At 37.7% G+C, this 144,179-nt stretch overlaps 1 protein-coding gene across 2 annotated transcripts; it reads right to left on the reverse strand.

Moving 5' to 3' along the window:
- Positions 1-2,580: 2,580 nt before the first annotated feature.
- LOC134156353 (integrin alpha-1-like) lies at positions 2,581-76,213 on the reverse strand. Of its 2 annotated transcripts, XM_062604317.1 has the most exons (31): positions 69,269-70,142; positions 67,989-68,079; positions 44,708-44,828; positions 41,756-41,868; positions 40,717-40,805; positions 40,510-40,624; positions 39,781-39,908; positions 33,544-33,692; positions 31,678-31,828; positions 29,558-29,723; positions 25,284-25,357; positions 23,950-24,094; positions 22,627-22,769; positions 21,981-22,124; positions 20,246-20,500; positions 19,701-19,831; positions 18,807-18,970; positions 18,479-18,615; positions 17,397-17,507; positions 16,753-16,838; positions 16,415-16,550; positions 15,405-15,485; positions 13,697-13,773; positions 12,919-13,008; positions 11,773-11,875; positions 10,525-10,638; positions 8,779-8,883; positions 7,307-7,411; positions 6,394-6,486; positions 4,853-4,969; positions 2,581-4,214 (listed from the first exon to the last, which is right to left on the reverse strand). In XM_062604317.1, the coding sequence occupies exons 1-31, from the start codon at positions 69,992-69,994 to the stop codon at positions 4,170-4,172; spliced, it is 4,305 nt and encodes a 1,434-aa protein (XP_062460301.1). In that variant the 5' UTR covers positions 69,995-70,142; the 3' UTR covers positions 2,581-4,169. The 2 variants fall into 2 exon arrangements, with proteins under 2 accessions (XP_062460301.1, XP_062460300.1); XM_062604316.1 differs by lacking the exons at positions 67,989-68,079; positions 69,269-70,142 and adding an exon at positions 75,746-76,213.
- Positions 76,214-144,179: the final 67,966 nt, after the last annotated feature.

Genomic DNA, 144,179 nt, shown 5'->3' on the forward strand with positions numbered 1-144,179 from the left:
TTTATATTATTCTTATATCAACAGAAGCAAACAAACTACAAAAGAGCCTTGCTAGACTTTTTAATTATATATTTTTTTAATCAATAAAACACAAGGAATAATTTTACAGGAACTCTTTATTTTTATTTTAATCAGTAAACACATGGAATAATTTTACATGAAAAAGAAACTGCTGTGCAGAAGTTGTGATTTTCTTAAATAAGATGGAAATTCCCTTATATTACCGTTAAGCAGTATAATTAATGATGGTACAATCTGATTCTCTTGCTCTGCTTTAACTTTTGAATGGCTCATGATCTATAAAATAATTACATCAATAATTAAAACAATCAGATTATGTGGAATTCATTACACGAGTATGACCCTAACTCCAGCCTCTGGGTGCCAAGTGAGCTGAAAACCCTTGGCTCCAGTTTAAGGTAGATTCCCCTGACTCAAGCTCTGCAGAAGAGGAACACCATGCTCAAAATGACTCAGAACAGATGTACTAAAGGGCTCAGGTAAGCTATCAGGATAGGTGGGTTGCATCTGCAGCAAGGGCTCATAATACAGACTTAGAGTGACACCAGACAAGTACAGGAACATAAGCAGCTGCCCAGGGAGACTGCTCCAATGTACATGCTGTTTTCTAAGCTTTCCAAAATTACATAAGGGATCAGCAACCTCTAGAACTGTCTCAAATTGAAGCAGGAGTGATAGTTTAAAGCTTTTGCTCCTTTGCAGAAAAGTTCTATGCTATAGAAATGTAGTTTGTCCATTCCCTTTAAGATTAGCTACTTCAGTGCTGAAATTAGGAACTGAGCTGGACCAGAGTCCCTCCATCGCTTAAGCTCTGACTATAAACCCTGTATATGTATATATATATTTACTATAGGCTTTAATTTGAATGAAAAAAATTTTAGCTTGTTAGTTATTAGAATCATATTGCAACCCTAATGTGTCCTTTTATAGGAACAAAATAGATTACACACTGTTCTGATATATTTTCTGCCTGCCAAATTTCCGTGAGATGTTCCCGATGTTTGCAATATTGCTTTCAATAGACTCTTCTGTTGGATATAGTGAAAAGTAGTAAAATACTCCTCCTGCAGTGCTCTGTAGAAAGGCTCTTATGAATAAAAATATCAATTTTACTAATTTAGCTTGTGTAAGAATAACATGCTATAGTGATATCCCCAATTTTACTAATTTAGCGTGTGTAAGAATAATGTGCTATAGTGCTATCCCCTTTAGATACTTACATTTTAAATAGATATTATAAATGAAAATCTGATAATAGGACAAATGTGAAAAGGGTGAAAGCATCATGACAAAGGGAAGCAGTGTGGTTATATGAAGCTTATTACTGTTTTTACAGTGCAAAGCAAGTCTAAAAAGAATGGAACACTGATCTCAAATATACTTTGCATTGATAAAATATGTATTTTCGTGTAGCCTTTATTTAGGGAAAAAGACTGTCTTATTGACATATTTTTTCAGTTAGGCTGATGCTTTAAAATAAGATATGAAGTGTCATCAGAAAAGAAAAAGCTCTGGTTAACAGCTTATCACAACTGAAAACTAAAATACTTAAAATAAAAGTATGCTGCATAAAAATTATGTATGGCTTGCATAACCTGTGAGTAATTTTATGAAGCCAGGAAAAATGACCTCATGGTTAACAAACTGCCTGAATAATAATAAATATAAGTATTTCCTCTGCTGCCACAGGCTTTCTATGTGTGCATAGGTGAGTCACAATTCCTTCATAATTCTGTTCCTTTACAAACCATAATAGGGTAACAGCACTTTTATGCCTTTACAGAGATACTGTAAGGAAAAAACATTTACAATTCTGAGGCATTCAGATACTACAGTGACAAATGCCATTTAAATCTTTCAACCAAATTGGAAAAATCATACATTTACTTAAAATAAACCTGCATCTCACATGGGACTGAAACTCCTTGATGAATATTAATTTATCTTCACTGTTCAACAAATGGGTTTTTGCTTTCCTTTAGGGACAGCTAAACTCAAACAAGGAATGAAATAAGGATTCTATACACAACTCCTCTATGTCATCTTTTTTCTTCCATTCAAGTCTTCCTTCTGTGCTCAGAACCAGGACAACTCACCTCATGCCCCTCCAGATAGGGAGGGAGCACTTCCAGGTGCTCAGATGAGCACAGCCAGCGAGTCTGCCGACTCAGTGGCTCTCGCAGTCTCCGCAAAGCACAGCCACCCACAGTGTTCCCATGGAGGGCTTTGCCCTCTCCTCTGAGTCATGCTGCTACCTTCAGCAGACTATTGCTGGAAATAACCACCTTTCCCACAGACACAAGGAGAAACTGCAAACACTTTCAAACTTAATCTTACTTGCTGCATCCACATAGTCTCAGCCTTTTCCTTAAAAAGAACTACTTCTTAGAAAGAACTACCCTCTAAGAGCTAAACAGAAGGAACTTAAGAGTGACAGCATCTTTCAAACAGTAAAGCACCTCATGGCACACTTCCAGAGTTGTACTTGCCAGCATGTTCAAACCAATCTATGGTCTCTTTTTACAGAAAAAAAACCAAAAACAAACCCAAACCAAAAGAAAACAAAACTCTTTATAAAATATATTACTGCTTTTTAAGCTATAAAGTCAGCGCTGGATTAAAACCTTTTGGAAACCTACAATGATTTTGGTTTCACTTCAATGACATTTGTATCAAGAGAAGGAACATTTTTTCCTGGCTTCCTTGGCAAGGCAAAACTCTTCTACAAACCAGTATGTCTTATAAAACTCAGGATGTCTCCTCAACATTTTCTGACCTATTGGCAATCAATAGCAAGCCATCTCATGCTAAGGCAAAACTGCACTTTGCCAGCATGCTTCTATTTTCTTCTGTAAATTTTGTGTGGCTGTAAGTAATATAGGAAGCTCTTAAGGACAAGGTATAGAGCCCTGGTGAGAGATCTTCATAGAAGGAAGACAAGTATGTGAAAGAAAGTTAAAAACAGAATAGTGTAACTAGAAAGAAAACATTTCTTAAATCTTTTGCTATCTACATTTCAGTGTGGTCTCATATAAACTTTTAATCTTTGACAAAAAATAAACATAATTTGTTAAGTGCTTATTTAGTATGCAAATTCTTCACTACTTCTTAAACTCGTAAGTAACAAAGATGAGGTGCGACTTAATTTACTAGAAGCTTGCCAGTGCTGAATTTCCTATCTGTGTTCTTTTGTTAATTATAATTTTGTACACGTTAAACTCATTGGATTAAATAGATACATGCTAAATTTACAGTGACAGTTTATGAAGCACCCTCCTGGCTACTCCAAGATATACAGCAAGAGTTAAACTTTCAGGGTACCTCTAAACATTTTCTGCATAAATATGGATATTTCAATTTGCAGATACAATTGTGCCCTGCTTATTTGAGTACAGTGTGCAATAAGATAGGTTTTGTGCATACATTTTTAGGCCTGCCAAAAATCTCTTTCAAGTTCAAACAGTTACACAGTTTAATGGATCAATCCTTTATGGTCCACTTGACCACAAAAATCTCTTTTTTGAAGTATCCTGGGTTCAGCTGGACACACTAAAACAAGCAGAAAAAGAAAGCCAAGGTACTTCAGTAATTTTCACCCAAAATTCTGCATGTGCTTCTATCTTCTCAGTTGTTATTACATCAGTTACGATACAGTATTTGGTGCATTCTCGAAGTTGGTATGTTTGGCTTTGTGAACTAGCAGTTTGCTTTCACAGAACTGATAAGGAGGAAATTTGGAAAATGATGCTTTTTCCTTTTGAAAATTATAAGTTGATAAAAAAGATTGGGATTGCTACATAAAAGCTGACTTTTGCATAATTTGGAGTGAAAAATTGTTCTATATACATTTGTATATAAAAATATGATTATGCATTTTTCATATTAAAAAATGTTAGAATCTTTGAACTCAGTTACTCTCCAAAAATGAGTAATACTTATAGCATGTCCTTGAGTATCACAGAATGCCATAAGTGTGTTTATTCTTTCTTTGCATCATTCCTTTGCACGTGTGCTTGATTTGCTTCTTGTTCTGCTTCTTGTTTATAGAGTTTAGAAAATTTTGACCACTGCATCTAAGTTTATAATTTTACAGTAACATTTTAGAGGCAGACCTGAGCAAAAATTTCTGCTTTTTTTTTGCTTTTAATTCATTTCTCCATTTTCTTCTTTAGTGGTCTCTTGAAAAATCCAGCCTGAAGGAAAGAAAAAAAAAGTGACTAAAAAATGCTCAAGCATACAACCCATATTGGTTGCGTTCATGTGCTGGTTCTTAATACTTTTTTTTTAATACTTTCAGTACAGTTAAGAAGTGATTTAATATTTTGTCACTTTAATACAGCATTGCTTTTCCTGGAATGGAAAAGCTAAAGTGACATGTAGCAAAAGCAGACAAAAGGAAACAATATACAGCGAGTGATTGCTGAACCATTGTTATGCTCACATAATGTCAAAAGCTAAAATGCTTAATAATATTTGATATTAATTTGTATAAATAATACTGTATTTTATACTTGTCAAATCTTTCAAGAGGTTAGGTACGTTGAAATTTATAAACTGTAACCTTCCTATGCTAAATGTTTAGCTTGGAGTGCCCACTTGTGGCAATACTTACACCACAGGCCTAGCATCTCTTGCACAAACTAAAAAACTGGTTATCAAAGGCCACAGCCAAAGCTAAAAAACCTGCCCTTAATAAATCCTTAATCATAGTAAAATATCTTTTATTTTTCTTTTCATAACGTATTGGCAATATAAGTTTCAAGTGGTATCTGTGAGCAGAAAATTTAAGTATATTTTTTTATTTTCATGAAGACAAGAACATGCAGCTTACCTTCCACAAAGCAAATATAAGCAGTGCAAGAATCAGGAGTCCAGCGAAGATACTCAGAAGGATAACCCATAAGGGGACTGTACCTGGTGGAAGCTCTTTGGAAATCTTAATCATGGTCTGCAATTTGTTCAGAATATAAGCAGTAAATAACTTTTCCTTCTAAAATATCAACAAAGCAGCGTGACTTTTTAGCAGCATGCAGTGATTTTCATGGGTGCTTCATTTTAAGTACAGGAATTTGTAGGAGGGAATGGGAAAATAATCTGCAACACAAGCCCCGATATTTACATAGTATCTTGCACTTTTTAAGTGCACGCATTTCATGAGGGCCAGCCCTGCTGTAAGTCAGTAATCACTGTTATAATGGATACAGGGCAAAAAAATGAATACATGAAGTGTATGTTGAGAATTTTCTTTAGGATATTCTTGATCCCCCACTGCCAGCCTCCCTAAAAGGTGGCAGTGATCAACAACCTTCTAAACCAGTTAAACAAAATAAGTGCAGAAGGCTGTGTAGATACTAATTTGATTTTAAACAAGGCACATCTGGTGCAAACTAAACTGAAATAAGGAATTTTCACATTTAAATAAATGTGACCATATGGGAGTTTGAATTATTTTAAGAATTTATTAGAGTTCAAAAAAGTTCAAAAAAGTTGAAGAGTTGAACAGTAAACATTCAACTTGAAATTATGTCTTAAAAAAGTTAATTCTGAAATTCCTTGGTGTGTAAACACAAGTCTCCCAGCTCTGTTTCACTCCTGGATTGAATTTTAATCTATCGCTTAAAAGAAATGCTCAAATACAATAGCAGCTATTAGTTGACCTTTCATATTTGTATTTTTGAAAATATTTTGCACAAGATGTAATTTATATTATTACTTTGCTCTAAATTTTGGGGTATTAACATACTAAGTCTTTTGCTTAAAAATGTACATTTTAGTAAATAAGCCGCTGCAGGTATAAGTTATTGCAGAAAAGCAATGCATTAACCACTATAAATGTGTTGGAATAACAAGTCTTAAAGGATAAATAACAACTCCAAATTAAAGATGTTTCTCTTTATACTTGACACCACTACTACGATTTTTTTTTTTCTAAGAAAATGACAGGGAAATTCCAAAAGATAAAAGATCCCGTTTCAAATATATAACCAGGGTGCTGAAGTGGAAAGTAATAACAAACAAAGAAATAATAAAGAAAATAGAATGCACAAAGTAAGAGCACTCTTAAATGACCCAGGACAACTTCTAAAATACTATTGATTCCTTAAAAGAATTTGAATTGCTTTTAATTTACATAGATGCAGGAAGCATTTATACTGCAGCAGGCAGAAATACTTCAGATAGTACTTCTCCCCCATGTATATTGATGGGCAGTGGGATTTTGGTATCATTATCTGACTAATTCTGACATTTCTACGATAATAATGAAAACACTCCTATTCAGACTGAGATAATACTATAAAACAGGTAACAATCAGTTCACTAGGAATGAATGAAAATGAATGAAAGTAAACCCATGAATTATTATGTCCTTACCTCTAGTTTTTGATGGTCATTTCTCAGAATCAGTGACGAGTTCTCACTCCTAAGTAACGCTTTCACAACAAGGGTTAAGCTGTGAATACTGGCCTGGAAAAAGTAAGAAATGGCTATGGCTTATAATTAGGTATTTTGAAGTAGAGAAGAGAAGGGTGAAAGCAAAACTTTATGCTGCATTTTGGGATATGCTGAAAAATGTGAAAGCCAGTGAAGCTGCTTATGTGTGTCACACCTTCAGCATATATACCACTGTTTACAAGATAGCGATGAAGACTTGAAAGAGTCGATCACAGAGATTTCAAATAAATACTAAGTAATTCTGGAATACTACGTTGTAAACAGGGGCAGATTCAGGCTTTATAAAAATTCTGCTGTATCTCCCCTCCTGTCCTTTCCATTAAAAAAGACACAAACCAGGAGCTCAGTATCACTGGGCAAAATGGACCACAGCCTGGTCACTGTTGTAACCATCAAGACAGTAGTGAGCTGGAGTGCACTTTCTCTCCTCTGCTCTGTTTGATGAAAAAATATTTTTAAGACTTGAGAAATCTTTCCAGATTAGAAATCATTTTAAAATTATATTCTTCTATATACCCCTCCTTATATATGCTGAATTAGAATTTGTGGGTGTATAAATAACAACTATTCAAAAAAGTACCATTAATACAGAATAAGGTGCCTTTTTACCTGCTAGGTAAGAAATTCCTGCTAGGTTCTAAGTACTTTCTTTAAGGATAGCAAAATACATGTAACTCAGATTTGAGGAAATCTTAAAATAGCAACAGAAATGGTTTCAAATACTAGGGGACTGTGGAGACTTAAGAAAATGAAATGTATGATTTTAATAGACATCAGAAACTCGAGTTTCTTAAACCCATGAGTATTCTGAATACAAATAGGATTTACTTACTTTTATGATGGTAGGTTTCCAAACCCTTAATGAAATGTTCACTTGATATAAGTCAGATGGGACCAGGGCACAATTAATAGATGCACAGCTGTATGTATCACAGTCCTGTTTAAAAGGCACCAGCAAGAATCAATAGCAAGATACTTCATGTTACTAAAACAAAAACATGTAAACTACTATATAGCATAGAAACAGAGAATGGTTTGGGTTAAAAGTGACCTTAGAGAAAATCTCATTCCAGCTCCATGCCACAGGCAGGGATACCTTCCACCAGGTTGCTCAAAGCCCCATCCAGCCTTGAACACTTCCAGGAATGGAGCATCCACAGCTTCTCTGGGTACCTTGTACCAGTGCCTCAGCACCCTCACAGAAAAGAATATATACAGATCATAGACTTGCTATGACACTAGTACTAACCTGATATGAATTATATGTAAAAATTCTTACGTAAATTTTTTTATGTAAAAATGACACTGCAGTATATAATATATAAACTGAGTTGAGATATTCATGCTGTGGTAGAATACATTCAGCTATCGCAGGTTTGCTTAGCCTTGAGAAAGCTTTGTTACTGTATGTACATAGGAAAAGACAACAGCTACGTTCCTAAAGGCGGCATAGTTTATAACAGCCAGTGTTTTTCTGCTAACACACCTATGGCTTCTCTGCAGTGTTTCTTGATCCTTTCAAATCATGTTACACATGAATCTTTCAAGCAGGGGAGGATATGTGAGAGAAAATGTAAGTATCTTTACTTCCCAGTATCACTTGCTAGCTGGGAGGGCAGCAGAATTATGTTCAACACTTGGGAATATTTGCACAGCCTAGACTTTTATCACCACTGTAAAGGACTATGATAAGCTGGCAAAATATTCTTCTTATGGCATGGTTTCATTCACATAAGAAATTCAACTTGTACCTCTATGTTGAGGAGGTAGTATGAAGGTTTCCCTCTGACATGCCAACACAATTCTGGCAGCAAAATTACTTTGCAACTCTCCCATTTAAATGTGAAAGGCTAATCTTTTCCAGATGAGATCATTAATTATATTTCTACCAGCTGCACAGAAAATCTGTCAGATCAGAGTGCCAGCATTTGAAAATACTTTCAACTGGATATCTAAAAATATTGCAAGGGAGATGAGAAGCTCTTAAAATATTACTATTTAGTAATTACCGTGGGAATATAGAAGGTGGAGATTTACTCAACTGTCAAATGTGCTACCGTTGTTTACACATTTGCTAAATTAAAAAAAACCAAAACTACAAAACAATTCAGTTCCACATACAGTTTTGTAGCCGAGTAAAATCTACAGCTAGTCTGCATAAAGATAGCTTTTGAGGTTATTGAGACAAAATGTTTCCATAGTATACAGTTTGAGAGAAGCTTTTATGTATTTATTGCATAAGTAATCAGCTCCAAGATCTAGGTTAGTATCTGGAATGAATATGTATACTATATGTAGTCTTACCATAATTGTATCCTTTGTAGGTTCTTTTATTTTTGGAACCACAAATGATTTCCCAGTGCTGATCCTTAAGGGATCTACAGGGTAACTAGCTTGGCAGATGGTATTCTGTCAGTAGAAATACAAATATTACTCTTATTGTCTGCATATACAATCTATTACAAAAAATATTCTGCAAACAGGGCAACAATAATAATATTTAATAATATCAATAATATTTACAAACTGCTAAATGTAACAAAACTGCATATTGCAAGATAGTGAAATAGGAAACTCAGATGGTGTAGGTACTAAAGTATCATTATTCAAACAACAAAAGAGCTTGTTATGAGATAATTTAATTTAAACTCTACCCAGCTACCTAGACATATGTAGAAGCAAACCAGAGCTTCCTGCAAGATGACAGCTACACGAACCAGCAAGAATTAGCTATTAGGAAAGCTAAATACCTTTTGCATAGGAATCCACAGAGGTTCTGCCTTAGCAAGCAGACAGGCAGGTTAAGTGTAAGATTCAGGAGCCTCCATGGAGGCACAGCAGGTGCTGGAGCACTGCTAGAACTCCATGGCTCCTTCAAAGGCAGCTGGAAAATCTTCTGGTGTCTTTGGAATAGGGGAATTTGTTTTCTTAGTCAGCTCATTCACTTTCAGATTGCTAGCATGAAGAGGATTGCAAACCCCTGCAGAGCACTTTGGCAAACTACTATCAATACAGCGTAAGTAGTGGTAGATGAATTATACCCACAGGAAAAGTACAGATTTGTTGAGTTTGTGTGCAAACATGGGTCAAATGTGTGATTTTGTAGCAACGAAACTAATGGGAAAGGAATTTAAGAACAGACGCAATTTTTTATATTCTAAACATGAAATATTTTGGGGTTGAGGGATTTTTTTGGTTTTAAAATGAAGCTTGAGCTTTCATTTAGATCATGTGATTTAGGTTTTAGTGGTGCAACATCTCAAAACTAAATTAAATATTTGGAGAGAGGCACATGCGTGTCTGTTTCTGAGGGGAAGATTAAAAAAAAACAAACAGGTTTAGGTCATCACTTATTGTTATTTGGCTTCTTCAGCCATCCAGTTACTCATATAGCTCTAGTTTTAATATATACAGAACTGAATTTATGTGACTTGCTGGAATTGGGATCTCCTTCAGTTGCTCTGGAGGAGTGAAATGGAAAAAACTCAAATGAGGGCTGCAGTGAAGAGCATTTGAAAGACATGACCTACCATCCCCTTCAAGATGTCTCAGTGCCCCAGAGGAGGAAGAAGCCAGAGGACTGCTAGTGCTGGAGAGGAGACGTGCAAGAAGGCTAATTTCAGTAACAGAAAGAAGAGGACTAAACAGGAGATTGAGCTCTAGGTGTACACAGCAGCAATAAGCACTAAGCGCTGCAATAAGCACTGACTGCAATAGAGATAATCTGAGGCTCAGTAGACAAAACTAAGAAAGAAACTCCTGTTGCTCTTATCTCAGTTTGAACCTTTAATCACTTGGCAATATATCAGATTAACCTTGTTATAGTACAGTTATTGTTCAACATCATTTTAAAATCACTTGCTTCTTTTAAATAAATTTCTGTCATACATATCTGTACATATGCTTAAAAGACCACCATCCTGTCTTTTAGACTAAAAGCTGCATCTACCTTGAAGCAAGGTATAACCACAAATGTTTGCATTATGCAATTCCTTACAAGAAAAAAATTCAAATTTAAATTAAGTATAAAAATGTAAATTCCTAGCTTACTTGGGAATGTGACAATGCAGTAAGGTAGAGAAGAGTGTTCTTGGCTGCAGTTACATTGGGAAATAAGATCTGCAGTGTGAGGTTTGGCATTGGAAAATGTTCACCTTTTTCAACCTATAAAAAAAAAAAAGGTTTTGATTAGTACTTTCCTTATTTTGATGGTATTTGATTGTGATTTTTTTCCCTTTCCTGGTTTTCCTTTTCTTTTGTGATTTATTTTTATTTTTATTTTTTATGTTCTCATAGTCGGTTATACAAAATGTGGTGTGATGAACTCTTTTCCCTGAGAACAGCCTGTTGTGAACTAGCAAATGTATTCTTCCGTGGTCTTTGTAATAAAATGCATTATTGAAGAAAATCAAAGGAACAGGATGAAAGAGGCAATTTTAAAATAAATTTCTTCTTGTTATCTTGCTTACTGCATCCTCTTTATCATCTGGGATTTCTACCTATAGCAATTTCATTTTAATTTTTAATAAAGACCCAAAATGCTTTAAGATGGGATAGGAGCCACTGTAACAGCAAAGGCTCCTGCCAGGTACTCCTCAGGTGTGCTTATATAGCAGCCCTCCTGCTCACCTGCTCCTCTCTCCTATTTTTCCTGAGAAGATCATGCGATACATCTGTAGGCTGCTGCTCCTTTTGACCAGGCTGCTGTGGCCAAAGGTGGAGAAAACTCCTAGGTGGAATTGCTGGCAGGGGTAACGGGTGATCCTGACTCTGAAGTGGACAAGCTCAGTAAAGATAAAGAACCTTTTTCTTCAGACATCATTTGTGATAAGCTGCTGGCAGCTCTAAATGTAATTGAATTCAATCCTATTTCAACTTGAGGTTGGGCTTCTAATCCATTAAGTATCTTTCACAAGTGATTTTAGTTTGCAGTATTCATTCCATTGGGAAGACAACATTCTTCAAGCATGGCATTTGCCTTTTTCAAAGCTGACTGGATTTTGAAAATACCTTTTCTAAACTGCAATGTACATAGGTCAAGTTCTCATTTACCACGGCATGTTAGCTCTCTCCTGCTGAGGGTAGCAGCTCTAAACCCCACTAGAACTATTCTACAGGGATGGACCACTCTGAAAACCTCTGACTCACCTTATTCCAAAGCAAGCAAAAAGAAAAAAAAGTTGTTGAACACAAAATACCCACGTAGAAGGTTTAACATACTGCACATCTTCTATTAAAGTAATAGGCTATCACATTAAGTAATGCAAACTAATTTTTATGGTTTTAATGGTTTCTTACCCTATAATGTAGGGTAACTTCATCTCCAATCTGCTCTGTTGTGTTAATGGCAGTAGGGACAGTATCATTTGCTGCAATTATAACATGGTGCTCTTTGAAAACACTGCGGATTTAAAAAAAAAAACAACAACAAATAACACAACCAAAAAAACCCAGTAAGCACACAAACTTCATAAAAACTGCAGCACTTAATAATATAGATATTTTCATTATTTCATGAAACCCCCAGGACTACTCTCAATTAAGAATGCACTACTACTTCCATTGGAGTTTAACCCCCCCATTTTTTTGAATAGTATTAACTTTTCATTATGCACATTTAAATGTTGTGTTCTCATGAAATTATAAAATAAGCAAATATTGTTCCTAAGAATATACAGGGCCCAATTTTGCTGTTGTTATTCTAGCCATGCAGTCCCTTATCCTGACTATTGCCACGTGAAATAGGGAGGGTCCTAAGAAAGAGAGAACCAAATTAAAAGAGAACAAAATCAGTTTCTGTATTCATCCTTATTCCCTACAGGACAAAAGAAGTCTAGATTTGCACCATGAAATGCATCCAAAATTAATCTGACTTAATTATTTACACCTGTTCACCATGCAATGTAGTCTACTGATAATATTAATAATGTTTTTCTGGGATGGAATTTAACTGCATTCTAGATATTTCTGAAAATAAAGTGTATTACAAGATGTGCATTAAAGTTTATGTTTGAGTTGATAAAAACAAGCTCCTGAGAATCTAAAATTAAAGGTAATTTTTGAAGCTGGAAATCAAACACCACACCATGCAATATTATAGTGACATGAACTCATGGCCATCAGGAAGTTGCAAGTATTTGCTTTCTTACATACCTGAAATGCCTTTGAAAGAAGAGAGCAAAGTACAAGAATCAACAAAAGCTGCTGTTGTACTTGCAAACAGCAGATCAAATCTAAATAGATAACATGGAGATGCAGCAAGATAGGGACAGTAACTGCTCCATTAGTTTGTGTAACTGCTCTTTTCCATGTAGCCTGTGCTTCCTGTTCAAGAGACTAGAAGCTGTCATGTGTACATATTCAGCACAGCTCAACAACAACCCTATATTCTCTTTGAACATCTGCTATTTACTGTGCTAGTAAATAAAGCACACAGAAGCATACCTTACAAATATTAATCCTACTTCGTATTTTATAGGAATTGTTATGTGTCCTCTGTTGTCACTCAAGGTCTCAGGTGGTTCTTCACTGTCACTAAAAAAAACAACACATGCCACTGAGATCAGACTATGCATACACAAAATGACTACTGAGTGTGAAGGGATCTTAAGAAACAAATACATATCTAGGTATAAAATCACTACTCCTCTCCAGTTAATTAGTACCTTTTAACAATAAATTCAAAATAATATTTCCAGTAACTGAAAAGTTAAATCCTGCATCAGCCCCAGCTCTTTGTTAAAATTACAGACTGCAGTTGACTGAATGAAAATGGGCCAAGGAAGGGTCACTAATCTCACACCATCCCTGGATTTTTCAGGGAAAACAAACACTGGGGGCAAGTTCATTCCTTTATCACAGACAACTTCTGCAACGCTCTTCCACTTTGAAGGCCAGATCTTTTTGTTTAGCATGAACTGTGATTCCTGCTAAAATAGGTAGTAATTTTTTAAGAGAATAAATCTTTTCTGAAGGTAAACGTATTGGAAATTATGCCTTATTTGTGACTCTCAGTCTCTAGAGACAAACCACTATTTATTTACTCCATTACTCTACTGCTGGACTGAGTACTTCTGTAAAGGTTCTAACTCTACTTCTGAGCTCAGAAAAGTCATCCTTGCTTTATAATGAAATACAAAGCTGTGGAGCTTTCTAAGGAAAAAAAAAAACAACAAAACCAAACCAAAAATCAGAAGGTGAACAAGTAAGGATTGCAACTAACCTTGTTGCGTATACATGAATGGTAGCATTTTCCAGGAGATACGATGCATTGAATTGGAACGATATTTTGAAAGAAATCTGTTTAGGGAAATACATTACACATTTTAAAAGAAGAGAGAAAAAAAAGCATACTGATATGGTTTGATCTGATGAAAAATGGGCACATTTTTGCTACTTTTATATATAGAATCTGTATTCACATTTTAAGTTTTCTATAAGGGAATCCTCAAATTTTTAGAACTAAGAAGCCTCAGTAAAACTTACTCTACAGTATATTAGAAATCCATGGCTAAATAATTCTTAATAGAAACCAACTGGTCTTACAAGCAATATATAAAAAAAAAAAATATTTTTCTTTTTCCCCTTCTCTAATGAGGAAGAAACAAAGCTTCAGCACCTGACCACGACAGTGAAGATGAGCTTTCTATAGAAGGCTACTGGACTCAATTAATATACAGTTAAACACCAAGAATACCAAACAGAAATGTTCACAATGCAAATAAATGACTACTAGGTCTCACAAAAATTCCCTATTCATTATAACTAGGGCAAATCTACCACAGTTTGGCAGTATATAAAATCTGGGAACACTGTGCTAAACATGTCCTTCATATGCTGACACTTAAGGATAATTTTATATGAAGCAAAAGCTTTATTATTTGTTACTGTAATGGATTTTTTTGCTCAGACTTTCATTTTTTTCTTTAATATTAACAAATATTCCTACAAAGTGACCCAGAGAAAGTTGTCTTACGTATTTCTTCACATTTAAAAAACAGCAAAAAGAGCCGGGAGTGTCTTTAAAAAAGAGTTTATTAGGGAAGCTTATCAGTGAATCAGATTGAGTTCTGAATGCAAATAAGAATATAATATTTCTAAATTTGGGGATCTACAGCCACAGATAAACTAACCAAAAAAGCATGAAAGGAAAATGTGAAAAGTCCCGTAAAGCTGTGAATGGAGCACTGTGGGCACTGGCCTTGGGTATTATGCTTATTTGGCTGCAACAAAGTTAACAGCTCACTTAATTCCTATGAGTAAGTCCAAGACACAAGCTCGAAGGTGCATGCAGAAGGCAATGTAAAAGAACAACTCTCCTGCTGTTTTGTATCGGCAACACAGATCTCATATGCCAGAGGAATAGACAAAAAACTGCCAGAAAAGACAGTTGGTCTCATTTGCATGCAATTTGGCCTTTTCCAGTTCAATACCAGAACTATTTCAGTTAGGTTTAGATGCATATTTTCAAAGGCTTAGTTTATCTAAAGCTCGCTCTCTATTCCAGCAGGAGATACAGACTTATTCCTGGAGCTGTTGACGCTGGAGCTTGACTTTAAGCGGACTGCTTGCTGGAAACACTTCTCACTCCCCACTAAACAGAGGTGAACACCTGATACCTGTCTGTGGCAGATCCAGTTTAGCATTTCCAAATACCAGCCTACTCTCTTTTCAACCAAGTAAGTTTTATATACAAAGTATATAAAGTATCTTATCAGCATATCCTAACCAATATTCTGTATACCTGGAGTGAGACCCTTCTGGCCAAATTTAATGTTTTCCTGTCTGTGCAGTTCATGTCAATGGTAGATTAGGAAACATACATGGATAGGTTTTGGAGTGAACACAAGAGAAAAGAAATTCAGCACTGATGGGGACTGCCTTGGCCTTAGAACAACACTGAGCAAGGAGAATACAGGGGGACTTTTTACCTCTTCTGCAGTTTTTAGAAATGGATATCCCACTTTACAGGTGATGTTGTGATTAGATTCACAGCTATCTTTCTGTATATCCTATAGAAAAAAAGAAGGTGAAATCATGGCGTTTTGCAGACTCTTCACTAGGCATCAAGGACCTGTTGAACATATATACCGTTGCTGCTTTTCATCATCATGTCTTAAAAGTCATAGCCTTAATTTAACTTGAATGGGAATAGGAAGTTGCAACTTCTGGAAAATAATTTCCACCTATAGAAATCTACATAAATTAGCAGCCATTATTTCCTTCCAGTGAAATTGTTAGGAACATTAACAGTTATATGCAAACTGGACACCATGCAAATTAGTCATAGGGTGTAGCAGATCAACATATGCATTATTACAGTCTTTACAAGTAATTTTGTAAATGTGTTTCTAACTTCGCAATAATAGTGACATTCTTACTCTGTAAATTACCGCAACACGGTCAACAATGGTGCTGTGGATCCCTGACTTTTCCTAATGTGCAACTGTTGATAGAAAAACTAACTTCTCTTAATGTTTCCTACCCGCAATGAGGTGCATGTGTAACATAGCTGAGGCAGGCAGAAATGCTGTCTGAGATAGGGATGAGGAAGGCACTGCTCTGTGCTGCTTTACCAAGACAAGAGATTTTTCTGTGCACATGCAAGAATTCTAGGGGCTCAGGAGCTGTACTGACAAATAAAAAAGCATTTCTGGCTCTGCAGATGTACAGATGGTTCATGGTGCTGATGTTCATCTAAGATGCAAGCACTTACTGTCTAAGTGGCATTGTGAAACTTGTGTCTGTAGTTAACAGAGATGAGGCAAAAGTCCACTCAGGTCAAAATAAATACACTCTTTTTGAAAGATAAGCAAGGACAGCATTTTTCAAAAAAACTGATGATGCCAGAGGAGTAGAATTTGGGTGTAACAAAAAGGTTTCCTCAGATCTCTCCAGCAATATAGGTTATGATAAATGTGACATAGTGAAAAATTCATACCTCAATGCCAGCAAAAATAATATTTGGAGAATACTGAACCAAAACTCTGGTATTATAGGCACTGTCTTTTTTGTTCTTCACAGAGAGCTGGATGGTGAACTTATCATTGCGTGACTTTACAATGAATGGAGAAGAGCTGTAAAATAAAGTAAGAATGTTGGACACCTTAACTTTTTAATCTGTTTTGACATAAAGAGGAACTTCTTTCATTGTCCAGACTATACTGTTTCTGATTTGGAAATTATGTCACAGCATTATCTTATTAGACCAGAGAATATGTAATTTAGAGAGAAATTTTATACAGATATCAATGGATACAATAAACCCAGTGTAGTTACCTGTCTCCAGCTATGCTTGCTTTTACATTCAGAACAAGATCTGAAATGCATTTATTTTTGGCTCCACAATCTTTTGTGAAGGGAATCTGCAACAACAGTATTTTTATTCTCAATTTTATTATAATTATTATTAAAATTAAATACTTGCATTTTAATTCATTATCTAATCTTATATAAGGTCTTCTGTTTGACAACCAATCTTCCCTGATATTAATCAGTTAATTATGCCAATATCCTGTAAAATGCACAGATAAAATGTAAGCTTTCTACCTATTCCCTTCTAAGTGACTCATCTAGACTAGAAAAAGAGGCAATAGCAGAAGCATGAATGATGCCAAACACCATCAAAGTAAATGACTAGCCTTCCCCTGCTCTATCTACATTAAAAAAAAAAAAAAAAAAAAAAAAAAATTGCTTGTCCTCTATCTTCAGTTAACTCTGGATGCTTTAAAACCCCAGGCTGTTTCCCAAGCACACTGAATCAAGCTCTTCACCCCTGAAGACTCATTTAGAGGAAACATCTTCTGGACAAGCTCAAGGACCCTCCCTCTTTAGCCAATTTGTGGCCAATACTTTCAGATCTTGTGTGCGCTATGAATTTTACCTTAAAAACTTTGGTTATTAACACAGTCTTGCTGACTTACATATTCAGATATTGAGCTTGGCAGGTTGCTATCGAGAACAGGTCCACTCTCTGGATCAGAAAAATTGAACTCCAGCAAAACCTTTACAGAGTCCTGAAAGTCAGGCTTATCCTAGAACATAAAGAAAACAAAATTGCAGTTACAGACATGCATTTTAATATCTAAGCAGGTTAAAAATCCCAAACAATGCTGAGACAGAATATTTTTCACTCACACTGCTGCCGTCCTTGCTAGAGAAGCAACTGAATGCTTGCAATCGATGATAAAGCATTTAATGTGCAAACCAATCCTTATAAATATCCATTAATACTTTTGTGTATCTCATCTCATCATAAAATATCACATAGCCTGAGCATATCCAACACAGTTGCATTTAAAAATGTCTCAGAACAACCTACTCTGAAACTTTCCTCTTTTAGTCATGCTTAAAGGATCAGTATCACCTTGTGTGAAGGTAGCAACAGCAGCAGTATCACCTTGTGTTAAGTCAACTGAGGCCTGTTGTTAGTAGATGTATTGCATATTCAAGCAAATTTTGGGCACCATTTATCATTCATTTTCATTATGGTGCAACTGTGAAGTCACTAAACATCTTAAATGTGGGCACATGTCTATTCACTCTGCACATTACTTACAATCTAGGCAATTTCATACTCACAGTTGTTAATTACATCTCTGTTTTGCAGTGAGTAAGTATTCTCTATCCCAAACGTAATTTGCATGTTTTTCTACTATATTTCAGTAGGAGAAATTGTACCAATATGCAAATTAGACTTCCAGCTCACATACTCCTGCTTGGTTTTGAATGCATCTAAGCTACTAACCAGGATAGATGCTTGTTCCAATAGGTGTGTTATGCTCTTTCTTAAGACAGACACAAAGAAAGAGACAAAGGTAAATAGACTGTACATTTAAGTAAATAGCTTACATCTCTATACATATACAAATATATAAATTCTCAAGTAGTAAACAAATTTTATGTACACTTCTTAATTCTGGCTGCAGATTTTGTTACCCAATTTACAATTAATGGAATATTTTTGGGCTAATATAATGTCAAACACTTTAAATGATTTACTTGCCAACATGTAGAAGTTATGTTTAATACATTCTGACCCTTTGATAGTTATATTTTTTTGCATTTTCCTCTCATGGCTTTCTGTGAACAAGCTTCGAGAAATTTGTCTTTGTGAGTCAAGAGTAATCCAATACTGCAGACCTGCAAAGGAAGTTGAGATCAATATTATGGAGCAGTTTGCCTTTACACATTCTTTTTTTCCTAACATATCTTAAATGCACTTTGAATGGTGAATTTAGAAGAGGTTGCATTCCATTTTTGCAGAAATACACAAAAGCAAGCATAGCAGTTTTATAGCATAAAGATTCCAAGCTTAGCACTTATCTACTTACTGGATTCAAATGTATATTCCTTTGACTTTAGTCTGGTCTTAAAACAAATTGTAGCATTTATGCATATTGTTTTTCTTTTATTTATCTGACAATTTTGTTGTTGAATATTGATGCTTTTGGGTGTAAATTGCATGGAAACATTTACTTCAGCCACATCACGAGACCTAAAAAAAAAACACCACAGAGAAAGTGCTTCGGAAATAACAGCAGCAACTTTTTTTTACTTTGAGAATTAACTTACAAAATATGCAACATTCAATATTAAAATACACATATTTGATGGTCTAGACAAGTAATTAACTATACGCTCTGTATATTCTGCTCTTTGCTTTTGGGTGCCAGGGCTCTAAACCAACAGAAAATTTAGCTGGCAAAATATCTATTTTCCTATCTCCTGCATCAGGAGAGCAGCAGGTCATGCTCTTTTTGATGCAGCCCAGGATATGGTTGGCTTTTTGGGCTGTGAGTGCACATTGCTGGGTCATGTTGAATTTCTTGTCAGCCAGTACTCCCAAGTTTTTGAACCTGTGCTTGATATTGCTAATAAGATAATATGCAATACAGCATGAAAAAGAAAAAAACCTTGGGTTTTACTTCTTTTAGTTCGTGCTACAAGTGGAATCAGTTTCTATTTTGAATATGGCCTAGTAGAACAAGGTCATACTAGGCTAACAAGATTTCTAAAACATTCCTGTATTTATTACTGTTATCCACTAAGTTCTATACTTTTTCCTCCAGAAACACGTGAAAAGACAAAGATTCACAGCCAGTGTCAAAACATGAGATGAAACCAGTACCCTCACAACAGTCCAAACAGTAGCGCATGCAAGTTACACAGATCTCCCAATACAAACGGTTATTTTCTGGCCTGACAACTGCTGTGAGTATCCGTACCAGAAGAGGGCAGCCCCACCAAGGCCTCCAATGGTAACATCAATCAGTCCATCATCATTTAAATCCATTTCTCCATGCACAGACTGGCCGAAAAATTTAACTTTTTCCCCATCTCCACCTGATGCAATACGCTGTGAAAAGCATTAAGAGGTTTATGCAGTGTATATTGAGGAATTTTATAAGAACATTCAAGATGCACTTGTTGGCAGTTTGATGACTTTTAGATTCTTAAAATATGTTACATTTTCATTATGATACCCCTAAAGCAGTTACCATGGTGATGAAAACACTGTAAATTTTAAGAATTGCCAAATATTTACTCTTCTGGCTGTACAGAACATTTCATAAGGTTTCTATTAAAAACAAGCAAATATATTTTCTAACAGAGTGAAATTCAGTTAAATCAGTGACAGTTTGGAAGTACAGAGCTTCTCAAAAACCAAGCTGTTATGACCAATCAAGTCATAGTTTGGCAATATTTTGGGAAGACATAGGGAAACGGATTTATGTTACAGCAGCTGACAATCTAAAGTTTGATTTCATACCTGCGAATATTTTTTACTGATTGTGTTGCCACTGCCATGATAAATATAAACAGCTCCCCGATGATCATCCTCTAACGGAGAGCCTATTACAATGTCATTATATCCATCAAGATTGAGATCCTTCACTGCAGCAATTGCAGTCCCGAAGCGCGCACCACAAGGCTCATTCTTGAGGACTTTGCAGGTGTCCTGTTTTAGTGGCGAACAGCATGTTTGCTTTACAGGTTCAAGACTCATCTGGTATTCAAACTTTGTCTGTGAAAGAGCAGATTTAAAGTTTGTGGTTTTCCATCAACATTTTAGCAATGCAGGTTTTTAAGAGATCCTGTCTGGAAGACAACTTGATGAATTAAATGAAACAATTACATCCTATTTCTAGTGATTGAGTGCACTATGGAAACTGTGAGTCCGTAAATATAATTCAAATATTCTTTTTGAGAAGCAGGTGGGAAAGACATTCTTGCTCTCTTTCTGCATCTAGGTGCTTCAATGTACTTCTTGAAGTTAGTGGTTTGCAGGAAAGCACAGTATCATAACCATATTTGGTTGTCATTGCAAGTAGACCACTTCATTTTAAGACAGTGTAAAGAGCTTTTCTAAAGGCATTCTCTTAATCTGAGAAGTTAGCCAAGTTTCCGATGAAACACAGATGGCAATACTGTTATTCCAGAATAAAACCCAGCATTTATCTTATATAGACTGAATTCTGTCCTCAGTAGACATATACTCCATGGCCTAACTTATGTATCCTTCTGGTCCCATGTGCACACTAGACTAAAACCATATAGACAGTATGCTATGTAACCAATCTTTCAAAGAGATGGGTCCCATGAGTTCCATGTTAAGAGTTCATCAGCAGCAAGCAGTTGCTGCATCTCCTTTATTTGGAGATGGATAAAAGGAAACACAGGAAAAACAAATTTCAAACCTCACATTACTGGAGGACATGGAATTCTTGTTTTCTTGCCAACCCTCTTCACCAGCAATTTGTTGTTAGCAACATGCATGTAGAAACTGGAAGAGTTCCTTGTCAAATAGATCCAGCCTCCTCAGGTCGTTTTCTTACAATAGCATTTTAGGAGGCCACCATTGCTAGGCCATATTTTGATAACTGTTATAACAATATACAATGGCATCAATTTAAAAGAAGAAAAAAAGAAGAAAAAGTATGTATTTGAAGCAAGACTTATCAAATGAAGAAGCTGTGGTGTAGTTGACATATTCCTCAGTCTAGCTGTGACGTGCTTAAAAGCTGTTGGATGTGTTTATCTCTAGGTTGGTAAGCAAGTCACAAGGATACTGGAGCACACTTTTAGGATGGATGAGCCCTACAGTTCCCTAATCTGTGAAAGCAAAAAGAAAATATGATAGAAAACTAATTCTATAGATTTCTGTCTATGCTGTATTGCCGCTTACAGGATGTCTTATCTATGTGTATATATATATATATACACACACACTATATATATGTATATAGTTACGCTGTTATATGTTATATAGTTACATATATATATGCTGTATATAGTTATATGTTACATGCTTGTCTATGTATATAGTCTGTTAGAAAAAAAAAAGTGAGAAAACAAGACTTCGAAAGGAAGTTTTCAAAATCAATCTGTGTACTGCTTTCAATTGACAAAATCATGTGTCGCTAAATTCAGCAGCTCACCTTCCCCAACTTAGATGATCGTATATCTTTAAAATAAGGACATGAGACAATAAGGAGCATCCTTACCTTGTTCAGACTATAAATATATACTTTCCCTTGCTCCTCTTTCTCAGTTCCCATATACATAGGCGCTCCAACAAGAAGAAGGTCTGTAAATGAGTCTCTATTGATGTCAACTGTGGTAAGAACACCCCCAAAGTATGATCCAATCTGTGAGAAAATATATGGTATAAATCAGTCAGTAACGTCATGCACATTGCCTTTTCAGAGACCGGTTCTACAATTGCTTACAACTGTGCCAAATGAAAACCATTCAGCAGGAATCTTCTTTGTCACTTAGAAGACCTTTTTGGTCTGTTTGCTGTTGAAGCTTGTTTTCTGTTTTAGGTTTTGTTGTCAGATTTTTTAATTTGAGAATGGCCCATTCAACTTTCAACTCTCTTTGAGTTTGGAAGGTACAAATGGTGCCTTCTATGTGCTAAGGGGAGTAGCACTTCTCCCCTCAATGGGAAAATTTCCAAGAGCCTTTGACTACTATATAGTCCACTTTCCATTATTTATTATACCAGAGTATCTACCTAACCTTTCCTTCTAATCTTGCTTACAACTCACAGTTTCAAATACTCTCCTGGTGCGGAGTTCTCATTTGAAATCATAGTATCTACTTCTCATGCCATATTCCACTGGTAGTTAATCATGAATACATACTTACCTGTTCTCCATTTAACCTCTGAAGTACTTGTACCTCTCTTCCTTCCATTTTATAAATGATAACTTGGCCAGTGTGATTGTATCGTGGCTGTCCTGCTATGTACAGCACGCCTCCAGGTGTCAGTGCTGAATTCACAGTATATCCTAGGAAGCAGAATTTAAGATGCAGTACACACAAAATGCATATGTGTATTAGAAATAACTTCTGATTAATAATTTAAGGGTTATTGTACAACTAGATGTTTAACCCTAAATATTCTAGAGAGTAATAGCAGAGTTTGTCAAAGGGGCTGGATATGCATTTGCCTACAGTCTCAGTCATGAGCACAACTGTTACTGAACCTGTTTGCAGGCTTGGTGAGTCATGTTCATTTTGCCATCCGCACACAGTGTAAGGAATATAATGGTACTGATAAATAACTCGTGAGTAGCTGATTGACAAGCTACTTTCAAAGAACAGCTGACATCGTTTCACTGTCAAACTAATAGTGTTATCCAGATGTGATTCTGAGGACATTTTGAACCTAGCTCTGTTTAATATTAACAACAATTTAACAACTTGGGTGAAGAAAGACTTAAAAAAATTGTGTATCAATCAAAGTGGTGTCAGGGTTGCAAGTATTATAGAGGACAGGATCTAAATTTAAAATTACTTTACTGAATTTGAGATATGAAAAACCCCTCTAATCACATTCTGCAAAGAAGAAAAATAGAGTGCTTGGGAAAAAAAAAAAAATAAATTATTCTAGTGTTGTCTCTTCATCAGCAAAAATGTGAACTAAAGGAGATAGCAGAGTGAACAGAACCATGAGGTGTAGAAAGCAAGCCCTACAGGAGAGAACAGGGCCACCAGTGCTTTTTTGTAGAAAAGGCTGAGAGGAAAACAAAAGCTTGCCAATTGTTAAAAAAAAACATAGTGGTAAATGGTTGTTCTTATCCATTGAGTGACAGAAATTAGCTTAATTTTAAACAAAGATTTAGACTTAATATTGTACATTTTTTAAAATATCAAGGCATAGAAAAATTTTATAAGAATACTAGACTAATCTGTGAAATCTCTGAACAGATTAGACATGTTTATTAGGGAAAATATAGATATACATAGGTATGTAAGTGTTTGGACTACTTTTTTATTGCAGAAGGAGCAATTTTTTTTTTTTTAAGAACAAGAAAATCATACAGTAGACATGTTTATACATTAGAAATCTTCCCAGACTCCTAGAATCTAAGATATTATTCTGTAAGACACTCTTTCTGAATGAGATTTGGGACAGATCTTGTAGCATTTGTTGAAAAGTGTTATAAGATGGGCTATTTCTCTCACCTAGATAGGCTGCAAGGGGTTCATTTTTTTCTGAATGCCTGTCACGAAAAGTGCCATTAGTTGGCATTGAAATATCACTGTCCTTCACCATGATCACTGTGCCATTCCAGTCATATGCTCCAACTGCTCCAAGCATGATCCAATCCTTATGCAGAGAAAAACAAAAAGCTGTGTGACCTATCTTTAAGACATTCAATGATCATGATGCTTACATTTGGGTAATGCTTCTTGTATACTCGCTTATTTTGCCCTGTTTTTTCTATTATAGTATGGCTACTACAATCATAGTATATCGTACTTTTTGTTAAAAATGCACCCAACTTAAAATGGTCATTCAGGACATTCAGGAAAAGCAGCAGAAAGAAATGCAGCTCCTTTAACTTCATCCCACCATTCCAGGACAAACAGAAAGGCAAAGGGATTTAAAAAGCTAACGAGAGAATACGCTTCCCAAACAAACTTTCAAACTTGAACTCTGTTGAATCTCTGAGTCTTGTATATTATGCAGGAGCCTTTTGCCCATGAGAAATGGTTTGCTGGCCTTTCTTGCCTAAAGGCATGACTGTAACCTTCCAGATAAGACAAACTTCACTGACCTCATGTCTGTCAAGACACCAAGGACTGAAGAGAGGCTCTGAAGTGAGCTTCTGATGACAGCAGGTCATTTGTTTGTGAACTTTAAGAATATGCTCTACCAAACAGATAATTTTATAAATAATCCTCATACTCCCTAACAGGATAATACCTGTTTTTAAGGTATGATACACCATCTGGAACATTATGTGTAATGTAGTGCAGAGAGTAAAAATTAACAGAGAGTACTTCTGCAATAATGTATCTATATTAAATCACACCAAGGTATTTTATTCTTTCTTTTTCCCAGTGATATGTTGAGCTCTATACAAAGCCATATTGAATATATATGTGAATGTATCTCAGATTTCTTAGCATTTATTCAGTTCCATTCAGTTATTCTCCTTCTGTGCTCCTTTCCACTATCAGTGCATTTTTGTGTCTTTAAAGCTTAACTCTTCCCGTTCTTTTCATCTCATGTTAAATTTTAATTTCATGCATGTACACTGAGTAGATCATCAGTATCAATGGATACTTTTTGATTTTCAAGAATAAATGAAATACTTAGGAAGTGATTTTTCTGCTAATACAAATTCCAAAGTTTTTTTGCATCCCAGTTTAATAAATATTTACCCCCTAAGAAATGAGGTAAACAGCAAACAGGACTGTAAAAAGAATTCTGAAACACTCATCCAAATTCATGCCATCACCAACAAAATCTACTTTGTAAAAGAACTTGTATTTTCAAACAGTTTATTTACCTGAGAGTAATGAGCACTGAAACCAGCCTGAGACATCTCCATTTCAAAAGAGGAGGCTTGCTGGTCTGTTGTTGCTATAAAACAGAAAAAAAAAAGTTTCAAAAATAAATTCATTTCAATCTGAAAAAGTATCTGAATAGTGTAATAAATATGCTTATATGGTAGTAAAGGATAGCATAATTAACCAGAATATTTGGTGAACATATTTTGCCATAAATTCTTATAACAAATACAAAAATTAAGATGCGTTAACTGCTACCATTAAGTACAAAGGTTTCCATTTCAAGATCATGTCTCAGAACTAGTCCAACAAATATTTCTAAGCTAAAACCGAACACATTTGACCTCAGGCTGATGGCAAATATATTTGGAATGTTTGATTAATATGGTTAAGCCTTTTTCCACTTGAGCTAAGTGAACAATAAAACAACAGCCATGTAGGCCTGGCCTTGTATTCAAGCAACCAAAAATTTGTAGGCAGCTGGAGAAACTTTAAATGAAAAACACTTGATGTTTGTATGAACTTTCACAAAAATAACATAGGAAAATCTCAGCTGTTCCAGATTCATAAGGCTCAGGAAATGGCTTGGGAACTATAATCCTGAACAGAAAGTTACATGAAAATCTTCCTGATTGTCTTGATGACTTTGAATAAAAAGGTTATCAGCTGATTTAGTACCAGTTTGTGTCTTGTCAGCTAGTCATATGTTAGTTATTAAACTCTGATGGGCTGCTTTCCTCCCAGGTACACTGAAGTACCATCAGGAAAGACAGAGGTCTGCCCCTTCTTCTACTTAAAGCAGTACTCAAGAACACTATATTGCCACTTTAAGTGGCCAAGTAAGGTAACTCTATTCTTCATACTGATTCCTTCTTGAGAGCAAGATGTGGCAACAGGCTGTATGCTACAGGAAGAGTTCATAATTTGCTACCAGCTAAGTGCTGAGACAAACCTCCAATTGTGTGAATGAAAACTGAGGCATAGGGAGCCATGGCTGCATGAATTTCAGGCATCTGAACTATTAAATAACACTGAACTTTTGATAGCAACTAAACCACAGAGGTTGCTCCCTGGGACACAATGTCTTTGCTAATTGCTTCGATTTATAGCCAGTCATAGGAAGGAGACATGATCTCAGACACAAAATGTTTTACACACAAATATGGCCATCATGTTTCACAAGACGTAGCTGCTTTGCAAGGTCTGAAAAAGGCCCTTTTAACCATAAACCTCTTAAGTTTCACATTTGCTAATAAGCAATATTTTCATACAGTAAAGGATGTTCCTCGGTGAGCTGAGAAAGATAGGACTCACAGTCCAAGGCAGAGGACAATGCCAGTACTGTTGGTGTGTGCAGCTTTGAATGCTGCTTAGATAGTGGTCCTCAGTCTAACTTTCCATTGAGTATCAAACTGCCAAGCATCCTACAAAGGATATTTTGTGTAAAAACATTTGTGCCTGCCTATGGGCTGGTTAAAACATAAAATGCTGTTAAATCCAGAAGTCCATGCCATGAAACACAGAGGCATATTGAAAAGCTTATATGTAAAAATTCACTGGCTGTCAAGTATGGGTTTTCGTTGGATTTCATTTTTCAATTCTCTCTAGGTTTTACTTTGCAATTTTTAAAAGGCCAAAACCAAAAAGAAAACATGAAATCCAAGAAAAAAAATCCAAATGTACTACTATACTAGTACGAGGCTATTTAGATTGAGACTTTAAACAGACTTAGACACAGAATTTAAAAAAATCAAGGTTCCTGTGATCACCATGTTATGCACATAAGTTAATTCAGCTACAGTGTATGGGGTTTAACTAATCTTTTCCACATGGCACACATTCAATAAATTGGATTGTCGCCAGAAGCTGGGTGTAACAGAACTAATCTGCTTTTTTCCCCTGCCACAAAAATACATCCATGGACACAGTCTAGAATAGCAGATCTAGAATAGCTCCTGCAATGCTTTGTGAGGGGACAGGAAACCATGCCAGAAACTGACTTAGCATCTCAACCTTGGAAATTGAGATGGAGTAATCAAGGAGCAACTTGAGTAGCTCAAACTTGCTATGGTTTGACAAAAAGCTAAGATTCCATTTTTAATTTCTATTCTGATTCCCTTGCAGCCAGATTACGTGATTTCTAGGACTTTTACAGGTGGAGGAGGCAACATTTCTTGTCTTACATCACAGGTGTCTTTATACAGAAATCTTAGCACATCTCTGAGTTCCTACTGAAAATCTGGAAATCAAGAAGCCTTTTGGGAGTGGTGAAATTCCCTAGCGTGTCTCTTACAGTGTGGATAACAATAATTTTCCAAATTTTTCATTTCAAATATACAATTTTTGTAACACAAACAAGTCTGTATTAAATAAAAATTGAAAATAAGTAAAATATATAAAGATGCAAATATCCAAACAGTTTATAGTAGGCTTATGTTAAAAAATCAGAATATCCAAGAAGTACATATTTATTACTGCATCTTTTGCAGAAAATGAAAGTTGAATTCAAAGAGTATGGCAAAACTGGTTGATACTTGAAGAGGTACAATATGCTTAAAGTACCAAAACACTGAAGGACATGATGATAAAGATTAGTCATCTCAAGAGTGGACTGTCATACAAACAGGTAACATTCATACAATTTAAACATTTATACAATTTAATGTTTGTTTTGCCACCATCAACATAACTGCATTTGTTTGTATATTTTACTAAGCTTCAGAACTTCTTTAATATTAAATGTTTGTAATTTTTTCATATGATTAGAGCAATCAATGACTAAAGTCAATGGAATGATTAGAGGTCATGATATAAAGCATTCCCCTCCACCAGGGATTTCAAGCCAGCACAACTTACTCCACTATTTGGAGGCTAGGTTTTTTTGTGACAGGCAGGCTCTACCTAATGGCTACTGATTGCTAAAAGGGACAAGGTGGATTCTGACAAAGTAAGACCATCTCTTCCACTGGCATCCAGGTGTTGAGAGGGTTGAGCTACGGCATAAAACCTCGACTTTGAGCATATAGATGTCCATAAACTGCCATGCTAGGTTTTACATACTTCCTCAGCTGTCATGACTAGCAGTTGATTAACTTTCTATTCTATATCCTTTATATTTAATAGGTGTAACTAACATTTTATTTTACTAATGAAAGACAATGATTTTTTTTTTTTCACTTTTCTGGAAGTACAAAGCACAAATTGAAGATGAAGTTTTCAATTTCTGTTTGAACATCTGTTTCTCCACTGGAACTAAACAAAGACTTAACAGAAAAGTCCCCTAGTCAATGAACTTTGAAGTACTCAGTGAGTTTACGTAGGCTAAATTTTGGGCTTTAGAGATACTAAATTCTCCTCAAATTAAAATTTATTTCACAACTGAGGAAACAAAACCTTCCAGAGAGAAAAAGATAAAAACATATCAACTGGAAGAAATATCTAGCTGAAAATAGTTGATCAAGCTAAATGATACCCTAAAAAAATAACTAAACATGTCTGATATAGCTCCAATGAAAATGAAAAACAAAACACTTCAAAATACTCTCTCATATTTGTACTACATCTTGAAATTCAAGCCAACATTATTTTTTATTCCAGCTGTAAACTACACTATTCCAGTTACTTGGAGAGTTGAGATGTTGAAAAAAAAAAAGTCCAAATTGATGGGTGTCTTCTTTGCATGCCATGAATCCTTTCAGAGATAGCCAAAAGAGCTCTTGAACCAAACAGAGATTTGGAAAGCATTGCTTAATTTGAATGGAGAATGTAAGCAGACATTATGAGAGAATGACTTTGCTGTGCTAAAATCTGAGTGTCATGAATATTTCCAAAAGAAAAATACATCTTATCAACTATATACACCAAGTCCATATTAGCTTATATGGCAAAGTAATATCCTGTAACTAGCAACTAACAAAAAAGACAACCTGAAAGTATAGGCAGATGAACATATAATCAGGATATCGTCTGGCAATGTTTTTTTATCTAAGGGATGGGAACTGCATGTTTACCCCAGCAAAACCAGCGATGCTTAGTTACCCTTTTAAGCTATTGTCTCCACAGGCTTTAACCCATCTGAATATATTTTACATCATTATCTATGATGTAAATTTTGATGTTAATTGTAAAATATTCTTATGATCAGCATGAAAAAATTACTGCACAACACATTTTATACAGCACAATACATTGCAAAGGCAGATAAAAGCAGATGGTCTTCTATTTGCTTCAGTTATAATGCTGCCATGAAGTAAAATTCTAAATAAGAGCATACCTTCTAGGGCAAATATTCTCTCTCCAAGTGCTTCAACAATAGTTACAAGAGCTAATTCATCTGAAACATTGAAGAAATGCTTTTCTGTAGGCTTACTGGCAATTGACTTTATTTCCTCTACAAATTTCTCAGTACTTAAATTTCCTCTGCTGTAGCTGCCCAGAATCTAAAGAGAATTAAAAATAAAAAAAAGTAGTCAAGGAAACATTTTATAACCTGTTTTAACCTCTTTTAAAAAATAGATACCTTTGAGGCAGGTTGTCAGGGAATACTGGGAAATCATATCTAATCTTAATTTGCTCTGTTAAAACCTCCCTTAAATTGATTTCAAATCATTCTTTCGCAATAAGAACACAACTGTATGAGGGCTCAGCTGTTTTTCTGAAAATACAATCAATACCAAACAAAGCAACTGTGTAACATCTGCAATTTTCAACTGTCCTTTTTTCCCTTCTTCACAAAATTCGAATGATTTATTTTACAATTCTATGATTTGTTGAAGCAGGCTTTAATTTAGGAAAAAAACAACACAACAATCCCCAAAACAAAACACAACTGCACTCACTTCTGTATAAATACCACCAGCTCTCCTCACAACTTGGTATATAAGCAACTAATGACAAGTTAATAAGGTACAGAATAATTCTTTGTTGGTGTGCAGATTTTTCTTATGAATCCTACATAACAGTTGAGTTCAGTATGAATAACACCATCACACTACGAGACTTTACATCTGATTTTCAGTTTTAACACCACTGCTGCAAAAATTCAGGATGCCTCAGAACAAAATGACTCACTTCTTCAATTCCCAGACCTAGAAGTACTGGTAAGAGGAAAAAGTGCTCTATACACTTAAGTTACCTAGAGGAAAGAAAGAAAAATCCCTCCCACGTTTGGAGCTGGACCGCTGCCCAACTGGACACTAGAGTAATTCAAATTCAGTTCTAAACAGGGCTTTTATTGCTAAAGATTACTCCAGTTTCAAGGAAAAATTTATTTAAAGATATCTAGCTTTAGGAAGGAAATAACTGAAAATCTGTATGCTGCTGGATTCAACTTTTTATTTATGTCTTTCCTTAAATTTAAGACAGTATCTTCTTGAAGTTGCATGGCTCCACACCATCTCATTGTATCAAAGCAATGAAAGACAGGAACAGACAAGCAACAATCCCAAACATCTTCAAAACTAATGAGAGAAAACAGATTGAGAATAGAATACTCAAATACAGCATGAAGGGTATGTTGGGTTTACACCAAATCATAGAATCATAGAATAGTTTGGTTTGGAAAGGACCTCAAGGTCATCCAGTTCCAACCCCCCTGTCATGGGCCAGGATGCCTCACACTAAACCACGTCACCCAAGACTCCATCTAACCTGTCCTTGAACACTGCCAGGGATGGAGCATTTATCACTTCTTTGGGCAACCCATTCCAGTGCCTCACCACCCTCACAGTAAAGAACTTCTCCACCTGAGCTTCCCCTGTTTAAGATTCAACCCATTACCCCTTGTCATATCACTTTAATCCCTGATGAAAAGTCATTCTCCAGGACCCTTGTAGGCCCCTTCAGATATCTGAAGGCTGCTATGCGGTCTCCATGCAGCCTTCTCTTCTCCAGGCTAAACAGCTTTGACACGTTCCTCTCATTCAGCTACTAAGTTTGCTCAACATGGAAATGACAACTTCAGAATGCCAGCACACAGGACAGCTGTAATAAACCTAGTTTTTGTTGATGGTTTACATTTGCCTTTTTTCTTTTAAAGTAAGTAAAGCATTCATAGAAATTGCTCAGAAGATTTGAACATTCTGTTCAGTATTGCTCTTAACAAAAAAGATTTGATTTTATAGTGCCCCTCAAACTCTTTCTGCATTTCTTCACACACATACAGACCTGTCATCACCAGGAAGACAGATAGATTGCTTTTTCTTATGTGCTATAAAATCAGAAAGCAAATTTTTAATGTCTTTTTTCTTTTTTTCAGCCTCTTTCTTTTCTTCCTCTCTGAAATGATTGTATTTCCATAAAGATGCTATGAAATGAACTTTTCAAACAGAAATTATATTTGGAAGATGAAACATACTTTTAAGATTCTGCATTTTCCCATTAAATTTCACTTACAGCAATAGCAAATCTCTGAATGTTTTCATCTTCACAATCATCAATCACTTCTTTTAATCTGTAGTTGTCGTGTGATTCCCCATCAGTCACAATAACCATTACTTTTTGTACTCCTCTTCTTGCGCCATGAGCCTCAGTAAAAGCCTCTTTTCTAAAGGGAGCATAAAGCGTTTGGGGAAAGGCAATGTCAGCATTTAGCACATGCATCATATTCGCATAGTCAACCATTAACTAAAGCACTCTATATTGATTAAGGAGCAGGAAAAGGAGATTAATGTTAACCATGAACAAATACAAACAGTTGGAACATAGAGGACAGTTCACAGCCAAAGAGTTTCCCAATCATTCATTCATTATTCATTTATTTGAGAGTGGAAAATACAGTGTGGAACTGAAAAATGCTTCCCTCCTCCAAAAAATTTCTGGCATCTTAAACCAGCTTTTGGTAGCTTAAAAAAAGACTCAACGAAGATCCCCATCCTAAAACCCACATACCCCCTCACCCCAGAACTATTTCCACCCTATAACAGCACTTCAGGTGGTCAAAGTATTTACTCAGCTACCAGCACACCTCTTCAGATTTACAATAAAACTCATTGTTTGTGGAAGTAGGTTGCAGGTGAGCATTGGCAGGTTGGGATGACTGGTTGAATTCTACGGCTGCAGATGAGCAGACACTGAAGTTTTGGGCAGCTGCTGAGTCCCCAGGCTCTGCAAGGGACCCAAAAAGGCAAGGGTGGATTAGGGCTCTGGAAGAGAAGGAAGGAAGCAGGTCTTCATCTCTTTAGTAAACTACCACAGAACTCTCAGACTGGCCACATGAGTGAAAGCTGAGATGTCCCACTGAAGATAGCCAAAAGTGGATGCATAGAGAGATGGCAAGCACAGAGGAAGCTTTTCCTGATAGTTTCTGTATATATAAGTGTGCAGCAGTTTGTGGTGCACAGGAACTTTCTGAACCACATGTGGTTTCTGGGTATTTGGCAATTCTCAAGTGGCTCTGTTTTCAGAAACTTTTTCAGACTCCCTCAAGCTTCTACTTGTTTCTAAGGAAATTGTTAGGGGTGAATATGTAAGAATTTCACTGGATTTCAGACATCATCTCAACAAAACTTTACTGAGATAATCAGATAATCAAATAGTTTATCAAAAAGGTGCTGCATATTTCACTAAATGATTGTTTAGAAAGGGCTAATGCAATCTTTTACAGAAGTAAAGCTGTGGTGCCAGAAAAAGCAGTAGAAAACAAAAAAGACACAACACTGTACAGTTTGAAAGTGTTAGAGATTTTGCATTTACTGTTTTACAAAATTCAGCCTTAATTTTTCTCATAAAGGAAGCATTTCTAAATAATGCTAATGCTACAACAGATCTTCAAACTACCAGTGATCCAGAAGCTTCAAAGACTTCAGATATAAAATTTATTGGCTTTCTGAAAAGTGCTCAAAGCATGTACTAATCTTAACTTCAGAATGAAGACAATTCAACATTAAAAAGTTTTATTTTTTTGCATTTTCTCTGAAAACTTTATTTCCTTCATCCTTCTACACATATAGTTCCTACCTGTTCTGTGTGGACATCAAAGATTGTCAGCTCTTTGCTTAGGACTACAACCTTGCTCCATGTCTCTTTTCTTTCTCTATTTCCCCCATTCAGAAAACAGCTGCCCTTCCAGGGTGCCTTATACAACTGCTTTAGTTGCCAGACAGGGTCTGTTTATCCACCCTCCTCTTAAATTTTGTTTGCTCAGCTAAAATGAAGTCAGATGTCAGCCACATCATATTTTTAATTCATAAAATCAGAATTGTCACCATATCTACTTATGTTTGCTTCTGTCATATGCAGGACAACATTTTGTAAGCATACCTTGCTGTATCTATCCCCAGGGCTGTCATAGTTTGTGTACCACCTCGCTGACGTATTCTTGTGGCTGCAGCCATCACATCTTCTGTTGACGAGTATGTATTCAGGAAAAATTCATGGACTACAGTCTGTCCGTACTGAACAACTCCAACCTGAAACACACAGTTCATATTAAAAATCAACTACTCTTAAAGAAAACATCTATATCTCCTGCACTGGGGTAAATGTTCCTCTGTACCGACAAAAGAATTTAAATCTGTATGTTTTCCTCAGTATGAAACACCTATAAGCATTTGATAAAGTCTGGCTTGAAAACTGAATCTCATGGAACATTTTTAAGTCTCTAAATTGTTTTATTAAACACAGGAGCAAAGCCAAAAGCAGGCCGACCTCCTTGATTTTCCTGACTTAAGTAATCCATGCTGCAGCTCTGCTCAACCCTAAGCCAAGGCAGACCAATACCCTAACCACCAGCCACAACTTCTCAAAATAGTTTTCCTTATATCATACAGGACCATGGTTCACTCACAACTCCCTTCATTCCCTCCAAATATACTATTCCTATAGCTGATAGTTTATTTACCATAAACCTAGCCTAGAAATAGCACTGGAATGACAAATTCAGGCCCTAGGGTGAGAGGAAGATTCAAGTACCCTTCTCTTGATGAAGATATCAGGGCAGTCTAAGACATGGTGTTCTCCCAGCAGGAGGAGAGCCAAAGTAAGACAAGCACCAGAGGGGAAAAATGAATAAAATGGTGTTTTTTGGAATGGGGCAGGATGATGTAAAGACTTTAGATGACCTCAGCAAGACAAATCTTTGTGAAAAATATCAGTGCATGGGATTGAAACCCAACCACAGATGCCTGAGGGGACCTGCTGCAAAAGCATGTGTGAAATAAAAAGACAAGCAATATTCTTAAATATTAATTAGTTTCTCTCATTCATCTCTGTCACTTTTAATGTTTTGGCAGGTTCCTGACAGCTTTTACTGGGAAGAATCCACACAATGTTCCATTAGCATATTTCAATTTTATGTTACACATGGCAATTTATAGGTGTTATTTAGGATAATGCAGTATTATGTGGCATTTATATCTCATTCATCTATTATTAAAAGCACTCTAGCATTTAGCTGCTAGAGATCAATACGACCTCTGGGATGTTTATGCTATTACATTATTTTAGAAGTGACTTTGCAATTGCTTTATTGGTGTTTTTTCAGTTACTTTCGTAGCCCCTCAGATTCTGCACAATGTTTTTTTACTTGTAGTAGAACAGTTAGAGCTGGATAAATATTTGATACTAAACATCAATATCACAATCATTATGAAGAGCTAGTTACATAAGAATGTGGGACTATAATCACAATGGTATGTGGCAGCAAAATCTATCCCACTCAATTTCTGTACCCTTTTGAAAATACAATCAAATCTGCAAGAACAGATTTAAGTTGAAAGACAAGTTGCTCCCTTTAAGGTATTTCAGTTCTCTCTTGAAGGCATGCCCTCTTCCACCTGCAGCTGAGAACATCCAGATACTGCATGCTCTCGTGGGCAGCAGCCTATTAATCCTGCACAGTGTTTACACAACAGGCTGGGGCACATGCTGTTATTACCACTCAGAGCAGTCATGTGGCACTGACTAAACCCCAAGCTGAAGATGACATTTTTAACTCGCTCCCTCCAAGGCAACAATTCTGTGGCATGCATCAAAAGTGAAATACAGCATAACCGGAACAGGATGTTGCTAATCATTTTAAAAGACTGCCATTAACTGGTGTAAACAAGGGATTTTCATTATTTTTGACTTTTTGGTGCAGGAGTAGTGCCTTAGTATTCCAGGACCACGCACAAGTGTGGCCAGAAACTACTGTATGCCAGGGAGTCCAGTGCTGTGGATTCCTGGGCTCCTTATCTACAGCTAAGAGGATTTTATTGGTATCAAGGATTAAATCAACTATTAACTGATATCAGTGTGAAAAGTACCTGCCAGTCTTTCATGATTCTAGAGACCCATGTTTAGTGTGAGGTGTCCCTGCCCATGGCAGGGGGTTGGAACTAGGTGATCTTAAGGTCCTTTCCAACCCTAATTATTCTATGATTCTATGTTGGTGTTGTCTTTATCTTAAAAAAAGATTACAGGCTGACATTGAGTTGTATCATTTCCTATTTGAAAGGAAACATTGTCCATGATCACAGTAAGTAAACATTTTGAGCATTTCCTTCTCAGGAAGTGAATGGGAAGAACATCTGAGTCTGCATGTGTTGCATAGCTCGTAAATCAGGAAGGAAGGGGGGCATGTGGTTATCTTATGGGATACAATTGTTGTTCTGAGGGACCCTTCCTTAGTACTAGTTTTGAAAACACTGCTCATCATGTTCTATATATTTCATGGCATCAAAGATGAGCCATTCCTCAAAAACGGTAATGAAAAACTTCCCAGAACTGAGAAAATACTACTAGGCAGCATGTTCCAGTCTCCTACAGAATCACAGAATCAAGTCCACCTTGTGAAATTAGAACTATGTTCTATCAGATAGCAATGAAATTTTAAGCTTTTGCAACCTTTTAATCTAATGGAAAACTATAAATGACGCATCTACATGATGCAAATGTGCTTTTGTGGGACAATAAACCTCTTCACACTATGTAACTTCAGCAAGCCCCTAAGAATGATGCTTACAGGCTTTATATGTTTTGATTCGCTTGTTTATATTAAACCTCGAAAATGCAATAGTACTATACAGAAGGACATAATTCTGTTCTGCTCCAGAAAACCTACTATTTTTCCCAGCATTACTGACCATAATCTACTGAACATCTTTGTAATGCCTAAACTAATGTTCCCTTCCCTAGCATTCCATGGCTTTTATATTACACAAGGGAATAATTCTTTAATTGTCCCCAGTTCCTGTGAAAAAGTGTTGTACAAGAGAACAGGCAAGTGAAGGGCTGTTCTACTTTGGACAAAACATTTCTGAGGGCAATTATTTATTCTTGTTCTATAAGTGAATACCGCCCCTTATTTGGAAAGTACATTCTGGCTTTCTCAATAAATTACTAAGCTGATCTATTTGGTAAAAAACAACATCACCACACACACACAAAAAAAAAAAAAGGAAAGGAAAACCATTTAGTATATGGAAATGATATGCTAGGATTTTCACCACTGGGATGTGGAGGAAAATAAGAAATATTTTTGGCTGTATTTAAGAAAAAAGAAAAGCATAGATGCCTTGGGAAGTACTGGTGGATAATGCATTTTATCATACAGAGAACGTGCTAAAGATACCTGAGTCTAAGCAAAACTGAATTAATTCTGCTACATTTTGCTCCCTTGCAAGGACTCAGACAGAAATCACTTATAAACTATTGCAAACATCTTTCTTAGCCCCAAATCTTTTTAATACCTTTTTAATACTCTTCTGTTCTTCTGAAGACAAAACTGATCATGAGATATGACATGGCATGACTTATTCATCCACTCATACAGTCCCTTTGGAGATAAACTAAGGTACAGACCAAACACTGCCTATGTCCTATATTAATGGAAAAATAAAACCTGTCTGAAAATTTCTGAAGGCCATTCCAACATAGCTTTAAAGCTGGAACTGAACATACCTGGAATCATTCTCCTCTTTTGATATTCTCCTACCACAGAATGTTGTTCATATGTAGAGAATTAGAAACCATACTCTCGTATTAAAGACAATTACCTCTACAAATGTTAAAAAAAAAGAAGAAAAAACCAATCTTCTATGCAGCTACATTAAAATGTGGAATAAGGCCAGCAGAAATATTTTGCTCCCACTTATACTTCCTCCCCCCCCCCCATTTAACTCCTTCTTCCATTTCTACTTTTCTGTCATCACTTTCCCTTTACTTCTTTTATTCTTAAGCTCAGGGTATGCAGCTTAACTATGAGTATGGTGTTGGAATTTTCTGGAGAACAGAAAGAGGAAGGGAAGGATATACTTCTGAAAAAAATATACCATAAACTTTGGTTGGTTGCATCTGAATCTCCTGGCTTTCACTTTCACATTTGTCAAACATGGGACATGAGAAATTTCAGTCCTGACTTATCACAAATCTAATGACCATTGTTCATGGAAGGGGTAAGTGGGAAAAAAAATATCTTACAAGCCTGTAATCAAAACATGGTTTTAAACAAGTCACACCCAAGCTGCTAAGGAGTTATTCTGTAATAATCTCATTCCTTTCCCGTGCAACAGGAAAACAATGTGAAGTCAGTGAAAATCCACTGATTCCTACATGTTCAACAATCCTCAAAAGAGGAACATGGAAAAATCAATTTAAACAGACAGAAAGAAAACAGCATTTCCTATATTTCTTTTCTGTGCTTCCAGAGGAGAGGGGAGAAATATGCCTGTTCTGTCCTTTCTCCACTTCCCCATTCAACAGTCACTTAAACACAGTGTCTGAGAAAGGAGACAGTGTGGGTGGAGGAGACAGTAGAAACTCATTACTACCTTGGGCTGTGCCAGTGTTCCCAAGCAAAGGGCTTGGAGGAGAGGAGAGCAATGGGATGCGTTCTAAGAAAATGGGGAAGGAAAGAGGAACCAAGAAAATTCCACCTAGTTTTGCCTTCCCTTTCCAGTTTTTCAGCCTCTCTCCACCTTGTCCCATTCTTATCTCCCTCTGAAGTGTTTCTGCTCTGCAGCAATCAGATGCCAAAGCTGACATTCTCAAATGAATAAGTGTACGTGTGAGAAGAGGGGCAGCTATGCCAAGCTGCGGGTAGAATAGATTTTGTAGGTGGAGATGGGGCGCTGCTGGAGTGCAGGCCAGCAAGGGACCTTTTGTGCACAAGCTGAGACCCACACATGAGGCAGGATTCCAAAACCAAACATAACAGAGGTGTGGCAATGTAAAAATTTAGGAATTGCAGGGTGAGAAAGAGGGGTTAGGGTGTAGTACAGCTGATTGCTCTGTGTACTATTCCCAAGAAGCCCTGTGGGTAGAAAGCAGTGATGATTTCCATGCAGCCATTGCTCTGTACTGGGAAGTTCAGGTTTAAGTATTTTCCCAAGATGGCACATGTTTGAGTAATGATCGGCTTGAGGGACCAGGAAGAAATTTTTTTTTCCTTTCTACTAAATTTGACCAAGTGTTTTTGCTTCTGGAAGCAGTATCTGGAAGAACAGCATGTTTAAAATAACAGGACATGATTGTAAAGTGGACACTTTACAAAAAAAAATTTTATCAGCCACTGTTCAGTACAGCCAACAGGGGAGCTGGGTAGTTAACAAATCCCAATTGACTTGGAAAATGACAGGAATACTCTCTGCAGACAAATGCATCCTTTACATCTTCTCACAGTCTCCTTTGTGAATGCAGTAACTGAATGTGAGGAACTTGAAGTAGCAAACCCTCCAAGTATTGGCCTGCAGCATATCAAATACTATACAGGATCCCATAAAATCCTTGATTTTGAGAGGGGAAAAAGGGAAAAGTGAAAGGAAGACCTGGCTCCTTCTGATGCTGTTATTACAGCTTTCTGTGTTAAAATGTATCCCAGCATCCATGTTTCCTCCTTCCCTGAGTTCTGTTGATATTGCTATTTAGGTACTCTGTTTAGCAGACTGTGAAACATATCCAGATCCTTGGCTGGGGTAATTGATTGTAGCTTCGTTAATTCTGGTGGAACTATGCTGATTTATAGCAGCTGGGAATTTGGCCCTCTCCACTTACTACATAAATGCAGCTTCTGCCATTAATAACATGGTTTAACAGCCACTCGTTAATTACGATTTCATATGTTTAAAAGGTATATGCTCAATGTTACACAGTACAAAATATTGAATCCAAAAAGCTTACAATCAAAGGCTGTCTGAACCACGCATGTGTGCCTCAAGAGGAGCAGAAATGACTTTTGCGCTGTGAAGTACAAAAGGAGACAAGAAGTGGTTGTGGAGAGGAAGGAAGTGGGAAAGGACAGCATTCTAATAGCCTCACTTAACGTACTTAACTTCTGTCTTTAGGTTAGACACTCTGCTTCTCCAGATTGCTTGAGCAGTGGGGTAAGGGAGAGCCTCCCTGACATTGCTACTTGGCGGCAGATACTGTCCTTGTTGTGGTTTCAGCTATTTTGGTTTAGGACCCCATCGCTGTAAGTTCTTGGAATTGAAGAGTTCCATAGAGGATGCTCTCATCCCGTTTCCTGCATATCCTTTTTAATTTGCAAATTAAACAATCATAAAATATCTATGGTGGTACCTGTGTTTGCTGAGGACCTATATCCATGTTTTTCAGGAGGCTGTTGAGGAAGGCTGTGACACTTTCCCATGGATAAATGCTATTGGATCCATCAAGGACGATGACAATGTCCAACTGGTTTTTACACTCTGCAATGCAAATTGCCATGTAAGAATTGATACTAACAAAGATGAATTATATCTCAGAGCTCCAGTTACTTTTGTGATCAGTAACAAATGCATGTCCTTCTCAGCTGGGCTGAACTTACATGTTTTGTGTTCCCCTTGCCAGCAAGGCACTTCTTTGTAAGCAGAAATTTAAGAATGGGATTAGAAAATCACATAACTGAAGTGACCCCTACCTTCTTCAACATCAGCCCTCTTAGATTTTTCCAAAGGACCAGGTCTTTAAGATTTTTATCTATACTACTAAACTGGGCTTGTATGAGATCTTAACATGGTGTCAGTATTTAAAAAGACCTTTGGCCATAAGTAAAAAGCATAAGCAACTATTTTTAGCAATTGTGTTTGGATATTACATAGTGCTCTAATGATTGTTTATACTGAGATAAATTCCAAAAGTAGCAAGAATTTAGGTTATATACGGACAATGAAAACATTTACTTAACTTGGTAATGCTGGTAGCTAAGTTAAACAGTTCATATTTTTTTGTATGCCTATGTGTATACATTTGTCTTGCTTGGCACTTCATATTTCTGGATACACAAAAGAATTCCTGTGGCCTGCATACCTTGCACAGATGGAGCAATTGCCTTTATGGTTTCAAAAGTTGAACTGACATTAGAGCAAACTCCAGTTGTGTAATGCAGACGCCCACATTTGTAAGCATAAAGTGGTCCACATGCCTTTAAAAGATGAAAAAGGGTGAAAGGTTTTTGTTGTGGTACCTGAGGAAAAAACAGACTTCTTTTAAAGCTGTCAAAAAGTACTTTCTTACCAGAAAGCCTCCTCTTGGGTTAGTCACTAAGGTTGTTCCAAGTGTCATGTTTTCTTTTACTTCCACAACGTTAGGAACTGAAGTAGCAGCTATAAATAGATTAAAATGTTAAGTATTTGGGAACATGAAAACAAAATATTAAAGTATATATCCCCTACCATGGAGCTTCTAGCTTCTAAAATAAAACCCAGACTGATACTGGTTTCATCAAATATTTTAGCACCCTTCCTCCTCCTTCTTCAATTACAATAATCAAGAAAAAATTCTGATTCTGGCTTTTATCCCAGAAATAAATGAAATGTCTGGGTTGCTGTCTCAAATAGTTTTCTTGAACTGCAAAAAAGAAAGAAGTTAAAATAACAGCACAATGAAAGCAAGAGATTACTGTTACCACAGTTTTGTTAATTAAAAAACAAACATTCATTTTTTACCCTGTCCTGCTATAAATGATTTAACAGTTTTATATTTGTTACTGTTAGGTTACATTATTGACATTTAGGCTTTCAAGGGAAAAGAGGAGACAAAAAATACCACAACAGGTATACTTAGTGAAATTCATATAAATTGGGCATATTCCTGTTTACATCATGTATCTCTTGACATGAGCAAGAAAATGATCAATATTTACCCACATCAAAGTAAGATGCATCAGCCTGGTTACATCTTGCTAAAAGTTTACTGATGGCATTACGAAGGCTCTTTGGAAAGGGTAACCCATGAGTCCATGCTCCATGGCCTTTCTTGCTCCATGGCCAGGACTACCAACCACAGTCAATTAATGCTGGTCATAATAAAGTTTTAAAACCACAGCCAAATGCCTATTCTAAAATTATGAGCATGTTTTCCATAGGACAATGAGAATCTTTAAAATACATTTATTTTTGATGTTGCAAACACAACTTCCTTCACATTTAGCTCTGGAGTCCTAAGTAAATTTTCTCTGTAGAAACAATTCTAATGCATATTTACTAGCTAAAAATCTCCTAAGATTTAACCTCTATTATCCCTCCACACAACACAGCTTTATTTTTTCTCATACCTGGTAAGTTTAGTTTTGTGCAGGGTGATTGGCTGTCCGTTCCTACAGGGCATTTGTATACATCTCCTGTTCTTTTTTCAGGCTGGCCAACTAACGGTGAACCAATAAGTACCCTGGAAATGAAATAAGTTACCTGAAATTTCTTATTTCTTAAGAAAGACATGAAAGTCAGAAAATAAAACTTAGAGAGCACAGCTACAGCAAGCTGCTGTGCTATGAGTACAGGATGGACAGCAAGAAAAGTATCTGTTACTTCAGATACAAGCAAAAGCAGACAATCTTCTCTTTAATAAGGACACAGAAAGAAATTTGTCTATAAAACAAATTACATAATAGACCAACAATTTTAAAAATTCCACTGGAAAATGAATGCAATATTGGTGAGTGGATGACAAGTATTAAAAGTAATAAAAAAAGAAAGAGCTTTTTCATTTAATAGCTCCTTGATCTTTAATATATTTTAGAAGAAATCGTATTTTCAATGCTGAGAGACCAAATGCAAAAGGAGAGGCTCACAAGCATCCAGAAAAATTCAGTCTAAAGTAATGTGAGCCAGGAGCATAAAATACATTGTTTTACCTCCTTAATAAAAAATAATGTTATTAAAAGTCTTATTAAAAGAAATCTCAATTTTTAAAAACGGTAAGGATTTTTATCCTGTGCATTTTTTTTTTCAAAATTTGGTGTGATCAAACATCGCTATTCTCATGTAGTACTTTGTAAGCAACACAAATTAGCATCCACTGTTAAATCCAGTTTTAAGTAGGAAACACTGTTTAGAGGTGCACACTGTTTTTGTTCCCAAGTCTTTATTGGCTACACTAATTAGTCCAGCATTACCCAGCAGATAACAACTGGCTCCATTACATGTGTAAGGAAGAACTTGGATTAAATTAGAAATTACAGGCTACACAGGAAAGAGTGTGTACTTTATGAGTAGTAGTTGGGTTAAGTTTTGCTCCTGGACATAAGTGTCCTAAGGGTGAAGACTTATTGAGAGAACCATTTCAACATTTAATCATAAACTAATGGGTCCAGACAGAAGATACTTGAATAGAATGACATAATATGTAAAATGTAGCCTACAAAAAAAAAAAAAAAAGAGAAAGACAGGAAAAATTTTTTTCACTATTACTAGATTTACTAACTCTAAATTACATACTCTGAATATATACTAGATTTTACTGCTCTTCCAACTATATGCTGTAATGTGTCCATTTTTTACACCAAACATAGAAATGGGCACCACAGCCTTCCATTTAACCGCAGAGAAGCTGAGTGAGCTTGACATCCTATGGGAGTTGGTCAGTGCTGAGCAGGATCATGTCCCTGTGCTGTTCTTTACTCAGAAGAAAAGGGTGCAATGAAAAGACAGAGGAGATCTGAAAGGCCATTTTGATGTTTTTCAGTGGGGATTTTTTTAGGGGACCACAGTTACATAGAGAAACAACCACAGCCAGGTTCACGGAACTTCTGTTGCTGAAAAGCCCTATCTGTGGTATCTAGGTAGCATTATAGCAATTGACAAAGCACCACAAAGCTGCTTTATATATTAAACTGTCAACCTTCAGATTTCCTGCTCTGGATGGTGCTATGCTGAAAGCAACTTGGAAGCCTGACAGTTTAACAGCAGCTCTGGAGTTAATTTCAGAGATGTTCAGATCTAGTACACTAGTTTAGATTCCTGTCTTCCTTCAGCTACTGGAAGAGCTACCATTTCCAGCTCATACTATTTTTTGGTCTTGAACGGTTTCAGGACAGTTTACAACAATATAGCTAACTCTGCAAAATCCGAGCTCCTAGGACAGATATCATTTCCTGAAGGTCTAAATTAGCTCAAAGAAGGTCATTATTATGCTCCCATGACCCTCATCCTACAACAAGGATGCAAACAAGAGCTAGTATTTTCAAAAGCAGGCTCTGCAGTTTCAATTCTATGAACATTGCCTATGACTAATGGTTAACACTGTGTCACAGTAGTGGCCAGACTCTTGGCATCAGGCAGCCCCTGCACTTGTGTGAGGAATTTCTCGGGCGCTGAAGAACAGTCCAACCTGGTTGTCACACAGTCAAATGCCTGTTGTCCCAGGCTGCCCATGGGAGTCCTTGGATTTACCAAGAATATCAAATTACTGGCAAAGCTCTGTGAAAAACAGAGCAATCTTCGAATAAGCATGCAGACCTCAGGATTCTCAAACCTTTTTACCATGAAATTGTTATTTCAGTCCTCCAGCCCAGTGGTTAGCCTGTGAAGTTTATTTTTACAAGAGAAAAGCATAAGCAGGTATTTATCAGAAGGCCAAGAAGAAATGATACCAGTAAGCATGCCAAAATGTAAGTTATAGTTCAGGAGAACAACAAGAAGGAAAAGACAGGTTAAGAAGGCTCCAAGTCCCAAATATGAATGTATTATTAATTGTAAAATATAATTAGCTCTCCAAAAGGAAGGGTAGACTACTGTATTAATAAATATTTTGACAGGGAAATCTTCCCACCAGTTAAAGTCTCAGTTCAGACAACCTCTAACAGAAAACTTCAAGAGAAAAGTACATCATACAGATTAGTTAGGTAAAACAGAAAAAGAATTAGGTAAAACAGAATGGCAATTTCACTGCCAATACATAAGCACAAGGAAAAGATAATGATTTTATTTGGGAAATGGAAGAAAGAGGGCTCAGGCAAAACACAGAACTTTCTCAGCTCCATCAAGGAGGAAATTTACCCACTTTGTGAAATCATTTATGTCTTTGAGGAAATAAAGGTAGATATAAATTTGGATCTTTCAGCTTCCCAATGTTTTTATGTTTCCTTACGACTGTGTATTTAAGAAATATGACTGTCAGAATCTGACCTTTATGTGTCAGGCATACTTATAAATAATAGTATAATGTCTGAGTCAGTGAATACCCTGATAATTTGGAGTTTCCATATAAGAAAAGAAAAACAGCTTACCATTTCCCTTCCTCATTTTCATACTGTTGGACGGTGTACCCAAACATGTCTTCCAGAGGCCCACTGAAGGTCATTGCATTTTTCACATCAACATTGGAAGAGCCAACGAGGTGAAAGAGAGCTTTAAAAAAAAAGTAATATGTAGCAATACACATAAGACCCCAGACTTTTCAGAAATCAGTGTTCAGTTATACTTAAGTGAGGGTACAAGACAGGGGTTGAAAGTGGCATATACATGTGTATGCAGCTAAATTCAGAAATGTTAGCAACTGGACTTCTGTACCCAAAACTTATTTTGAAAAGTCCATCACTCATTGGTAAATCACAATTCAAATAATATTAAGTAAAACATTATTACCTTTAAAAGTAAATATTTTTTTGTTACTTTTACTCCTTTTAGCTCCACACATTTCTAGTATAAGTATTATACACAAAATGTTCCTTCCCTCATTCAAGGTAGTAGGTTCTAAAATATTAATAAATTTGAGAATTAACTAATTTTCAACTGTTTGCAGAAGACATACACAGGAAAAGAATGTGGAAAAGCTTTCAAATGTATTTAATTTTAATCTATATTGGACAAAAAAAATATACAGTTTTCTCTTTATTCTATTGTAGAGTACTTGTAGACCTTTCATATTTGGAAATGATTAAAATAAATTTTTAAAGCAACCAGGTGTTGTTATCTCAAATACACCTATATGTGACTATTTGCAGAAATCCAACATTCACCCTCTTATGAAAAGTTTCTCTGCAACAGTGGTGTTGGACTATGATGAGATCAGCCATGAGAGCAGTTGCTTCTTCAGACTGATTTCCCACACTCTAAAGCTCAGTGACCATCATCAGGGAAAATACTGTAAAAATATGGCTGTATAGCAAGTTTCAGAGAAAATGAGGCATCTGGGGTGAAAACTTCAGTTTGAAGCAATAATCATAACCCACTGTGAGGCTCATTAAGAGGTCAAAATTACTATTTATGCATAAAAATAAGGCTAATCATCTTTATTTTTTTTCTTACAGTGATCTCTTCCATCTTTGTCTTGTTGAAGTCAGTTTCAAAACACACCACTGACTGCTGCTGCAGATCTGTCTATTTAATTCACAAGAGCCAAAAATTATTTAAATTTGTAGAACACCATGACTACTTAAAAACACAATTATACACAACTTCCATTTAATTTCAAAGAAGCATTTTATGGTAATTGGCTGACATTTAAAAGTTACATAAAAATAGCCAAATCCATAGTACTTGCTGCATGTCAAAGATCCTAAATAATGTCCAGTTACTAAAATACATCTGTGTTATTCACCACTGAGATGATATTCTCCCAGAAAGCTTGTTACTATAATTAAGCTCCCAAGTGGTCAATGCTAATCCATTTCTCTTAGCATCTTGCTTCCTGCTTAATGCAGCAAAATTATCACAGAAGACTATTTATCACTCAGGAGGCATTTCCAGTTTCACTGGACAGCCAAAAAGGAAAAGTTTCCTTTGTGTTAAAAATAACTCAAATGGAGGTTTTCCTACTCCAGACAGTCAGGAAATATAAAGAAGTGAACAAACTAAAACAGAGTTTATTTTTATTCTTCAGAAAAGATTCATTGCAAGTGATAAGAAAAAATTCATGGCTGTTAGTCTGATGGGAAATAATTTGCCAGAAGAGTAATCCATGCATCTTTTGTCTTCCTTAAACATTTATGTTTAAAGAAATTCTGCTATCCCTGTTCATTTGCAATAGGCGTTTTCATCCTCTACTCTTGCTCATCAAAGCATAATTAAAATCAATAAAATAAATTTTAGAAAATTCACTTGTAACTGGTTCAAATTTTTCCCCTTTTCTCACCTTACAATGATAATTGTAAATTATTATGGTATGAAATACTAAAGGTCACAGATTTCAGCTCATCTGTTCCAATTTACTTTCCCATAAAGCCACAGAAGGTTGGACGTGCACTTCGTGTTTTGTACACTTCAGCACATATTGACAACTCTTGTGATTTGCATGGTGCACTGACTACGCTAAATGGTCTCGAAGTTTCCTGAATCTGTTATGCAATATACCAGAATCTTGCCATTTAATGACTACACTTCATTAAAATGGAAAAGATAATCCTCATAGTTATAAAATAAAGTTTGAAAATATGAAATGCTAAAGCGAGAAAACTAGAAGAGAAATAAAAAATGCCAGTTCTTTGCTACTAACCACCCAAATCCTTGTGCTTCTGAGGAAGGTTAAATTAGAACCAGCAATTATAACACATCCTAAAAAATAAAGCTAGAGGAATCCAAAGAAGCTAGATGGACCAGACTAGTCAGAAATAAAAAAAGAGGCGACTCCATACAGTAAGGAACATTACCAGTAGACTTTGCTGACAAGGTCTACTTGTCAAGATCCTTTGTCAACAATGTCATTTTGGATGCTAAATGTTACATATTCAGTGGATAACTGAGCAAGCTAGTGGCAGACAAAACCACTGCAGGTTTACAAACTATGCAGAGCACACATCTGGTTCAGGAAATCCCCTCAGATGGAATTATTTGGAAGCTGGGAAAGGAATATTATATATGCTTGCTCAGTTATTTTTTGTCTCTGGGTATCAGCTTACATGTACTCCTGAAGACATGATACTGAACAAAAACCAGCTTTGATTTAATCCAGGACGGCTATCCTTTTGGTGTCTCATCTTCTCATTCTATCTTAGCTGGAAATCAGATGCTTTGAAGTTTGACTTCATACACAAACTCTGGGGCATATTTTAATAAGAAAATGCATTACATGACCTTCTGTAGCTTCCATGTGCTATGAAACATTATGAGCATAAAGCTTTTGAATAAAAGTAAGGGCCATGATAAGCAGTGTAAGATTAACTTCTTATAAGTAGTAGATTTAAAAGTATCATACTACATTTTCCACAGATTCTGTAAAAGGAAATGTTAATAGTCAGATCTGCATATTTAGATCTGCAGGTGGTAAATGGAGTGAGTGGAGTTTACAGTGACCCACGATACACTGGTAACTAACAATAATCTACTGGCTTATGGCAAACCTGGCTTTTACGTTTTGTTTCATTCTTCAGTACCGAAGAACATTGTGCATAAGCTGACGATTCAGAACATTTAAAAAGATCACTGATTGTGACTATGAAAATGATACTTTGTATTAATAACAGTATCTAGCTTACACTCCTCCAAACTTCCACTTCCAAAAATGCATGCATTCTCATGTGTTCCTAGGAAACTTGTGTATATGAATTAAATACTATTGGCAAAAGCAGTGGAAAAAGAAGAGCTACAAGGAAGTTAGAGAAGTTTCTATTCAGACATGGGGATTAAGGAAAAAAAAATTTTTTTTTTTTGTAAGGTACATAGTATTTGACTATATATTTAATCACAATTAATGTAGATAAATTAACACTATTTTTTCAGACATGGATGACTAAACCGATCAGAATGACTAAAATACAGATCAAAAATTCAGAATATGAATGTTTAACAGAGGATAAAACTGAAGTTCCAGCTTTTAACTTCATGTTCTACAAGAAACAAAGCACTGTAGAAAACCTGGGACAATGTCCCTCTCACTACCAATTTAAACTGAGAACACTAGCTGATACGCATGCAGGACTCTTTGTTGAGCACAGTTTGTACCTATACGTCAAAGGTTGACACTCAGTCACCAAGACAACAACCCAAATAGTTCTATTACAGACTCAAGAGCAGTAGCTCATACTTGTCCAGTAGCCACTAATAAATTTTTTTCTGTTTTATTTAATGAGATCTTTTAACCAAACGTTCGTGCTGTCTGCCTTGTTACTCTTCATGCAAAACTAGATTTCCCTGGGACTCAACCATGTGTATTGCCTGGCTACTCTAACATTTGCAAACAGAGAACTGCAGAATAGATTCCCTCACTTTCCTAAAACAGATGGGTATAAACATAACCCAAAATGGAGAACAAAGCTGAACACCTGGCTATTTACTGATGGAAAATAGATCACCACAAATCACGACAATAAATGACATAATGAAGATTGATTTAGCCAAGAGAAGAGAGTAAATTCAGTTAGGATATTTTATCTGTACATCGTCTGTAGCAAAAAACAATTGCATCCTCTACAAATTGTGGTTATCCTGAAAATACAACTGTTTTTTGCAAAAAATGTGAAAGGACAAATTTGCACTTTGTACTGAAGAGGGCTCACACGCTGGCTGCATCCCACTTTTCCCCACCAGCATGTGGTCAAAGTGGTATTTTTTGTTCCATTTCACACCTACTGCTCTAGCATTTCAGGTGTCCTTACCAATTTCCTCTGCATTTTGACAAACAAAGGGGGTCTAAGTGCAATCAAGGAGAACAACAAACCGAGTTGAAATGTCTCACAAAAGTATGCACAACTGGAAAACATTGGACAACTCAAAAAACCCTGCTTCTACCCTGGAAAATAAAAGAGGATAGAGAAACTGAAGCTGACGACTAATATAAGATAAAACTATTAAACGGAGTTCTCATATAGCTGGACCTCTTGCAAAAATAAATTTTAAAAATAAATTTTAAAAAATGTCTTGTACAGTACATATTACAACCAGTGATGCTGTGAGGATATTTTAAAGACCTGCAAATGACAAAGGAGTGCAATATAGCAACAAGGAACAGTGAATCTAATCAAAATGTGGTACTAGGAAGGATGTCCTAGTTTAAAAGGCAATAACTGATTGCCTTTAAAAGTCTTTTATGTTTATATTGTAAAAGACTACCTGTCTCTGTTGTAATCCTAGAAGGAAGCAAACACCATGAATGTAAGCAATTGGGACCCTCATTGAGGGGAGCAGGACTGGGAGCACTGGCTTGGTCTCCCACAAAAATGTATTTTCAAAATGGTGACAAACAATATCATCCTCTTCAGTCAGAAAACTGTCACTTCAGGAAACTAATACCACTGCATGCTGGCCCTTGCAAGCCTGTGCTGCTGCTCTCAGCTATCTGGAATCAAGCCTGCACCAGAGAACAAACTGTATCCTTCAGCAAGTGCAGCACTGAGCCTCAGCAAATAAAACCTCCTGAAAAGTGCATCGTTTAGCTGCACCATGGATTTAGGTTCAGGACTGCATCTGGATGGTAGCAAAGGAAGATTAAATGTGCATGTGGTTGCAAAGATGTGCCTTTAAAAATGCTATTTATGAAATCACGGCTCAAACACGTGAAAGTGGATTTTCTTCACATTTTATTTTTTGCTTCATTTGCTATAATGTCACTGCAGAATCATACCATCTTGTCTTATGAGAAGCAGATTTAGTCACAGACATCCCCAGTGGAAGAAAATACGACAGCATGGTACAATTGCCATCTGTGAGGCTGGGGGGCCACAGTGATCTGGTCTTATAGCGGAAGGCCATGGAGCCTGTGGTAGGAGTTGCTGCTGCATTTAGTCCTGCTTGGCTAAATATCAGCGCATCTGAAGTCAAACTGTATATAAAAAAAAAGTTTCAACTTCTGAAATTACTACTTAAATCAAGCCTTTTATTTTTCAGGGCTACAAAAGAACCTTTGTGTAATTTTCCCTCCAGCATTTTTTCCTTAATCTTTAACCTTTGAAGAGCAAAAGATTGACTTTCTGGCACAAGACCAGATAACTAAGAAAAAAGACTTCTTATTAAAAGTATATAAATATCCCCAAAAGACCAAGAAATATGTTCCAAATTCAGTAGCCACATGCTTTTCAAAACCAATTAAGTGCTTTGTACAACCCATTAAAGAAAGCTGTCTTTGCTGTTTTGTACTAAATAATTTGTACTGGAAAATAGCTTTATAATGCGGTGTCAAGCCTGAAAATATACTGAATAAATGCTTTGTAATGTGGCTCCAAATGAGTAACACAATGCAACATGCAAAACTTTTGGAAGTGCAATAGCAGAGACCTAGAATATATGCCCCTCTCAGTTCACAGCCATCAGAATATAACTATTATGTTCAAAGTTTGGAAAGTAGTCCTCTCATCAGCACAATCCTTAGCACTCTGCAGTTTCTCACAGAAGGGAGAAAAAGCCTTAGAAATATTCAGTCACATACAGAAAACTGTGAGGTCAGCTACTTGACTTGTACAGATATACAGAGGCTTAGCAAATTTAGAAGCTTGATGGAAGTGAAACAACTCCTGGAAAATGTTTCAGCTTGTGTTCAGTGATCTCCAGTCCACATTTTGGATGTAGTTCTTTCATCAACATTTAACTCCAGTCAAGTCCCTACAATCTTTATGTTCCCATGTAGGCCCACCTTCCTTTTCTACCAAAGACCATTTCCTCCTTAACATCCCACTGTAACTGTTGTTTCCTACCATCTAGCTTTATCGATAAGCCCCCAGGACGCTTCACCTCTTGACCTTTCTTTTGAGACAGAAGATATTTATAGTCATCTATAATTAACTCAGATTCCACACAGAAAGCATTGCTAAAATGAACCTGTACATTATTTTCTTACATAAAACCCAGAAGCTTAAGGTGTGAGATTAATTTCACACAAAAAGTGATTAAACAAGGACTCTTTAACCTAAAGAAAAACAAGTTCTTCACAATTCTCTCCAAAACTGCTCATGGACCTGTAGGTTTAACTCTGCACAAAATTCCTCTAGGTCGGTAAGAAGAGTCAGGTATGTTTCAGTTGTTTTCTACTTGCTCAGACACATCGGATGCCAGTTTTGCAGGCTGACATCCTGCCACTGTAAGCTTTCCACTATGCAGACTTAGTGAAAGCAGCATGGGAAGCCAGGTATAGCTACTGCTGTACCTACCAAAACTGTAAAACCCTCAGCAAGCCCCAAAGCCATTTCTTCAGTACTGATTTTTCATTTGACTTCACATTGTTAACTGGACTGCTTTTCCTATGCTAATTAACCTACTTTATATATTTCCAATTAATTTTGTTTCTCTTAGGCTAAGTGAAAGGCCAAGCAGATCCCATGAGAATCTTACAATTTCTTTTAAACAAGCATTAAGCTGAGTATCCAAAACATTATCATTCTTATAATCCAAATTAATTCCTAAATATTTCTAAGTACTCTTTTCAGATTTCCAAAATAATTAAATTATGTATCACTTGCTTAATGGGAGGAAGAAAACCCAATCATTTTTCAATTCTTAAGCAAGTAGCTCCCATACTTTTTCTAGTACATGTAACTAACATAAACAACTTCAAGCAACAGTTCCTTTAACATTATGCCTACAATTCAGTCCAAGAAACAGCTGGATTGTGCGATAGGAAGTAGAACTGGTTAAAACAGTCAGCCCATCAACAATAATACCTGGTTAAAAAAAAATGATATGACCATCCTTATGCAGAGACATCCTATCTTGGTTAATAATCAGTTAACTTAAATGCATTTTTGAAGGAGAGATGTATTTTACAATATCAGAGCTGAAGCTCATGATAAAAGCATGTGAAAGCTTGTACAAATCCCTCTGAGATTTTGAGGCAGAGATGTAGTAATGCTCAATAGTAAGTATAATGCCTACTCTCCATTCAAAGGAGGTTTATTTTGAGGAAAGGGAGACTGGTGACTTTTATCATTATGGAACATGGCCTAAACTTTCATAATTACACTATAATAATATAGGATTAAGGAAAAAGGACCGAATACTCATCACTCTGGCAAATCCTGTGAGTTGGAGGAAGTTACTACCTGTCAGTATTCAAATGTGAATTGCAAATGCCACTGTCACCATAATTTTCATAGAATCATAGAATTGTTAGTGTTGGAAAGGACCTTAACATCACCTAGTTCCAAACCCCCTGCCGTGGGCAGGGACACATTACACTAAATCATATCACCCAAGGCCTCGTCAAACCTGGCCTTGAGCACTGCCAGGGATGGAGCATTCACAACCTCCCTGGGCAACCCATTCCAGTGCCTCACCACCCTCACAGGAAAGAATTTCCTTCTTATATCCAATCTAAACTTCCCCTGTTTAAGTTTTAACCCATTACCCCTTGTCCTGTCACTACAGTCTCTAATGAAGAGTCCCCCTCCAGCATCCCTATAGGCCCCCTTCAGATACTGGAAGGCTGCTAGGAGGTCTCCACACAGCCTTCTCTTCTCCAGGCTGAACAGCCCCAACTTTCTCAACCTATCTTCATACAGGAGGTGCTCCAGTCCCCTGATCATCCTCATGGCCCTTCTCTGGACTTGTTCCAGCAATTCCATGCCCTTTTTATGTTGAGGACACCAGAACTGCACACAATACTCCAAGTGAGGTCTCACAAGAGCAGAATAGAGGGGCAGGATCACCTCCTTCGACCTGCTGGTCACACTGCTTTCGATGCAGCCCAGGTTACGGTTGGCTTTCTGGGCTGCAAGCACACACTAATGGCTCATGTTCATTTTCTCATCAACCAACACCCCCAAGTCCTTCTCCACAGGGCTGCTCTGAATCTCTTCTCTGCCCAACCTGTAGCTGGGCCTGGGATTGCTCTGACCCAGGTGTAGGACCTTGCACTTGGCATGGTTAAACTTCATGAGGTTGGCATCAGCCCACCTCACAAGCGTGTCGAGGTCCCTCTGGATGGCATTCCTTCCCTCCAGCGTATCAACCGAACCGCACAGCTTGGTGTCATCGGCAAACTTGCTGAGGGCGCACTCAATCCCACTGTCCATGTCAGCGACAAAGATGTTGAACAAGACCGGTCCCAGCACCGATCCCTGAGGGAAACCACTCGTTACTGGTCTCCAGATGGACATTGAGCCATTGACCACAACTCTCTGTGTGCAGCCATCCAGCCAATTCTTTATCCACTGAGTGGTCCATCTATCAAATTGATGTCTCTGCAATTTAGAGACAAGGATGTCATGTGGGACAGTGTTGAATGCTTTGCACAAGTCCAGGTAGATGACATCAACTGCTCTACCCCTGTCCATCAATTCTGTAGCCCCATCATAGAAGGCCATCAGATTGGTCAGGCAGGATTTCCCCTTAGTGAAGCCATGCTGGCTGTCAACAAGCACCTTGTTGTTTTTCATGTGCCTTAGCATGCCTTCCAGGAGAATCTGCTGCAAGATTTTGCCAGGCACAGAGGTGAGACTGACTGGTCTGTAATTCCCTGGGTCATCCATTTTAAGTTTCTTTTAAATCCATGCTTTGCCCTTTGTTTTCTCCTGGTCAGCTAACAAGCTATCTTCAAAGAATAGAATAAAAATATTCTGTCTAAAAATCAGAGAAAACTGCCAAACATTGCAAAGTAATGCACTTCTGAGAGAGGATATTCTCACTATATTGCTATTTACACGTAACATAGTCTATTTTCTTTTAAGAGAATGTGAAGCATAGCACCAATAACCTCAAACAGACGATGGGATCTGTCGACACTTCTCAGTCTACCACAGTAAAACTAAAATCAACAATCTATAAAACACCCCAGGACAGAAACTCCTGAATATTCTGGGAAATGCAGTAACCTGAGAACTGTTGCAAAAAAATGCCCAACTGAAAACTCATGTTATTATATCCCTACAAGGATGAAGGACAACAATTATTTTTTTTTTTTTTTTTTTTTCCCTTCCTGACTTGGTATCATTATTCATTAATTTTCCCCCCAGTTGTTTTCAGGGATTGTTGGGCAATTTTCTCAAAGGACAGCAGTCTTAAGGCTAGTATCAGAGTGGAAATGCTTTGGTGGCAATAAAGGCTTTCTGAAAAGCAGCAACTTTTTCCATTTCTTTACTTCACAATGGCTATAAAGTGCTGTCTTTCATCACCTTATACTGAGTACAATCATTGGCTCACTCTCAACCGAACCGTTTTAGGCTTCAAGAAGAGATGAAATCCTCCAAAAGGAAGTGCAAATATCCTGATATGACCCTCTCACACCCAGCTAGCCAGAACACCACAGAATTTAAATCTGAGCCTGTTTTTATGTAGTACATCAAAAACATATGCAGCCAACATGCATGCTAAAAGCCAACAGTTCATATGTCTATAAAATGCAGGCATATCAATTCAGCTCTGATTCAAGAAACTGTAGTAAGTGCAGTGGAAGGGAAAAGATAGAAGCTTACAAATATCTATCTTGTCCTTTAATGCCAAACAAACTCAGCTATGCAGTGATTTGGGAAAAAAACCAAACCAAAACAAGCACCTATAATAATTTTCACTGGAACACAATAGAACATCTATTTTCTGTACTTGAGCCATCTTTTAGTAGAGTAAAAAGGGAACCACTATTTTGCTCCAGTTTCTTATGTCATTGCTACATAAAGATGAACTCCATATTTCCCTGCTTACAATATGCACTCCCGTACTGCAGCAGGGACTTGAAAACTCTTAAACTTTGAACTGCTTCGTAGCACAAAAACTACATTATTTTTCAGACAAACTCATTATATAAATCTAAGAGGTTCCAGCAAAATGTAAATCAGGATATTTATAAAACTGAACTCCATTTAAATGATACAGGGGCATGCTACAATAGTCTAAGATAGAAAACACTTTCACAAACGTTAAGTATCTTAGTAAAGTTTAAACTGGCAGTTTTCTGACAGCAGAACTGGAGAATAAGGGATGAAACCTACTGTTGCTAAAAGCAAATTTTGAATGGTTTAAAAATGCTTGAGTTTAGACTGAAAAATAAAAAAAACACTGTCTTAATAATTCTTTCCTACTGCATATGTTTATCTTTTGCAATGAAGCAACTGTATTGTTGATAATACTTTTCAAGATGTTTTTAAATTTTTTTTCTCCTATCAGTAACTAGAAATATGCCTCCCATGAGAATATAGTTGATAAGAGATTGCCACAACCAGTAATGGAAAATAAGTCACATATTCTTTGAAATGCTGGAATTCCACCATGAATGGTCCCCAGATGCCAGCGCTCTCACACTGCAAGGTCAGAAGGAAGTGCCTCTTCATCCCCAACTGCACAGCAGCAAAACGCCCTCAGGGAACACCAGCTTGTCCTGCAATAGCACCGGGTAGCTGACATTGCCTGTTTCTACAGATCAGCTGTGACCTGCTCACTAGCAAAACCCTGAACTTGTCTCAAGCATGTATGTACCAGCATGGGTAATCACGGTATCAGTTCTCTACCAAGACACACATAGCTTTTCTGGTTTGAAATTTATGAGTGGTCACTGCTAAAAAAGATAATCCTCAGCTGGTATGTCTCCTTACTCGTTTCTACTGATAAATTGTTAACTGTAGTAAGAAATCTGGGGTTTTATTGCACTGGACAGTTTAAATATAAGTAAATATATTTTACATTTTTAATTGAGAAACCCAAGCAGACAAGAATGTGGGAGGGACTGAAAATGACCACAGTGGTCATTAAATCCAATCTTCAATGAACATAAACAACCACAAAATAGCTGCCTAAACCAGGAAGGGCTACAAAACCTACCACCACATACACATCATAAAAGACACTGCACTCTAAGAAAAACTAGAGATTAGGAATACAAAAGTTAGTTCATTTGGACAACAAAACCCCCCAAAACCAACTGGTATTGCACTAGGCAATTCACAAACTGCTGCTATGCACATTGATTTACTTTAATCAGCTTTATTCATTTCACTAAGAAAATCACAGGGGCGTTCACAGGCTTGCCATTTTATATGTTAGTAGGTAAACTCCAGTCTGGATGTGAAGATAGTTTACAGGCAACAATTAAAACTGAACTTCCTGCAAAGGCAGTCCTGTACCAGTAAGTCAGTAAGTGACAGACAGCGTCCACTGAAGACCATCAGAAAAATTGACAAAGCTAAAATGCCAGCTTCACACCAGCATCATTCAGTTGAAATGAGAATGAAATATAACCCTCTAGTGTATGTTAGAACCTTAATCCATGAAATAATCAGATGTGTCGCACTTCATGCGGAATGTCATCTACCATTGTCATTTCACAGTACAGTTTGGAAAACAAGCTGATTTTTAAAATTGCAGTATAATTTTATGGGGATTTAATATTCTTCTTCTATGTTGCATATTTTCATAATCAAGATACTTTTTCTTTAATTAAAAAAACTAATGAATTATCCAAAAGCCCATATATCACCATGAATTATCAATATAGAAAAAAAAGGGAAATATAACCCCCATTTTCAAGAAGGGGAAAATGGACGATTCAGGGAATTACAGACCAGTCAGTCTCACCTCTGTGCCTGGCAAAATCTTGCAGCAGATTCTCCTGGAAGGCATGCTAAGGCACATGAAAATCAACAAGGTGCTTGGTGACAGCCAGCATGGCTTCACTAAGGGGAAATCCTGCCTGACCAATCTGGTGGCCTTCTATGATGGGGCTACAGAACTGATGGACAGGGTAGAGCAGTTGACGTCATCTACCTGGACTTGTGCAAAGCATTCGACACTGTCCTGCATGACATCCTTGTCTCTAAATTGCAGAGACATCAATTTGATAGATGGACCACTCGGTGGATAAAGAACTGGCTGGATGGCCGCACACAAAGAGTTGTGGTCAATGGCTCAATGTCCATCTGGAGACCAGTAACGAGTGGCGTCCCTCAGGGATCGGTGCTGGGACCGGTCTTGTTCAACATCTTTGTCACTGACATGGACAGTGGGATTGAGTGTGACCTCAGCAAGTTTGCAGATGACAACAAGCTGTGTGGTTCAGTTGATACCCTGGAGGGAAGGAATGCCATCCAGAGGGACCTTGACACACTTGTGAGGTGGGCTGATGCCAACCTCATGAGGTTTAACCATGCCAAGTGCAAGGTCCTACACCTGGGTCAGAGCAATCCCAGGCCCAGCTACAGGTTGGGCAGAGAAGAGATTCAGAGCAGCCCTGTGGAGAAGGACTTGGGGGTGCTGGTCGATGAGAAAATGAACATGAGCTGGCTTCAGTGTGCGCTTGCAGCCCAGAAAGCCAACCGTAACCTGGGCTGCATCGAAAGCAGTGTGACCAGCAGGTCGAAGGAGGTTATCCTGCCCCTCTACTCTGTTCTCCTGCAACCTCACTTGGAGTATTGTGTGCAGTTCTGGTGTCCTCAACATAAAAAGGACATGGAATTGTTGGAACAAGTCCAGAGGAGGGCTGCGAGGATGATCAGGGGACTGGAGCACCTCCTGCATGAAGACAGGTTGAGAAAATTGGGGCTGTTCAGCCTGGAGAAGAGAAGGCTGCGTGGAGACCTCATAGCAGCCTTTCAGTATCTGAAGGGGGTTATAAAGATTCTGGGGATGGACTCTCCATTAGAGACGGTAGTGACAGGACAAGGGGTAATGGGTTAAAACTTAAACAGGGGAAGATTAGATTGGATATAAGGAAGAAATTCTTTCCTGTTAGGGTGGTGAGGCACTGGAATGGGTTGCTGAGGGAGCCTGTGAATGCTCCATCACTGGCAGTGTTCAAGTCCAGGTTGGACAGAACCTTGGCTGACACGGTTTAGTGTGAGGTGTCCCTGCCCATGGCAGGGGGGTTGGAACTAGATGATGTTAAGGTCCTTTCCAACCCTAACTATTCTATGATTCCATAATACTGAATACCAATGTACTGAAAACTTAAGCATAATAATAATATGCATCATCAACCATATCTACTAATTTTTAAAGCCTGACACTTAAGTACCAGTAAAAGCATAAGCACCTCTTTTGCTGCACCATTAGTGTAAGGATTTTACTGGTAAACCACTTGAAAGCAGTATGGAATTAATCCCAAATCTTTTTACTGTAACTGTTCTTTTCTACTAGTCAATAAACAATTCAGGGAAATTTGGAATTAGCCATGAAGAGCATAAAAGGAAGGTGTGTCGTTCCCCCCCCCCCCCCCAAATTTAAGCTGGGCTCTAGAGGTAGAAAACATCCTGTTTTTTGATGCAGTTTAAGATAAGGCTTTCTAAATGAATTACTGGCACTAATAACATTTCCCACCCACAGCATATGAAGTACACTTATGATTTTAAGATACCAGTTCAGCTCAGGCCTGTTCAGAAAGTATACTGGTACTACCAGGAGTTCATAAAGACCCTGCTACTCTTTTTTTCAAACATCTGCATCAACTTCGCAGAAGTACCATGGAAGCTTAACACTGAGCAAATTTTAGTTTTCTATGTAGATGTGACTTCTCCAGGCTAAATCGATGTTTGCAAAGCTAAGGTCAGTTCTGGTGTTATTTAAGAGTGGCTCCGTCTTCTGAAGTCAAAGGGAGCTGCAAATGTTAAAAAAAGACCTCCTAAAAGATCACAAAAGAACCTCACGCCAGTACCTTATATCTCGCAATACTCCTTTTGCAAATACATGCAACTGTATCATTAACATCAGGCTTTATGCAAGTTGCACCTTAACTACAGTTTCAGCATAGAGCGTGGCAACAGATCACTTACAGCTTTTGCTTCCAGCCCAGCTGAGAGGAAGCACAGCAGTGCTGATGTTGCACTCTCCTTTTTATTCTTCTTTGGTCTACAGCTCTTTGGATACTACAGCTGCTTTTGAAACACTTTTCCAAGCTGTGCCAATATACCCAGAGGACCAGCTCAGAGCAGGTCACTTCAGAATTGCTGGAGAAAACATGCTTTGTAAAGGAAATACATTTAATTATCAATGACTTGAGTATGATGCTTGTTTACAAATAGAACACTGAAAAATTATTTTTTTAATAGATCTGTTAAGCTCCTAAAGGACATCAAACTTGCAGAGAATGAAAGAAAAGTATTAGTTAAAGCCATATCAACTACCTAACCTAAGCACCTCTGCACTGGCTAATCCCTGTTTGACATAGTCAGGACTGCAGTGAAATCTGGTGTGCCTGTGGAGATGTGGCGCAAGTTTATGTACTAAGAATTGGACTGATATAAACAGGACAACACAGTGCTTCACTAGAGTAGGAGCAGTAAGCGCTCTGCTTCTGTTCATAGGGTACAGGATTTCTAAACTGATTCCTATCTATTGCTGGCAACTACATCATATTTCTCAGAGTTAACAAATTCCATATGAAAGCAACCTTTTGCTCTGATTTTTCTGATTAGCAGGGTGTTCCAACTTCTCATTTTTCCAGTAGTAGGAACTTTCTGCTCTCCAACACACATTTATTTCGTGCCAGTTCTTATGTCAAAATAAAAGTGGTTACGCTAGAAAAAAGTAGTTTTTAAAGTGTTCTAGATGTAAAAGTGAAAACTTCATTTTCAAAATACTACTGCCTAAAGCCCTGAACATATTTTCAGTGACAATTACAGTACTCTCCCTGGCACAAAAAAACCTCAACTAACCAAACAAAAAAACCAAAAAAGGCTAGAAAGACAAGTCTTCAAGATTAGGAAAGGTCAAACTTAAAGTTGTCAGTATTAATTGTCAACATTAATTTTGCTCTTTCTGAACACTTCAAAGGACTTTTGTCTCACAACAAAATACACAAGACTGTGCAAGCAGACCTGGATAAAACATATGCAAGATGGCTTGAAATTGTTTAAGCAACCGTAAATCAACCTCCCATGCTTGACTGTATATTAATAAATCAAAAAAATCAATTTGTATTAATAAAAATCAGTTTTAATAACTAATTTCTGAGGCCTTCACGAGAGTCTAAAAACTTGCCACGTGACTGACTTGTCTTACTAATCTGGTTGTATTAAAAAAACAATGCTTTAGTTGAAACAACCTAAAATGCTTTAGTTGAAACAGTCTGAAACACTTAACCCCCCCCCAAACCTTTTAACATTATTTTTTCTGGCTTTCTCTTACTGTTTCTTCTTACTAAACACCCCCTCAAAAACTGGAAGGTTTATTTCTAACAGCTTATGTTGGTTTTGGTGGGTTTATTTTTTTAATATCCGACTAGAAATTTTTCCTTTGCTTATCACACTGACTGCAACCCAGCACATCAAGGTGTTTGTTTCATAGTACTTTTGAAAAAGAAGGCAGCTTTCAGACAGGTATAAAAGGAATATTATCTTTCTCAAGCCTCAAGGCACACCAGTGACTCCACATGCGACATTTGTGTAGCACGCCTGTAAGAAATTACTTTCTCCATATTGACAAGATTAGCAAGACCTCAATATCTCAATTTCAAGCCACAGCCTCAGGGCTCCCTCCTCTCGGATACCAGCTTAATCACAACAGCTGGCATCTTACCCTCAACTGAAGATGAATTGTTAGAACTGAGGACAGATACTTCAAACATCCACTGCACCTCTTATTGTGGAAAGTCACATGCCCAGCACATCATCTCATGTTTTCCATTGAACCATAGCTTTTCATCTTTCCTCATGGCTCTGGAACTTGGAAAAGCTCCTTCATGAGGCAGCTGCTCCTTTTCTGCCTCTCATCACTGCCATCCCAGCTGCTCCTAGGTACAGCCTTCCAGCATGGAGAGCTGGTGCTCCATGTTCTCCCAGCACTGTATCTAAAAAAAGTCCTTTTCAGCATCTCTTTGCCACCCTATTGCAGAACAGTGATTTCCACTCAGGAAAGGAGTAAATTATATGCAATAAACCAGTTCTCTTTACCAAAGGGTGTGGAAGTGGTCTCATGACAACTATTCTGGTAAGATAAACAAATGCAATTAATTAATTTATCTCACACCAGAACTGAAATACCTGTACCTGTATATACAGGTCACCTACACCTGGTGAAGTCACCAGACTGAACACTGCAGGTCAACAAAAAGGCAGTTCTCTTCTGCAAAACCTACTAGAGCTTTCAGAAACCACTAAAGACGACACTCATGAGCATTCAACAACCAACTATTAGGCATTCTACATGTAGTACTTGCTACCAAGACTCTCCTTCTCAAGGCCAGAAGACAACTATAAGCTTGATTCCCGAGTCATTCCTTCAACTACCAAAGCAATTACAAGAGAAGTTAAATTAGCTTTTTTCTTTCACGTGAATATACATTCTTTGAGGATACCACATCTTTATACACACATGCACGCACAAACACAAACACACATATATCTTTACAGACATCTTGTGTTTCATTTCTTTGTTCTGAAGTCCTTCCAGTAAAAATCAGCTAAAAACATTTGTTCTAAGTAAAAGTCTTAAGGGTTTGTATTAAGGCTGCATGCGAAATAATCTCCCTTTCTTCAAAAGTAGATTAGCTTGGCTAACAGTAGGTCCGAAATCTTCTTGAATCATGGAACCCTACTCAAGGGCTTTCTTCTGAAACATGAAGAATACAGCTGGAGTGTGCTAGCTAAGCACAGTCCCAGCTTTCAATCACTGTGCTGTCCCTTTCAGATCAAAAATCTGAAAGTTCTCTCTTGTATTCCAAGAGACATCATATCTAAGTCATTCGCTGTTTACCTATCTCAGCCAAAATATAAATATATTTGCTTATACAATGTGGAACTGCACTTAACAAAGACACCGACAGAGAGCAAGCAACTTTAGCCTAGTATTAACAATGAAACAGAAAATAGTCTTAAGCTTTTTATCTTCTTCTCTCCCATATGACTCCTTAAACTCCTAGACTTTTTTCACTATTATAGGCTTGGCTTTGAATAGAAATTCCACTTTGGATCAGAGAAAAAATTTCCAATCAAGTCTGGTATGTACATTCCTAAAATGGGGGATTGGCTTCAACTAATTGAACATTCTGTAATGGAACAGCTATTTTGTCAGAGGATTCATGATGAGCTCTAATCTGACTTCTAAGTCATTATCAGAGCAACATGACAGTAATTACATTAGCTGTGAACACAGCATTTCCCAAAATGAGGGCAATAAATTAGAGATCGATATAGCAAAATCTGACAAGAGCTGGCAGAGCCTGAAAGCTGCTGCTTCATGTTGCATGTCCCAGAAGACACTGACTTGGAAGCAAGAACTGCTCTGGTATCAGTCCCCTCTCTGTTTCTTGTACAGCCCTCAAGTAGGACAAGAGGAAGAACTCTTTTTAGACAACAGAATAAACAAACATGATTTCAGAGACCTTTTCGTCACACTCTATTTTAGGCTGAGACACCTTAGGAGACTTTTTTCACAGAAAAGCTATATGGCATTTATAAACCAGTCAAGTTCAGAAGTTCACAGAGAATATGTGCTACAATTTGGTTCTTAGACTGGAGACATTTATTTCCTTTATATTCTGTACCATGCAAGCATTCACCCTCAAATTGGTGTCAATGCCCTGCTTGAGTCAAGCGTAAAAAAAGTAGCAGGACTAAACATTACACTTATTACGCAAGTCTTTGGGTAACTGTAGCACAAGAAGCTCCACAGCCTATATTTACTCTTTGCACTTCCGAAAAAGACCAGGCTCAGTCCAAGTCAGACTCTGAATTAAGAATTCGAACAATGGTTACATATTTTCTTAACTCTAAATTGGCAAAATAATGAGTTTGAAAATATGAGTTTTCTGCATGAAACCTGAATACAAGAGTCTCTGAAAGCAAGTTGTGGCCATCATATGAGCAACACTACAAAATAATCTACAATGCCATGTCTCTCTTCTGTTCCCACCATCTACTAAATCAAAATGGAGAAATCCTAAGTTCTAACTGCATCAAAACTTTAATCATTCACTTGTTCAGTATGTAATAACATATTGAACAACAACCGAGAATCCCAGATCTGTATCATGCCCCACATTAACACAGCTTGAAGAAACGTTTAATAGTCATCAAACTGAACCATCTCAGTTGCACCTACCTCTACATTTTAAGAACTTCATTCTAAGATAAACATTTTAACTTATCTTTAAATAAAAAAGGGAGCTGATAAAAGCAACTGGCATATCAGGGGGCAAGAAAAAAAAAAATCAAGTCTGAAGTTTTGCCATATCTAAAAAAGGACATAGATAAGTAGTTTTCTTAAGTCCCTCTGTTTCTTTGCTATTACATGTCTTGCAGGAATTCCAATTTTGGGTTACAAACGAGGATTCTGAATTGCAGTTTTGCATTTTAAAAATTGCATTCTTAGATTTTTTTGTAAAAGCAATGGACCACACACAGCACAAATGTGGCTTCAAGTAAAACAATAGCGTAAACTTTCCAAGAACGCTGCTTCCTGCAAAGCTAGACATCTATTCCTTTGCGAAACAGGCTTTTCTTCTTTACAAAGTTAGAGATATGAAAATCTGAGAAAAAAATTACTGGACTGGGTGACTAGAAAAGATCACATGCATGAGTGCACCATTTATTCCCACTTTGTCTCTATGAAACTGGGCACGTTTGCTGGATGGATAAGGCAGCCTCAGAAAGAAATTAGAGAAGCTTAAGCTACAAATCAAACAAGAATGTTGCTATAACACACCCTCACAGAAAATGGAAAACCAAGGTCAGCAGCCCAGAAGTTAAACTGAGAAATTTAAAAAGGGCAAGTAAGACGGGTTTAATGTTCAGGGCTACTTAACCTTTGAGAAAGAAGTAGCAAAGGAAAATTATTTAAGACATTCACATGATTTTAAAAACATTGTGCTAGTTATCTATCAAATTGAGCTGAAGAGCTATGGGCTTTTGTTACACTGGTGGCCAGGTAGTGGACAAAAAAACATTTATTACCAGTAAGAGGGTAAAGACAGGAGGAGGGAGATGAGGAATTCCCTAGGTTAGATACTGTAAAATGCTTCACAGTTTTACTGAAAGGTTTTTTAGTTTTGCTTTGTAACTAGTAGGATTATTTTGGTCTCTTGCTGAAGTTGACCTCATGTTTTGCAACAAAGTTGGTAAACAACCACCAAAAATACTATGTAGTAATTGAACTTAAATCAAAAAGATGACAAAACTAACTAATTGGGGCCTTCTCCAAGTATGAGTTTGCAGGAGGAGTTTTATGACCTAAATCAATTAATTTATTTGAATCTTTGAAGAGCACAGCAGGGTTGAGGATCAGGCTGATTTCAGTTTTCTTCCTCCAGGATGTATTCATTTACTTGAGAAGGAACTTCTTCTCAGTGAGGGTGACGGAACACTGGAACAGGCTGCCCAGGGAGGTTGTGGAGTCTCCTTCCCTGGAGACATTCAAAGCCCGCCTGGACACATTCCTGTGTAACATTATCTAGGTGTTCCTGCTCCGGCAGGGGGATTGGACTAGATGATCTTTTGAGGTCCCTTCCAATCTCTAGCATACTGTGATACTGTGATACTGTGATACTTTGAAAAATGAAAAATGGAAAGGTAAACCATGCTACTAATTCACAAAATTTGTCAGAACATAATCAGAAAATATGTTGAGATACTGTTCAAAATTACTAAATACTTCATGGCGCAAGTGAACAATTTTCATGCTGTGGACAGCTTTTAGTTCATGCATGTTTACTTCCAAAGACACACAAAAAAAATTTCCCATGGCTTCAGCACTTCCTCATTTGATCTGCAGATAACATCCATCTTCTGTGTAGGTGTTATCTACACACAGATATTAAGGGCTGTCTTAAGCAAGCATTTTTGTCAATACGGACTTCTCTTAACTATTCAAAATTCCTTTAAATGTAAAAGATACCAGCAACCCTGAAACTCTGCCAGGTCAAGCATCTGCAACTACTGAACACAGACTACTTTCAATACCAAGCCCCTAAGCTGTTTCCTGAAACAGGAAGCATTTGTCTACCTAGAGACTTTATATTTATTTTATTACAAAAATGCTTACCAAAAAAGAAAATCCCACCCTTCCATACTATGGGCAACTAAATGTTTTTTTTTTTTTCTTTCACTGGCTTAATGCCATGACAGCAATAGCTAAAAAAAAAATAAAAAATAAATTAATAAATTGTAAACTCAGCGCAGGATTTTAATTCTTAGTGTAAATAATTCAGAGAATCACTATGAACATACTTTTTTCCAGATGTTTGCTATTACACCTAGAAAAAAAAAAAAAATCAAACCCAAAAAGCAGCAAAACGGCTGCTTTTTTCCTTGGAGACACTACCACAAGCACAAAACAAGACTTGCAGAATTTCCATTGTAACCTTATTATAGTGCACTGCAAAAAATCTTCAGAATTTTTTGTTTAAATTGTAATTACCATCTCATAAAATAGCAAAACATTCTACAGCCAAGGAACAGTTCAATTTGTCTCTCAGTTTACTGAGAATTAAAACCAAGAATCCCCTGGGGTACTACAATTTTGAATGTAAGTATAATTTGTGTGCAATTGCAACAAATGCACATTACTTAAAAGAAGGGAAATACTAGCATACCGGTCTATTTTAAAGAAATTAAACCCATAGTTTAGACATTATGAGTCTGATTGAAGCCATAATTTGCTCACCTAAGTAGCATTTGAAGGTCATATTATTTTACCTGCTTCGTATGTTCTTTACATTTAACTCTGTACATAGCAGGAATCAGGAATTTCTAGCTGGCAAACCTACCTAGGCATATTAAAAAAAAAAAAAAAAAAAAAATTTAACCAGTCCTAACTGCTGAAGGAAGCCTGCCTGAGCACCTTATGACTTCCGGCATTCAATACCATTCCAGACAAAAACCATAAAGCTAAATAATATATCTGCACAAGCTGACTCTAAACAACCATCTTACTGGGCTTGTCTTCAGTGAGAGAAGAATCAAAGTGGTAAAAGTCCAGCTCTAATTTAAGTTCTGCTCACGCATTCCTTACAGACTCTTTGTATGATGGGGAAGATAGCTTTTAACTCAAAAGTACTTCTCTATAAAGGAGTGTAGGCAGATGTTTCAGCTAGCAAAAGATAGTATCAAATTCACAGGGCTGGCACCCATCAGCAATATGGGAGTACCATTAGAAATGCTTTTCCTAAAATTATTCCACCCAAAGTCTTAGTGTTTTTCATCTTCCATTGTTTCGTCTATTTCCATATTCTGCAAGTATTCCATAGCTTGCTTAAATGAAATTTAATTTTGGCAAGTCTTTCCTGCTCCCCCTCTCCCATCACATTTAAAAAAGGAATGCCTAGCTACATGTACAACCTACACCATAAAGCATTGGTTTAAACTGAACATATTTCAGAATCTGAAAGTAGATTATGCTTCCTCAGTCTAAAATTTATAGTCCAGTAAAGAAACAAAACTCACAGTAGTTCAGTACTTTGAGCATATCAAATAACTAGAAAAGTAATTTTGATTTTTCCAGTTCTCATTACCTTAAGCTAAAGTTAAATGTATAAATCTTTACCTCTGCATCACAGCTTACGTATGTTTTTAAAGAGGTTCACAAATAGAAAAATATCAGATTATGAACTATTTCCTATCAGAAGATTCCCCATGTAAACTAGGGCCCTGATTTTGTAAGCCTTTTCATATACCTTGCCAGAACTAGGTGCTAAAATGCAAATTTGAGAATACAGTCAATTACAAGATACACCATACCTTGCTAGCCTCCAAGACAATCTCCAAAGGTAACAGCATTCAGAAAGACAATCAAAATCGGTGCACTGAGCTTCAGAGTTTGTCTTGCATCTACTATGATATTAGGAAGGAAGTGGTTAATTTAAAGGGTCTAGTTTGTGAAAGATTGTTTCAAGTGTTTTACAGGAGTATTTAAGTGATTAGACTCATAACACCACAAAACCCCCTACAGATTTTGTTGATCCCATTCCTTTGCCACATCTTAGGAAGAATGGTGAATTCCCAAGAAGATCAAGCACAGCTCTCCTGGGTCTTGCATGAAGTTTATATTTGTTCTGCAATACTTTTTTCAAGCACTTGAATAGAAATAGACGGTCTGACATATTTTCTTCCTCTTAGTTTATTATCTTTTCATACACATTCCAAAACACTAAGCTGCCAATCTGCCTCAACATACAGAATGAGCAACTTTGGGGAGTCAAATCAGTTTCTTGTACTGCTGGAGGTCCAAGGTGTAGCTTGCAAAAACAGCCAGCTCTAATGCACAGTATGCCAATAATCATTACCACAGAACCAATAATCATTACGCATTAGTGTGCTGAGCAGAGCTATGTACTGTACAAAATACCATCAAAAACTTAAAATTACATGTCATTACACATCTGCACACCATATTTAGGGAGGGAGAGCCTTTAATGCCATTTCAACATGACTTGGAAATGAAGTCACTGTTATCAATCCTCTTCAGAGCTAGATTCATCTTCCTGGTCAGAGAGCTCAGCAACAGGAAAGCGCAGAATGGCTGCCACCCCTGTCAGCTGGCCAAGCTGCTCTCCAGACACATGAAGGCTGGAGAAAATGCGTACTGTGCCCATGTTTTCCCGTACGCTGTCAACCAACTTAACATATCGAGCACGTGTAGCCACATCCTGGTGCCGAAAAAGCTCATCACTGATCAACAAGGTATCGACGGCCATAGCTTCATTGGCCTTCTCCACTTGTTTTAGACCATAAAAAGCCCGGTCAGGCTCATGCTGCAGCATTTTATAGAAGTCATCTAAGGCTTTGACCTCACCAGCTGCCTTAGTGTCAGACAGACGGCTAGTTACAGCTGGGTCGCAGAGGGCTTCCTTCAGTGCATATTTGTGTCCTGAAGAAGAATGGACCTAAGGTAAAAAAAAGTCAAAGGTTTGGTTGACTGGTTTTATTTGGTTTGGTTTTTTTTTTTTAATATAAAGGACATTTTTATTAGCCAATCATAAACAACTTCCACTATACCTCTTTCTTGAAACCTACCTGATTCTTTTCTTAAAGGATCTTTCCTGCAACCCAAAACATGTGTCTAATCCCTTAAAATACATTTTAAGAAGTGCAGGGAAGCTGCTCCTCTTATTCAAAGCCTGGGTTAAATATGCAAGCTACTGCAGACAGTCCCCAAGCTACTTGAAACTACTATGAATTAAGATTTACGGACCTTCTTTTTAAAGCATTCAAGAAGCAGAAGACCTCTTAACACTACTGACATAAGTACAAAAGCATCAAGTTTTGAAAAACTGCATAGCTACTATGCTTGCTAAGCTGTGAAGTACATTAAAACTTTTCACACTTACTATTATCACTTTGCTATAAATGCAAAAGGAGGCTTCTTGGTGCAATGTGTCTTCTACATAACTGTGACCATTGGGCACTGGGACACAGCTCACTCCACCCTCCCCTGCCAACCTTTCGCAAGTGTAAATTACAAGCCAACTCAAAAAACTATTCTAGTATCCTTATTTTAGGCTCCAAGTTTGCCTATTCCAATGACAGGCAAAAAACCCCACTCAACCAATGATATGACTAAGGAAGAGGAAGAAATGCTATGGTCTGCAGAATATTTAACCATGCAGTACAAAAATAACAACAGAACTACTAAACTATACCACAACTGTGTAAGTGGTAAAAAAAAGGTTTTTTAAAGAAAAAAGTTTTTAAAAAAGCTGTCATTTTGCTTTGTCAAAAAGCAAAAAATATGTATGATATACAGTATATCAGTTTAACACTACAGTTAAACTGTTTCCCAACTTTTATTTCACTCTTAGTTGAAAATTAAATATGCCTTTATACAGTGCATGAAATATTTAATACTTTCTCTACTTCATATTAAGATATCCTAAGGTATCCTAGAACCATCCCTGTATCTTGCATAACTACCTTATAGTTTGGGAGGCATGAGAATAATTTCAATAATTTTCTTATGATGCTCAGACATGAATTTATTTTCTTATTTCCCATCACCCTTGTAATGATCTTCTATTACCAAAGGCAGCTCTTAAGCCTCTTTCTACCCACTCTGAAGACTGTTTAGCTCCTTACCTGTAAGAACTTGGATCTGTTCTCCAGCAGAAGCTTGTTGTCAGTCTTGACTGCCTGCTGGAACATGTAGTCACAAAACTGCTCCCGCACGAAGCCTGGGCTAGCCACCAGTACACACTTCACCACCTCAAAGTTGATATGCCGCTGGATGGCTTGCATCACCTGCTCGTAAAACCTCTCCAGGGCTCGGTCGTGCTGACTGCAGTTCCCTTTCCGCTTGCGAGGGATGTTCACCTCCACCTTGGCACGGGCAAGCGTCATGCTTGGAGTGACCAGGCAGACGTTAGCCAACCCCTCCTGCATGACCACAGCTGCCACATCAGCGCTCCACGCTGGGTCGCAGGCCTGCTCGATGCGCTCCAGCACCACACTGTCCCACTGCTTCTTTGCCAAAGTGAACTGCCGGTTGGGCTCCAGCTCGATGGTGTGGTAGGCCCCCATCTTGACATACTCATTCTCTTGGATGTTAGTGCCCTTGACCCGCAGCTGGCAAGCCTGCGAGTCAAAGTCGATGGCCTCCACACAGAGGGTAAGGGTGGTGCGGATGCGGTTGCTGCCCACGCTGCCCGTGGATGACTCGGTCTGCACTTTCCGAATGGTGGAGGCCCGCAGGCTGTCACCCACCTGCAGCAGATTGTAGGTGTGCCACATGTCCTCGGGCTCCTCGGGGATCAGCGTCACCTGCCCCGCATTGTCCTTTTCCAGGTCCTTCCTCACCAGCTTCATCCTGGCGGTTCCTTGCGCCGACAGGTCCCCACAACTTTCCCTCAGCGGCAGCGGCCAGCGGTCCTGTCCCGGGAGGCCTGACGGCGGGACCCGGCGGAAGCCGCACACTCCCGCTAGCTGGCTGGCTAGCGGGCTGGCTGGCGGGCGATCTCCCTCAACCCGTGAGGTACACCGGCCTGCCACACAAACACGGCAAAGCCTAGGCCGAGCCTGAAGTGCGGCGGCCCCTCAGAACACGAACAGCCGGGCCCCCGGCGAGCGTGCGCAGCACTCCGCCGTCCCACGGCGCATGCGCACAGTTAGTCCTCATCGGCTCCGGCGGTCCGCGTACTGGCCCAGCCGCTTGCCATTTGCGCTGGCACGCATGCGCACGGGTGTTTCCCGCGTGCCTGTGAGTAGGAGTGGTGTCTGAGGCGCGTGTGGGGTGCTGAAGTGGGGGATGCCGCAAGTCGGGGGTCTCGCAGGCTCGGAGAGCTCCGCGAGAAACTTTGTGCGGCCGGGACTAGAAGCCGTCCGGATGCTCCCGTGTGTTGTGGGCGGGCTGTGCCTTGGTGTGGCCTCTCTTGAAGGCGGCGGGGGTAGGGGGTGTGTCGGAGCCTGCAGTGGTCCGTCCGCGATTCAGACTTACAGAGGTTCCTTACACGTCCCCTCACGTTGGAGAAGAGAGGAACATCCCCAAAACTAAGTAGTTGTGGAAGGTGATGGTTACAGACCGGGAACGACGGGACGGGTAAAAGGGCGCGGCAGTGCAGCCGCGGTGCCTCAGAGCCCGGCAGGGCCGGGTGGTACCGGACAGCGGCTGGTGCGTTCCAGCGAGGAGAGCAAAGCCACCGCCTGAGCTATTACTTTGACATTACTTTTGAACTGAACTTCGGCTTAAAGGTTTCCGGTTAAACTTCCGAGTTACACTTTAGCCTGTACTGAAACTTCACCTGCTTCCTGTGTCTACTGGTTACTTAGAATAAGACAGTTTGAGAAGCTTCAGGAGTAGATAGGCACATTTCAAACAAAGTTTGGTGATGACAGATGTAAGTAGCATGCCTTGAAAAACCACACAGATTAGTTCAGTGGTACTTGCATGAAAAAGAGATGTGACCAGTAACTACGCAGCTCAATTTACAGCCTGAACAAATTTAACAACCTAGGAATAATAATAAATGTAACATCATTGTGCAAGTAGTGCAGCTTATTTTGAAGCTGTGTATGACACTGAAAGCACCATTTCAGAATGAATGTTGTAAATTCAGGAAAAATAGGAAGATAATGGAGAATGGAAGAAAAAATAAAGAATGATTCAAAACAACAAAATAAATTGAGAAAGTAGGCAAACTAACATGCCGTGATGACTGACTGTATCAAGGCAACCAGAACAGATACAGTAAGCTTGGAATGTCTACACACTTAGTATGATAACCGAAAAGCAAGAGGACATCCTCTCAGAGATGAGAAAGTGGCAAATTTAGAATTGTTAAAAGGAAGTTTCTGATTTCTTCTAGTTATTTCTGTTTTTTTTTTTTTTCTGAAAAATGAACCACCACCCTGAAAGAAACCCCAACAAAAAAAAAAAACCACAGTCAAAAATCAAAACCCACAAATAAAACCCACCTCACTGTAGATTATAGAAATTGCTGAATTGGAAAACCTTCAGATTCAAGGATTTAATGAGATACAAGGCTACTGTGAGCAAAAATCTTCTATCTCCCATTATAGCATACATAAATTTTCTCTCAAGAATGTAGCACTGGTCAATTGTGACAGGACATTGAACTCAGATCTGGCCCTGTAATGTGTGTTCCTTGTTTCTAAGCTTGATACTGATGTAAAAACAATTTTATCAGATATTACATAATAGGATTACATATCAGACCTCAGACTTTCTTCCTGTGAGTACACATGCTTAACTCTGTTAGCATGAATAGTTTCACAGACGGAAGCTGGGCCACCCAAGGGGATATAACATAAGCACATGTATAAATAACTGTTTGTTTAATTTGGGCTTGTACATACTTATAATTTTGAATTAGTACTGTGTGGCTTAGGCAGAGAGCATGCATTCAGCTTTTTGTTAAGACTTCCTTTCACTTATCTATGTAAATGTTGCATGGTGAATTTACAGTGAATTTTCTTATTTGCAAATATAATATTACAAGGGTTGACATCATGCTATTCTTTCAAGAAAAATTAGCTGTAGTGCATATTTACCTTCCATCTTATCCCCCCCCCCCCCCCCCCCCAGTTTGCTGCTATGTATTTACAAACTATTCTCTGCTTGTTGGTTCCAGTCAAATTTTTACAAGCAACCTCACAACCCTGAAGAAGCCAGATGTTTACGATAAAGGTTGCCAGTTGGCATCCAGTACCATCCAGTAGGAAATAAACATTCAGTTCATAAAAGCAGCTGACTTGCTGCATTACAAGAAACCCACCCACTCCCCCAACCATTAAAAAAAAAAAAAAACCAAGAAGAAAGAGCCACCACCTTGCAACAAAGTTGCCTCTCAACATAATAAATTGACAGAAGGGGACATATTTTGAGATGGCTTTCTGGGCTTTCCTTCTCCAACAAATCACCATAAGATTTCATCCAGTTATGAACAGTGATCTGTAAGTATTTAGTGGCAAATGTGAACTTCAATGATGTATCCACAGTTAGCAAGACCATTGTCAACTTACAAAGGAAAGCATTTACTAGTGATGGTACTTCACCTTCTCTGGTAAAAAGTAAGTAGTGGATATTGTACTTTCTCGATTATGTCAAAGAATGAGCAGTATATGAAAAAGAACATTTCAAGAACCATGTAACTGTTTGTAAATTTATACTAATTTTGCTAATGTCAGGAAGAGAGATGAATTTGACCCCAGTAGAGCCAAAACAAGTGGGTACTTTTAACTCTACATATAGTTTTAATGTCTTCGTAAAAGTTTAAGACTAAGTGCCATAGTCTTAAATGTGTAATATCTTGCCATATATCACTTTTTAAAAACAGTGTTATAGGTGTAATTATTGCAGCAATTTGGCATTCATTTTCTGACCTTCTTAAGCACAGCAGAAGACAAAAATGGTGATAGCATACATTCACAGGGATTTTGGAGCCATGCTGGTTTTGTGAGATTATTTTGAAAACATGTGAGACAGACTGCCATATATCTCCCAGTCTTAGTCAGCTGCTTTATGAAGATGGGTTGTGTAAGATTTTAAACAAGGAGAGGTCATGTTCATAGGAAGCCCTTTCTCCCCTGCATTGTAACCAATTTAGGTAGAATCATGCAAACAACACTGAAGTCCTAGATAAGAAAGACTAGTGGGAAAGAGCCTCAAATATAGGTGGAAATTTGCTTAGAAATGTTGGGCATAATGTTGCAGGAGCAAAAGAAGAGATAAAGATGGGGAGAGAAACTGGTGAAAATGTGGTTTTCCCCTTTATCACTTTATGTGTCTGTTCTACCTTTGCAGACTCTGGACAGAGACCACTTCATTTTCTGCATACAGTTCTGTTTCTGTGATTACTGGTCTTTTCTATTATAAAGACAAGTACTCTTTAATCAGTACCAACAATGTGAAGAAAAAATCCCAGGAGCAGACAGGCTATGTGTAAAACTAAAAGTAAAACTAATGGAACCCTTTGGACTGGTTTCTTCCTTCTTTTTCTGTTGAAACAGAGGGCTGGATCTGTAGTCAAACCACTTACACTGAGGCAAGGTGAAGTAAATCTGAACCATCCCTCATAGGTGTTTATCCAACTTCATCAAAACTTTTAGTGAAGGAGATTATGCAGGGATGGGGTTTTTTTGGTAGCCTGTTCTAGCAGTTCACTACCTGAAGAGTAATAAAGTTCTTCTAAATATTAGCCAAGTGTTTTGTTTTTGTTTTGTTTTTTTTTTGTTGTTGTTGTTGGTTTTTTTTTCCTCCCACAGTGTGTTGCATTGATTTTCTCTTGTCCTTTGTTGGACATGGAGAGCCAACTATTCATCAGTCTCTTGATAAATTAATATATGCGATAGAGAAAGTCACAATCAAGTGCTTTCACAAAACAAAGATAGAAAACATTGACATTGGAAGAATATTCTCATTAATAATACTGTGTTAAAAATACGCATTTTAAATTATCAACATTTTGCCCTTTTTTCTCTTGTAGATAAAGAAGCCTAACTCATTCAGTCTTTCTTCATACATCATTTTTATCAGCCCTTATCAGGCTTGTCACTTCTCTGTGCACATCTGCCTGTTTGTCTGCATCTGTCAAACTTCCTGTACTGAGGATTCTCAGAGTTCTCACCAAGTTGAATTAAAAAAATACGCAACTCTGTAAATACACAAACATACACCTCTATGCACCTCCTTTATTCTAGGTTGTTTTTGTCTGGTAGTACATGGCAGATTATTTGCCTTTTTTTTTTTTTTTCTTTTTGAGAGAGAGGAGCATATAATTCACATTTATTTATTTTTCCATAGTAATTCTAAAACTCATTCTCCTTATTTTTATGACATTTTGACTTGTTTATGCAGGACTATTTCTCTTATTTATCTGAGACAATTTGAATCCTATTCCTGGTGTCTGTAATGCCACCTCATACTTCTTAGTGTATTATATTTCACAACTTTTTAAAAAAGAAAAAAACAAGTATACAAACAAAAAAAACCCAACAAAAACTAGTAAGCTCCTGACAGATCTGAATGGAACCCACCCTTTAGATGTTTTTCTATCCAACCTTTTTGTCATTGATGAAGTTATCTGTCAGCAGTACCAGTGGCAACTTTGCAGCTCTGAGGGGAAGCTGTGGTGCACCAAGTTGTTGCCACTTTACAAAGCCTCCTTTTATGAAGGAACAGAAACAAAAGTATATTTTGGAGACTATCACAGTGAAGAGTAATAAAGTAATCTGTGAAAAATGACCTAAATGTGGCACACCAAGTACTACATTCAGATTTTCACATTTTCCTGTATCTGTTCTTTCTTGCACAATAAGCACAGAGTGAAGAGAGAAAAAGCCTTTTCCCCACTTGCTGTCGCCCGCATTTTGATGATTCTTATGAAATTGTTTTCTTCCTCAGTACTGCCTTAGGTCCTAGTTGCCAGCACAAGAGCTGCTGGAGAGCCCTGTGTCCAAGTTTGCAAGCACATGAATCCCAGCATTACATTAGCCTCTTTCCCATTCCTTAGATTCCCCTGATTTCAGATCCAAACTGTTACTGCAGATTGACTAGCTAGGGGGATTATTACTTGGTGTATTTGTTTTACCAAACAGCAAGTCCCTAACAATAAATGAAACCCTAAAAGGAAATATTACATATTGCAAGTCTGGATGAACTCATCTTTCTGAAGTTACTTGGGTGCAGTTAACTGCTTCCTCACTTCTCCTTTTACCACTCAGTACATCTGAAAGCCGAATGGAGCGAAACCGAAGAGGTACCCTAGTTTAGAAGTTTCTTTTCCCAAGCCTGATTCAGCTGTAGTTTTAATTCTCACCCATTCATCCTCATCTGGCAGGCTTCCCGCTACCCCATGGGTTCTAGGGTTGCTTTAGGGATTGAGGTTTCCGGAGGGAAGCAAACCGAGGAAACCCCTCCCGGGCTCCGGTGGCAAGGCAGCTCCGAGGAGTGCATTCCCTGGCAGGTGAAGGTGGAGTGAGTGGGGAGGGTGATCGCGGTCGCGCGGGTGCCGGCCCCCCCCCAGCTTCACCCCCCTCCCTCAGGGAGTAGAGCCGCTCTTGGGGCTTGGGTCTTCACGACAGAAAAGGGGCTTTTCTCACCTGTCAGCAGGCAGTAGGAGACGGCCATGCCTGGGCTCCTGCGGGCCGGGGCCGCGGCCCGGGGCTCGTGCAGGAGTGGCGGGAGCGGTCCTGCCGCCGGCGCGCTCGGCGGTGCTCGCTGCGAGTAGAGTTCAGTGCTCTGCCCTCCCGTCCGCCTCACGGCCGAGTCAGGCATTTCCTGTTTGTTATTCAAGTCTTTACGTTGCTTCTTCTCATCAAGAAGATTTTAGCTTCCTCCCACCCGCCCCCCAAAGACCTCTGAGCTTTGGAAACCTCCCCGTAGAACTAGCCTAGCCCTAAGATGTACAAATAAAGTTAAATCTCTCCCCTCAAACCTCCGGCTGCAACCCTCGGCGAGCACAGCAGACCTTAAAGGGACATCTGCCCGCTCATAGTTAATTAATACGTGTCTCCCGCCGCCCAGCGCCACTCTCAGTAGGGCAGGGGAAAGCTGGGCGTGCTCCACGGCCACCTCTTTCGCCCTTCTCTTCATGAGAAACACATCGTTGAGGTAGGGCGCGTTTTTGGCTGGCCAGGTTTAATTTCTCTTACATCACCCCTTAAAAATGCACTCTACTGCCGGTCATTTGCCTGCAGGAGGAAGCCAGCCACCCCCTCCCCATTCTCTACGGGTCCGGGGATACAGTAACTGTTCAGATGATTTTCTCACGTCTTTTGAGTCTCCCTGCGTTTTGCTGCGTAAAGGAAATGCCAGCCTTTGCTCTCATCTACTGAACATTTGCATGGCATCCCTCTCCCCTCTTTCACTGCCCCTGAATGACTTCACTAATAAATAACTGAATAAATCACAAGGGTAATAATTAGCCAGATTCAGGCCCGTGAGGAGGGATTTTCAGCATTCATTACACGCAGTAAAAGAGCAATTTCCAGGACTTTCTGTGTTTAGCAAAGTGATGCTCAAGGTGGAGCGACTTCATCGATGTATGAGGTCTTGCACTGGGTCAATGAAATATCGTTTTATTGTTCATAAAGCAAGAGAACCCACAGTCCATCAAACAAGTTAAAAAGAAATCAAAATATAAGGATTTGGAGATCGTGGTGCTACTGGGAAAATCCCTATTTTTTTCTTTGAATTAGAGCTAAGAATTTGATGAATAAGTGGAAGTTAGTGGAATTTTTGTAAATTCCTCTGAGGCTAATAAATTACAGCTGTTAATCATCACTATAATAGTTCAACACATCTTATCTTCCACCTTATGTCTGAAGTTTATGAGAACATTTTGGGTACACCTTTACTTGTAGATCTGTGGAAATTTTAGAAAAGAGTGCACATTTGAAAGCCAGGTTTAAGAGCAAAGGTCCTTATTCAGTAATAATTTACACATATATGCTTGCCTTTACACAGTATAAAATATGTTTAATTACCACACTGGGGCTACTTGAAGTTGGTGAAATTAAGCACATGTATAACCTTTGCTGAATGAGGATCTGAGCTCTGTTGGTACCATTTTAAAAGACTAGACACATTTTTCCAGTTGAAGATTTTATGCATGAAATGAAAGGAAACCAAAATGGCATTCAAAACTAAAAGAAGACTGAGATTATGGAAAAAGCTGTAATTTCTTTTTTTTTTTTTTTTTTTTTTTTTTTTTTTTTGGTGTGTGCGTGTATTACTGCTGCTAGCTTTTACAGGGAAGCTAAAGACTTTCACATGGATTAAAATAATCAGTTCAAACCTGTTTGAAGTATATGTGATATTTAGTACGTATGTGGGGAATGTACATCATGTTGAAGAATAAGACTTTTTGAGAATAAGAGAAACATTTCTGATGTGGGGTTATTCCTAATGTCTTCCAAATTATTTTTGTGGTGCTTTGTTTTTGCTTGGGTTTTTTGTTTGTTTTGTTCTTCTTTGATTTTTGTGGTGTTTGTTATAGACTTACAGGCCACTATTTATTTTGGAATGCCAAACTAATTCAGAAAAGAAAGCCAACTGCTGTTGCTTGTAGAATAGCTGCTGCACCTTTTCAAAGTCTGTGTTGCTCTGGGTGCATTCATTCAGGCAACTATTCATAACATATTGCTAAATGCTCTTCTCAAAGTTTGAAGTTTTATACATTGGTAGTAAGGAACCTGTGTATCTTAAGCAGGAATCCCTAGATGAGGTGCTCTTAGGCCCACAGGTAGATATTAGGTAATTTCAGTATCTACATAACAAATATTATTAGTTTCAGTGGATTGTAATAGTATAGAAAATCACTGAATCATAGAATGATTAGAATGGTTAGGGTTGTAATAGACCTTAAATCTCATCTAGTTCCAAACCCCCTGCCATGGGCAGCTTCTCTGGGCAACCTGTGCCAGTGCCTCACCACCCTCACAGTAAAGAATTTCTTCCTAATACCTAATCTGAATCTCCCCTCTTTCTGTTTAAATCCTCTACCCCTTGCCCTATCCCTATATGCCTTTGCAAAAAGTCCCTCTCTAGATTTCTTGTAGTCCCTGTTTAGGTATTGCAAGCTCCATTAAGGTCTGCTCTGGAGCCTTCTCTCTCAACCTGTCTTCCTAGGAGAGGTGATCCAGCCCTCTGATCATTTCTGAGGCCCTCCCCTGGACTTGCTGCTCATTAGCATTAATGAAAAATAAAACAAAAAGGTAAGATTAGTTTAAAGTCTTAGTGCTATATATTAAACATGATTTGTCATTTTGAACTTTACCTCCCAGTTCAGTTTCAGTGAAGTACTGAAGAGAGCAGGTTGTAGAATAAATACGCTAGTAACTCCGTGGAATCTGATAGAACCATTTGTGGTTAAAGATTAAGTTAAAGACTTCGAAAGACTAGACTTTGAAAAGACAACAGAAATTTAAGATAGCACGAAGACCCAATTCTCTCTTCAAGAGGGCATTATTCCCCCAAAGAACTGTGGAAATGTGTTCTGTCCCAAAGGTGAGGGTTAAGGAATAGGAACCAGAGGTTTGCAAATAGTTTCAATGCCAGGCAGTCTTCTAAATAATGTGACTGTAATGTACATAGAACTCATTTTCCATGGAAATTGTTCCTCTATTCTTATGGAGGATATAAGCAATTTTGATTCATTTTGATTGTGAGGTAAAAAGGTTCTCCAACCTCTAGCACAAAAGAGCAATGAGTAATGCAAGACTTTGACTTCAAATAGCAGAAGTACGCTTAACTTACTTCCATTAAAGGAATAGTATGACAATAATAATTGCAAGAGAGACGTAACATGTTTCTGCAATGTTCTTTGCTATTACACTGTATTATGCACTGCATGGAAAATACTGCAGAGGTTGTTCATATACCTTCTAAGTGAAGATTTATCAGTGAAAGCTCTTATTTTCATCTTTGATGGTTCACATTGTACTGTAGATGAGTGATAATTTACATTTTTTTCTTACACTTGCTTATTCACAGTCTCCAAGATGTCTTTCACCTTGATTACTCTGTTGTTCATTTTCATAGTCTCCATTTTTTCCTATCTGATTCTAGGACCATGGTAGAATTCATTTGGCAGTACTTGTGGGGCTGTAGTCTTATTTTTATTATGTCTGAGATACTCAAGGGCTCCTTCTTCAAGTACCAGAACTAAGACCTAGCAGGATTTGGTATGGTTCCAGTAATACTCTATGCATAAATCTTTTCATGTTTTACAGCTCAGCTTTTAGCTGATACTTGATATTCTTGGAGAATGCCCATGTTTCTGCTCCATCTGTATTAACCATGGTACAAATGTGCCAAAAATCCTTTTTACTATACAATGGAATCTTCATAAAAAATTTGTTTTGCAGCCTGTGTTAATTTAATTAATCTTGGTAGAAAACGTTATGAAAAATGCCCTTTATGTTCTGTGTTAGATTTGTTCTCTTCAACACCTTTTTGTGTCTTTGTTGGTCTTTTTTTGATTATGTGCCAACTATTGTGAAGTAGTTATGAACCAAATTAATATACAGTCTGTGTTCTTACTGAAAAAAATAATCTGATTTTCCTCCTTAACAGATTTCAAGTATCTCACATCCTCAGTCATGCTGCTTTTCTTTCCTCATTTTCTCTGGATGCATTTTTTTCAGTACTCATCCTAAATTGGTAGAGATCCAAAGCAGCTGTATCACAAAAATACAGGAAGACCTCAAAGAGATTAATTTGTATGGCATAATTTACTGTTGTAACTCTTCCACCAATCTCTTTATTTTATGATTGTTGCTTTATACTCATGTAGAAGGAATTTTATATTTGAATAGAATTTAAGATTCCTGCAGATGATACCTCTACTCTTTTCATAATTTTTTAGGCTCTTGCTATTTATTTGAGCCAGCTCCTTGCAATTTACATCCTGATTCACAGTTTTCTCCTGCAACATGAGGAGATTGTCTACTTTCTTATTTACTTGCCTATTTATCTATTTACTATGTCAACAATACATCTTTGAGCCCTGTAGTATATTTCCATACTTTACTATGTATTTCTTCAAAGTATATGCTATAAATAAGGCTAGAAGAAAACAGTCTATTCCACCTGAATGAGATACTGATCTCTCTGTCCTGAGTATTACAGCCTTTTTTCAGTATTTCATAGCTCCAGCACTGAAGTCATTGGAGCTATGACATTGAGTCTGAGGAGAATGGAACTGGTAACTGCAAGTTTGGGAGATGAAAGAAATAAATATTTTACTGTACAAAATCAAGGGGCTGAACTGGAAATCGAAATCTGTTTATAAGGTTTTTGACTAAAGGTACACGTAACATCCCAGCTTGGGATGTTGGTCCATTAGCTCCACTGCATTATAGAACTGAAATATTTTAAATGAGGTCAGAATTTAGGGGTGGCGGATTAATTGATTCTTATTATTACCTTGGGCTTTCTGCACTCCATCCGCGCTTCTTTGTATTACAGCTTCTTAACAATTGTCTTTCTTTTAACATGCTTCTCCTGGTATGTTGCATAACCAATATTATTTATTGTTCAGATAGATTTAAACTATGAAACTGTATAAAAGAATAACTTACTGTGAGCATGCTGTGGAGGGAGACCAGTATATGACAGTAATTTCTCAAAATAATTACATTGTCTGCAGAGTTTTACATTGTATTGCATTGCACTGCATTCATTGCCTTCACAGCTTGTCTGCATAGTATAATTACTTATTGCTGTTTGGTTAAAGAAAAAAAGGTAGTTGTGACTGCAATAACCATGGTGAAAACTCTCGGTCTGTTCTTTTTTCTCTTCTACATAGGTAAAAACATTAACTCTCCCATTTTTCCTTGATGCATGCACACATTCCTCTTCCATTTCTATTATTTTGCTCAGCTGGAACAAAAGCAACATGTAAATATAGATTGCTGCCCAGACTTTCCTTTAATCTTCCTGATCATAAAAAAAAAAAATCTTGATTTTTTGCAGGAGCGTGACCCTGGTCATGATGCCAGTGTATGTTTTATGGCATGGATTAACAAAAAACCCCCAAAACAACAAAGCAAGCCAACCCCCCCCCCCCCCCCCCAAAACCTCAAACAGCACATTGCTACTCTTTTAGTGAATGTTGCAAACCAGACTTCTGCTGGGATTCCAGCTTCTGTAGATTGCTATAACTCTTTGTTTCAGGGGTACTACAGTAATTTTTACCTGCTAAAACCTGTACTCTAGATCCCATTGCTCCACCTGCCTGTCAATGTGAATAATTTGATTTTGTGGTTTCAAACCCTTTGATGGTTTTATCTGAGTGGTTAGGTCACTCTGGTAAGAAGACAGTCCTTCTATGAAGCCCGTATTAGTTTTATTATCCCATGTTGGGTTTTCCAGAAGTAAGTTGATTATATTACATGCTTGAGTCTGAAATCCAGCCTCATTTTCAAGCCTAGGTATTTTAGTGTGAGACATAGATATAGGCATCTCTAGCCATCTGCAGGCTAGAGTCCATTTAATATGCTGCCTACTCTGGTTGTTACCGCATCCAAACAGCCTCCTATGCAGAAGGAGGGCTTTAAATGTGACTAAAATGTTCTGGTGCTCTGGATCTACTTAGTCATTTTAGGTTAGTTCACTTACATAGTAGAGTTCTGAGCATCATACAGAATGTATGTGGTCCTAGGACAAGGAACTGTCTTATCACCATGATGACAACTTAGCCATCTTGTCAAACTACTCAAAAGCTGGGACGTTTCCCATGTGGTGAAGGGTTAACAACAGATGCTGTTAACATCAAGCTATTACAGAAAAGGCAGACAGCTTTTTCTTCTACTGATGCCTTAAAAGAACTGGTGGCAACTGCATTTTGTGAGGAAATCAATCCTATCAGTTTGTGCTAGGTGTGCTCTGAGTATCTGCTCTTAGTAAAATCGAGGGGAAATGCCTGGTCTGGAGATCAGACACCAAACTGCTTTGAAGCACAGTTCTAGCCATGCAAAACTGAAATGTTAAATATCTGGAGAACCTTATGGACTGAAACATGTTAGCACCAAAACAGAGTAGCTATGGCCAAGGATAAAGAAGAAGTGAAAGAAGAATTTTCATATCAGAATTTTGGATTTAAGTACCCAGTTTAATTTAGGATTTTCTTCACTAGTACTTGTGGCTCTAGGTCATGGGGCAAGCATATCTTTGGGTTTCATTTAAAAAGAGAGATTTCTTACCATATTTTAATCAAATGGTGGCAATATTTGGTGATACAAACATTAAGAAGCTGTGTTTCATTTCTGTAAAATGAACCATGTGTATAACTGATGTAACTTTAGAACTTCCTAGAAACTATTTATATAGTCAAAATGAAAGAGGAAGTTCTGCTTTGACGAGTTTGTGATGAGTAACTTTTTCTTAGTCTGAAAACTCATCTTCTTTGAAATACAACAAAGCTGCTCATGCTATCTTATTCTCCTTTGTAGCTTATCAGCAACAGAGGTAGAGATTAATAGAAGTTATACTATACATGTACCATTGTTATGCCATTTGTGTGATACCCAAATATTTTCTGTTTGCTATAGAAGTATAATCTGAAAAAAAAGAAAGATGTAAATATTTCCTCTAGCTTGCAGGAAACTGTAACAGGTTTTAGAGATGAGAACTAACTCAAAACACAAGGGGTAAGAGGAAAGTAATCTCTTAGGTGGAAATTTTCAGAACACATGGTTACAACTGTCATAAACCAGGAATCCCATGGGCAGATGTTCTGCTTCAGGTAAGTGTTGACTCAGATGATACAATGTTAATAGACGCAGCTTCAGTGTGACCTGTCTTTTGTGCATAGGTGGAACTAAAAGTTAATATCTTATTTCATACACATTTGTAAGGTGTAAGGAAAAAAAAAAATAATCTTATTCTCCAGTGTAACAACCATGAAAAAATCAACCTGTCTCTCCATACTGTGTAATATGCTTTCTATTTAAAGAAATTTTGTTAGTTTCATCAAAAATGGCTTATTAAAGCAGAGTCCAAGCATCAAGTGATCACAGTGGGGTTGTTAAAATAACTAACATACCTGTCAGAGGCCAGGTTAATTTTATTAATAATAGTATGCTTGTTGGTGAGTCAGTGGACATGAGTGTTATGCCTGGATTAATTTGCATTTACTGTCTATGGAAATTGTCTATGGCTCTAATGTAAGGTCTTGTGTCGCCAGGACATACTGTAGTTTTGACTGCAAGAACAGCATTTGTTTGCTTTGATGAGTGCTCTTAATAAAGAGATGAGTACTCTCATAAAGTGACATGAATGGTTATATCCTTGACCATGTTTGTTCTCATTCCCATTTCTTTTCCTGTTTAAAGTCTCATGGCCTTTCATGAAAGTATTTTACCCAACCGGGGGAGAATACAGATCTCACGTTTTTACAGATGTAAACACTTTATTTCTTCTGGGAATCTGTTGCCTCAGTTCTCAGCTAAGTCATGGTTACTGTGAAGCTGATTGAAAAGGCTAGGAGAAAAATATTTTTGGTAGGTCTTTGCTGAGATTTTGAAGTATTCTGCAAATGAGACTTTTTTTCCAGAAACGGGCCAAAGTTGGTATGTCACCAGATTGTCCAGCCCACTTTGTAAGCTGATTTGGAGCCAGCCATCACAAAACTTCAGGAGCTATATTTGTATATTCCATTTTCCAGGTTTATAATTTCTTGAATGACATGGCTTCTTGGAGGACTATAAGATCTGGGTGGTGAATTTTAACAAAAACAAATTATACAGGATAAGTGTCTATACTGTAACAATTCCTGTAACTCATGTAGCACATGGAATCATTTTATAGCTAGTTTTATAGTTGCATTTAAACTAGGTATATTGGTGTGTTTGAGCCCTGTAGCCAGCTAGTACTTACAGCAGCATGGAAACCCTCCTAAAAGGTAAGCTAAAGAAAGAAGTACAGAAAGACGGCAATTTAGATCACAGTAATCACCATGCTGCTGTGCCTTGTAGTCAAAATATCTAACATTAAATGGCCACCTTAGCTGCAGCTATGACAATAAAATTCAGAGTAGGGATTACAATGCTGATTCAGCAATGTGTTTCATGTGGGAAATGGCAAAGCTGTGGAGAAGAGGGCCTTGAAAAGTCACAGGATTTCTAGCTGTCAGAACAAAGTTACTCAAAGTAAAAGAGAGAGAAGCTTTGAGAGCAAATTTTTTTTGTTACTGTTGTTAGCCATATGTACAATGCCAAAGGGATTTGTGCATCCGGGTGCATAGTAGTAGTATTATAGGTACACAGGGAGATTTTCTAAAAAGCATGAATTTTGCAGTTAATGAAACCCTGTTTGCTGTTTGAAATTTTGTACATGGTATAGGTGTATGTTCTTTTTTTGTGAACCAATAAAGCCATGAATGAACGTCAAGAACATTCTGAACCTTGTGATTTTTTTTTTTTTGTTACTGACTTTTCCAAAATTTGTCTGCATACAGATCTTGATTGGCAAATTAGCAAGGGATTGTTTTATGAATCAGATTGATAGTAAATTTATGCATTTAGTTGAATTAAAGCAATACTAAGCAATAGTATAATGATGTAAGACATATAATGATACAAGCACTGTAATGATAACATTATATAATAAGACTGGCTTCTTATAATTTGATTTAACCCTTATCAATACATTATATTAGATTAAATATTTACATTTTTTTTAGTACTGTTTGGATTTCAGAGAGTATTTTGATGGGAAAAAAGAAAAGATTTAAAATTTAGGCAAATGTGCAGTTTAGTGGCACCATACCTGTAGCAGCCTTTCCTGTTATCCTTGACATCCCTGGCCAGGCTTAATTCTAACTGGGCCTTAGCTTTCCTGACCTCATACTTAGCTTCCCAGACAATACCCCGTATTCCTCTTAGGCAGCTTGTCCCTGGTTCCACCTTCTGCAAGCTTTTTTTTTTCATTTTGAATTTTGTTGGCAGCTCCTTGTCCATCCGTGGAGGCCCCTTGGCATTTTTGCTCCATTTTCTTCTTGTTGGGACACAACACTCCTGAGCTTAGAACAGGTGATTCTTGAATACCAACCAGCAGTCTCGGCAGCCCTGCCCTCTAAGACTCTATCCTATGGAACCCTACTGAACAGGTTCCTGAAGAGGTACTGAACATGAGCTGGCAGTCTGCACAGTGTGTGCTCGCAGCCCAGAAAGCCAACCGTAACCTGGGCTGCATCAAAAGGAGTATGATCACCAGGTCAAAGGAGGTGATCCTGCCCCTCTACTCTGCTCTCGTGAGACCTCACCTGGAGTATTGTGTGCAGTTCTGGGGTCCTCAACATAAAAAGGACATGGAACTGTTGGAACAAGTCCAGAGAAGGGCCACGAGGATGATCAAGGGGACTGGAGCACCTCCTGTATGAAGACAGGTTGCGAAGGTTGGGGCTGTTCAGCCTGGAGAAGAGAAGGCTGTGTGGACACCTCATAGCAGCCTTCCAGTATCTGAAGGGGGCCTATAGGGATGCTGGGGAGGGACTCTTCATTAGGGACTGTAGTGATAGTACAAGGGGTAATGGGTTAAAACTTCAACAGGGGAAGTTTAGATTGGATATAAGGAAGAAGTTATTTACTGTAAGGGTGGTGAGGCACTGGAATGGGTTGCCCAGGGAGGTTGTGAATGCTCCATCCCTGGTGGTGTTCAAGGCCAGGCTGGACAGAGCCTTGGGTGATATGGTTTAGTGTGAGGTGTCCCTGCCCATGGCAGGGGGGTTGGAACTAGACGATGTTAAGGTCCTTTCCAACCCTAACTATTCTATGATTCTATGATTCCTGAAGAGGCCAAAGTCCGCTCTCTTGAAGTCCCAGGCAGTGAACTTGCTGAGTGCCCTTCTCACTGCCCTGAGGATCTCAAACTCTACCATCTCATGACAGCTACAGCGAAGGCGGCCTTGGAGCATTACATTCCCCACCAACCCCTCCCCATTGGTGAGCAAGAGGTCCAGAATGGCATCTGTCCTTGTCGACTCCTCTTTCACTTGCATAAGGATCCCAGGTACTCAGTCAGTTTTATCTGATATTTTGCATATCATGTTATCTGCAGTCGTGAGATGCTGTTATTTTACATTACATGAGTAGTTTACTGTACATGTTCCTAGATATATTTTCTTGCCGTTGTCCAAATCTGTAGGCCTGAAAAATACATAAGACCACCTGTCACAGTGTACACACCTGTCATAACCTGCATTTCCAGTGGGATGGCCCAAAATATATTTCCCAGTGAACAGAACCTAAGGCTAAGGTTATTATTATGATTGTTTAGTCTGACCTACTGTAGAGCATAGAGTGCTGACTTAATATTCCCTTTAGGTCAGATAAGATTATTAAATACATTTATGTGTTATCAGACAAAATACAATTATACCAATTTAATAAAACATATTCATTCTTTCATCTTAGATCTACCCAACTCAGTAACTCTTGCTTTTTGCAACAAAGCTGAGAATTTTACAGATGCGGATTCAAGTCAAGCCAGGAGGGTTGAAGAAGAGTTAAGAGAACCAACAAAGAAACAGAATTAGAGCTGTTATACATTCATTACAATCCTTGCTCTGAATATTGGCAAAAACTTTGTCTAAGGAAGCAGTGGGTAAGCTTGATTTAGGTCTATTTTGCAGCTTCTTCATGGATTTCAGAAGGCAAGCAGCCAGTTTATGAAAACATATATGTGCTTAAAAGTACAACAAGGCATGGTATGTTCTTGTTGAAATGCAGCTTTTTGCATTAAAATATTACAATCAGTCCGTAAGTTACTTCATCATGTTTCATGCTATTATTAACAACTGAGTTCAGTTATGGCTGTATTTTGACTGGTTTTAGGAGGTATGATGCAAAATCATAATTTACAGAAATAACGGATAGACAATATATTTTGGAATACAAGGGTAAATTGATTGTATTGGAGTAGGTCTTAGGGATTTCAAGAGGGAAGTTGAGAAGAGTTTAAAGGATAAGTTTTACAATATCTTAAAAAATATAAGAATTATTGTGAAAAAAGGGCAGAGCAGTATACTTTGACATAGCAGGATGTAAAGAGTTAAGCTATAAATAGTAACATCATTAGTTCTGTGTTTATTATGAACTCAACCTAGTTTCCTGTTATCAAACTGTTTTCTATTGACTTGTCAGTATAAAAAAATAAAACAAACCACAACTGTAAGCAATAACTTAACCTGAGTTAATGTTTATCAGTTCCACATGTAAAAGAATTCTATTAAAGCAGCAGAGGAAATAGATTTGCAGACATGAATGTAACAGACAGTGCATAGTTCTAACAATTTCTCCTATTATGGTCTCTCAAAATGAGTTCCTAAAAAATGGAATGTGAACATCAACAAAGCCATGGCATCCAAGAGAAAGGATCCCTCTTATTTCCTGTGAACTAGAATTTCATTTATTTGTTTCTTTTTATTGGTTTGTTTAAATTACAAAGTTTACTTAGGATTGACAGTTAAAATGCTGTGACGAGGAAAACTGTGACCATTTTACCCAAAGAAGGGAAAACCAGTTACAAAGAAGTATACACTTTACATTGATAGATGATACTTGTAGTTCATGGAGAACTTAGTAGTACTGACTATCTTTACTTATAGCTGAACTAAGTCCTGTGAGTAATATGTAGCTGAGCAGATTGAGGTATCTTTACCTGAACTAGTAATTTTAGCTTTTCTTATAATCAGTGAAGAGAAACAGGCCTTCACAATGTGTGAAAGATGTAACATTTAAGATGTCTAAAAAAGATCAGATAGCCTATGATCAGAAACACCCTTTTTCTCTTTACTGTCTGTAAGGCTCTGTGGTGGATAGCTGAGATGTAGAATGCACCGTAGACATAGACTAAAGAGATAAATCTATTCTGGGAATGTAATCATATATTTAGAAATATTGATGGCAAAAATTTTGATGCCTTCATTAAGGAGAGAATGTCAACGTGCATCCTGAAAGGGACATATACATGTATGAAAGATAACTAGGATTAGAAAGACTGGTTTTCTGCTTCTAATTTTCCACCCACACAATTGATGCAACTGCCAAATGTTCATTATACATTCATTGCTAGGGAGAAAATCTTTCTATTACTTTGTGGCCCACACAATAAATGCATGGAGATTTCCTTGTTAAAGAATAGTCAAGAGAGAAACCACTTCTGACATGATTTATTCAAAGAATGCCAGTGGGTGTATTCAGAGAGATAAGTTAAAAGTGTGCTCGATATATATTTATAGTAGTTACCAATCTTTCCTGCATATTTTGATGACAAAGGAAGAATTGTCACCATAATTAAGAGGAAAGAAAAATCCACTTGCTTCAAGATAGATTACAAAAGCTACTGTTTTCACATATCTTTGTGATGGTTGATAGCATCAGTGTACATTGTTTGGAATACATGGGTATTGGCTAAGTGTTTAAATGTTTTACAGAGAGCTCTTCTGTTAGGGCAAGAGAGAAAGAAAAAAAAAAAAGGGAATTAAAAGGAATAAAGTGTATCATGACGTGGAAAAGAAAGGCATTGGAAATCCATCAGATTTTCCTTTCAGCTTCTTTTACATGTTTATTTGTCTGCATTGCTAGATGAAATACATGGCAGACAGAATTCATGGTCATAGTAACTAATCTTTTGTTGTATCACTTAAAGGAATTTTCGTAATTTTAATTTCTTTTTTCTTACAAGGGCCCTGCTAAAATGCAAGAAAATAATTTTTAGTAACTGTGGCGACCCCATTTGGTCAAGAAAATGGTATTTTCAAAAGATGACATATTCCTTTTTCAGCTTTTAATTTGCTGATTTTAATCACCAGTCTAGAACTGAAGATGGTGTGATTATGCTGTCAGTTCAATTGCATATGTGCCATTTTCCTGAGCAATCTCTGAACCTAGCAGTCAGTTTGAGCTGATTCCCATTTGAGGGAGAAGTAAAGTACTGAACATGGTCTCATGAGTGTGGGATAGTGTGGGCATTAGTCACATGAGTAGGGGTAAATTACAGCCTCATCAAGCAGTATGTATTATACTAGATATAGCTAATTTTCAAATTTTGAAAAGTTCAGTGTAGCAACATCACGGTTGTCTCATGCATGGAAAAAGCAGATGTGGGCAAATGGAAGGAAGCAGAAATTGAGGTAGTCACGATAGGGGAAGAGATTTACAAGAAAGATGAAAAAATAGCTGTTTTTCATTATGCTATTCATAGAAATTTTTATTTATTTGTTTGTTTGTTTAGCTTACAAATTATTCACCTGATTTGTATTTAAAAATTTAGTCCAAAACTAGTAAACTCTTTTGGGCTTAAATCAACTTTCAGTTAGATATTGAAACTCAAAGAATTTTGTTCCCTTGACAAGAAACTCAATAAAAGACTGAAACTTGCAGTAAATTTTCTGGGATTCTTGGGCAACATCTGTGAATTGACTTGTCACAGCTATCTGTTCAAAGTTTCCAAATAGTTTGGTAGACTGGTGAAAAAAAGTTGTTGTGATTTTCCAGTCACTGTTGTGGAAAATGAGAATATATTGTAAAATTTTTAAGAAATATTGACATCTTGTTCTTTATACCTATGATACTGAAGAAAAATCTGATAGTTTTAATGCTCAATTAAAGATACTATTTTGAAATAACAGTCATTAATTGATGTATGAGATATGTTTTTTTTTCTGGTTTTGTCTGTTGGTGGGGTGCTTTTCACCATGAAATAGTGAAACAATATGAAGTAAAAAAATATAAGACAGAATTTAGAATTAAAAGACTAGGATAACTTCAATAGTATGATTACAGTATGTGGGGTTTTAATACTTATTTACACAATTTGAATTCAAAGCACTTTTTTACTATTGAAGCACCACATCTATAATTAGAAGCATAACTGTAATATGTATTTTTTGTGAGAGTCACATAGTTACATATAGTGTGAAGGGTTTTATTGTATTTCTAAAAATATTTGTGTACTGTTTGATTACCAGAACAGGCTGATGAAGTAGTTTTGTGAAGTTAATTTTCAGGTCCAGCTTAACAGCTTCTTTTTTCAGCAATTTACACGTAAACATACAGATTTCCTCCAGTGTCTTTCTGCATTGGGACTATGTGAGTTATATTGTGACACAGGCAATTCAGAGCTGCAGAAAAGCCAACACAATAGCAATAAAGCAAGATGCTATTTATATTTTTTATCATCAGCTTTATTGGGTCACTTGTGCTATTTCCTGTTACAGAGGTCAGTATAAAAGCAGATGGTGTAATAATGAATTATATTTTCCCACCTGTGAAAGGCAATGCAGATTTTCATACCAGCTTGTTCTACCTAGAACAGAACTACCTGAGGGAAAACCATATACTATATTTTGCCATAGGAAGCAAAACTATTGGCAGATGTATCTTCTCAAAAGAACAGTGTTGAGTAGGAAGTGGAATGGATTTAAAAGCTTTATAACAAAGCAAATTCCTTGTAAACATAGTTTTCAGGAAATTTCGTATGTGAGCTATCCACGCCTTTTCCTGGCAGTGCATTGTATGATATCTCTGAAACCACAGTTCTTTATCCCAGGTCTAACACTTACAGGGATTTTAGTTATCTTAGACAAATGAAGGGTCAAAGTTTAGTCTTTTTTGTTTAAATAAAAATCACTGAAGAAGTCTATGTAAAAGATAGGTGAATTAAAAAGAATGCGTAAAGGCATTGAAGTTTGGAGAAATTTGAATTTTTGACCACTGAATGATTGTATTTGCATCTCAAGTTCATCATGTAGTGGATATTTAAGCTTTTCAAACTGCTTGGAATGTGGAAACTAATTCTCTAATTAAGAGATAAAATCAGTTTAATGAAATTTCCCTGGATCTGTTTTTTACTGAGTCAGACAACTTTTTTTTTTCTTTTTTCCTCAAAATGAAAGTTTAACTTTTTAAAACCCTCATTCTATTGAATATCTAAGTAATTCTTTGCCTTTAAAGAATAAATTATCTTTAAAATGTGCACAAATGTTATAAAGTTTCATCTAGGCTAAATTTCACCTGACACGATAAAATTATAGGAAAAAAATCAGAATTCTCATATGCAAGCAAGTGAAATAAAAATATGGTCCTTTGAAGGCTGGAAAAGGGGCATTAAATCTGAAAGTCAGGCACAAATAAATTACATTCACGCTTGGATGAAATCTACTGCCAATACAATGCATACCTGATACAGGGGTCTTGGATCTCATTTCTCTTATGTTTCTAAACAACCATGACCCTGAAATTTGGTATTGGAGAGGATTCTTTACTAAGTCATGCCACTGCATTTTGTGGTGAGATATCTCTTTTGCATTTAAAATATGTCTGTCTGATCTAAACCATTTGTCAAGGCTCACTTCACAGTCAGTGAGATGAAGTACCCCCCTAGCCATATCTAGTCTACTTTTCCAAGCAGCTACTATAGTTCTCCTGTACCTTCTTTTCTCCATCAACTCCAGAGGGAGCCTACCTGCCGTTTTAGGCTAAGAGTATTATATTGAAATGGTTAAAGCTAGAGGAATTGAAGCCTACCTTCTGTTATCTTTCTATGCCTATATATAGTATGAAAGTATTACCTTTGTTATTATTAGGAAGATATCCATTAGTATCAGCTAGACCATGATTTGATATGTATGGGTATTGTCTCCTTCTCCTCTAGTTCCCTAGCTTTGGAGCACTTCTTTCTTTTACTCATTAAATCCTTTTTTTTCAGTATCAAAATTTGCTGGATGTTTTCTTGGAAATTGTTCATGAGTTTGGGTGTGTTTCTTTTTTGTTCAAGTTAATTAAATTGGAAGTGAAAGTAGCTAAACAGTGCCAGACCTTGAATAAACTAACATGATTTTAAGACAATGAGAGTGAAGCTGCATCCAAAATAAACACTGTGGTAAGCTCTTGAAATGATACAATACATACTGTTAACTGTTGAAAAAGCACTGTGTGAATAACTCCATATTTGAGCATTCAGGATAAAAACATTTTACACCTTTTCCCAGGTGCTTCAACATTCAGGGATGCAAAAAGCCATTTCATTGTTTGTCTTCTAGGAGGAGAGCTGCAGTGATTTCTAAAATAAAAACAGAGTTCTTATTTACTATCAGATTTTTAACTGGGTGTATAGACTAAATATGAGGCAACATGAAAAGTGTATCTGCTAAGGCTTTGCCTTCAGCTATAATTTAATCCATGGGTGGTTAGAAACTGGACTGCCCTAGAATGATGTACTGTAGGAGTCTGAGAGGTTTTCAGAGCTAAGCAGGAGATCTCTGCTGGAATGAAAGAAATAGAACAAAGGGTAATGGTTTGAAACTGAAAGAGGATAGGTACAGATTGGATGTTAGAAAGAAATGCTTTACTGTGAAGGTCGTGAGACACTGGAAAAGATTGCCCAGAGAAGCTCCGGCTTTCCCATCCTTGGAAGTGTTCAAGGCCAGATTAGACGGGGCTTTGAGCAACGTGATCTAGTGGTAGGTGTCTCTGCCTGTGGCAGGGGGGTTGGAACTGGATGGAATTTAGGGACCCTTCCAACCAAAACCATTTTGTGATTCTTTGAATTTCCTCATTTAACATGAAAAAATTGCAATATTGTCTTCGCTTTTCATTCTTGCATTGCTGTAAAAGATTTTTCTGACACTGATATGGTAAAATAGTACATACTATTTTTTTTGTACAAAACTTTTTTGATGGGAGTGTACTTCCAGTCTGTGCTCCTTGGAAGCTGAACTTTGTCAGTCATTTTCTTGCATTTTGCTTCCTGGAGCTCCCTAGTCACTTATGCTATAATATCCAGGTCACACAGTAGCAAGTTAGAGGGAAGAAAGTGGAAGCACTGATGTTCCTGGCTGATACAAAGCGGAATTTATCTATGAGTGAAGCCTTTTTCAGACACAGGCAGACCTGGAGTAGCTTGTGGACATGGAGTAAGAGTAAACCTTCCACTAGATTCCACTAGGCTGCTCCAATTCCACCAAAACCTTGCCTTCTGCAAGTACAAGATGTAGGCAAGTATATATTAGTCCTGATGCAGGTATACAGAGAAGCTAGAGAGTGAGAGATGAGATAATGGAAGCAGGTATTTCACCTGGGAGATCAATTCTGAACCTTAAGCTCTACTTCTTGCTGTAGGCACTGTGAACAAAGAGCAGTTGTGAACAAGAACCAGCCTAAGTAGCAGGAGACATGGTGACTCCTCCAAGAGACAGGACTGGTGGATTTTGCTAGCTGTGCAATTCTAACCAAATTTGTATAGACATATGATCTAGTAATGGACAGAACTGATACAACAATCGTTGCCTGAGCTAGGTTCACCACAAAATCCACATGAGGGATACATACCACAAAACTGCATGAAACTCTAATTTGTGTTTAAAAATTGGTTGCTGGAAGAAGAATAGAGAAAGTAAGCTTGCTGGAGTTCTCTGTATGTAACAGCTTTGTAATGCAGGATGCTGATTTCTCTTTGTTTATTCTGAGAGTAATATACTTGCTAGGGTGTTTCTGTGAGTGATTTGCTTCATTTGTAATGCTGTTTGCTCTTTTAACACTCAATTTTATTTCTGGCAAGACACTGGCAGAAATAACAGCAGCAGCTGGAATAATGGAAGCTGTAATTAAAAATATTTCTGAAATCCACTGCAAGGGCAGGCAGCATCATCTTAGTGAAGAAGACATATTAAATCAAGAAATATGAAATGTACCATTTATATTTACTTCTCAAGGCTGTGCAGTATCTGGAAATAAAGTAGTAATTCCTGTCTTCCTGATCGCCTTCTCATAGAATTGTAAAACTTTTCAGATCTGGATACACAGCTCTAGATAATGCTGGTAAAAAACAGAGGATCATTTTAAGGAGAAGAAATCATAAATCTAGGAATTATCTGCCAAGGAAACAGATCAGGAGCTAAAGGACAGCCAGGCTGTTTCTAGTTTAGCTAACTCTAACAGAAAATAAAAAGTTAAAGCTAGTCTACCTCTTTTCTTTGACAAATATCTGTCAAGGAAATACTATTCTGAACAAAGGAGACAGTGTTTTGTCTCGCCTGAGGAACTGTGCAGGTACCAAGCCTGAGGACAGCTGTTTTATCAATAGTGGTGGAAGTGCATGTCCATTCCTTTGGGTGGAGTTTGCGCTGCAGAATTTTCACCATACTTCTGGGTAGCTATTAGAAAGGTTGTTTGTGCCCTCTCCTTGTCTCTCCTGCAGCTTAGAGATGAGTAGTGGTTCCATCCTTTGTCCTATAGCCTGAAGTAACCTGTTACAGTTCAACAACTCTGTCACAAATTTCTGTTTGATATTATGACACAGAGATAGTAAGAAGTGCCTCAATGCCTAAATGTATGATGAAATGACAAGGCTATATGCCTACAAAAATCAAACATTAAGCCTTATAATTGTGTAATCTAAAGGAAATGCCTTGGGACAATAGATGGCTACAGATTTGGTGAACTAGGCCAACCATGTTTCTCTCCAAAGACAATTTTGCAGTTTTACAGCATGGAAAATCCCCAAGTCAGGCAAAAAGGGCTGATGTAAGACTTTCTGAACCAGAGACTGTTTGGGTCAGCAATGACAGTGATCACTAGTACATGCTTAGGTCAGGAAGAGGTGGGGATGTTATATGGTGTAAAAGTGCAGAAGTTCCTGTTGACAGATGGAGAGATGAGGAATGAGGAACAGGGAAGGGAAAGGGTGGGGTGGGAAGGTGAGAGGAGAGAGAGAGAAAGAGGGGGGACCCAGCAGACTTCTGGGGAGATGCTTTTTTTAGCATGCTGTGGAAAGAATACAGAGAAATAGGTTACTGTGAGATTTTTAAAATGTGAATTTAATGTAAATAATGTATAAATATACTTTTGTTTTAAAATCCTAAACAAAGTTTGTTCTATACTTACCTCATGTCCCTTCTCGTTACATTCTAAATGCAAAGAACTAGCACGGTGAACTGTATGATGAAGGGCATGTTTCAGTTGACTGGGGAGGCAAGCAGTTACTGAGGGCTGCGGAGTGCCTGCTCTGTGAAGGCACATGTGGCAGACTGCTAGGAGAAACAGTAATGCTTCCTTCCTGGGCCAAGGAAAGAAAAAGAAGGGAAAAGAAAGCCAATGTGTGGAATGTGCAGAAGGAGAAATGTAGCAACTGCTTTAAGCTGTCAGAAGGACAAGATCTTTTAACCTGAGCAGGACCACTGATGCTAATAAGAGTAATGACAACTCACATAGGCTGGAGTGTCAGGAGTTAGTACTGAATTTCGTTTCTGTCTTCAATAGAAGTATCTGTTTATTTTTAGCTGGTTTAAGACATGCATATACTGCTTGAGTGTAATAATACATACTGTAATTTAAAATGTAGATGCTAAGGAATCAGAGAATTAAGGGACAAAAATCCATTAAATTAATTGAGGGAAATGGCTCTATTATCATTACTGTTTGAATGAAAATGGTGTCTATAGCAAGTCACATATTTTTGACACTTCTAGGTGTATCCAGATTCTTAGACCAGATTCTAAGACAGCTTTAATAATCAGTAACATTAATGGGGGCTATATATGAAAATCTGAGTATGTCTTCAGGTAAACCAATGCAGTAGCCAAACCAGTATTTCTTCTTCACTCTCTGTCATCAGTAGGATTTCCATTAAAATAAAACAATATAGGAGGCCTGAAAACAAGATTGCTGACATACAGAGAATCTGTCCCTTTCCTCTCCCCCACTTCCTCAGCTGGCTTTTGGATGTAAGAGTAACAGAGGAATACAACTTAACTGTGAGTACCTGCTGAGTTGTACTAACTTTTGTTTTGGTTGCTAGCAGGAGTGTTGGTTTTTATAAACAAAGATGTTTTTCATTAATTAATCATCTTCATTTTCACATACAGCTTCTTTTCCTTTAGCCTTAATTATAAAATCTGTTTCTATGCTCATTTGCTAGATAATGTTCAATGCAAGTATGAACAACAAATTTGTTAGGAAAAAAATCAGGATATATTGTAAACACCAATAATAGTTTTAGTGCACTATTGTTCATAGTAATGTTTTACCTAATTCACACCTTTTGTCCCTCTGAAGGACAGGCTGAAGCACAGGTGAGTAGTGCTAAACAATGAAAAAATACCTGCTTTGAAACCTCTAACAAAGAGGGGGGTTTCCACTTTTTTCTCTGAAACTCCAAGTCACTTTTTTCTGCTTTTTCCCATCCTTCCAGGGGGGACATTCTGAAATCCTACTTTCCTGTCAATGTCTTGAGCACCTAGAAGCACCTAGAAGCTCCCTCAAGCTTTCCCAGCCCTTTTCTTTATCCTGACCTCCATTGAACTATTCCAACCAGCTAAAACTCTCACTGACATTTCCCAGGCTCCTTCCCACCTCCAGAACTTCCTGGACCCCTCCCAACTACTTGTACAAAAATACTGTGCTGCTGAGCAGGAGACTGGCTTTGTTTGGGGTAGACCATTACTATGATCTGAACAGCAGTATACTACAGTGTAAAGCTTGGATTCAGTAACAGTTCACAGACTGCAGGAAACGCTACAGTTTTTACAAGTGCTTTCTGGCTTCCATTACCTAGAAAGCGTAAACCAAGGGACTTCTATAAGGAGTTACCACAGCTACTGACATACGTCAAATCTAAAAAACAGAATTTGTTTCAGTGTTCAATGGAACGTATACATTTCTCTGCACCAGTAAAGATTCCTTAACTTAACTCCATGCATGACTTTGGATTTATAGCCAGAATCATTTTAAAGAATACAAGTCAATACCACAGCAATACAACCTTCAAAATACTTTTCCTATAATGCAGTTGCTTTTGGGTCAGATTTCCAGTCCCTGACATGACTACATAAAGTAACTGTAGACCTTCTTTTAATGTAGAAGTTGAGAAGTCTTCCTTACATGGAAGAATAGTGGTCATCAGAGAGCCCTTGGGCTCTGGTATGTGCTGTGTCAAGCTGAATGCTGGCTCACTGCAGTAGTAATACAGATATGGGAACACTAATGGAATTTCTTTAGAAGGCAACCATTTGCACCCTCTAGAGAATGGGAAAAGAGGAAGAAATATAACAGTGATCAGAAACTATGCATCAGCTGGACAGTAAAGTCTTTTGAGCACATGTATAAATATTGGCCTTAATAAAGAAATTTTATTTCTTTTTTCAAGATACAAAATCTCTGTCTTCAAGACATATACCAGTAATAAAATCAGCCATTTCTTATTTGTAGTTGTTATCCAAATATTAAACTGTCAAATAGATTGATAGATAAGGAGAGGAATAGTAAAGGCTTCATTTAAACCAACATGAGAACAAGATGAAAGAACAGAAGGTGAGATAATGAAGCACAGGCAGAATAGGTGCTTTGAAACTAAAAAGCTGCATGAAATATTGTAAAAATTAAACAGATCTAGAGTACCGAGTAAAATATTTTTAGATATATGAAAACACTCCAGCAGCATCTCCTTATTTCTGCTGTTTCCCTAACCTAAACAGTAAAAGAGTGACTGAGAAATAGATCTTGCTTGGATATTAATCATACGTGAGATTATACACTGGCAGTGGAAAAAGCAAACCTTTTCCATTTACAAAAGATGAATAGATGAAAAAAACTGAAAGAGTCAATATAGTACGGTGTTCCTCCGTGTCATTTAAAAGCTGCTAAAAGCAGAGAGTTTGCTGCATTTCTGTGGTGAGTGAGATCAGTCCTTTATATATTCCTCCACCCATAATACTTTGCTAATTGAGAAGTAGGGCATGTTACCACAGATTTGAGAATCAATAATAATGTTAAAACACTGACATAAAATCCTAGCTTATGTAATTTCCAAATCTTCATATCATGCTTTTCCTACATTGTCATTTTGAACTATGACGAACCTACAGTAGTGGTGTATGCATGAACTTCAAAATACAAACTCTTATTGCTGAGCTGCTGGTGTTATTTTAAATAGTTTATTGAGAATTTTTCTTTTAACATGAAAAGGTCAGGATTGCTCCTAACATTTATTCAGGGTCTACTAACCACTCCAAAGGAAGTATGATTAGCTTTGCCACACATGATCACCTTTGCACACCAGCCAAAGTAGGCAAGCAACGATATTTACTGTCTTCCATTATCTTTTGAAATGCATTATGTATTACATTATCCAAGTCTATATGGACACAGTTGTTTGGTATTATCTGGGCTTTGAAGAGGTCAACAGGTGGATGCAAAAGCTGATTTTTTTCACCATGATGGATCCAAAGACTATTCAATTCCATTTTAAAAAATGGCAAGGAAAGGAAGGACAGAGAAATATAATGCTATAAGGGAGCCAATGCATGCTATGGAAGTTTAGGATTGTGCTAATCACTTATAATGAGCTATGAGTGAATTTCAGCATGAAGAAGAATGGAAGAGAAGTGTCAGCTAATAAAGAACATCATCCTAATGGGCATTTCCATTTGAGGAGGAAGAAAACAATCAATACAGGCTGTTCAAGTCACTTGAATTAATATTTTGCCTATATTTAATGAAAATATGTTGGTTTTATGGTTTTAGTGCACATAAATTTGTCCTGCTTCATAGACAGACTCAGCTATAACCCTAGTCCAGAGAACCTGAGTCATTTTGTCTTAGTACTATTGAATAATATTATTTCCTAGAATCTTGACTGATGATACAGTAACAGTTTGACTCTCAGAAGTCTGTTTTGGCAGGAAATAATATACAATCTGAATTAAAAAAAAACTCTGCATGTGAAAAGGTCAATTGATTTCACTGTGCTAACAGGCATCACGATGATAAATCAAAGCAACATGTCTAAAGTTTGTCTGGGATAATGTGCATTTTTTTTAAGCAGTAGTCTGTCATCACTCCTATGTTCTTGGTAACTGTTCTAAATCTTATTAAAATAACTGGAAATTCATGGAATTATTTGACATTTTCTTCACTGTAGCCACATGAAAATATATATCCTTGAGAAAGTGTGTATTAAAGTGTAACATGAAGGTGGAGAGCTGCTTGAAGTTAGAGTAGTTTGTGCTTCCTCTTTACCTTTTGCAAGAAACTTTCTGAGTTGTAGATTTAAAAGCCAGACCAAGCAAAGCAAACTTTTCATGATTGTCTAGACACTTGCAACTTTGAACAGGGAATAGAATAAATAGAAATAATAAATGAATAGAAATACTCTTGGCAACTATTGACTATATCTAGGTTTCATACTGATACACAGTGTATATCTAAAAGAATAAATATAGTGGAACTATCACTAGTGACCTTGCAGTAGTTCTTATTCATACTGGTATCAGTTTCAACAGGTTTTGTTTTGGTTTTTTTTTTGATGCAATTTTTTAGAGTGTAACAGAAAATCTCGTACTGATCCAATACCAATGTGTCCTTGGTTCAGCAGCAGCAGTCATGTTTCTCCTTGGTGGTAGCTGGTGCAGCGCTCACTGGGAGTGAGTGAACAAGTTGCCTGACTGGGTTTAAACCATGACAGTTCTTTTTGGCGCCCAACGTGGGGCACGAGGGGTTGAGATAACGACGGATCTGACTGGATTAATAGTCACTCATCACAATGCTGATTTATTGGCTCTCAAGGTTGTTCCTCTTGATCTCACAGTTTCAGTATATCGTATCTTACTTCCATCCAGTATTTGCTGTATTAGTGTTTTTCAAGTGTGGGGCTTGGGCTAAGGTTTTTGTCTCATTGTACTTTATGGTAATAACTTGTAATACAATAGAATCATTGATCATGAAACTGATCTGGCTTATGTTCCCAGTATGGTCACCACCTTTATACTTTGGGAGGTATATAATAGAAGTGCTTAGCAATTACATATCTTTTTTCTCCTTCTCAGGTGCTCAACCTGTGAAGGAGACATCTTTTTACCCTCCCAGTCGTCCCCCCAGACCATTTACATTTGAGAGTGTTGAAGTTTTTGAATGGCCTTTTAATGCTGTTGAGACCTGGTTGCTGATCGTGATGGGAATCACCATGCTAGCACGCATAGAGTGTGTTTTGCCCACGACTGATTTCAAGAGTTAAGCAGAGTCAGGTTTGGGTCTTGTCTGGGGTCAAACGATGATGTAGGAGGACCAAGCGATTTTCCCTGAGGCTGGACAGCCATGAGTGGTAGGGTGTGTGGGATAGTATGGGCAAGTATCTAGGTCAGTGGGCCCCTCCAGTACTTTGGAATTTCACTACCAAACAACTGCAAAATCCAGAAGAATTAGTAAAACACTTAAATGAGGTGTGTGGTCATTCTGGCCATACCAGAGATGGACAAATCACGGCAACGTGCTGGGGCTTGGCCTATGCTTACAGGGCCTTGTTCAACACTATCCAGCACCTTCAAAAGGAAAAGAATGTCGGCGGATCTGAGGGCAAAGCGACAGTCGCTACTCAAACTTTGGCTGCAATGAACAGCACAGCTACCCCAGCGGCAAGTACAGCAGCTGCTCAAACTTCAACTGCAACAGACAGCGCGGCTGCCCCAGCTCCAAGCACAGCAGCTACACCACCCCCAGCAACAAGTACAGTCGCTACTCAAACTACAGTGATAATCACTGCAGCCAAACCAGAGGATCAATTCGTACCGATGTCGGTTGCCCCTGTACGCAAGAGAACAAGCAAAAAGGAAGCAAGAAGGGTGAAGCGAGATGAAGAAACAATGAATTCACCACCCGGTCCAGAATCTGATCAGGAGTCATCATCACATGACGAAGAAGAGGAGGTAAACTTCTCGACCTCAGACCTCAACCGAGCTGCGGAATATGCGAAAAGGGGAGCACATCATCACCTGGTTACTCCGATGCTGGGACAATGGGGCCGATGGTCACGAACTAGAAGGTACAGAAGCCAAGCAGCTGGGATCACTTGCTAGAGAAGGGGGAATTGACAAAGCAATTGCAAGAGAGAAAAAGTCCCTCAGCCTTTGGAGGCAGCTCTTGGCAGCTGTGAAAGAAAGGTTTCCATACAAGGACGATGTTATGAGTCGTTCGGCCAAGTGGACTACTTTAGACAAAGGCATCCAGTCTCTGAGGGAATCGGCCATCGTAGAGATGATCTATCACATCAAGCCGAATAACGGGGATACACCTATAGATCCAGATGAAGTTGAATGTACACGACCCATGTGGCGAAAACTTACACGGAATGCACCGTCATCATATGCCCATTCATTGGCAACAGTGACCTGGAATGACATAGTACCACTAAGAGTGGATGAAATGGTTCATAAACTCCGAGAGTTCAAAGACAATCTCACCCCTTCCATCATCTCAGCTGTGGAAAAACTGTCCCAGGACCTCAAACAATTGAGGGACGATCTATCTGATTTATCCAGCTCCTCACGTGTACCAACACACGTCTCAGCTATTAACAAAAGGCGTCCTATTATTTGAGAGAGGAGATACAGGAGGTATACGCCATGGGCCACCCTATGGTTTTACCTGTGGGATCATGGAGAAGACATGACAAAGTGGGATGGAAAACCTACTTCAGCTTTGGAGGAAAGGGTGAGTGAACTGAAGAGGGGAACAAGGGCCAAGACTGATCATCCCATGAGAGCTACAGCTTCAGTCTCTGGTGAGCAGTTTCCCAGATGGAATGGATGAGCTGATTTTACTCCAGCTCCTGTGATAATGAAGAATAACCCCTTTTACCATGACTTAAGTGTCCAATGCTGTGATGACCATTAGAGGGGCCCTGCCTCCAGCACATCAGTCTCACAGAAGTATAAGGCTCTAGTAGATACGGGTGCACAGTGTACGTTGATGCCATCAAGCTGTCAAGGGGTGGAACCCATCGATATTTCTGGAGTGACAGGAGGATCCCAAGAGTTGACTGTGCTGGAGGCTGAAATCAGCCTGACTGGGAGGGAATGGCAAAAGCACCCTATTGTGACTGGTCCAGAGGCTCCATGCATTCTCGGCATAGACTACCTCAAGAGAGGGTACTTCAAAGACCCAAAAGGGTACCGGTGGGCTTTTGGTATTGCTGCTTTGGAGACTGAGGAAATTGAGCAGCTGTCCACCTTGCCTGGTCTCTCAGAGGATCCTTCTGCTGTGGGGTTGCTGAAAGTTGAAGAACAACAAGTGCCAATCGCGACCACAACAGTGCACCAGCGGCAATATCGTACCAACCGAGACTCCCTGATTCCCATCTATAAGCTGATCCGCAGACTGGAGAGCCAAAGAGTGATCAGCAGGACCCACTCGCCCTTTAATAGCCCCATATGGCCAGTGCGAAAGTCTAATGGAGAATGGAGACTAACAGTAGACTGTCACACCACCATTGAGTGCTGCCGTACCGGACATGCTAGAACTTCAGTATGAACTAGAGTCAAAGGCAGCCAAGTGGTATGCCACGATTGATATTGCCACTGCATATTTCTCCATTCCTTTGGCAGCAGAGTGCAGGCCACAGTTTGCTTTTACTTGGAGGGGTGTCCAGTTCACTTGGAACCGACTGCCCCAGGGGTGGAAACACAGCCCTACCATTTGCCATGGACTGATCCAGACTGCACTGGAACAGGGGCAAGCTCCAGAACACTTGCAATACATTGAGGACATCATTGTGTGGGGCGATACAGCAGAAGAAGTCTTTGAGAAAGGGAGGAAAATAATCCAAATCCTGCTGAAAGCCGGTTTTGCCATAAAACGGAGTAAGGTCAAGGGACCTGCACAGGAGATTCAATTTTTGGGAATAAAATGGCAAGATGGACATAGACAGATCCCCACAGATGTGATCAACAAGATAACAGCAATGTCTCCACCAGCTAATAAGAAAGAAACGCAAGCTTTCTTGGGTACTGTGGGGTTCTGGAGAGTGCACATCCCAAATTACAGTTCGATTGTAAGACCTCTCTATCATGTGACCTGGAAGAATGATTTAAATGGGGCCCTGAGCAGCAACAAGCCTTTGAGCAAATTAAACGCGAGATAGTTCACGCAGTAGCCCTTGGACCAGTCCGGACTGGGCCAGATGTAAAAAATGTGCTGTACACTGCAGCTGGGGAGAACGGTCCTACCTGGAGCCTCTGGCAGAAAGCTCCAGGGGAGACTCGAGGTCGACCCCTCGGCTTTTGGAGTCGGGGATATAAAGGATCTGAGGCCAGCTATACCCCAACTGAGAAAGAGATACTGGCAGCCTATGAAGGGGTTCGAGCTGCTTCAGAAGTGATTGGCACTGAAGCACAGCTCCTTCTGGCACCCCGGTTGCCTGTGCTGGGCTGGATGTTCAAAGGCAGGGTCTCCTCTACACATCATGCAACTGATGCTACATGGAGTAAATGGGCTGCACTAATTACACAATGAACTCGAATAGGAAATCTCAGTTGTCCAGGCATTCTAGAAGTCATCATGGACTGGCCAGAGGGCAAAGATTTCGGAATGTCACCAAAGGAGGAGGTGGTCCGCGCTGAAGAGGCCCCACCATATAATAAACTGTCAGAAAGTGAAAAGCAGTATGCCTTGTTTACTGATGGGTCTTGCTGTATTGTGGGAAAGCATCGGAGATGGAAGGCAGCTGCATGGAGTCCTGGACGACAAGTTAACTGCTGGAGGAGGGAGTGAATCGAGTCAGTTTGTCGAGGTGAAAGCCACCCAGCTGGTCCTGGACATTGCTGAATGAGAAAAGTGGCCAGTACTTTATCTTTGTACTGACTCATGGATGGTGGCAAATGCCCTGTGGGGGTGGTTGAAGCAATGGAAGCAGAGCAACTGGCAACGCAGAGGTAAACCCATCTGGGCTGCTGCACTGTGGAAAGATATTGCTGCCAGGGTGCAGAACCTGGTGGTGAAGGTACGTCATGTAGATGCCCATGTACCCAAGAGTCGGGCCACTGAGGAACACCAGAACAACCAACAAGTGGATAAAGCGGCTAAGATTGAAGTGGCTCAGATGGACTTAGATTGGCAACATAAAGGTGAATGATTTTTGGCCCGGTGGACCCATGATGCTTCAGGCCATCAGGGCAGAGATGCAACATATAGATGGGCCCATGATCGAGGGGTGGACTTAACAATGGACACTATTGCCCATGTTATTCATGAGTGTGAAACATGTGCTGCAATTAAGTAAGCCAAGAGATTAAAGCCTCTTTGGTGTGGAGGACAATGGCTGAAGTACAAATATGGGGAGGCCTGGCAGATTGACTGTATCACACTGCCGACAACCCGCCAAGCCAAGCGCCATGTGCTTACCATGGTGGAAGCAACCACCGGGTGGCTGGAAACATACGCTGTGCCCCATGCCACTGCCTGGAACACTATCCTGGGCCTTGAGAAACAGATTTTGTGGCGACATGGCACCCCAGAGAGAACTGAGTCAGACAATGGGACTCATTTCCGGAATAACCTTATAGATATTTGGGCCAAAGAGCATGGCATTGAGTGGGTATATCACATCCCCTACCATGCACCAGCCTCTGGGAAAATCGAACGGTGCAACGGGCTGTTAAAAACTACACTGGGAGCAATGGGTGGGGGAACTTTCAAGCACTGGGATACACACTTACCAAAGGCCACCTGGTTGGTCAACACCAGAGGATCTGCCAACAGGGCTGGTTCAGCCCAGTCAGAACTTTTACATATTGTAGAGGGGGACAAAGTTCCCGTGGTGCATATGAAGAATTTGCTGGGGAAGACAGTCTGGGTAATTCCTGCTTCAGGTAAAGGCAAACCCACTCGTGGGATTGCTTTTGCTCAGGGACCTGGATATACTTGGTGGGTAATGCGGGAAGATGGGGAAGTCCGATGTATACCTCAAGGGGATTTGATTTTAGGGGAAAACAGCCAGTGAACTCAATTGTATGCTGTTGCCTGCTGTGTAATACTTTTATAGCCCATCAACTAGATGTCTTCAGGTCACCAGCGACTGGCCCTGACTTCCCTCAAACCATCATCCCAACAGAGAATAAACTTTGAACATCATGGACTGAATGGACTCGACAGCATTATAGGGATTGGTCCATGCACTAAGAAAATTATCTTTTCCTCTTGGTCTGTGTGTATATGGATGTATATATGTGGGAGAGTGATGGTGTATTGAAAATGTGGGATCTGAGCATGACATGAATGGTATGGAATAAGGGGTGGATAATGTCCTGGGTTCAGCAGTAGCAGTCATGTTTCTCCTTCGTGGTAGCTGGTGCAGTGCTGTGTTTTGACTTCCAGCCTGGGAACAGTGCTGGTGATACCGATGTTTTCGGTTGTTGCTAAGTGATGTTTACCCTGACCAAGGACTTTGCGAGGCTCATCCTCTGCCAGGGAGGAGGGGAAGCCGGGAGGAAGCAGAGATGGGGTGCCTGACCCAGGCTGGCCAAAGAGGTATTCCATCCCACAGCACATCATGCCCGGGGTGGGGAGTAACTGGGAGTTACCCGGAAGGACACGGGCTTCCGGGTGGGACTTGCTTCTTGGCCGGTGGTATTGTATTCTCTTGCCTTGTTAGTTTCTCTTACCATTGTTGTAGTTGGTAGTAGCAGTGGTGATTTGTGTTGTACATTGGTTGCTGGACTGTTCTTGTCTCAACCCGTAGGAGTTGCACCCTTTCTATCCTCCTCCCCGTTCCTCCGGGAGCGGGGAAGGAGACAGCCCTGGTGGGGGGGGCGGTCCTCGATTGTTGTCAGCCCGGCACCACTCACTGGGAGTGAGTGAACAAGTTGCCTGACTGGGTTTAAACCACAACACAATGCTGGACCATTATTATTACTGTATTGTTTCTTTTTTCTTTCTTTTTTAAAAATTATTTTTAAATTTCTTTAAAAATACCCTAATATTGCTTAAATTCTGTCAGATCTCTTCTATTTTACACAAGAAACCAATTTGGCAAGAAAAATTACAATAATGAAATTATTTTTGAGATGTTAGAGCAGGCCCTGATTTGTCGTGTCATACATCACTGTATTTGCTTTTATTCTCATCCTAAGGAACTATCACAATTTTTATTCTCAGCCTTTCAATAAACCAGGAAAATGGATGTAGGAACCATTATGCTAAATCAGGCTATTGCTCCACTGAATCCATCTCATTGTCTGATCTCTAACCAAAACCGAATGGTTCAGAGTAGGATACATAAAACCTGCAGAAATTTGATGATTAAATGTATCCTCATCTTTCTGACTGTTTAGGTCTGATCACAACTTAAAACTCATTCACAACTGTCAGCTGTATTTCAAACACTTACTCTCCATAAAGCACTGGTTTCTTCAGGTTTTCCAAAATGTGAGCCATTAAAAATAAAGTGAGAATTGAAGCGATGAAGAAAAAAAGATGGCATTAAGTTTATGATGTTTCGCCTAGACTTGGGAAATCATTAGTTATCAAGTACGGGTACTCTCAGGAACAGTAAAATATTCTCAACTATGCTGTCAGACCTGTGAACAATAAAACACAGTGCTGAGTTTCTGATTAGACATATTCTTTCCTGATTACAGTCAAGTGTCATCTAGCTAAAGTGCTTTAGGTGACAAACAATTAGATACATCATTGATTTTGTTTAAGATTGAGTACGTTGATGCATGATACAAAACTTCCAAGAAGATGTACAACATTTTAAGTGGAACTTCTAGAGTTAGTGCCTACCTAAATGGTAACTGAACACCTCTAAAATCCATGTACATGATATAGCTTGTTATATATATACCACTGTAGTACAAAAGACCTTATGCAGCAGAACTGCAGCTGGCATTTTTGGTCACCCTGAAGTGACGCATCAGATTTTCCTAGACCAGCAGGTAATTAGTATATCTCCAAAGAGTTGATTTAAAAGATAAAATTATGATTGCTTATTTTTTCAGACATCAAGGTCCACGTAATATCTCAACAGACAAAGCTACAGATAATACAAATGCTGATTTTGCCATGTACTGGTTCTCTTTTCACTTACGAAAAAAAAAATTCCTGTACATTTTCTATGTAATAATTTTCAGACGTAAGTAGAAAACAGTTGTCACTTTTACTACATATGTAATTTTTATCTATAATACATGCTTAATCTGGGCTAAAAGATTTTGCAACATTTTTGTCACTCCATTATCAGTAATTACAATGGTGCCCTGCTAGTCAATTAAATATTAATTTCACTCTCTCTTATTGATACACTGCCAGTACTTCCTAAATATCTTGATAAGGTTATGAGTTTGGAAAGTTCACCGTGCCCTTTCTTAACAGAAAAGGCATTAGAAATTCCATAACATGAAATAATATACCAGGACACCTGTTTTCTGACCTGGCTGAAATTATAACTTGTTCAGTGTTCTGACTGTATCAACAGGCCTAAAAAGAGACCCAAACAAGGAGCTAGGGAGAGAAACCAAAACCTATTCTGAACATTAAATGCTAACTGCAGCCGAAGACAAGCACCTGAATTTTTGCCGCAAAGGAAGAATAGTGTTTCCAGGAGCATTGTAATGGCCACTTGGCATTTCAGCTGTCGACTCTGCAGCGTATAATCACAGGGTGTATGTAAGTTCTCCAGCATTTGCAAGTCTACTAAAAATGTGGTATTTTGACATCCATCAAGCTGAAAGAGTGACAGGTAAAAAATACATATGAATATAAATTATATTCTTCCTGAGGGTCCTTTCTGTATAAAAAGCGATTTAGCTTGCATTTGAGTAAAGTTTTTTCATTCTTCTTTGCAATCCTTGAAGTAATTTGGTAACAGTACACAATGCAATTGTTTTATGAAGCTGTTATGAGTATTTAGCTTCATAATGACTATCTGTGCACTATGCAGAGAGAAATTTTCCACTGCTGCAGTATGTGTCTCTGTACCTTTGAAAAGTGTGTGCTATTTCCCTCAACATGTCGAACCGTTTTAGGGATGGTTGTGAGGGACTTGGAAACCATAGCTGTCTTTCTTTCATGCTCTTTTGGAAGTTATCTGTGCTACCATCAATAACACCTGCTCCCTTCATAAGATGACATTCCCAGAATAAATGCCTTTTATGCAATGGCTTCTAGGTCATAGAAAATAAAAGTTACCAAGTGGTCTATGTGGCAAAACCTAAAGAAATGGAATGAAATACCAGCTTGGTGGTGACATAGGATAGAAACACCATATCATAGGCAAGTAGGAGTTAAGCCTTTGGTTAGCTCTTACTGTCTGCTTCTGGTTGAAAGCTGGTCTTCAAGTCCTAAGATATTAAGGTCCCTGCCCAAAACAGCAGTGACAGAATTAATAAGTATTGCTGGTAATTCTACCAAGTCAACAATGATCTTTATGTCATACAAGAACTTTTTAGTTAAAGGTCACAAGCAGGTATTGCTATACAGGCAAAATGCTGAATAATGGTATGAAAACCATAGTTTTCAGCCACTAAATCAGTAACATCTTTTCCACTATAGACCAAAACGTGAATTTTCTTTCTCTCCTGGCAAATACCTTCCTTGAAATGTTTTTTATTTAGCTCTGTACTGGCAAAGGGATGAATTTGAAGGCCAGACCTTAAAGAGGTTGATATTGAACAAACAAATGTATTCAATGAAAGAAAGCAGTGCTGCAAGTCAGTTTCCCTTTTGGAGCATTCTGAACACAGCTAGACAGGAGTACTGGCAGCAGGCTAAACTCATCATTCTCTTAGACTGAATATACCTTGCTTATCTAGACAGAAGAGTTTGATTTTTTTCTTCAGAGCACTTTGTTGGATCTTGCAGGTGTAGTTTATACAGCAAAATCTTAATTTCTTATTCATTTTGTTGGAAGTTGTGTCTAAGTAATGACACAAAATTAAACTTGTTTACAGAATAGAGAAAGCAGAAAACCTCTCCACTACTTCTGCAAACCTGCTTCAATATTACACATATTTACCTGAGTTTACATACAGCTAAAATAACGTCTCCATAATAAACTACTTCTGCAAGCATTATGAGAATATCTGCATCAAGGCATGACAAAATGATGAGTCAGGGCCACCTACTGTGGCATTTTCCTTGAATACGAAGGGGATAATTAAAGCCTCTACTATACCTTCCAAGATTTTTCTGATGACAGGAGCACTTGAAAGCTCAACCTATTTTAGGATTAAGTACAGTGTGAATCTTAGACAACGCTTCTTGTGTTCTGATGTGCATTAAGTCTTAAGAACAGTCACAGCTACCAGGGGCCAGACTCTGGCCTGGCTGGGATAGGACATGTGTTAATTCAGTATAATAGATAGAAAGTTTCTACAAGTAAGGCTGCAATGGAGATATACAAAGAATTTAAAGCTACTTCTCTGATAAAAATTAAGAAAGCAAGATGATATCAAATGCAGGTCAAGAGGCCACAAACAATCCCATAGCTAAATATTCCTGAGGGTAAAAAGAGAAAGGAAAACAGGCCCACATGAAGAGGTGCCCTTAAATTAATCTTGAAGCAAAAATCTGTGGCGACCACTGATCTGAGCTCATTTATTCCCCATCTCTAGCTGTGAAGTTTACAGATCTCAGCTGGGCCCATTTGGTATTTATCCCTTCTCTAGGGAGAGAAGGGAAAAAACAGTGTACAGACTTCCCAGTCTTTGAAAGCCCAAAATAATAGCTGTTACGCTTCACATTGGCTGACCTTTGCGAGTGAGGACATGCCTCCAACTGGCTCAGCTATTTTCTCAGTAGATATGTCAGTGTGCTCCACATACTTCACGTTGCTGAAGGAAAATTTCAGCCCATCTTAGTAATCAGGACTTTAATGAAAGAAGCTTTCATTTTCATGAGAAGATTCCTTCCAAACTGCACCTGGCAAATTAAGAAATGCTGTGAGTTCACTGTGTTTAGATTGTGTGACACTGCTAAACCTAACAAATGGTATTACTTCATAAACTAAACAAATGTTTTATTGTAGTAATACATCAAGAGATGGTGCTCTAAAATAGTTCTTCAGATAACTCTGCGGGCAGTATAAAATGATTACTTCAAAATAAGGAGGCACAATACTGTTCTTCATAGACTGTGCTATAGACTTTATGATCAAGATTTTACCTGCATCTGGTCTAGCCATTTTCTTTGAACTTCAGAACTTGGGACAATGAATGTGGTTTAAAAACTGAGATTGATTTTTGTCATGGCTGCCTAAGAACTCTTTTCTTCTTGATAGTGCATCAGCTACTGTAGGAAGGGATCAATATTAATAAGGCTGTATCATAAGAAAAAGATGGGGAAAAAGTTTGTTTGTTAGAAGTTAAATTATTCTCAAAAGAAAAGTACTTCTTAGTCTAGAATGCTCCACTGTGTGGGCCATAAAATGATCTCAGGGAAAAGGGACGGCAAATTAAAGAAATGTTTTTTCTCATTCTTCTGTTCATGATACTAAAGACTTTACTATTTAGGTAGCAACTTTACAAGAAAACAAAGCTCAGAGACCATGTGAAGCACCTAAATTTGTTGGATGGATTTTAAAGTGTGGACAGTAGTAGAAAAGCCATTCCCAGTATTGGCTTAATGGTAGGTTATATTTTAGGTCCCAATCCACAGGAAGTAAAGAGAGACTTGAACCATTTGTGGGTGGTATGGCTGTACTTCAGTTAAATGTGTGGGAAACAGAATGAATGAATGGAGCCTCTTGAGTTTGGGATTGTGGCATATTAGTCTTTTACAGTTATTGGTCAGACAAATAAGTTCTAGTCTGCAGCTGCCATATGGCTACCTCATATATATATTTCTATGACCTAACAGCAGCTGGTGTGAGGTTCAAGGTTATTTTTGTTTAATACTTTCTCTACTGTATTTGAGATTTTAGAGGCCAGAATTAGAAGGTGCTGAATTCTTTTAGCTGCAACCAAACACAGCAAAAGTTGAAAGCATGCAGATTGGACCTTTTGAAGATACCAGCTGAACATCTTGTGGGAAAACCATTCATGCTTACATGATCATGCTGCTCTGTGTATTCTGCATCTTGAAAACACAAGATTAATGTTGTGCAGGAAATACTGATACAGGCTGTAAAGCTAAACAAACAGCAGTCATTCCCCACTCCCATCTTTTTAATCAACTTTCTTCTATTGTTGCAGATGGTTTGACTAAAACCAGAGAGAAGTGAGTATGAATACCCCTCCTACAAGAAAACCTGCAGTGAAGCATAGTGAGCAAGGAAGTCTCTGCAAACTCTAATAGAGGGTTCTTCTCAGTCATTCTAAATGGTGAGGAGGCAAGTTTTGTTCTCTGTAAAGAGACACAGCAAATTCCTATGGGTATCAGCTACAGTCTGACATCAGAGTGAGACTAGGCAATCAATTGCAGAGCAAAACCATTCGGACATGAATGTACCTAACAAACTTGCACAAAAGATAATCCATGGGGAGAAGCCTCAGGAGTAATCACACACGAAATCCTATTATGAAAGAAGTCCCTTGTAAGCTTTAAAGGTTAAATGACATCAAGGCCCTCCCAAAATAAAAACAAAACAGATCATCAGGGAAATTGTTTCTTGTTAGAATATCAGAACAATGTTGCCAGTTCAAACATTCCAAAGGACATCTATCTGAGAAACTATATGATACAGTTCATTGGACAATGACCTGCACACACAGCAAGCTGCTGTCTTAACTGCCTATGCAGGTACATGAGGAAGGGAAATAAAAAAATTGCTATGAAAAGAGCACCATAGGATTGCAGGCAGAAAACTGAGCAAATGAACTGAACTCTGTGGAACTATGGGTCACAAAAAGATAATTTCTTTTCTGCATTAGACTATGAGAGGTGTGTATGTTCCTAAGACCTGTTAGAGTTTCAAGTATATATGATGCCTCCACACTGAGAAGGCTACACAGTTTCGTAAGAGTGAAGAGTACTCGTGGTATTCCTAACCAGTCATGGTTTGGTGTGTGTGTATTGGGTTTGCATGGCAAAGTTTTGATAGCAGGTGGGCTACAGGAGTGGCTTTTGTGAGAAGCTTCTGGAAGCTTCCCCCATGTCTAATAAAGCCAATGTCTGCTGGCTACAAGATGGACCTACTGCTGGCCGAGGCTGAGCCCATCAGTGATGGTGGTAATGCCTCTGGGAGAATGCATTTCAAAATGATAAAAACCCTTGCGCAACACTAGCAGCAGCAGTGAGAAGAGAGAAGTGAGGGTATGTGAGAGAAGCACCATGGTCAGTGAATGAGGGGCAGAGGTGCTCCAGGCACTGGTGAGGCAGGCTGTGCCCCTGCAGACCTCACAGCAGAGCAGGGGGATGCCCATACTGGAGCAGTCTGTTCCTGAAGTACTGCACTCATGGAAGGGGCTCACACTGGAGCAGTCTGTTCCTGAAGGGCTTCACCCCATGGAAGGGACCCACACTGGGGCAGCTCGTGAAGAACTGCAGCCTGTGGTAAGGATTTACATTGGAGAAGTTAATGGAGAACTGTCTCCTGTGGGAGAGTCTCCTCACTGGAGAATGAGAAGAGTGTGAGGAGCCGTTCCCTCAGCAGGAAGGAGCGGCAGAGACAACATGTGATGAACCGAGCACAGCCGCCATTCCCTATCCTCTTGCGCTGCTGGGGGTGAGGAGGTAGAGAAAAATGGGAGCAAAGTTGAGCCCAGGAGGAAGTGAGGGGTGAGGGAAATGTGTTTTAAAATTTAAGGTTTATTTCCCTAATTGTTTTTTTTTTCCCCAAGAATTATCCTTCTCTGACTTGTTTGGTAATGAATTAAACTAGTTTCCAAGCTGAGTCTGGTTTGGCCATAACAGTAATTATGAGTGATCTCTGCCTGTTTTTGTCTTGACCCACAAGCCTTTCATTATATTTTCTCTCTGCTATAAAGCTTTGGAGAGGAGTGATGGAGTGGCTTTAGTGGGCATTTGCCATCCAGGGTCAACCCACCACAGTGTGTCTCTAGCAGGGTGAAATTGGATGTCTTTGTTTAGAATGAAATAAAAAGTGCTGTAGCATGGCAGGTGATATCCGTGTATCACAGGCAGTTCAAAAAGAAAGAGGAAGCATAAAAGTGCTTGAAAAGGGTAGACATGAGAAACATGAAAACACTGTGTGCAAAAAGTGAAAGTGAATAAAGAAAAGGCTGGCTGCAATGTGAAGACTTTCCTTTCATAACATGCAGCTGTGGGATATGATAAACCAAACCCAGTGTTTTTTGCCAGTATTGTTTCTGCCTTTCTGATGTATACATGAAGTTTATAGACAACTGAGTTCTTCAAGTTACGGTATATGCCATGAGACTGTTAATTTTGAATGTTTTGATCTGAAACATGAATTGTCAATAGCTTATCCAATTTTTTTTTATTTAACTAGCAATTTTATCCTCCAGAATTAAAAATAGAAATATAGGTATTTGGATTTCTGCTGTTAGAATGGTAGCCTGATCCATCTACAGCACAGCAATTATTTGGTAATTTACAGATACTGAAAAAAAAAAAAGAGCTAAATTACAGCAATTTATTTTTTATTTTATGTTTTGCTGTTGCAGAGCTTTCCGCTACCTTTGGTTGCCCCAGGATTTCAGCTGCTATTGTTATTGACTTTCCAGACATGCCTGTTAGAGCTTTCCCAGTTCTGCCATTTGTGTTTGGAAGATAAAAAGGCCTCTCTTTCCAGGCAAATCCTTCTTATTTTTTATCCCTATAATGCCTACAAAAGCTTCTGCAATTGTTATGTTACTGACATGCAGATGGTTGCTTAAGATTATAAGACAGTATCTTTGATGGCTGTACTACTTCATCTGGCTCTTTCCATCTGTTGATTTTGTAGACTGCAAGAATTTTTCAGCCAGGATCATAAATTTCTGTTATGTTTGTAAATAACATAGATCTGGGACTCCAGCAGGGCTCTTAAGAGCCCTGCTAAACAGGAACAGCACCAAGCAACAACAAAATAAAACGTGTGGTAGAAATACTTTTGTTGATGACTATATGTTTAATGAAGAATGTAGGAAATATTTTTCTTTTATTTATTTATTTTTTTAATGAAGTGAATGGCTCTATCAATATGAGAACATCCAAAGACCTGCACTTAAAGGTTTTATGGCTAACCTGATATCACAGGAGTTGCTTGAATTATTTTGAGGGAAATAGCTAAATGGAAATTGTGTTTTTTGTACTTGTAGGTGCAATTTGTACAGGTAGTCTTTAGTGAATGGGGAAGAAAGTGAAGACACAAGGGGGTAATATGTATACAATGGGTGAACAAAGGAAGGAAGAATTCACTAAAGTAAGCAAATGGTTGACAGAAAGAAAATTATATTAAGTAGTGAAACAGAAAGATCTAGGAAGAGAGAAAAAAAATGAGTTTTGATATTTTTTTTTTTTTTAGGGACTGTAGCAATAGGACAAAGGGTAATGGGTTTAAGATTAAAGAGTGTAGATTCATGTTATATATAAGGAAGAAGTTCTTTGCTGTGAGAGTGGTGAGAGACTGGCACAGATTGCCCAGAGAAGTGGTAAGTGCTTCGTTCTTGGCAGTTATCAAGGCCAGGTTGGACAGGTCCTTTGGCAGCATGGTCTAGTGTAAAGTGTCCTTGCCCACGGTGGAGGGGTTGGAACTAGATAATCCTAAGGTCCTTTCCCACCTTAAACATTCTATGATTCTATGACTCTGTTAAGAACAATCACAAAGTAGAAACAAGTATTAGGCAATTAAGAACATCAATATTTGAAAATAAGTTTGATACTGATGGCTGTCTTTCAAAAGAAAACCTGTGAAATTAAATAAATTGAACACGGAATACTTTAGCAGTCACTTAAAAAGTAGCATAAATATTAATAGAGAAGGCTTTTTTTTTTTTTTTTAACAAAACAGTCAAAGGAGTTTGCAAAGAAAAAAGCAGACACCCCAAAGATTTAAACCATTATTACTGTAACTTGGTATTGAAAATAAAAGAAGCAAACTGCTAATGTTTTACAGCATTGTAATCTGGAAAACCATGTTCAGCTAAATTTAAAAGTTATAAAGATGGTAAAGTATTGGTGAGAGCTAAAGCACACTGAACATGTAGGAACTGTGTTACGCGAGGGCTATTTTTCAAGTTATAAAACTATCCAATTTGTGGGCATATGTATTAAGGTGCAGTTGTTCAAATACCCTCCTTTGAAACATTTATTTGAGATTTGTTCAAGCATTTCTCTGAGGGATCTTAATTTAGTATGTAATGGGATGGTTATGACACCACTGATACTCTCCATCAAGACTATGATCAATATAACCCAGATTTCTCCATCTGGGCACCAAAGACATATAGTTCAGAAATATTCTAACTAAAGCAAAAACTGAGTGATAGTTTTTGTATGTAGAATCATAGAACAGTTAGGGTTGGAAAGGACCTTAAGATTATCTAGTTCCAACCCCCCTGCCATGGGCAGGGACACCTCACACACTAAATCATGTCACCCAAGGCTCTGTCCAACCTGGCCTTGAGCACCGCCAGGGATGGAGCATTCACAACCTCCCTGGGCAGCCCATTCCAGTGCCTCACCACTCTTACAGTAAAGAACTTCTTCCTTATATCCAATCTAAACTTCCCCTGTTTAAGTTTTAACCCGTTACCCCTTGTCCTGTCACTACAGTCCCTAATGAAGAGTCCATCCCCAGCATCCCTCTAGGCCCCTTTCAGTTGCTGGAAGGCTGCTATGAGGTCTCCACGCAGCCTTCTCTTCTCCAGGCTGAACAGCCCCAGCTTTCTCAGCCTATATAGATACAGCTTTCATTTGTTCACTAACATGATAATGCTTCTCCTTTACTCTCAATTTCTTTCCTAATTTTTTCTTATTTGTTTGTTGTTGCTGTTTTTTGTTGTGTGTTTGTTTTGCTTTTTTAAATTTTATTTCATGACTCAGCCAACCTTTAAATAGACATTTTTCAGATAATTTAAATGTGTAGTTCTCTTTTCTGACCAGTAAGAGGTAATTGAAAGGCCAGCTGCTTTTTCCTGGATACCCTTAGGAAGAATTAGGCAATGAACAGTCCCAATAGGGATGCCTCTTATTTCCTTCAGTAGCTTTGAGAAGATCCTCGTAGAATACTCCTGGCTGGCTTTGTGGGTTGTTTTTTTTTTTTGGTTTTGTATATATATATATATATATATATATTTTATATATGAAACCTTTTTAATAGTCAGTTTGTGACAAAGGGCTGCCAAGAAGTGGGAGTGAATCCAGCAGGCTTATTCTGTGAAAGGTGCACTTTGTGCGGCACAATGCTGACAGGATCACAATAAGTGTATACAGTTTGTGAAGTGTTCCTGTGGTCTACCATGTAGTGCCTATTCTTGCTTTTTTTGATGAAACAGCTGTGGAGGATATACTTCAAAGGGATTTCCTCCCTTACCCTGAATTTTGCAGCTGAAAAGCTCAACTGAAGCTTTAGCACGGTCAATTGTACATGAAAAAATGTTTACACATACAAAGAAAATAGGGATATAAAGCCAGGGTAATTTGTACATTTGCAAAGGGACAAATTCTGCTCTCAGTTATAGCTGGGATGCAGCCTTGTTGACCCAATTAACATTACCCAAGAGACAAATTGGCCTGAGGCTGAGTTGGCCCCTTCTTTTTTTGAATAATATGATTATTTGGAGCTGTAGAGTAGTCTTAAAGCAGAGGTTAATAATCTAATTGTATTACATTTTGGGATAACAAAACTGTGTCATCTGTGTGTGGTGAATTATTGAAGAAGACAAAAGATCCTGGGGCAAGTAACAGAGGGCAGATGATAAACTTGTTACGATTAGTATCACTGAAATGACACATGGTAGCTTAAGATTAGTTTTCTGCAAGGGAAGTTGGAACAGCTACAGTTAGTGAAAAAGCAAAATATGTAAATAAAAAAGCAGCATGCTGGAGACAAATGCAGAAGGTGAATATGAGTAATAAGATGATTTATTGAAAACTGTTTAGGTTAAGGATCTGTGGTGTCTCAGAGAACATTTAGAAGTTATATTATAGTTGAGTTTCTGGAGATACATTAACATTTCTGCTAAATAATTGACGGGTGACTTCCATTTATAAAAGAAATAGGTGCATTGTGAAAATGTGTCACTGTTGCAGTGGCTTCACATTTATTATTTTCACAGGAACAAGTTTAAAAATTGCTCAGCAATAAATGAAGGTAGCAAACAAATTGAAATATTTCCGCAAGACAATGGAAAGAACTATATAAGCCTGAATAATACAGTAATATTTAGTAATGCAAAAGTAACTAAAAAGTGAAATGTAAATTTTAGGGGGAACTTGGGTGTTCATTTCATTAGCTTTAGTGGGTTTGGGATAGGTCAAGAAAAAAAATCTCAAAAGTAACTACATGCTAATGAAAAAGTAGCAGAATCAACTAATAGAAATACAAAAGCTTTTGAATGACGGTAATTCTGTCTCAGAAATGAAGCCTTTAAATGACTGCTGAGAATTGTGTGTTTCTATTTGTGGGGAGAATTTGGTCAGATTTCAGCTTCAGAGACATTCTTCTTATCATGCCCTCCATATTTAGGCACAGATTCCCAAGCTGATGATTTGCTCAAGAGAAAAATTTATCTATCTCCAGCTAAAGCAATTTGAAAGTTTTCCATAGACTCCAGATGGGAGCCGGAACAGGCCATGTGTAAGAAGGTTGCCCCTAATATATATATACATAAAAATGTTTATATATGATTGCAATATATGTAATAGCAGACTAACTCATCTTTGCTGCTTTTTAAATTGTTTTCTAGCACTGCCAGATCAAGCAATTTCAGTTATTAAAAATGTTTTCAAACCAAGAGATTTCTAAGCTCAATGTGCTAGAACAAGGCAAACTGGTTTAAGTAGCAAGATATTAAAACAGAGACAAAACTGAACAAAGTGAAATAGGATCAATCCAAAATAGTGTTAGACTCAAATCCTATCTTGCTGTTGTTCAAAATAGCACTTTAGCAGATGTTAATGAAAATTGATTTCTATTTGTTGAAGGTGGGGAGTTTTAATGCAGTGAAACGGAGGAGCTCTTCACTCCTGTGTGGTTTTTTTGTTACTTTCCCTTCAGTTCGTGTCTATAACGCTACCGTTTACCCACTTATACTTAATGCTGTTCTCTTCTCTTAATAAAAAACATCCCCTGGACTTGTTTGCCTTCACAACCATGGAGAATATTTCCAGACATTAGGAAGATTATATATAAACACATATTGTAGTTGAAATGGCTCAGGTCATTTATTTGTTGTACAACAATACTGTAAAACCTTGAGTCAAGTAGCAACACAAACTTATGGGTAAGCAAATGAAATGGTCATAGATGCTGGTACACTTCGGGGCAGTGTCCTACTGTTTGCAGAATCCAACCTTTACAGTGGCTATCAAGCTCTGTAATTTGGGTTTGCAGATTTTTGCACTTCATGATTCTCAAGCGTCCATTTCATATAGTGCTATAGTTAGGAATGATTGAGGTGGAGAAGTAAGATAATTCACAGAACCTATGCTTTTTTTATTTTTGCAGAATGAATTCTTAGTATTTTCACTTGTATTTCTGTTGAAATAAGTGACAAAGAGTTGGAAGGTTTTCTGACAAAGGGGATATGTAATTTCTTACTTATAGACTTTACCAATTGGTATATACTCATAAATTAAGAAGCAGCCAATTTTAGAGATTGTTATAGTGCTCATATATTTACATTGACATAAAGTTTAGCTATCCTGTTTTCTGCTTCTGAAAGATGAGAGCAATCTGTCCTTAGCAGCTGACTTGTAATAAGATACTGTGCTGCAGCTACGTTATGTATTATTGATTCACTTTCTATAATGCTGTAGGATACAGGCGGGATGATGGAAGGCGTGGGAGAAGATCAAATGAAAACCAGTTGGAATCAGTTTCAAAACAAGCAAAAGAGGTAATTCTTCATGCAATAAATACCTGATTAATACAATTCCCTGCAAGGATGTTACAACCTAGATATTAAAAACCTACATGGGTTTAAGAGGAAAATGGAAAATTTAATGGAATAGAAATTTACTGGAGATTACTAAATGTGCAGAAACCATTTCTAGCTCATGAAGAGCTGAAAATGCTTGAAGGCTGGAAGGTTTTAGGGAAACATGATGTATATCCTTGCCCTGTTTTCACTTGTACTTAGGCATCTGCCTGTGAACCCTGAGAGAGACCAAGCTCTGTTCTTGACAGACTTTTGCTGTCATCCATGATGGCTTCTGAATGCTCTTATGTTTTAGGAATCAAAGTTTAATATTTATTGAATGCAGTAAGTAGTTTTCATTTACCATGCATTATATATATATAAAATATAAATACATAAAATACTCCATACCTGGAAAAAAAATTTACACCACAAATATTCATAGTCTTTCATTTCCTTCTGATGTAATATTCCATGAAATAATAGTGATCTTCATTGTATCACTGTCTGTCTCCCTGTGAACTGCAATTTAATTCACATGAAAAATTAAACTGAAGGTGCTTAGAAGTAAGATTTTCGTATAGGAATTTGAATGTGCTGCTTTGTAGTGGCTTCATTTACCCAGAGTAGGTAATCAGAGTTCTCTGAATACAAAATGTCTTCACTGGGATATTTAAAACAAAAGCATTAGGGAATTTTAGTGACATGATGGCTGCTTTTTCTAAAAGAAAACATTTATTCAGCCTAAAACAAAATACATATGGATAAACCCCGAGTGCCTTACGGTGAAAATCAGTGCAGGCAAAAGGGTCCAATCAAACAGCCCACTCAATTGTGAGACTGGATTCCAAATATATAACCCTGATGGCTCCAGGTGTAACACACTGAAGGTTTCACATACATGAAATGTGGTCAGTGATATATAATTTTGGATGCCTTTCTGGTAGCATCCCATAACCCCTTTAGCAATTTTTCTTCCTTGATATGATAAACAGTGCCTGTGTTATGGGGTGAGAACTCTTTGATTTATGAGCATTTCAAAGGAGCAATGTGTAATTGTTCATTTAGTATATGCAAGAACAAATTCTAGAAAAGCTCTTGTATCTTTTGCCTTGGTTTGTTTTGCTAAAACATTACAAAATGAAGTCTTAATATTTAAAACTTACAAGAAAAAAATAATGCAGTACCTGATTATTTTCTGAAGCCTTGTCCAAACTCCTTGAAATTAACGGGAACCTTTATTTGATTTTCGTTGTTACTGGATTAGCCTTTTAGTCATCACAAAACAAAGACAGATTCTTCTACAGTCAGGCTATCATAGCACAAAACTTCATATTTAACCCTTCACTTAGCATTATATTGATATCTTAAAAACATTTTATTTTAATACTTATTCTGCATTTTTAAATTGATTCCTTTTATTTTTTTCAGTTATTCATCTCTAATGTCTAGTAAGGTTCTGCTGCTTCATGACCCTAATTCCTCTGTTTGTGATTTATGCTCTTCTTACAAATAGACATTCTATTTTTTCCTTGTAATACCCTGCTTATGTGTAGAAACATTTGTAGAAGACTGAAGATATTTCACTGTAGTATTTATGTATGAGGAATTATGTGGCAGTAAATGGTAAAAGTAAATGGTGAGTGGATGGAGGTCATGTCTTTACTCTTTCCTTCTTTATAGCAGGATTCAGTGGGTGTGATTAGCAGCAACTTTTAGTTCAGCATCTGCATTTAATCAGAGGTTATTTCCCCATTTCCTAGACTGCTTAGTGTAACACTTCACTACTTCACCTCTCTTCCCTGCCAACCAGCCAATAAAAGAACGGCGCCTAACTTTCTCCTGGTTTGTTTTTTGTTTTTTGTTTTTTTTTTTCTAACCTTAATAAAACTTAAATATCTGTTTTTTTCTGTAAAGAAATAATAACAAAAGTACAGTAAATGACAAAACTTTTCAAGTCTTTCTGAAGTTTTTGTACAATACCATACAGGAGTGACTCAGGAACACAGAACACAGAATAGGATGAAAATGTTTAAATAATTACCTACATTTAAATTTAAGTTCAAGTATTCATTTCAGTTAATTAAACGTGAAAAGATAACTCTTTTCCTAGTTTCTAACATATCAATAACGTTTACCATGTACCACAACTCATGAGTTTGCCTTAAGGAATCCTCAGCCTTGAACATTCCCCTCCCTGCCCTGGATGAAAGTGTTTAATCTGCTCTTCCATGTAAGCATTGAATCAAGAGCAATTCATGTTCATGTGCAAGGGAAATCACATGAGGAAACAACAATTTAACTACATAAAGTTGAAAGAAAATTTCGCCCTCTTTTTAAAGAAAAGAAGCCTTCTTTTTCCTGCATAAGGTTTATAGCCGTAAAAACATTTGTCAATCACATTCAAATGTGGGTAATTCTTTAGAAAGTAGAAATCTAGTTTTCTTCTTGTTTGTTTTTGTAATCAGGCACCAGAAATGAATGAGTTTGGTTATACTGAAAGCAAAGACGGATAAAATATCTTTTAAAATGATCTCTTGTATGAAAATCTGCAGCAGGTTTAATTTGTATTAGGCAGTTAATAAATTAAAAATTAATTCCCTGTTATTTTTCTTTGAGCTAATCTCACATGAGATTTGTAACTACATTCTGTTGCCCTTCTGCTTCCCATGTCTTTGCTTGCCATCATGCCCAAATGCTGTGCAAGGATTTTTATGCTAAATATAATGCATATAAAATATCATCACCCCAAGGATCAGATTGGATAGGCCCATCTGGCTATGTCCAGAATTTAAAGATAAGAAATAATCAGTAATATAATCTTAGCAATTCTTACTTTCTGTAGGTGAAAGTTTTGTGTGACCCTATGCAGATTGATACCAGACTGAAGTTAATTGCCTGTTCACTTCCAGATCATGGGAACTGGGGAAGATTCCAAGCAATTAGTAAAATATGGAAAAAAATGTTTAGCAAGTTTACAAGTTAAAAGTTTAGAATCCTGTATCAAATGTTATGATTTTAAGAGATCTGTTGTGGAACTGTCCACTGTCCATGAAAGTGAAGGATTTTAAAGTGTTCTGTATGGCAGCTAAAATGTGTTTCTAAATACTTATAGAAGGTGATTCCTAAGATCTAATGTGCCTCAGAGCTTAGACCCTTAAGGAAACCTAACTTTGAAGTGCAAAAGTAACATGAGGTGAGTACAAGCTAAAACCGAAAAAAAAGTCAAATAAAAGTATTTTTCACTCTGCAATATCTTGCACAAGCATAGACAGTAAGGCAGCTAGTATTCCTTAGAAGTCTAGAGCAGAATTGATTGATAACGATATTCAACTCCAAAATCTTCGTTTCCTTATTAAAATTTTAAAGAGCAAAAGATTACTGTAGTTCATGGGTTGTGAAATATAAATTTTACATCTTTGTCTTTAATGAAATTGTGTTCCACATTACCCAGATTTTCCCATCACTGAACTTCCTAGGCACAGCTGAATGTTACCATTTATGTCAGTAAGGAATGTGTGGGGGCTGTTTTTTAAGGGTGGGAGGAGAGAGCTATGTGTGTTTTTTTCTTTCTTTTTTAATATATGCTTTTCTTATCTGTTCAGTCATCCATTACATCATATAAATAGCTCAAATTAAAGTTATTCTGCTACCTTGTGGTTGTAACTTGAAGTACCATATCCTCAGTTTTTTAATTTATAGAATTCTCCATTATGTTAATACTCATTCCACTTGGCATTTGTTAAACTGCATCCAGCACACTGTATTCAGTTTTAGACCCCTTCCAAGCAGAAGACATAGCTCTCCTGTACCAGAGGCTGAGTGTCAGAGATGATAAGTTCTTTTTTCCTCACCCTTCTCTGTCTCACCTTTGAAGCATAGAAATAGAATACTGAGGGGAAATTTACACTAGTGCTGTTCTTGTGCCTGAGCATATTTCAATCTTTGGTGAGAGCAGTCAGGGACAATTGAGAATGTCATACACAATCCTGTAGAACTAAAAAATGTGACTTTAATATTTTGATGACACAGCTATTATATGTCTTCAGGATGAGAATTTTAAGTGTCTCAGTGTCGTGTAGATCCTGCCTTAGGTATCCTTTTGTAGCTCTTCTTACATATTCTCCTTCTGTTTTGTTTTGTTTTTTTTTTTTTATTTTATTTATTTTTAATTTTTCTTCAAATTAAAAAGGCATTTTTAGTTCAAAGGTATCACCTACTAGGCACTTGCAATTACCATGTGTCATACTTTGTCACTGGTGGGCAATGTGCAGCCTAAAGCTTTTGTCCAGTCTATGGAAATAACTGGCCCATAGCTCTCTCAAAGACACTAGAAAGACCTTGTGGAACTTCAGATAGGACAAAAATCTGATTTTGGAAAGAGAACTCTTCCATTAGCTGCTTCTCTCTTTTCCTGAGGGCTTTGTACTGTGATGTCCATCCTGTGCCCAGATATTTGTGTAGTACTAAAAAGAGAGTGTATAACCCATCTTAACTGAAAATTTTCCTTCTATGACCTAATTAACATCAGTATAAATGTCTGAATCTCTGTGCTTTTATAATTAACTGATTTTGAACTGATTATGGCCAATGTTATTTAAATTCCTAAGTGTTCAGAATTCCTGATTTGTGGTGTTTGATTGTAGATATGTTGACATTAAAGCATTGCTGACTTGATGCTTAAATAGCATAGTGATAGTGAGATAGTCTGTAGCTCAGTCTGATTGTAATAGTAACAATAAGATAACTGAAATATCCAGGGTACTATTCTATTGCAGATATTTTGAAAAATACTTTATGTAGCTCTATTTGCTAGTCCACCTCAAGAGACCTAATTTCATTGAAACCATCTTTAGTTTAGTCCCAGTATTTGCAGCTTTTCTTAGCAGAAACAGTTTGAATAACTTACTTAGCTTTTAAAATTGTGTAAAATAGTAAAAGAACAGCATCTTAATTAAATTAACATTCAAGCCATATTCTAGAGTAATAATTTATTCATGCTAATATTGACAATAATAATAAATTACTACAATGAATCATTATTGTTTATAATATGCCAAATATGCAGAGAAGTTCTTTCATAATCTCCAAATTGTGTTGCACCAAATCATATTTGCTGGATGAACTTTCTTCATTTTGTATTTTATGTAGAAACAGATTGTCCTGGGTTCAGTAGTAGCAGTCATTTTTCTCCTTCTTAGTAGCTGGTGCAGTGCTGTGTTTTTGACTTTCAGCCTGGGAACAGCACTGATAACACTGATGTTTTTAGTTGCTGTTTAGTAATGTTTAATCTGAGCAAGGACTTTCTGAGGCTCATGCTCTGCCAGGGAGGAAGGGAAGCCGGGAGGAAGCAGAGACAGGACACCTGACCCAAACTAACCAAAGAGGTATTCTATATCACAGCACGTCATGCCCACTATATAAACTGGGGGCAGTTACCTGGAAAGGGGATATCACTGCTCGGGTCTGGCTGGATATTGGTCAGTGGGTGGTTAGCGGTTGTATTCTCTTCCCTTGTTATTTCCCTTACCATTATTACTGGTGGTAGCAGCAGTGGTTTGTGTTATACCTTAGTTACGGGACTGTTCTTATGTCAACCCATGGGAGTTACATTCTTTTGATCTCCTCCCCATCCCTCTGAGAGCAGGGGGAGGAAGTGGGGGGAGTGACCAAGGGCTGCGTGGCTGAGTTGCTGACTGGGCTTAAACCACGACGCAGATTAACTAAACTTTTGAACAGTGTTTTACCTTGAGTGTTTTTTATTATATTAAAAAATATCAAGGATCATGCTGGAAAAAAAAAGAGAGCTTTAGAAGATGTCTGTTTTACATAAGAGAAGAAAAAACCTTAGTTCTTGGATTACCAATACAAAATCCTGTTGGAAGCCCAAAATATTCATATCAGTACTATTTTGCACTTTAAACGTTGAACATTTTTTTTAATTTTTAAGCTGAAAGGCAAAGTCCCACCCTCTAATGACAGAAGAATATCTAACCCAGAAGTAAGTACAGATCAATGTCAGATAGCGAAAAATTTAAAAAACATAATGTAGCAGAAGTTGTTTCAGGAAGTGGCTGTGTCTGGGGAAGCTGCAGATAGAAAAGAAAGAAACCTTCATCTTACAACTAAGGCATCTTGGTATGGAATGACAATATCATGTAAATCAGAAGCCAAATAATTGTGGATTTGTATGGGCAGACATGGAACACAATATCTGTGCAAGAATATAAATTTGTAAATATTTTCTTATCTCTTTTTACCAAGGAGATCTTCAGCTGGCATAAAAACCATTGTCTCATCTTACTGTAGAAGACAAACACGCAGTATAGGCTATAGCTTGCTATGGAATCTCATTCATGGTTTAACTCTGTTTACTTTTGGTGGCAAGATAATTCTGCAATATAGAAAACAAATCTTCTTACAGGGAATGGGCATGTATATTATTTAGTATGAAATCAACATATGCTCTTTACTGCCATTGATTCAATTACATACCAAGTTTTTCTAAATAGCTACATCACGTAAAAACCAAAATTATTTAGCATAAGTAATGTTGAAAGTGAACACAACTCTACAATCAAAAAACCCTCTAACTTTATTCATAATGGCAGGGTACCAGGAATACTCAGGCAGGAATAATAACAGAGCAAATCCATGAATCTGAAACTGTTGCTTCAAAACTGTCAAAATAAATGTGTTCCTTAAAACATGGCTGCTGGGTGGCTTGGATTAAAAACTGCTTACTAAGTATGTTAATCCCATTTGGGTTGATGCAATATGTTAGTACAGAAGCTGATATGACTTATTAATTTTTGACATAGAGTTATAAATTTCTGTCTTCAGGAGTTCCTTTGAGAGGAAGACACAAAATAATTTTTTTATGGATGGCATTGGACTATAATAGGACAAAGCTTAAAAGTGTGAGCTAGGGATGAAAGTTATATATCCTAAAAGAGAAGACCAAATGCTTTTTCTTTGGATGCAAATCTCAAATCATGATTGGAATTTTGCCACCATAAAAGAGAGACCTAGAAAATGCTCTTACCAGACTTCTCATGCAACCTGTTTTAAGCAGCTGAATAGCAATTGCCTTCAGCTGTTCCTTCATATGTAGAATCATCTTTACATGGCTGAGTGAAAGTTCCTTTACTTTTACCTCCCATTATTTTAATTATGTATGTAGTCTGTCATGAAAATTGGGTTTATTTATTACATCTTTGGGACTGTCTGGTGCTGGAGCATTTTCTCTGATTTTTGTGTTTTCATCAGTGGATCAGCTAAAGCAGCTAAAATCAATTAAGATTCAAAGTTTTCCAGATGGAAGGGATTTGATTGTAATCGTATTTCAGTGTAAAGGGTGCATTCATTTCAGAATTATGGCTCTTTGTCTAGGTCATGGGCTTCTACAGTTAGTTCTCATTCTTCAGCAGGGGAAAAAACACAACTGCTCCAAAAAAATCCCATCCCTCTCCTGCTCCCATGAAAGACAGAGGAAACTGTTGTTGAGTTCCTCGGCTACGTAGGATAAGAAACAGAACAATCTGAAAAGATTTTCCATAAGTCTATGGTACTACAGTGTTATGTCACTACTGCAGGGGCAAACTCCTGTTTCTATGTGTTGTTCCATCTATGACCATTTACTCTCTGAAAGAATGTATGCAATTTTTTTATGTATGAAGTCTCTACCCCCTTTTTAAGCTGATGGTAGGCAAAAAGGGTCACTTTCCTCCTTTGCCATGGTACCAACAATGGCTAAGTATTGGCCAGTCAATTCTTGACCAGGATGAGGCTTTTTTCTATAGTATATAGAACTGATTGCAACTATTTGAGTTTTGGTCATTTTATAATACACTCTGAAATTAAAAGCCAAATCTGCCAAAGTCACTGCTAGAATTGGTGAGGTTGTACTGCTGAGTTTGGGAGAAAAAGCTGAAAATTATTCCATCCCATTGCTCTGTAATATCCCAGGCTCAGATGCAGTCGTGTCTTGTCAGACTTGGACATCGTTGTGAAATCAGGACCCCGGCAATTGTCTCAGTCTGGCAGATAAGCTATTGGAAAGAAACAGCAGGGAGGAGCCAAGCAGACAATGAAGCTGTTGAAACAACTATTAACATAGGTTAAACAGAGCAGAAACAGATTCTAATAGTGTTTCCTAGAATCCTGGCTAGTTGCTTTTCCCCTGAGCAGACCTGGGATTCAGTGATCTGGTTCCTTCATACCTTTCTTTCCTTTAATCTGTCTTGTCCACCTTTTCTTGTCTAGGTTTTCCCTTCTGTACCTAACCATTGAACTGTAAAGTGTATATACAGTCTGCAATGTTACAGTGCATATTGTTTGCATTTATTTGTTTTGTTTTTTTTCTCCAGCTTTTCACTTGTCTCACCTGTGCAGAGGTGGTTTTTATAGACTGTTGTTTTCACTATGGACAATCCTGTTCTTGTTCCTACATAGGCACTGCCATAAATACAATTAATAACAATGCAGAAATCAGACAGTATGATAGCCCACAAATCACTTATGGTTAAAACAGTGAAAACTGACATTATTTCACTTTAAAGGCTCAGTTGGGCAGTAATAAAAGAAACCAGTGAACAATAATAGTAACCCCTTTACTACACCAGATAATGTAAAATTACTTACCCCGAGAATAACATTGTGTTCACATAGATAATGGAAAATTATTAGGGAAAGTTTCCTTATTGTGAAGGGTTCATCTGGGTAGAGCAGATATATTTTTATCTAAGCTACCCTAAGCTCTGTGAAATGACCACAATGTGATGCAGTAATGCCATCTAAAAAACTGGTCAGATGAATCATGTCTTCAAGGTATCTGTTTCTTTTCACTGACTATAGAGAGAGTTTACAAGGATAGGCTCAGATATAAAATCCATGTTGTAGAAATCTGAAGTGAGGTGAAATAAGTCACACCTGAAATATTTAAAGATTTTGTTTTTATTTCCATTACTTTTAACAAACACAAAGGCATGAGATGAAAAGCTAAATTTAGATATCTCTCATAAAAAACGCCAAACAAAACAGAACAAAACAAGCAAACAAACAAAAGGCAAAAGAGAAGCTACAATCATGATTAGGTAAGAAAACAAAGCTAAAATACCCAATAATCAATCATTAGAAAGTCACCAGTTTAGGATACTCCTTTCAGTTATGTCCATTGTCTGAAGTCTCCTGACTTTCCAAGAAACATCTTCCTAAGTAGACTTAGGAATAGTGGAAAACTGCTTTGCATAGTGGAAAACTGCTTTCATTTTTGTTGTTGACCCTGCCACTGTGACTGGTGTACTTAAAAATGAGTTGCTGAACACTTAATTTCTGATGGAGTGAAACTTCTTGACCCATTGAACACTGACTTGGTGAGATTATGTAAGAGAGAGGAATGGCATATCTATGCTCTCAGCACCAAAAATACCTTGTCTCACAGAAGCACACGGGCATACAGTTTTGCATCTTTCTCTTTTTTTTTTTTTTTTCTGAAATGTCAGCCCAAACAGTGACCAAGTCTGGAAATCCCCAGTACCATGTTGAGCAGGAGCAAGCATTGTCAGCTGCCCATTCAAGTTTTGCAGAATACCTTTGTTTCTTCGTCTGGAGAGAAAAAAAAAAACAAAGCAAAAATAAAAACACCTACATGAGAACACAGACACAAAGATTTTACCAAACCCAAAATGTTTGCCGTAAATTATTAAGGCTCTGATTCCATACCCGATAAGCAGAAGGCAGGTGGCAGTTTGCTTCTATGTTTTGCATGGAAGCATTATCTACCTCTATATGACCAATGTAAACTTCCGTAATAGTTACTACGTATCATTATCAACACTCCTGGTTAGTAATGCAGAATTCACATCGCATTTGAAGATTTGAAACTTTATGGTATTACTTAACAATTAAATTTAATTTCTATTCTTACCATAAGAAGTTAATAATGCAGTTCAATAGGCAGGAAGTCTTTTTGAATTCTGTACTTGTAGGAAGCAGTTGTGAGCTAATCTGGTGATTATCTATAGCCCCACTTGGTATCTATAGTTCAACAATACCTGCAGTAGAAAGTCATGCACATAAATTTTGAAGATATGACCTCAGGATCTGCCTGAGGTAGAAGACCATTATGTCAATTGCACTGTTACAAAGGTAGCACACTTACTACCTCTAATAACAGTTATGTATTACAAGACCTATTTAACTGTAGCACATTACAGTTGTGCATTATTTTTCTGATGTAAAACTTTGTATGGGAAGAACTCTTCAAGAAAATCTATTTATATAAAAAATCTTAATCTGAAAAAAAAAAAAAGTAAAAATTGCTTGAAGAGAGTTAAAGCTTTATGACCTTTTCTGGTCTTTCAGTATTTCCTAGCTATATGAAAATGAAACAGTCTTCAGCTCAAATTACTTGTCACTTGAAATAAGTGACAAGCTATAAATACAGCTTGTCTGACCCAAAGTAGCATTTTGAAGAATTCTGTTTCATGTCAGAATTGTTTTTTTGTTCTGACTTATAATGGAAAAAAAAAGAAAAAAAGAAAACCAAACCAAAAAAAAAAAGTCAGAATTTCTTCTCAACTATCTTTTGCCTGTCTCTATTCAATGAATGCTGTGATTAAAATTAATAAATATACAGCAATATAAATATTTGTATTGAGCCTAGGTGACAACGATTATGTATCGACTCCCTCGAATTTGAAATTGCTAGCTAATTTCAATCACATTAAGAGAAGGGAAGAAGTCTTAACAATAAGCATGTTTCTATAGATTTTACAAATATAGCAACTGGATGGGAAGGTGGAACACAAGTTGTTGTGTCCCCAGAGCAAAGTGGAGGCAGAACTTAGCTGTTACACTTTTTATCTGGCAGCAGATGACTTCTGGCTGGTCCTTCAGATGAGCCACAGTACTGCTGATTCTTTCCCTGGTGAGGGTATGGAAGAGTGTGTTGAATAATATGAGGGAGAAAAGAACACAAATTCTTCTGAAACAAAGCTTCACTAATTCTGCTGATTACAAAATCAGTTTTTAATTTTTCAGGTAGCCTCCTTAGCCTATAGTCAGCAAGTAAATGATTAGCTTTAGTTTATCTTTGACATCTACCACGTCGGACAAAGGCTATCATGTTGGACTGGGGTACAGTTGATGCGATCTTAAGTGAGACTAGATCAGACTGACAGAGAAGCTGTGCAAATTGCCTTTGAGAGTGCTGTATCTATATTGTAGAAAAATCAATGATTTCTATTTACAGTGTTCCCTGACTTAAGCTTTATTCTATTCACAATATTTCTTACGACATTATGCCTAAGCTCTTAAAACATGCAGCCATAGAAAAAATAGTTGAAAGTAATGTCTGTAGGTATTCTACTGCAAGCTTTTAGAACAGAAATCATGTTACGCTCAGTGCAAGACTCAGTGCAAGACTCCTGTCACTTTCAAGCTCATGCTCAATGCAGCACTAATATTAAGGTTAGATCAGGTTGTTCAGGGCCGTGTCAAATTGATTTTTTTTATGCCCAAGTATGAGTGTTCCACACCGTCTCTAAACAACCCCTTCCAGTGCTTCAGCACTATCATGGACAACTTTTTTTCTTTACAATTTTTTTCCTTACAATTTCCCTTGTTGTCCCAGTGTTTTTTCTCCTTTCATACCTTTCAGAATGCACCTTCCAGTAGTAGAATCTGCAATTAGGTTTCCTCTTCTTCAGGCACATACACACATAGTCCCCACAGCTACTCTAACAGTGTGTTTCCCAGTACCTGATCACAGTGGCTGTCTGTCTTCTAGATTCTCTCAGGTCTACCAGTACCTCTTTTTGTCCAAGGTGATGTCTAACCCCAGTATTATACATTTAGCCTCAAAAGTGTATAGTACAGCAGCATGGCCATTTCTATGTTTGTAGTACAACGCAGCATATGTTTCGTCTTCATACTGTAAGGTATACTCTTCACTCATGTTTAAATGTATTGAACATTTCTCATACCCAGTTTACTTATCAGACACAATTTTCAATAAGTACTGAACAGCTTCTGTCTCATTTATTTTTATTCAAACTAAAGTGTACCAACAAACTGAAACCCTAACCAAAATTGCTAATGTTTTTGAGGAGTTTTGGCCTGTTTACTTACAGAGTAGTGCAGAGAATTGAAGATGTTGTCATTGCTGTTCTTCATGCGTCTTCTCTTTCTTTTTACAGTCTGTATCCTATGAATATGGCATTTTATTCATCTGATCCTGAGATTCCCTGACTTCAGTCTTGTCCTCCCTCTCTCTTAAATTTACACTGCTCTGGGTGTCTGTTTTATGAGGAAATTTACCCTCAGAGGACTTCATTCATCTGGGGAGCTGTAATTCCTGGGTTAGAAACTTCAGCTGAGCACTTTTGCTAAGATATTTGGCCAGCAGGCTTGTTAGCGAACAATTAGAGCCATCCTGACTGGTTGTTGCTGTCATTGAAAACGTACTTCATGAATCTTCTGCTTTGAAATGTTACATCTACCATGTCTGCTGAGCACTGAGCTTACTCTCAGGGTCAGCTTCATCTGCTGTAAGTGCTGTTAACCTGAAGGAGAGCTCGCTGTGGTTCACTTTTCCACTTTGGTAAGACAGAGCCCCTCACTACATGCACAGTTCACATATTTCCAAGTAGTCCCATTTCTAAGTCAGTGGGCTGGGCCTTGGACTCATTTCAATCCTGTGGGGAGATAGATGAGAGCTGGACTCTTAATGTTCCCTAAATCTTCCCATTCCATATGTTTAGTTTTATTACATGACCCAGCATATTTAAATGAAGTTCAAGCTCCTTTAGAAAGCTTTTTCCTTCTATATTTGATTCTTCTCATTAAGATGATACTATCTGTCTCATCACTTCTGTAACTGTCAAATTTATGACCACACTTCCAGCTGTGTTTCCACCATGATCATTATCTTCTGAAACTTTACGTTTGGCATTTGTCAGGAATTGGCTATGTCAGACATTAAATAAAGAGCTCAGTGTTGGTGCCTTCCAAACAGAGCAGAAACACTCCCACATTGTTATGCACATTGTTAGCACACATTATAAGTTACTGGTATTTTTGCTTTGAGATGCTAATCTGGGATCAGGATGCATACTATTTTAGGACTTGTATGGACACATTGAAGTGGTACAGTAAACAAGTTTATTCAGCAGTTATTCCTGGAAGCAGGTAGGATACATGGATACCTAGCACAGGACCTTTAATGACGTGCATCAGCCACATGCTCTTCATTTCAGCCTTATGCAGATAGCTAACAAATCAAGAAAAATATTTCGGAAGAAATAGGAAAAGTGAGACTTGCCCCTCCTTCTGAGACATATAGAATTGCAAAAATCAGACTTGTATAAATTGCATACAGGTGCTGTGAATTAATTTATTTCTGCTCTGCCATGTATCAGTAGCTCCTAGTACTGCCCCACTGCCCTGTGGACTTCCACCAAATCCCTGCCTTTATTCAGGAGCCACTGAATTCAAAGTATGGCAAAAGTGGATTTCATCCTTTTAACTTCCTGCAATTAAGTGTTTGCTACTACTACTAAAGCTCCATGTCTTGTGGTTAAAAATCAATGAAAAATTCCACATCTTTCCTTCTCTGAGTGGAAAATTGACATTTCTAAGAACCAAAAATAATTATGTCATAGAAGAAAAGTTCTGTTTAAGTAAATTCTTATTTATAAACTATCCGCATGAAATGCAATTTTTCATTTTTATTTAGGTATGTGAACTTTCTTCGTCAGCCACAAGATGGGAGTATTGACCTTCACCGCTGTGTTTTCGCAGCTCGTTTTTTTTTTAAAATTGTATTTTCCTTTTTTCCCGTTGTGCTGTGCCAGGCATAGACTTTGAGAAAATGTTTTGTTTCCTCCTGAACAAGTCCTCTGCAATGAATTAAACTGGAGAGGGTTTCTGGGATGTTTAGAAAACGTTAGTCAGCCTTGTTCCCAATATGAATCCAGGGGGCAAATGTCATGTGTACATTCAAAGAAATTCTTGTGACTAAGCACCACATTTCTCTGACACAAGTTTTAGAGCAGTTCTTTTTCATTTCTGCACTGACCTGACACCTTTTCAGATAATGGTTTCTCTTTAGTACTCTCACTAGGCTGTAAGGGTAAGTGGAGTAACACACCAAAACACTTCATGCTCATTTACAGGTCACCATCTGCAAGTCTGATAGAACACATCTTATTGTGATAAAATGACCAGCTTTGAGTAATTCTGGGAATGAGAACTCATGTTAAGTCAACATTAAGTAATAGAAAATCCCACAGTCAAATTTTACTACATGGGCATTTGGAGGACTACTTCCTATTTCTGAAAGATGTGAGCATGCAGTGATGACCTGTTTGTCTTGTGACAGATAGTGCCTATGAAGTTACTAAAAGAAAATGTACCAATCCCAAACTATTGATTTTAAAATTCCTGCTTATTGAGGAAGTTCAGATATGAACCTCCTTGGCCTGTACTCAAAGCATTCATAACTTTTGCAAAACTCCTATCTGCATGTAGTCTGTGTGACCCATACCCCTCTTATATCTGAAACACAGCATCTCACAAGCTGCCCTTTTTTGTTTATTCAGGTGGGGTTTCTATTTTTTTCTTTGTCACAGCAGCTCTCCCCTTCTCCTTCAGCTGAAGAGAGAAGCATTTTACAAAGGAGTGTGTAGGATGTTCTTCCACGCATTGTTACCTGTTAATGGAGTTTGTATATGTGAATAGCTTTGAAAAATTGTGGAGTGTAACCAGCTGGTGCAAAGAAGAGAGGGAATGACTTAACCATTACCTCGTGTGTGCAAGTATTAAAACAAGAGTATTCAGACAAAATATAATTACCATTTTGGCTTGTTAAATAAATTTTATAAGCAAGATTTGATTAAAGATTTTGAAAGGTAATATCTTAATATATTTTCCAGAGAATCTGGCTTTTATTCAGATACTGAAAAGAAGATTTTATCGGAAGCCCACTACTTGCCATCAAGAAATTTTAATTCAGACTGTATTGTGCCCTCTTGTTTTTTTAAAGTCACGTGCTAAAGTTTCATGCTGTTTTGTTCTTTTCCATTAAGAATTCTTAAAACTGATGCTGGATTTAAACTAGTTTACTGATACCTTTATTTGGTGTAGATGATACTAGTAAAAAATTTGTTAGCTGTTAGATTTTGCACTGGTAAATCCCTCCCCCCTATCTTTTCAGGTTTTGTTGACTGTACCTGGCTTTAAATTATTAGCTACGTTTTAACAAGCAGGAAACTTGAATCTTCTTCCTACCGTATTGCAGGCATGCTGAAAACTTTTAGGTTTCTGCTTCTTTCATGCCCACAGAAAGTCTGAGCTAACTTGTGTCAAGCAGTAACAAAAATGCAGTAGATACATTTGTGCTCTCCCCATATGCCTGAGCCTCTTGTTAAACTTGAAACCTTGTCTTCCCTCACTGTGATCCTGCTAGGAACTTGATACTATGGCCTCTCCAAGGATAAAAGAAACTAGTCATAGACTTGAACAAATAGCTGAGGAAATACGCGTTATACATAGTGCAAAGAAATAAAAAGAAGTCTCATTAAGATAGGAGCAAAAGAAGTGCAGCATTTCTGTGGCAAAATAGGGTGCCGTTCCCTTGGCAGAAGTGAGCTTGGAAGAATATGCTTTCTGCCACTGTTTTTTAGTTGTCTGTTTTCTACTTGAGTGCAGCGGTACTATGAAAAACGTTTTGCATTTTTTTTTTTTTAATTTCTATTCACAGTGTAACGTTGTAGCTATGTCAGAATCTTCCCCTTAATGTCCTCTCACAACACAGTTTACTGACTTGCAGTAAATTTAATCCTGTAAGTCTTCCGCACAGCATTGAGGTAATTTCTGGAGGAAAAGCCCAGAGATGGTAAGTTTCACAAAGGAGTAGTCAGTGCCTCCTGAATGTGACACTGCAGATCTTTTGGCATATGCCCTTTCAGACCTCTCCAGGCCATTTTAAGGCACCTGATGCATACTTATGGAGGAGAAGAAGTATTAATCCCGAGGTGGAAGGCAGACATAGCTCAAGGAGTACAGAAAATTTAAAAGTAATTGTCTGCTGGGTTATACCCTTAGCTGGGGACTGCTGAAGAAATATAGAGCTGTTTTTCTTTCTTTTCCCAGTATATTTTAATGTGGATTTGGGGTTTATGGATGTTAAACTGCCTGGTAGGAAGGAAGCCAAAGACCTCTGTCAGCTATGGGTTGTTTTGATTAAACGAGAACTCCTCTGATGTAGAAAGAATGAATTAGACAGTATAATATCGGAGATGCCGCTTTGTTAAAAAGCGTTATCTGAGTGAAAGAACCACCTTAAAGTACCAGACTGTGTTACTTCTGTAACAGTTTCAAGTAGGTTCAATGTTTTCTATATTCAGTAAAATTGAAGGGAATCACAAGAATCGTGCTTGTATATGCTCACAGGCCTGAAAGGCTGCATTTAAGTATATTTCCATCCTCTGTGGTAAGATGGGAGCAAAAGGGAAATAACAAGCTGTGTGAGACAGGAGTTGCAAGTCTCTGGACAATGGTCTCTGGATCAATAAACAGCCATGAGAGGCTTCAGTGTGCACCTCATTCATTTGGGGCTTTATCAAGGTGTTTCTCATTGCTCATGTAGGAGACTTTCCACTGGGTAAGTTGGCTTTTGTGGACTGTATTATAAGGAAAACAATTCCACACAAGCATTTTATAAATGCCCCTTAGCACCTGCCTCAGAGTTCATTAGACTATTCAATCAGGTGTTAGACAACTTGAATCTTTTTGCCCTGTCTCATTTATAAGTCCATTAATTTCAGATGTACTGTCAGTCCCAAGGAAGCCAGAAGTCCTTCGCATGTGGTCACATGTGCTTGTAGTGTCTAAAAAGCTTTCTGTATTCCTGAGATATTACACAAATGTAAGAGATCATATTATTGCAAGGACAACATTTATGAATTATGAGATTTCTTACTGCAGTTGAATTCACCTGGTTTTGTTTTGTTATCTTACTACAATGTACTTTTTTTGAGTAGTATTTGTCTATGGATCTTTTCTTTCAATGTGGTGACAGACTATGTTAACAAAGCAGCATTGTAGAGATGTGAAAGACAGACATAATAGCATGAAGAGCTCTGGAGGTATTTCAGTTTTTCATTTGAAATAGTAATTAAATGTATCAAAAAAAATCTTTATTGGTAAATAAATTTTACACTGGTTAAAATGCTGTTAGCATTTTTAATTCACTGAGGGCTGTGGGAACACAAAAGTATTTCTCACACCTTGTTCAAGTTTAGAGAGTATTGTGGAATAAATCTACAATGCAAACCTTGTAGAGGTGGAACAGCAACATAAGGCGTTTTTGATCTTAGTATATCCTTTACAATGCTGTTTTGTTTTTGTTCTGTCGTCAGGTTGCAATCTGGGTGCAGCTGCACTGCCCAAGAAGCCTGTCTGTATGCATAGAGATCACGTGCGTTATGTGCAGCATTGTCTGTTGTCTCTGCACACTCCCTGAACAGTCAAGGCAGAGCAGGGAAGCGATAGGGAGAATTGTGGCTGGAGTGGAACTGGAATTCTATTACATGTCCACTGTAGGCCCAACCTCATCATAAAAACTGGCCTGATGATTTCAGCTTTAATCATCCCTATCTGAACTCTCTTTGATGTTAAATATGGGTTACTCTCATCCCCCTTTCTTGTCATATTGTGGGCAAGTATCACTAAATCAGGCAGCAAGATGCAGACCTTTCAGGAAACCCAGACACAGAGTGAACAGTTTTCTCCAGCCCTTGAAAGTACATGGGATTGATCTGTTTGCTGTACGATCCCCAAGCCCCAGGCTAGGGATAAAATTTCTTAGAAGAGAGGCAAACTAAATCAATTCTCTTCTGTTGCTGGGGTAAAGTTGGTCAATAGCTGATATTTTAAAGCACCTCCATCAAGAATTTATGAGATTTATTCAGTTTATGCGAAAGAGCACTCCATAATCATCACTACACAGTGATGGCCCAACAGGGTGTTGCTAACTGGATATCATTTAATAAAAGTTTTTCAAGTGCTCAGCATGCTTTCATCAGAGGGTGATTTTTGTTTTTATCCTTGTTTTGTATGAACATTAGGAGGTAATCAAGAAGTTATAAAAGTTGATGATTTATGAAGCTTTTGAAGTGGTGGGTGAAAATGTAGGCTAGATATAATGCTCATATTGATCACACTGTTGGTAAAAGCATGATAAGACTGTTGACCAAAAGTACTATTAAAATATATTTTATGACAGGCTGTTAAATAGAGATTTAGTATTAATTTCATAACTTGATTTTGGTTAAGAGTGGTCTCGGTCAACACTGAACTGTATAGTGTTGATAGAGGCATAAACCTCACAAATTTACCAAAGCTGATGAATAGTCCTGGTGTGTTTTAAGAATTGGAAATGTAGTTACATACTTACAAAATCTCTCCTACACCAGCTTTTCAATTTGTTAAGCTGCCAGTAGTATTCTTGTCTTTTAAACTAACATTTTAGAATTTTGGTTCCATGCTGAGTCGACCTCAATCTCTTTGCTGGTAATTTTTCATACAATTTTACTTTTTCTTCCTTTTTTCCTTTTCTCATATCCTGGGACAACACTGATTATTGTCTTTCTTGTTCCAGTTTTGAAAGAACAAGGGAAAACAAGGTAATTTATTTTTTTGTGAATGTAGTCCCATACTGGTTATTTCCTATCTCACATTATCCTCCATTTACATGGAATTCTGACAACTTATTATTATGAACTTTAAAAGTTTCATAGTTATCTCTAATAGAGTCCTTCATTTGAGTTCTTTTCTCTCCCACTACTATGTTTTCTTTTCTGAAAAATCCATTTTAAACTAATACAGAACCATGTTTTCAAAGTAAAAAAAACATATATCATGAAAACACTTTTCAAAGGATCTCATCTGAGAACACAGTTGCCCTGGTCTGTATTTGTGGGTGATATCTGGGGCTGTACATTACAAATATCTGGAGGATGAGCTGTGCTCCTTTTGAAGATTTATTCCCCTTCAATCTGATTCACACATGCCACTTACGTTCATATCCATAACTTATACGCATACTCATATGTTGCCATATATCCTCTTTCACATATAAGTAAATGTAGTAAAAATCAGAATAAGTTTATCAGTACCACAAAAGCCATCTGAAAAAGAGTAATTTACTGATTAAAATTTACACTGGATATTTTGCTATTTGACAATCTTCTTTTGGCAAAGAATAAAACTTAATTTTAGTTTTGGTTCTCTTAAGAAACATTTCTGAAACAGAGATTCACTGATGTTAGTTATTGTGCTCCTATTCACTACAGTAGCTAAATAAATATGTTAAAGTAAAATCACTGAAGAGACACAGTGGAGTTGCTGGAAGGTTTTGTTTTGGTTTTTTTTTTTTTTTTTTAATTAATTTAGAAAACATTGGCAACAGTAGAAATTTTTTTATTGTTTACCAAAGATAGCAGGTTACCAATGGCAGAATCTTAGCAAACTCTGAAATGCTATCAATCAGATGTAGTTTTCATTTTTCTTGAAAATAGGGTAAATTACCTCTGGAGTATCTCTGAAGCTGAGAAATTCTAGGACATAATGGAAGGACTTTCCAAACCAACATGTGTTGGCATGTCTCTATCAAAATGGATTCCAAAACCCACAAAAAAATCAGATTGGAAGGACTCTCTGCAGGCTTGTAATATATAGAGAAATTATATTGGATATTAAAATGAGACTAAATTTATGATTAAAGAGTAAGAATAATATTTGTGTTGGTTGCTGTTGCACATAAATATATCATGTAGTCTGTCCTGAAGCATGTAAAGTAGTACAGAAGATAAGAAATTTATACCAATAATGTAGCACTAGATTTCTCACAAAATAAAAATTAACATTATTCCTATGATAAAAAAATAAGTTACTTGTTCAATAATTGATGCTCTTTTAAAATGCTTAATTTACTAATCTTTGCTGAAATTTGAGACAGTAATACATTTGGATTTGTTTGTATTTAACATAAACTAATTTCTCAATGATAAAAAAATAATGGTATAGAGGAATTTAACTTGTAAAGACCGTAGATGTTCTGGGATTTGTTAGGCACATGCATGTGAGAGAAAAAAACATCAGTTTGAGAGCAAGAGAGCTGTGCATTAAAAAAAAATGTTTCAGTCCTTGGGTTTTCTGTGAGACATAAAGTGAAACGCTATGAACATAGAGGAAAAATTCTTGTGGACATTAGATGTTAGATAATATTGTGGAAAAGAATGCCAAGGATTGGGAAAAGGTTGGCTTAAGAATGCTGTTACATAGCATTCGTATATGTGAACTTCAAATGCTGACTGTATTTATGGATATTAGACAAGTAAAGAATTCGTTGTAAACTTATCTATGCAATATGGGAGTTCTTGTGTTTTCATTCGTGATGATATAAATTATAACACTGTTAAGCTTGAATCTTGAAAAAAAAAAACTATGAAAGAAGATGATACCAGTTAGATTTGTTATAAAAATCAACTGAAACATCCTGTGTAAATCAACCAAGCTGCCTGCTGAACCATTAGTTTGGCTTGAAGCTTTGTAGGTAGAATACCCTGTCAGAGATTTGCAGTGTTCTCCCCATAATGGCTCTTATTTTCAGCTGAACAGACCTGAGAAAAATATTTTGTGGTGTGTTTAAAAATTAGCAAAAAGTTTTCTGTTTATGCACTGGACACTGATCTTTTTTAGCATGGATTCCCACATGATGCAAATCAGAACAGCTCTGTTGAAGTCAGTGGAGCAAATCAATCAATACTGGCTAAGGGTTTTGTCCCCAGTCAGTGTTTTGATAGGAAGACAGAAGAGGGACACTTTTCACTGTCATGTACTGAAAAACATCATGTGTCTTACTGGGTCAGGCTAAAGACTGCCCTTTGGATAAAAAAAAAAAAAATAAAAAAAATCACTGCCTCTTGGCTAAGCAAAAGAATTGTGCAGTTTTGAGTACAAACAATAGAGCCTTTGAACTAAAGATGTGCAGGCATGAAACTGTTTATTTACAGGAAAAAATGACCCACTTCTCTAGGAACATGACCCAATTTAGTCTGCTAGAAAAAAATTGAAAATCTAGTTGACCTAAATTTTCTGAAGCAAAAGGTGTGTGGCAAACAGAACTGTCCATAGAGTTCATGAGGCACCATCATCTACTGGTCACTTGCTCCATGAATCAAAGAGGATTTTACTTCTTTTATTAGGCTGTGACTGGGAGCATTCACTGAAGAACTTTCACAGAGCTTTGAGCTGTCATGTCTCTCTTTTGTCATGTCTTAGGGATGCAACTACACTGTAAACACCAGTATAATTTCAGTACACTCAGGCTCTCAGGACAGGCTAAGATAACATTTGGTGTTAATGTGTCTTCCTTGGACAGATATGCAGAGACAAGAACACCTTATCATTGAATTGTCAGATTTGAGATAATTTGGTTAAAGCATTAATCTCCCTATGGCTGCCCCAAGAGCTCAGTCTACAGTACCACTGATTTTAGAAACGGGCATAAAATTTATAACTGGATTAGTTCAGATGGTCAGTATGTATAAATCTCATATGCTTCTTTGGTCTGAAGAAAAAAATTATTCTCCCTTGTCCATGCAGGAGTCTGTCCTTGGAACAGGCCTGCTTTAACTTGGACTTATTTCTTGTCCTCTACGTATTCAACAATGTATTGAATCATCAGAGACAGTCAAAACTGAGTTGCCGCAGAAGTATTTATTCACAATATTTCTGTGGCAAGTATTTCCACACGCTCTCTTCAATGTGAATACAAATCCTGCAATTTTAGAGAATTCTGTGGCATGTGGTATTCAAATCATGTTGGCGTTCTTGTTAAAAGTCCAGATATGTCCATTCCTCTTCTCAGGTAAATCAAGTGGTGGATAGTGAATGTTAAATGGACCTTTTTCTTTCTGTCTGTAAAACTGCAAATGCAAAATGACTCATAGCTGTGTCATACTCTTTTTCTTTCAGAATTAAGAGGGGACCACTAATTTGAACAAAAACCCCAATATGAACACATTATCATCTAAGTTTCTGGGAAAACTGTCTCTGTGAGATAGCAGTAGCAAAAAGTAGTTTAATACTGTGAGCTTCAGTTACACTGAGATCAGTAAAATCAGTTGAGGTGTGAGATACTATTCATCATGGGGATTTCAGCTTGTACTCCATATTAATTTTTTCCTGTATGTGTATAGACAATGTATGACAAATAGGAGAATGAACTTTTTAATTAATGTTTTTGTTCATTAGTCATTTTTTAGGTCATTTGTATTGCCTCTGTTTTATACTTTATACTGCCTCTGGATGGGCAGGAAAAAGTCCTGTGTGAACTTGGGAAGAAACTGAAAGCTGCTGGAAAGTAAAATTAAACTGGAGATTGCCGTCAAAGAATATGGTGGCCTGAGGTAACTTGACATTAAAGCATTTTATTAGGTCTCAGTAATTAGGCCTTTCTCAGTGATTTACTTTACCTTACTACAGGTAATTCTTATGGTGTCATAAAACTTCAGCTTTGAAAGCATGATTGAGTGGGTATTGCTGCTAGGAATTTCACTGTTGTCATGAAATACAAAATCATAACATCTTTTGTGGAAAGCATGTAATAAAATATAGCAACATGCTGAGGACAACAGATTTTCACTCTGCACAAATCTGTTTTCTCTACTTTCTTTAACATAGGACATGTGGTTTGTTCAGCCACTGAACATGAGTTCCTATAAATGTATAAAAGTGGTTACGTGGCATATACAGAACCTGATCTGGCTTTTTTATTATCCCTACTCAGCCCTGTGTATATTGCAGAAACTCTAATAAAATTCAAATCTGTTGAGCAGTTTGGGAATATGTATTCATGTCTTTAAAAACTAGTAGGATTGGCAGAAGACAGCAGTTATTTCAAGCACAAAAATGGAGCAAATAGCCAAATTCTCCCAGCCAGGTGTGCATATGTCATAAATAAAAAGGACTCATGAATATCATCATATCAAATTCACTTCTTCCATTTGCAAAGATTTTCAGATACAAAATACCTTTCAGTATCTGTCCTATCTGTCCAACTAAAATGCTTGCTCATTCTGATGGGATAATTATCTAGCAGTATCAATTTTGACAGTGATTCTCAATAGACAAATGGTTTATCACAGTATCTGTAGTAAATCCAAGTTGGAAATTTTCAGATGCAGGGTTTAACTCCCCTAAGCTAAGGAGAGATCTCCAATGAGTGCTTGGAATCTTTTGCTTGTTTTCCTCACAATGCTCATCTTCAAGTTTTCCACTTTCATATTTGCCCTTGTACTAAGAAGTGTTGTGCTAAGCACTACTTGTATGTCACAATGACAGATTTACAGCCTTGATTACCCATAGCTTTCCTAGTCATCAACAGTGTGCATTTGAATATGAACCTTTCACAACAGACTCATCTTATTTACAGACAGCATGTGGCTTACTGTGGCCTTTTTAATCTAATGCAGGAATTTAACATTAGAAATCGGAGCTAATTAAGCAAAGATAAGAGCCCTGGCAGTTGTTATAAAATTGGAAATAAATAACTGAGATTGGTGACTGAAATTAGTGGAGTACTGTATTGTTGGGACCAAGAAAGTTTTTAATTTTTGAAGAAATGCTTTAAAATTGTTAATTTAGCCTATGTGACTGCTAAAACCATGCATTCAGTTTCCTCTGACAAGCACCATAGAAAAAGAGAGCCTCTTGGTTTTAGAGAAGTCTCATATCAAACAAGTATTGTCAGAAGTACTTGGATCACAAAACCCCCCATCTTCAAGGTCACCTGCAGATCTGCTGTACTTCCTCCTCTGTCACCCTGACAGCAGTTCTGCTCTTAGTGGTGCTGCCACTGTGGTACAACTGCTAGAAATTATGAACAAGGAAAACTTCTTATGGTCATTTTTAATATCAGGTATAATGGTACAGCTATTAATTTCCTTTAATATTGTTTAAGTCAGAGTTTTCACTTTGCAGTTTATTACTTTACAGTTAACAGGGTTTTTTTATTTATTTCTTTTTTCCATAGTCACACCCTTCCAGTATCTACATTTCAAAAATCAGGCTTCTGGTTTAGGTATGATTTTTGATATGTTTGTTTTAAAAGTATTACGTAAAAATGATCTCTTTTTTTCTTTGAATAGTACCTATGGTCTACACAGCATTAGACAATAAAATGTCCTTTGCATTATATTTTTTTTAAGGTATTTCTTGCGTTTATTAGCAGCTGAATTCTCCTCCAAATCCCACTCTGCAGAATTTATTTAAATATAACTTCTGCAAGTGAAGCATAAAAGGTTGTTTTTGTTTAAAAGAAAAAATTGATTTATGCACGTACTAAGTGCTTCTGGAATAGAGTTTGCAGATTCAATCTTACAGTGCTGCACAATTTGTTACAGAGATGTGATTCAGGCCTTGGCTTCATAGTAAGGAATGAAATAAAAGAAAAAAAAAAGAAAAAAAATGAGGTCCTTCTCCCTCATATATACAGAAGTTATAAAATAAATTAACATTTAACATGTTTTCTAAATCCCTTTCTAGAATCTAGTAATCTCTTTATTAGACATAACAGCATGACTGTTTAATAGCATTTGTTTTCCATTGTTGCTTTACTGTCCTATTTTTGTCCAGTCCTGGTTCCAGGAGACCCTAAGTAATACTGCTTAGCATGGAAGCACAGTACCTTCCCAGTTTGCAGTTTGGGAAGAGGAGTGCTATAGAAGTTGCAGTAGTCTCATGGCCTGAATCTTGTTCTATTTGTTTCAGGAACTTTGCCCCTCATGCTGAGTGAAACCTTTGCCTACATTCCTCTACTTGAAATAATCACCAGTCTTGAAGTGGTTAATTCCAGTTATGCAGATTTTGTTCTGCCTATTTTGTAGCTACAGCCTCCCTGAGCATTCAATTATCAAATTCTTTTCTATGCACAAATTTACCATCTCTAACATGAGGTGTGTGTTCAGAGCAGTGCAGCTCCCCCCAGCAGCCAAGAGGTCTTTCCATCACACATTGTACCTGAGTCTTCCTGATCAGTTAGGGTCTAGCTGTTCACCCCAAGTTCAGGTTTTCTCCTTTTTCCTGAACTACTCCTCCCAACACCTGGCTATCTTTATTCCGGACCCTTATCCTAAGCTTTGCCTCTGCAAAATTATTTTTTGCCAAATCCTGGTTCCAGGACAGAGCCCGGAAAATCAACAATTCTA

Source organism: Pezoporus occidentalis, unplaced genomic scaffold (genome assembly GCF_034315485.1).
Source record: "Pezoporus occidentalis ecotype Australia unplaced genomic scaffold, CSIRO_AGI_Poc_V1 ctg85, whole genome shotgun sequence".
Classification (NCBI taxonomy): Eukaryota; Metazoa; Chordata; class Aves; order Psittaciformes; family Psittacidae; genus Pezoporus; species Pezoporus occidentalis.

Bases quoted from the DNA above. Each gene is read 5' to 3' on its own strand.
- LOC134156353 (XM_062604317.1), bottom strand. From the start codon at position 69,994: ATGAAGCTGGTGAGGAAGGACCTGGAAAAGGACAATGCGGGGCAGGTG. The intron at 68,080-69,268 runs GTAAGGAGCTAA...TTTTTACCTTAG, and splicing joins ACAGATCCAAGTTCTTACAG to GTCCATTCTTCTTCAGGACA. The intron at 22,125-22,626 runs GTAAGTATGTAT...ATTTTCTCACAG, and splicing joins AGAGGTTAAATGGAGAACAG to ATTGGATCATACTTTGGGGG.